The sequence below is a fragment of the Notolepis coatsorum genome (genome assembly GCF_963971535.1).
Source record: "Notolepis coatsorum genome assembly, chromosome: 8".
Classification (NCBI taxonomy): domain Eukaryota; kingdom Metazoa; phylum Chordata; class Actinopteri; order Aulopiformes; family Paralepididae; genus Notolepis; species Notolepis coatsorum.
In genome coordinates, this window is record NC_140172.1 from 56,598,691 (window position 1) to 56,730,309 (window position 131,619).

The 131,619-nt window shown below is 43.5% G+C and overlaps 1 protein-coding gene across 1 annotated transcript; it reads right to left on the reverse strand.

The window, feature by feature from the left end:
• Nucleotides 1-52,832: 52,832 nt before the first annotated feature.
• LOC311233455 (cationic amino acid transporter 2) lies at nucleotides 52,833-116,414 on the reverse strand (the record flags this gene model as incomplete). Its single annotated transcript, XM_084320422.1, has 11 exons — nucleotides 52,833-52,981; nucleotides 55,622-55,730; nucleotides 66,510-66,676; nucleotides 70,841-70,974; nucleotides 74,539-74,641; nucleotides 78,082-78,218; nucleotides 98,641-98,863; nucleotides 99,186-99,322; nucleotides 104,149-104,305; nucleotides 104,936-105,091; nucleotides 116,045-116,414. The coding sequence occupies 11 exons, from the start codon at nucleotides 116,412-116,414 to the stop codon at nucleotides 52,833-52,835; spliced, it is 1,842 nt and encodes a 613-aa protein (XP_084176548.1).
• Between the last annotated feature and the right edge of the window lie 15,205 nt (nucleotides 116,415-131,619).

Below are 131,619 nucleotides of genomic sequence, written 5' to 3' on the forward strand. Positions count from 1 at the left end.
GGCTCTTCGGCTCGGCGATGCAGGAGATGGCATCAGCCTGCAGGAGGAGCAGCGGTCCATCCTACAACCCCACTTCCCCCGGGCCGACACCACCGCAACCGGAGGCGAGACGTGGAGACGACGCCGGAGCAGGACTCCAGCCGTCGCCACCGCCACTGCTGGCCCTCCCAGCAAGAAGCCTCGTAGACGGCTGCCGCCAGTCATCCTGCGCCCGGGGGGAATGGTAGGGAACGACGTGGCCAGACGGCTCCCCAGTACCGTCCCTCCGGGCCAGCTGCCCGTGGAGCAAACGACAACCCGCGCTCGGCAGGCAATGCACGTAACATTTACCCCTTTCTGCCCCCACTCCCCCCCCCCAAATGATTTTGATAATAAAATAAAGGGTCCCTCCTAAAGGGGGACTGTTTTTGTTTAACAAAACATGTGTTTAATTCACTGTATTTTTGGGGATACGGCATGTGCAATATAGACCCACAGCTAAAAATGCTAGGGTCGCGTTCTTGCTTGGGAGTTTGTGCAAATTTCTCTGAAATTTGCTTTGGTTGCTGTTTTGTATAACTTGCAAGGCCTGTATTTCTAGCACTTAGCCAGGGGCTCATGTCCTTTCACTCTACCTAAGCCAGTGTTCTTTCTTACGTGGTAAAAGTGAACTTGGCGGCTTCGTTGTACGATGAGGGTTGTGTGTTTCATGTAAATACGTTTTAGGATAAAACGTAGCATTTGAGTCCGCAACTGGTGTGCTATTGTTAGCTTACAGAGTTGTACATATGTAGCATGTAAACCAAGGACTTTTTGAGTCCCTCTCTTCAGTCTGGTATTTTCTTTGCTTAAGGGTAAAAATAAAAAATAGCGGGTGGCAAGTTTTTCGCACGTAAGCCAGAGCTGTGGATAAAACCCACAAACGAGGTTATCGGCTGTGGTTGGCGTGCAGGATGTAAAGCTATTACACTAGAAGTGTATGTGCTTTCATTTAGCACACTATACAACTGGTGTCACTGATCTGCCTTTTTTATTGCATCGTATCAGGGGTGAGGTGATTGAGGGGGGTGGACAAATAACCCCCCGGATATAGTTATATCCTTTACGAAACTGATTGGCTGAGAGGTTGTGCCTTTCTACCTATCAGTCTCCCTGACAAAGGTGTTCTCTCTCTCTCGTCACAGGGAGGGGGGGGGGGGGATTTCCCTGTCTCCCACACCAAATTAGGATAGTGGGACACGGGATTTCCCCGGCCATTGAAGACGTCACAGGCGTGTTTTCTTATTGGCCAAGAGACATGTCTGTGAGTTACAGGGCCTGTGCTACAGACCGCTGTCATTGTAAAGGATAGATGATGCGATGCAGTCGAGACTGTTGGTCCTTCTGCTCTGCTCTCTAACAGTAGTGTATATTGGGCTATTTGTCTACTTAGTCCAATCTGTTACATGAACCTATTTCAATTGCTTCACTCACGTTGAGGTCTCTCTGGGAAAACCGCTGTCTTCCCCGCTTACATAAAGAGCAGAATTGACGCGGTTTTTATTCCCAGGCTCGTCGTATAAGAGCCTGTGTCTGTGTCTCTAGTACCGGCTTCCTGCTGCTCGTCCCAGACAGCGGGGAGAAACATTGTGGGGCTCTTTCTTGTTGGAAATTCGCTGTCACTGTTCTCGGTTTCTTTACAAGCATACACGCTGTTTCATAAATCAGCGTTTGGTCTTACGAGACTGATCAGCGCTGTCCCAGGGTGTTTTTCAATGATTGAATCCGCCTTTTGGGGCGCGCCTTGGTTGCCCAACATCATAAAAATGGCGTTTTTTTATGCGGTCGGCTGGCAAGGAGATTTTTATCTCTACCGAGCGCCAGTGCACTAGGTTAGACTCGAGGACTCGCGTACATCTCCGGGGGAGATGACGGAGTAGATCAAACATTGGCAGGGGGGTTTCACGCCCGTTAGGTGGGCGCGGTGCGTTCGCATACTGACCGTCTTGGTGGCGCCCCCTGTGATGTTTTGGATCGACACGCGTACCTATCCCCCTCTTAGGACTGGGGGCGGCGGCGTGACAGGGCATGGGACTTGTCCTGGTCGCGCCGGACCGGAGCAGTTTAACCCGTTGTCCGCCGGGGCGCAGACAAGTTCTGGTACCCCGAAGGACCCTGAGCTTTTCCGGGGGGAAATGCCAGGGCGGGCTAGACGTCACGGGGGTTGATGTCATGAATGTGTGTGTCATATAGATGCCACTACGAGTTGCCCTTAACAGTGGTATGCATTGGTCCATACTATGTTGTACCTTTTTGCAAAATGTTAGGTGGGTTGGTCCTTCTCCATTCGTTTCACCCCTCCCTCCCTGCTAAACCGGGGATGGGAGGGGGCTGTTGGTCCTGTGTAGGTCCCGGTCCTCCAGGCCCAGGTCGGGCTTTGCCCTCGTTGACCTGTTGGCCTGGGTTAACCCTTTCTAAACCTGAAACGCCTTGAACTGCATTGTATAGCCTGTGTATACGCACAGTTATGTTTCTGGGGTTTCATAATGGGTTGAGGGAGCAACCATTTTCTGTTAATAAACATAGGGGGATGGTTGTCTTCCCGGTGTGTCGGTAGCAGAGTCGACTCTCCGGTTGAGCCCGGGTTTGACCCCGGCTGCCTGATAGTATGCCCCTGCATGCTTCATGACGTCTGCCAATTGTGTCAAACTCTTTCTCTGAAACCTCGACCCCACAGGATTAATAAATTGGCATGGTCAGGGTTTGTGGTGGAATCTGTTCGCTGGCGGAGTTGGCTAACCCCGACTCGGCGAGGTTCGTGACCCCATGAGATTGTGATATGGTGCACGGCATACCAAACACCCTTTCTGCCGGGATACTGTTCTTACAGTTAGCCCCTTAGTCGTGCCTGTCTAGTCTGCAGTGCTCCGGGCGCAGGTCGAGTTCTGCTCTTGTTAAGACCTGTCGGCCTGGATTTAGGGATCAACCTCCTTGTCTCCCCGGTGCACCAGCTGGCCCCACGACATTGTCGTGGGGGGGAAGCCTCCTTGGAGTGCTTCAGAGCGGCGTGCCAGGTGGAGAAGGGCCTTCACCTATTGTAGGCCCTGTCCGATATGCTGGCGATGTGGGGGGTGGTGTCACCAGTGACCGTCTGGTGGGGTCTCGATGCCGCGGCCTCGTTGACCTCGCCAGGCCCCTTTTTTGGGGGGTCCTGGCCCCCGGGATGTGGCCTGGGGCTGGGGCCTCCTCCGCGCCCTGCTGCTACGGCCTTGCCACAGTGTCGGAATTTTTGACCCGCAATGTTGGGGGCTGTGACGTGGGTTTTTTGCTTCACGTCCGTTCCCTGGTGGCGTGCGGGATGCTAAACAAAGGTAAGTCCCGCGGTCTGCTCACCCTGTGCGTTGAGGTACTGTTCCCTCTTCGCACAGTCGGTCCGGTCTCCCTCCCGTCCCTCACTAGGGGGGGCGGGGGGGCCCGGATCCTCCCCGGTATTCTGATTGTTGTAGGGGACCTCAGCGGGTACATCTGTCGGGCTCTCTGCTCTGCTCCGCTCTTGTGTTCCAATAAAGCAGAGCGTAAAGCCATATGAAATATAACGAAGGTTATCCTATAACCCTAGTTATATGAATATGGCGAGCACTCTGCTCTGACTCACTGAGGACCCCATGTGTCTTCCGTTTCGGCGGTGAAAGACTGGGGAAGGAGCTAGTAGTATGGCCATGACCCCGCTTATATGTGAGCGGATGTGGGCGTGGTCAGGCAGGTGTAGGTGCGTGCATGTGGTTGAACGTTTTCATGGTAGCATATGATTAAAGGGACAGTTCCAATTTTAACATCTGTCTCTGTCTCAGCCGGTCCCATGGAACAGCTTCATACCGTCTTCTGTCTGGCCTGGAGTGCTGAACCTTCTGAGTGACTTCTCCTGCCCCCACGGGGCATACGGCCCTGAGCTATTGTCTTGTATCTCATCCTGTATACATACGCTTGCAGTAGTCCTATCTATTACTCTATTTCACAATTTTCTTATATACTATGATTCTACTGCACCATGTATGCATATGCTCACTACATGTATTTATTGCTCCATCTCCGCCCACTACAAACATGGGAACTCTCTAACCCCCCCCCCCCCCATCTCTCTGAGTGCTTGTCTTGTAGTGCTGACCAAGGTGGTGGATGTTCATTGTCTCTGGGTCTTGGCCAAGATTGCAGTGACTGTTCTACGTGCACCACCGAGGCCATGGATCAGCTTCTTACCGTCTTCTGTCCGTGGTCTGTCAACGTGGTTTCATTGCTGGGTTAAGTACTTCTATTCTATTCACATAATATACTTACTTCATACATCTATTCTATTCACATATGCTTACCACTTGTATCTATTGCTATGTCCGCCCATCACAATCACGCAAGCTGTCTAACGCCTGTTCCGTCTCCCTGTCTCCCTGTGAGTGGCTGTCCCGGAGTGATGACCGGAGTGTTGGACATCCCGTGATGAAGACCGGGAGGATGCGACCCTCTCTGCGTGCCCCCCTGTCTCCCTGTCTCCGGCTGTCTCGTAGTGATGACCGGAGTGTTGGACGTCCCGTGATGATGACTGGGAGGATGCGACCCTCTCTGCGCCGCCCCCTGTCTCCCTGTCTCCGGCTGTCTCGAAGTGATGACCGGAGTGTTGAACGTCCCGTGATTAAGACCGGGAGGACGCAACCCTCTTTGCGCCGCCCCTGTGCCTCAAATAGATCCGCTATCAGCTCTATCTTTAATCTTTCAAAACGTTCAGTTGCTATCACTATCAGCTCTACCTTTAATTTTTTAAATGTTCAGTTGCTATCGCATGCACTCATCTGTGTTTCACTACACACATGAGTGCATGCTAGAGAGAGAATTAGGATACGCCATGTGTCTCATTATGCAAAACACGCCCCTTTTGGAGCGTTCTGATTGGCCGAGAGGTTTAAGGGGGCGGGACGTAGGTGTATGTCATACCTTATAAGGGCATATATCAAAGTTTGATGGATTGTAGCCACGCCCCCTTTTTGAGATGATTTATGACCCCCTAGGGCTTCTCTGATTGGTCTAGGATGTAAGGAGGCGGGACATCCGGTTTTGAGGGAGGGTCATCCGGTTTTCAAAATAAAAGTTTTTTATTTATTTTTTTTCAACAAAAAAAGTCTTTCAAAATAAAAGATTCAATTTTTTTTTAGATTCAAACGTTTTTTTTATTTTCAGATTGTATGTATTCCATGGTTTTCACAATATGTATTTCTGTATTTCCAAACGTTTTCAGAATATATCTTCACAATTAAGTTTTACAAGGTTGAATACATTATGTGTATTCCAAAGTCTTAAGAATATATCTTCAGAATAAAATACATTTAGTGTGTTTTCTTCAGAAAGTGCATTTATTTCAAATGGTGAGTGTATCTTCAGAAAGTGCATTTATTTCAAATGGTGAGTGTATCTTAAGAAATACCCTCTCTCAAATGTCTCTCAGTAGACTGAATATTTCTCCCTCTGTCTAACTGCAGCTTCTCTGAAAATACTGATAGTGACATCCCCCGTAGATGTCATAGGAGGCTGGAGAATGACTACGGCCAATGAGATGACTCAAAACCATCTGCCAAAAGCAGATTTATGACTCTGCGACTTCCCGTTTCTGTAGAAAAACGGCCCCCAAGGTGTCTGTGTGTGTTTTCTTAAGGCCAGATGCCAAATGTCACAATCTTTAGATAATTGTATTCCAAATTACAAATGTAATGTGTCTAATGTGTTTAAGCAAAAGTCTAAATAAATGTAAAATAAATTGTTTGTATTCCAAATTACAAATGTATGTATGTATATTAGTTTCATGGATAAAGACATAATCTTTATACACTTGTGTTTAAGCAAAAAGAAAATTACAAATGTAATTTGTAAAATTAAAAGTGCACCATTACATTAGCATGCAAGGGTCTAGGGTTTGAATATTTCGTTAATACAGGTGTTTTATATTATACACATTAATTATTTCAGAGTTATTATTAAAAGAGTTGGGCTGAAAATATAAAGTACAGAAAAGATCTATGTGTGTCTGTGAGGTGTGTGTCTCTGATCGGGGGTGTGAACAGGGCTCTCTTAGGTGCTAAAACACAGCATGAGGCGTGAAGATTAGGGCACATGCATACTTGGAGTAAAAAATGTAAACTCAACACACATTTACAGTCATCATTCAAATGGTTTATATCTTTTGTAACATGTACAAGTAATGTACAACATTATACTCATAGCATATTTTTGTTCACACAATGTTTTCACACATATTTTAAAAGATTTCCCCATAAACATGCATTATGTCCTAATAAACTAACCTACACTTTGATGAATATTGTTACACCGCTGACAGAGATGTATTATAATTATAATTTGGATAAAAACGTCAACTAATTGACTAAATGTAAAAGTAATACCAACTATTTGACAGTTTGGGTGGTGATTCTTATTTTCTTATTTCGTAAAACTAAAATTAAAAGGCTACAGATCATAAGACTTATGTCTTGTTTACATCAGAGTCCCCCTTTTTTCAATACATCCAGACATTTAGGACATAGCAGATTTACAAATACAACACTGTTTGTGAAAACAGTCCAGAAAATATCTGTCCAAGCTGTTTTAACTGTTTAAATAGGGTATTTCAACCATCTTTAATTAAGACTTATTTTGGATATAGATCACTTCAAGGCCTGAATGTCCATACACTGTAGCAATGGTAAGCATGCATTTTCAGGTCAACTTCCCTTACCAACATGCACATCTAACCCCTCTTTTAATGTCACAGTAACCTGAAATAGCACAGAGTGTGGGGAAAAGGCCTTATTCAAAATAAAAAACTTTTAAACTATACCCATTCTGCAATCTGTTAATAAACTTTTCAATCAATCAATCAATATATGATTAGGTATAAAAGTTAAAGACATGATAGATTAGAGTTGGGGCGAAAATATAAAGTGTTGTAAATATCTGTCTTTTTGAGGATCTGGGTGTGAAAGGATCTGGGTGCTGCAAGGAGGTGTGAAAGATTAGGGACCAAACAACCTCTGTATATTTGCTTGTAATACTCTGCATTTACTCTAAACAAAACTAATAAAGTCTGTATTACAGCTAACTCTTTAAGTTTCAATAGTTTGGATTTAATACATAATTCATTGGTATGTTCTCTTGAATCTACATTGTGAACTATTCTTACTGCTCTCTTCTGTAATATAAATAAGGGCTTTATGTTGCTTTCATACGTGTTACCCCACACTTCCACACAGTAACTCAAATATGGTAGGATGAGTGAACAATATAATATTCGCATAGAATTATAATCAAGCACATTCTTTGCCTTGTTCAAAACAAAACACTCTTGGCTACCTTATTTTTTTATGTACATTATATGTGGCTTCCATGTCATTTTCTCATCCAACATAATCCTTGGATTCCTTTGTCAATACATAATGCCACATTGTCCTTCTTTCGATTAGTAAATATCATACATTTCGTTTTTCCAAATTTAGGGATAGCTTATTGTTATTAAACCATATCTTAAGTTTACACATTTCATTTGTAATTTGGAATACAGAAATTTGTATCGACAGCAAATAAAACAAATTGCAATATGTTTGACACTTCACATATATCATTAATATATAAAATAAAAAGTATGGGCCCCAGGACCGAACCTTGAGGGACAACACATTCAATATAGTTGGCTCCACCTCAAATGTAATGTTCAGAAAATGTGTATTTTTAGGTCTTTGCTGTTGCTGTCATTTTGACCATCTAGCTAAAAGAGGGGTCAATGATCGCAAATGAATACATGGTAAAAAGGTCTACCAATTGTCATGCAAGAATGCACTTCTAATATGTTACACACTAGTAATTCAACCATAATATTTCCAAATAGTATTGTTCTAAACAGTGTAGACAATAGGCAATTATATAATTGTCACCTGAAAACATATTGTTGTCTATTTTCAAGATAGCTACTTAACCAGTTCATCGCCACCCCTCTCACACTGCATGTTTGTAATTTAGAAATTAAAATGTGATGATCAATCGTATCAAATGCTTTTTTAAGTGTATTTCCTATTCCTATTGTGTAATTCCTTTCATCTACGGTTGTGGTTATTTCTTCATATATATTCATTAAGGCTAAGGCTGTTGATCGATTTGCCCTGAATCCATACTGACTCTCACTCAGAATCTAAGAATCTAAGAATCATGAATCAAGAATCTTGAAAAATTGTGAAAGCAAAGACACTGGTCTGTAGTTGGTAAAACTGTGTTTGTCCCCAGATTTAAATAGAGGAATAATAATTATTTGAAAAAATGTATAGAAATTTCCCACAGGGATAAGGTTTATCTTATCTAAGTGTGCTAGTGTTTAATAGTGTATAGGGACATAGTGTGTAATAGTGTAATATTGTCATAGGGTAGTCCTAGTATGTAATAGTGTTATATAGTGTAATATTGTGCAAATGTGTAATAATGCAATAGTGTAATAGTGTGTAATAGTGTAATAGTTTAATACATTATTTTGTTTCCTCAAACAGACATGTTCATGTAACTTGCATCAATCCAGTTTTCAGTCACCTTTTCAGTCACCTTTCAGCCAACTGTGTTGAAGATTTGTAGCATGGTCCTAGGATAAACATAAATTATAGACATCTAAAATCATGAAACAGGTCGATTTTTAGTAGATTTAATCAATAGTCAGAAGGATAATGCTATTTTAGTCAAGGGTTGAGATATATCACCCCCATGACACATCCCTATTTTGTAAGACAAACAGTTTGATGTTGTAATTTCAGTGATTAGGCTCGCTTGCCTGTATACATTTTTATCAATCTGCTTTTGGTGTATTTTTTAGGTGTTTGGTTATGTTTTTATCTGTCATTTTGATCAGGTCTAGCTAAAAGAGGGGATTTATGATCTCAAATGACTAAGGTTTACCAATTGTCATGCATGAATTTCAACTCTAACGTGTTACATAAGTAAAACAGACTATTTGCAAACACCATTGTTCTAAAACAGTGTATCTACTATAGACAGGTTGTATTTATATTTTAACTAAATGTAAAAAAACATGAGAACACAATCCTAGTGAATTCTGAATTTGATGTTTATTGGTTGAATGTCAAGGATAAACATAAATTATAAAACATCTAAAACCATGAAACTGACTGATGCACTTAAAACAGACATGTCAACATAGTTTTTTTTACCTGTTTGCATAATGATAAGGTATAAAAACAAAGTGCTTCAATACAAATGTATTTTTTTTGAAGTTTAGTAATATCAACCCCCAAAATGTATTTTCTTTTAACCTGATCTAAGGTACATTATACAACTCATGTATGAATTACTTTGCAACGTCTCGTTTTTTTTTTATCCCCCCAGAGTTTTATGCTCTCAATATTATGGATATGCATTAAATCCTACACACGATAGGAAATATTCAATCAACTCAAAGATGATGGTTCTAAGGTAAATAAAATGTAATTCAGTCAACATAGTTAGTGTATAGTATGGCTAAACATGTATGAAAGTTGTTGATACAATATTATAATTCATAATTCATTTCAAAATTATTACAGGCGAGGTTGTTTGATTTTTGTCCCGATGATTGAAGGAAATTCATTTTTAAGAACTATTTAACATGAAATATCTTAAAGATGTATTTTTATTCATTATAACCATGAAAATAATGCAATGTTAGGTTTTACCGTGATTTTAGTGTTCACAGATAGGAATGTATCATTCACATTCAATTATCCAAATGTACTCTGAACAGACTTGTGAAGTTAGAGGTAATGTATTATTCACATTCAATTGTCCAAATGTACTCTGATTGAGTCAAATTTACTCTGTGAAATGTACTCTGCGAAATGTACTCTGCGAAAGTTCCCTGCAATATGCAGGGTTTTACATAGACTACTAGCAAAAACAATTCATATTTTTTCAGTGATGGCCTGGTTGATAGCTACATTGTCGACATGTCTTATTTTTTATTCTTATTTCATTGTATAGTGAATCCAGGGGTATAGTGGAGCGATTATATTTTGTTTTTATAATATTTTATAATATCAAAACATGTCTTATGTTCTTATATATCTACAAGTCTTATATAGAATGCTGTAAAAAGAGTCCTACTAATATATTTCACTTAAAAAACGTGTACAGAAAGATAAATATCTGACCCCCGGAGCCCTGTCAGAGTGTATACAGGTTCTGTACAGTATACCATATGCAAATCCCATATGGTCTAGCGGTAATGATGCCCTGCTTTCATCAGGGAGACGCGGGTTCGACTCCTGCTATGGGAATAACACTTTTTTCTATACATAACAAATGTGTTGGTATGTTTTATTGTAACTGTTTGACTGTTTGACTGTTTTTAGTGCAACACTACTGTCACCAACATCTAAGAAGGGTCTAGGGTTATCTCCTCAACACTAGGTTGGAGATGCATTTAAGTCCTATAGTTTTTTCCATACTTTTGCAAGGATATGACTGTGTTGCATTAATTTATTTTTAAATTTGGTGGACTTTATGGTATTTATAGCTTATTTATGATTGTGATACTTCTTATTGAATTGTTTAAAGAATATGTGTTTAACCAGAGTATAGTAGGACCTTACAAATATGATTTGATCCCAACAACTGGTGACATTTCGAAGTCTTTAAGGGATCACATTCACATAGCTGAATATAGTTGCACAACTGGATAATATTTGTATTATTACTAGGATGAACTTAAAATCATTCAAAACAATTATTACATAACAATTATTACAATGAAGCGTAGTTGTGTATATTATAAATGTTTTTTATTAAAGAATATTACAAATCATGCTGCAACCTTTTTTATCAATAATATAAGCGTGCATAACATCAATAATGTGATTAATATCTAAAGTTTCTAAACACTTATGATTTTTCAGCTTAAAGGCCGTAACATCCACTATTATATAAACACAACAGGTGTGCTCTGTTAAAATGACCAATCATATGATCTAAAATAGTAACTAAGTCGTTTTCAGATAGAAGACTTTCATCCTCTGAGAGTGTCTCTATCATATATTGCCAATTATTTAACAAGCCTTTATCTCTCACCAGCTTCAACATATTTTCAAAAAGCCTTAAGCGCAGGCTATTGACATTCCCGGTTACAGTGTACAAGTGGGCATCGTTGACTTTATTAGCTATAGCATGCTTTAAAAGCAGTGCGATATCATAGTTTATAGAGGTCGTAATACAGCTGGTAGTCCTACTGAAGAAATTCCCCATTTCCTATGCTACGATCCGGGTACTTTAAACAACAGCTGATATAGGGTGTGTATTTCTGTATGGGGGTGGGGACGTAGCTGCGGACGGGTGTATATGACTCTATAGATGTGTAGGATAGAAACCTATATATTTAGAGAGTTACCTCTTAGAGAGACCCTAAAAAGAAAAATGGCGAGCAGTCTAGCTACATCTACTGTACGCACGTCAGCCCCAGTAGCGCATTTTAAGGCAGAGTTACTTGCACCATCCAAATTTGGTAGCGTGTTTTATAAAGAGATATGGCCCCTCAGGGATGGGGTACTCGGATTCTGTTATGATGTTAAATTTGAGAGAGTTGTCTTCTACAAGACCTCCTTGGAGAATTTCCAGGGTGTTGGAAGAAGATCTGAGATAGACCTATCGGAGACGGAATTTTGGAAAATGAAAAAAGATTCGTATGAGGCTATGGATGGATTAGTGGGTAGAACGCTTAAGGATGGGGAGATATTCACCCTGGTAATAAGCTCGATAGACTACGGGTATGTGTATTACGGGCGGATATCTATAAAAAGTACTCTGGCTTTTGGTGTAGAGACTAATCTAACCATCTTCTCAAGGTTCCTTAATACAAGTCATGAGTATATCCTTTTCTCAGTACCGGTACCGGCCTGGTTAGAATGTCTACGGACTTGCGGATTGGTTACTAACGAAGGGGTTAAGGTGAGGACAGACCTGGTTCATTTAAAAAGACGTCTATTCCCATACACCGAATCAGAGGAGATGGAGTGCGTTTGACCCTCATCGAAGGGGCGGAGGATGGGGCGTGTCAACCCTAAATCCTCCTTTAAAAAGACTTACAGTGCATTTGTAGTTTTAGATAGCAATCATGGCTTTGTATGTGGCACATGAGGCTGATCCTGCTAACTCTGCATTGGATACATTAGATTGCCTGTCTCCACTAAACACGCCTGACGAGGTTGAGACACTACCCGCTGGCTGTTATAGATTCATGGACCCTCCTTCACACCAACCAAACTTTGCTTGGTATGAGGCTGATCCTTCTAAGAATGGATTGGATACACTAGATAGCATGTCTCCACTATACGCTCCAGACGAGGAAGTTGAGACATTACCCGTACCCCTGTATGGTTCAACTAAAACTCCTTCATTGCAAAGCCTCCTAGACAGCTTTAGGACTAGATACAGCCCTCTTACAACGATTTGGGAGACTTCATCGCCGGATTCACCACCGTCAAACCCCGTCAGGTGTACGAATCCTAATAGCCCCTGGTACACGGGTCCTTGGGAGACTTCATCGCCGGTTTCATCACCGCCAAACCCCGTCAGGCATATGGATGTCCCTCCTAATAGCCCCTGCTACACCCCTCCTAATAGCCCCTGCTACACCCCTCCTACATCAGAATCTGATGTATTCCATCCTGACCCCGAAGAAATACCTATCGTTGATGTAACCAACATAGCATCAGGACTGCCATCCCCAACCGGGGGTACGGTTAAGAGACTGTGTCCTACTAGAAGAAAAACCTTCCACTTCCCAATCAAAGTATCTACTCTTAAAGCCTTAGTGACAGCCGCGGAGCTGTCAGGACAATTGTACATCGATGGGTAACCGGGAATGTCAATAGCCTGCGCTTAAGGCTTTTTGAAAATATGTTGAAGCTGGTGAGAGATAAAGGCTTGTTAAATAATTGGCAATATATGATAGAGACACTCTCAGAGGATCAAAGTCTTCTATCTGAAAACGACTTAGTTACTATTTTAGATCATATGATTGGTCATTTTAACAGAGCACACCTGTTGTGTTTATATAATAGTGGATGTTACGGCCTTTAAGCTGAAAAATCATAAGTGTTTAGAAACTTTAGATATTAATCACATTATTGATGTTATGCACGCTTATATTATTGATAAAAAAGGTTGCAGCATGATTTGTAATATTCTTTAATAAAAAACATTTATAATATACACAACTACGCTTCATTGTAATAATTGTTATGTAATAATTGTTTTGAATGATTTTAAGTTCATCCTAGTAATAATACAAATATTATCCAGTTGTGCAACTATATTCAGCTATGTGAATGTGATCCCTTAAAGACTTCGAAATGTCACCAGTTGTTGGGATCAAATCATATTTGTAAGGTCCTACTATACTCTGGTTAAACACATATTCTTTAAACAATTCAATAAGAAGTATCACAATCATAAATAAACCATAAATACCATAAAGTCCACCAAATTTAAAAATAAATTAATGCAACACAGTCATATCCTTGCAAAAGTATGGAAAAAACTATAGGACTTAAATGCATCTCCAACCTAGTGTTGAGGAGATAACCCTAGACCCTTCTTAAATGCCGGTGACAGTAGTGTTGCACTAAAAACAGTCAAACAGTCAAACAGTTACAATAAAACATACCAACACATTTGTTATGTATAGAAAAAAGTGTTATTCCCATAGCAGGAGTCGAACCCGCGTCTCCCTGATGAAAGCAGGGCATCATTACCGCTAGACCATATGGGATTTGCATATGGTATACTGTACAGAACCTGTATACACTCTGACAGGGCTCCGGGGGTCAGATATTTATCTTTCTGTACACGTTTTTTAAGTGAAATATATTAGTAGGACTCTTTTTACAGCATTCTATATAAGACTTGTAGATATATAAGAACATAAGACATGTTTTTTGCTAGTAGTCTATGTAAAACCCTGCATATTGCAGGGAACTTTCGCAGAGTACATTTCGCAGAGTACATTTCACAGAGTAAATTTGACTCAATCAGAGTACATTTGGATAATTGAATGTGAATAATACATTACCTCTAACTTCACAAGTCTGTTCAGAGTACATTTGGATAATTGAATGTGAATGATACATTCCTATCTGTGAACACTAAAATCACGGTAAAACCTAACATTGCATTATTTTCATGGTTATAATGAATAAAAATACATCTTTAAGATATTTCATGTTAAATAGTTCTTAAAAATGAATTTCCTTCAATCATCGGGACAAAAATCAAACAACCTCGCCTGTAATAATTTTGAAATGAATTATGAATTATAATATTGTATCAACAACTTTCATACATGTTTAGCCATACTATACACTAACTATGTTGACTGAATTACATTTTATTTACCTTAGAACCATCATCTTTGAGTTGATTGAATATTTCCTATCGTGTGTAGGATTTAATGCATATCCATAATATTGAGAGCATAAAACTCTGGGGGGATAAAAAAAAAACGAGACGTTGCAAAGTAATTCATACATGAGTTGTATAATGTACCTTAGATCAGGTTAAAAGAAAATACATTTTGGGGGTTGATATTACTAAACTTCAAAAAAAATACATTTGTATTGAAGCACTTTGTTTTTATACCTTATCATTATGCAAACAGGTAAAAAAAACTATGTTGACATGTCTGTTTTAAGTGCATCAGTCAGTTTCATGGTTTTAGATGTTTTATAATTTATGTTTATCCTTGACATTCAACCAATAAACATCAAATTCAGAATTCACTAGGATTGTGTTCTCATGTTTTTTTACATTTAGTTAAAATATAAATACAACCTGTCTATAGTAGATACACTGTTTTAGAACAATGGTGTTTGCAAATAGTCTGTTTTACTTATGTAACACGTTAGAGTTGAAATTCATGCATGACAATTGGTAAACCTTAGTCATTTGAGATCATAAATCCCCTCTTTTAGCTAGACCTGATCAAAATGACAGATAAAAACATAACCAAACACCTAAAAAATACACCAAAAGCAGATTGATAAAAATGTATACAGGCAAGCGAGCCTAATCACTGAAATTACAACATCAAACTGTTTGTCTTACAAAATAGGGATGTGTCATGGGGGTGATATATCTCAACCCTTGACTAAAATAGCATTATCCTTCTGACTATTGATTAAATCTACTAAAAATCGACCTGTTTCATGATTTTAGATGTCTATAATTTATGTTTATCCTAGGACCATGCTACAAATCTTCAACACAGTTGGCTGAAAGGTGACTGAAAAGGTGACTGAAAACTGGATTGATGCAAGTTACATGAACATGTCTGTTTGAGGAAACAAAATAATGTATTAAACTATTACACTATTACACACTATTACACTATTGCATTATTACACATTTGCACAATATTACACTATATAACACTATTACATACTAGGACTACCCTATGACAATATTACACTATTACACACTATGTCCCTATACACTATTAAACACTAGCACACTTAGATAAGATAAACCTTATCCCTGTGGGAAATTTCTATACATTTTTTCAAATAATTATTATTCCTCTATTTAAATCTGGGGACAAACACAGTTTTACCAACTACAGACCAGTGTCTTTGCTTTCACAATTTTTCAAGATTCTTGATTCATGATTCTTAGATTCTTAGATTCTGAGTGAGAGTCAGTATGGATTCAGGGCAAATCGATCAACAGCCTTAGCCTTAATGAATATATATGAAGAAATAACCACAACCGTAGATGAAAGGAATTACACAATAGGAATAGGAAATACACTTAAAAAAGCATTTGATACGATTGATCATCACATTTTAATTTCTAAATTACAAACATGCAGTGTGAGAGGGGTGGCGATGAACTGGTTAAGTAGCTATCTTGAAAATAGACAACAATATGTTTTCAGGTGACAATTATATAATTGCCTATTGTCTACATTAGCTACAAATACACTGTATTTGTAATACACTGTTTAGAACAATACTATTTGGAAATATTATGGTTGAATTACTAGTGTGTAACATATTAGAAGTGCATTCTTGCATGACAATTGGTAGACCTTTTTACCATGTATTCATTTGCGATCATTGACCCCTCTTTTAGCTAGATGGTCAAAATGACAGCAACAGCAAAGACCTAAAAATACACATTTTCTGAACATTACATTTGAGGTGGAGCCAACTATATTGAATGTGTTGTCCCTCAAGGTTCGGTCCTGGGGCCCATACTTTTTATTTTATATATTAATGATATATGTGAAGTGTCAAACATATTGCAATTTGTTTTATTTGCTGTCGATACAAATTTCTGTATTCCAAATTACAAATGAAATGTGTAAACTTAAGATATGGTTTAATAACAATAAGCTATCCCTAAATTTGGAAAAACGAAATGTATGATATTTACTAATCGAAAGAAGGACAATGTGGCATTATGTATTGACAAAGGAATCCAAGGATTATGTTGGATGAGAAAATGACATGGAAGCCACATATAATGTACATAAAAAAATAAGGTAGCCAAGAGTGTTTTGTTTTGAACAAGGCAAAGAATGTGCTTGATTATAATTCTATGCGAATATTATATTGTTCACTCATCCTACCATATTTGAGTTACTGTGTGGAAGTGTGGGGTAACACGTATGAAAGCAACATAAAGCCCTTATTTATATTACAGAAGAGAGCAGTAAGAATAGTTCACAATGTAGATTCAAGAGAACATACCAATGAATTATGTATTAAATCCAAACTATTGAAACTTAAAGAGTTAGCTGTAATACAGACTTTATTAGTTTTGTTTAGAGTAAATGCAGAGTATTACAAGCAAATATACAGAGGTTGTTTGGTCCCTAATCTTTCACACCTCCTTGCAGCACCCAGATCCTTTCACACCCAGATCCTCAAAAAGACAGATATTTACAACACTTTATATTTTCGCCCCAACTCTAATCTATCATGTCTTTAACTTTTATACCTAATCATATATTGATTGATTGATTGAAAAGTTTATTAACAGATTGCAGAATGGGTACAGTTTAAAAGTTTTTTATTTTGAATAAGGCCTTTTCCCCACACTCTGTGCTATTTCAGGTTACTGTGACATTAAAAGAGGGGTTAGATGTGCATGTTGGTAAGGGAAGTTGACCTGAAAATGCATGCTTACCATTGCTACAGTGTATGGACATTCAGGCCTTGAAGTGATCTATATCCAAAATAAGTCTTAATTAAAGATGGTTGAAATACCCTATTTAAACAGTTAAAACAGCTTGGACAGATATTTTCTGGACTGTTTTCACAAACAGTGTTGTATTTGTAAATCTGCTATGTCCTAAATGTCTGGATGTATTGAAAAAAGGGGGACTCTGATGTAAACAAGACATAAGTCTTATGATCTGTAGCCTTTTAATTTTAGTTTTACGAAATAAGAAAATAAGAATCACCACCCAAACTGTCAAATAGTTGGTATTACTTTTACATTTAGTCAATTAGTTGACGTTTTTATCCAAATTATAATTATAATACATCTCTGTCAGCGGTGTAACAATATTCATCAAAGTGTAGGTTAGTTTATTAGGACATAATGCATGTTTATGGGGAAATCTTTTAAAATATGTGTGAAAACATTGTGTGAACAAAAATATGCTATGAGTATAATGTTGTACATTACTTGTACATGTTACAAAAGATATAAACCATTTGAATGATGACTGTAAATGTGTGTTGAGTTTACATTTTTTACTCCAAGTATGCATGTGCCCTAATTTTCACGCCTCATGCTGTGTTTTAGCACCTAAGAGAGCCCTGTTCACACCCCCGATCAGAGACACACACCTCACAGACACACATAGATCTTTTCTGTACTTTATATTTTCAGCCCAACTCTTTTAATAATAACTCTGAAATAATTAATGTGTATAATATAAAACACCTGTATTAACGAAATATTCAAACCCTAGACCCTTGCATGCTAATGTAATGGTGCACTTTTAATTTTACAAATTACATTTGTAATTTTCTTTTTGCTTAAACACAAGTGTATAAAGATTATGTCTTTATCCATGAAACTAATATACATACATACATTTGTAATTTGGAATACAAACAATTTATTTTACATTTATTTAGACTTTTGCTTAAACACATTAGACACATTACATTTGTAATTTGGAATACAATTATCTAAAGATTGTGACATTTGGCATCTGGCCTTAAGAAAACACACACAGACACCTTGGGGGCCGTTTTTCTACAGAAACGGGAAGTCGCAGAGTCATAAATCTGCTTTTGGCAGATGGTTTTGAGTCATCTCATTGGCCGTAGTCATTCTCCAGCCTCCTATGACATCTACGGGGGATGTCACTATCAGTATTTTCAGAGAAGCTGCAGTTAGACAGAGGGAGAAATATTCAGTCTACTGAGAGACATTTGAGAGAGGGTATTTCTTAAGATACACTCACCATTTGAAATAAATGCACTTTCTGAAGATACACTCACCATTTGAAATAAATGCACTTTCTGAAGAAAACACACTAAATGTATTTTATTCTGAAGATATATTCTTAAGACTTTGGAATACACATAATGTATTCAACCTTGTAAAACTTAATTGTGAAGATATATTCTGAAAACGTTTGGAAATACAGAAATACATATTGTGAAAACCATGGAATACATACAATCTGAAAATAAAAAAAACGTTTGAATCTAAAAAAAATTGAATCTTTTATTTTGAAAGACTTTTTTTGTTGAAAAAAAATAAATAAAAAACTTTTATTTTGAAAACCGGATGACCCTCCCTCAAAACCGGATGTCCCGCCTCCTTACATCCTAGACCAATCAGAGAAGCCCTAGGGGGTCATAAATCATCTCAAAAAGGGGGCGTGGCTACAATCCATCAAACTTTGATATATGCCCTTATAAGGTATGACATACACCTACGTCCCGCCCCCTTAAACCTCTCGGCCAATCAGAACGCTCCAAATACAGCTACAATCAATCAAACTAAAAGGGGCGTGTTTTGCATAATGAGACACATGGCGTATCCTAATTCTCTCTCTCATGCTTACCAACTGTTCGCCTGTTTTTACTGCAACACTACTATCACCGCCATCTAAGAAGGGAGATCCCCCCCTTGAATGGCCCTTCTAAGGTTTCTCTCCTCCACATTGCCTGTGGTGCATTTTTTCCTATTGCTAGGTTTTAATGCGTTTTTCCTTACCTTCGCGTGGGGTATGTCTGGGAGTGTTGCATTTATTTTGCATTTAAAAAAATGTGGCCCTTATGGTGTTCTTGTTTTGTTCTTCTTGACTTGTTTAAAGAAGACGTGTATGGCCCATGGGGACATTAACGTGTGTTGTCGGGCCTTACAAATAAATTTGATTTAATTTTAATAGAGCAGAGCGCTCGCCATATTCATATAACTAGGGTTATAGGATAACCTTAGTTTTATGTGGTCGTTCACATAGAGAAGGCATGTGTCAGTGGAGTGGGATGTTCTGAAGCCAGATTGGAATTCGAAGATTCGATTTTTTCCCACAAGGTACATTTCGACCTGTTCGTAGACTATTTTTTCCATGACTTACGAGATGGAGGTAAGAATAGAAACAGGGCGGTAGTTGCCTGGGTCTAATTTGCTGCCTTTTTGTGCAGGGGGGTCACTCTCACAATTTTGAAGTCTTTGGGAACGTGTCCCTGTTTCATGGAGGTTTATTATGTCTGTGATGACTGGGGTGATGGCGGCTGCTGAGTCTCTGAGGAATTTGGAGGGGATGTTGTCATGGCCAATGGCCTTGTTAGGTTGGAGGGCGCTCAGTTTTTTGAGTACCTCATCTGTTGTTACCATTTCAAGTTTGAAGTCGTCTTTGCGGACCCCTAGGTTTTTGTAGTAGGTTACTATGTGTTCTACCCCAAAATGCCCTGAGTGGGAGGGTCGTTTAATAACCAGTGTTGTGGCTATGTTTGTGAAGAATATGTTTAGGTATTTGGCCACATCCAGCTTGTCTGTGATGAGTGTTTTCTGTCTTTATGTTTATGTTTGTAAATCTGTTTTTTAGTTTTTTGCTGCAGCCATGGTTGTTGAGTAATTTCCAAAGTTCACAGGGTTTGTTTTTGTTTTCCTCAGTTTTGTCATTGATGAACTTTTTTTTGCGGATTTGATCATGGTGTTTACGTCATTTCTTAGTCTGTTTATTTGTATTTTGAGTACCACGTGGGCTTCGAGTTCACTGTTTGAGCTTTTGGTAAGCTTTGTCTGACTTTTATGAAGTTAAGAGCATTTTTTGTCTCTGGTTTTCATAGCGGTCAGTATTTCAGTGTGCATCCATGGCTCAGCACGATTTTTAACCCTGGTGGTTCTTAGGGGGGCCATGTTGTTAAGTATTGTTGTGAATTTGGTTTTGAATCCAAGCAATGTTTCTTCAACTAGTGTAGGGCCGGACTGGGGAAATAATTCATACCGGGAGATATAGCGCGAAATATAGCCCCAATCAGGCCACTTTTTAAGCGGGGGGTCTGGGCGTCCCCCACCAGGAATTTTTTTGTTACAAAGACTTAATTTCCTGCATTCTGGTGAATTTGAGTGCATGTGAATCACAAACTAATGAGCCAACAATTGCTTAGTACAATGTACTGTTATGGACCTCAAATAAAACTGTTGTGGCACTAGCAATCAGACCAGGCTGCAGAAACAAATGAGTGGGGGGGCATAAAATGTTCTCGGGGGGGCACAATGGTTTTTCAACACAGGTTCCCTTTTATACGTTTCAGCTGGGACAGCGGCGCTGTGGCTTGCTTGGCGCTGCCCACGGTGCTGAACTAAACAGCAGAGAGGCAATTGAAAAATCTAATTTCTCTCTATCTTAAGAACTTTCACTTATACAAAAACAGACTGAACTGATATATATATAACAGACCTGCTGGGGCAGCGGACTGAGAGCAGGGGACACAAACAGGCTGGATAAGATGGTCAAGAAGGCCAGTAGCTGTTGGGGTGGAGCTGGACTCTAGCGAGGGTGGCGGAGAGGAGGAACCTTGCTAAGCTCCAGGCCATCAGGGAAAACCCCTCCCACCCACTATACACATACTTGGCTGACAGGATGAGCATGTTATAGGCTCACACTACCTAAATGCAGCACTGAACGGCACAGGAAGTCCTTCATTCCGACAGCCATCAGACTATACAATGCATCACTGTGCCTCACTGCATCACTGAGCACAGAGTGACAATTACCATCTTCCTACACCTACTGTAGACTTCAGTATATTTTACTGTATTTATTTACTGTATCTTTTATTCTATTTTTATTCTATTTCATTTTATTCTATTCTTAGGCCATTTGTTTTGTTATTCTTATTTGTGACTTGTTCTGTCTAAATGTTTAATGTTGAGTGATTTGCAGTGTCAAGTTTCCCTCAGGATAATACATTTCTATTCTATTCTATATCTTTGAAAAGTCTCCATTTATTCAACACTTCTGAATTCACTGACAAACTGAACTGAACTGACAAAAATAAGGTGCATAAAAAAGCAAACAAAATTCCTCCACAGGCTACTCACCATCATAAGAGGCAAGCGGTGTTTGGGGACAGAGTGAAATCTTCTTAAAACACTGCCCCTCCACTCATTCCTGAACTTTTTTGTTAAGTCCTTCTCAAATGCCAACTGAATTAAATTGGCCTTAGTTGCGTCGATGAAGCATACTAAGGCGATGTTCTGTAAAGACGTTCTTGAGGGTAGAAAACGAATTCTCACAGAGTGCCGTGCTAGCTTCAGTAGTGTTGTTGTTGACATCAGTGCCCACTAGGGCTGTCCCCGACTAAGGATTTGGATAGTTTACTTTGATTGGAAAAAAAAAAGATTTTTTTTTTTTTTTTTTTTTTTTTTACCAGGGTGGGCACAGCTGACTCAGTGGGCGGGCCCGGCCCCCTAATGCCCGCCCATGGCGCCGGGACTGCTAGCAATGCTACTCTCTCCACCTTCAAAAAGAAAAAAGCAAGAGCACAACATATTTTTCTATTTACTATTATAATACAGTTAACCACTCTCTCCTGTAAGGGCCTTTCTTTTTTTTGTTTTATCCCTCTCTCCTCCACCCTTTCTCTTTCTTCCACTGTCCATCTTGACATCAACGTTAATTGACTTTCGCTCTACTGTATCTCTCCCGAGTCCCTCACTACCTGGCTCATTGCCTGGCTGTTATTCTGCATCTGAGTGCCGTCTGCCATTCCATTCGCCGCCTCCGCTGTCAATCAGTTGTATCGCCTGGTCCCGCCTCCACCAATCACAAGCGGCAGCACGGCTCCATTGTGTGTGTGTGTGATCCGCGTGAGGGAGAGAGAGTCAGATAGTTCTCCAACTCTGTCGCAGACAGTGAAATCCTGGTTGTTCCCCACCCACCTAGGTTATCTAACTATCGCGCCGCGCCGCCGCCACAACTAGAAACAATGTCCTGGCAAAAAAAAAAAATTATAATATTTTTTTTTTTTTATAATTTTTTTTTTAATCTGTGCAGGCCAGGCCACCGGGAAAACTCCCGGTGCTCCCGATGGCCAGTCCGGGCCAATATATATGCTTAAATGAAAACTTTGAAAACGACTAATTTGAAAAACATCCACATGTCATTTTTGTAATAATGGATCCTCGAAAGGGGAATTGCAAGCAGCGTTCCAGCATGACTTCTGGATGACTTCAAACAACTGAAATACAACAAAAACACCTTAAATACTAACATACTAAACTAAATCAATTAATTTGATGTGATTTATTAGATACTGTATGTCTAATATAATGTTTGGTTTTTATTCATACACATCAGGGCTATTAGGCATCCAAATATTGACTTAGATAATTTAGACAGGGACAGGGTACACAGAGAAGATTATGCATTTTCATATTCTGCAGAAATCTGAGTTTTTATACGACTGGTCCTTGTGCAGTTATCATGATTTCCTCTTTCTCCTAATCACTAGCCTAATCCTGTCCTGTTACTAAAGTAAGCATATGTACCATGTTCTTTACACATCAAAAACATACATTTTACAAAGTTGGTAGAAGAATTTGTACTGCTGCTACTCTACTGCCATCTATTGCTTGGTTGTTAGAATGCAGGGCTAATTCAACACAGTTTATGAGCATCTATTGTGCTCAGAAACCAGCCACACAAACACCAGCTCCTCCCTTAGATAAACAACATATATTTAACATGATTTCTCCCTCTGTATTTCCTAGACATTAGGAATTGGAACGCAATGTGGGAGCTTCAGACCTTTTAATCGAATGCGGCATTTCAGACTTGAACCGTTGTGGCCAATCACCGTCCGGTATTCATGACGACCAATCACAGCGCGTCATACTCAGCTAGGCACTGCCTTTGGCCAATCGCAGCGTTTTGGAGCTTGATATATGTCGGCTGTTTGTGAGGGAGCTGGCATAGCTAACATGCTACATGTTGATGTTTTCATAATAAACACGTGAAAACAAACGAGCTACATGGCAGCAGCTGCGATAGAGATATGAGATATGAAGTATGCATATAGACTCCATATAACATTATAATACATCTGGTTGTTTTCCAGACTGAAGTACTCATTCAACCATAAAGACGGGATAGTCTGCTGGTTTACTTGAACGCCTCTCTGTGGCAGAACACACTGTCTACTGCTCTACTGGACCAAGACTTCTACTGAAAACCATCTGGATCAAAACGTGCTTCTGAAAACAGAGATCAGACTGTGTGGACACCACAACATCTGTAAGTACAATTATTTATTAGATTGTTTTCATGGCATTGCAGAGCCTCTTATTTTCTGTGTTTCCAAGAAAACCAGTTTAAACACTAGCCCCTTACGTGCAGTCACGTAAGGGGCTATTTAAACACATGCCTGAATGTCGTTTTGTTTATTTGTCTTCCTTATATGTAAGTTTATTTGTACAACGACAGATACCACCACAATGACATATTATAGGCAACTGCCCAGTATTTTACCTAACGTTGACCAGTTTTTAACAACAATCTTGTATGATTCACAAAAGTATCTGTAATGTTGTAAACAGCTACCTCTGAATGAATGAATGAAAACTTTATTTAACAGATTGCAGAATGGGTACAATACAGTACAGCTCAATACACACAATTGTTAAGGGGATGCAGACCAGAGAAAGACGTTTGTCTTGTTTACATCAGGGTCCCCCACTTTCAATTCATAGTGACATTTATGACATACACAACATGACATCATGACACTACGACTATGCTTGCACCTCATGGTACCAAAGCACCTCAAAGGCACTAAAAAACAAATTACAAACATCTCAAAACAAGCTAGTCAGACTACTACTTGACCTGACTCCTAGAACCCACCTCACCCCTGCCCACTTTGACAACCTAGGATGGCTTAGAGTAGACGACAGAGTACAGCAACTTGCAATGGGCCTGGTCTACAAGATACACTACGCGACCAAGGTACCCATGTACATGTCAAAATACTTCCCAAAGGTCAGTGAATACCACGATCACAACACCAGAGGGAGCTCCACAAATCATGTAAAACCCAGATTCGGCTCAAACAAGGGACTAAACACGTTTCGCAATTATGCCACATCAATGTGGAACGCCCTGCCTAAAGCTGTAAAGGAATGTGAATCACTACCCACCTTCAAAAACACTCTCAAAAAACACCTACGTGAGACTGCAATTCGAAACTGGCCCCTACAAATGTCCTAACCTAGTTGTACAGTAAATGACCAAGTAAGGCTTTGTCAATATTCCAATGTACAGTGTAAAATGTGTGTGTCCCCCCTTCCCAACCCCCCCCCCCCCCCACCTCCAATGTACAGCCCTCACCCAACCCACCCAACCCCACCCCACCCAACCAACCTCCTCCAATGTACAGTTTCTATGCCAAATGTATATACACTCCTTTTCTGGACACTTTTGTATCACAAACAGTACTGTATTTGCAAATCTGATATGTCATAAATGTATAGATGTAGCAGTACTGTCTATCTGTATGTCATGTATGTCATATATGTTATGATGAATTGAAAATGGGGGACCCTGATGTAAACAAGACGAAAGTCTTTCTCTGGTCTGCATCCCCTTAACAATTGTATGTATTGATTGAGCTGTACTGTACTGTACCCATTCTGCAATCTGTTAATAAACCTTTCAATCAATCAATCAATCAACATTTATGGCATAGGGACATACATGACATACACATACAGGTATATAGTACTGTTACATTTGTGACATATGATATGCAAATATACAGTACTGTTACCCATAGATCCTGACAGAGTATATACATATGATGGGGAGGAGACTGTACATTAGGAGGGGGTGGGTGGGTGGGGATATCATGTTGTGTATATCATAAATGTCACTATGAATTGAAAATGGGGGACCCTGATGTAAACAAGACAAACGTCTTTCTCTAACAATTGTGTGTATTGAGCTGTAACTGTACTGTAAGTGTAACCCATTCTGAAATCCGCCAAATAAAGTTTTCATTCATCCATTCATTCACACTGACTGACGTTGCAGGCGAGTCCTCCTCCTCTCTCACGTTAGATGCGCTGCTGCGGAGCCGGGGAGGAGGATTGATTGATTGATTGAAAACTTTATTAACAGATTGCAGAATGGGTACAGCACAGTACGGCTGTTAAGGGGATGCAGACCAGAGAAAGACTTTCGTCTTGTTTACATCAGGGTCCCCCATTTTCAATTCATCATAACATACATGACATACATGACATACAGATAGACAGTACTGCTACATCTATACATCTAGGCAAAAGAGCCCTGCTTGGTACTGCCTTTCTGTGTGGGTTAGAATTGAATGGGAGTTAAGGGGTTGTTATTGTCTGGCCACACCTCCGGCTCTGGAGAAACACCAGAGTATAGTCCTTTCTTAGCACAATTCCTACAGTTTCTCATTCTAGCTCTGGCTAGTTGTAAAAAAAAGAAAAAAAAGGTAAATTCAATGGGGTCAAGTTCCTGTCTGTACAGGCTGACTTAAGCTCACAGAAATCTACTTTGGGTACACCGTGGAATATATTTCAGTTGTCTTCAGTGTCAGCTTGTATCGAGTAGCTTGACCCCATTGACATGAGAAACAAGAACGAAATAACTCACTATACTGATCCAACATCATCATTGATAAGTAAGAAATAAGGTGTGGGTTATATGGATATATAGCAGAATAGTACAGGACATTGAAGATGGGAGTCAGTGTTTCCCACAGGACTTTGTGAGACTGGTGGCCCCTCGGCCCCTCTAGGGGGGTCCGGGTGCATGTACATTTTAAAGTTAAATGCATCAATCTGGTGCTCTTTGAGAGCAAAATAAAGAGGCTAGATATATGATGAACTTTGTGCTCAAAACACAAAATCGACTAGACTAGTGCTTACCAATCCTCTCCTCGAAGCACCCCAGCCGTTCAATGTATTTGTTAAATTCCACCACCACCAGCACACCTGATTCAACTTAACTAGCCCTTTATTAGTTGAATCAGGTGTGCTGGTGGTGGAATTGAACAAATACATGGAACGGCTGGGGTGTCTCGAGGAGAGGTTTGGGAACCACTGGCTAGAGCATACATTTGAGCCATCAAAGAAATGAAGCCAAAGTGGTTACCTGTGTTGAACTGGTTTATTTTTTAGAAAATAAAAAAATATACTGGATTACTATTACGACTACTACCACTGCCAATCATTTTTTTTTTTATAAAAAAAAAAAAAATTGTTCATATAGAACTGTGGCGGGACTAATAGACTGTGACTGGGAAACACTGGAGGCCTATCAGAGGTATTCAGCATGAGGGCGACAGTGGCTCAGGAGGTAGAACAGTCGTCTGGCAATCCGGAGGCTCCCGGTTCAATTCCCGCTCCTCCCGGGCAGCGTGTCAATGTGTCCTTGAGCAAGACACTTAACCCCTTTTGCTCCCGATGAGCAGGTTGGCACCTTGCATGGTTGCCTTTGCCGTCGGTGTGTGAATGTGTGAGTGAATGGGTAAAATGTGAGTAACAAAAATTGTAAGCGCTTTGGAAAGCGCTATATAAAAAAGCAGCCATTTACCATGAATAATGCTACTGTATTGGTCACACTAACTACCCCCATTCAGCCTTAGTACCCTAATTGTTCCCTGCTATGTACATGTTTATAGGGTACTCATCATATTGACTTTTCAATTGCAAATCTATCATGAGGTGGATGTGGCCATTGTATCTCACTTGCTATACAAATGCTTATTACATATGACTGGGCCATTGGCTCTGGTATTTCCATTGTCACTGTATAGTTTCATGTCTAAATTGTTTGGGGGTAGGCAGGCAGGGAGGGGCACTGGGGTGCAGAGTCATTAGAAAATAGAAATGTATTTAGAAATATATTGTAAATTACATTAACCAATATAAAATACATCATGTCAACATTTGATGTTTTGCAAATCTGTAAAACAATATCCTGACCTGACAAACCAGTTTTTTGTAATCTGGTGGCATAATCCAATAATCACAGTTTCAGTCACCAGCTGATGGTCAATAATACAATGTTGATTCTTGTTTCCCACGTTAAACTTGAGCACTAGTCTCTTTGATTTCATTTTTATTCTGAGACTCAATAGTTTATTTGTACAACGAAAGACTACCACAATGACATATTGCAGGCAACTTAGGGCTGGGCGATATGGAAAAAAATCATATCGCGACAACGATATGATAATTTTATTTTATTTCTCGATATCGGTAATTATCGAATTGTTATAAGTATACAATTTTTTTTTTTTTTTTTTAATTTTTTTTTAACAACAGATGTATGTTTATTTTGCAGCAATTCTTTGTCATTGCCGCCATCTTTAGTGTTACATCCCCTCACACTCCAGTTCTCAGGCTGCAGCTGGTTTAAAAGCTAAAGTAAACCGGCTTCTCTGCTGGCTGTGGCTCCAGAGGAGTTGAACAGTTCTGGCTCTGCTAGTTTATTTTCGATCTTTTGGCGCTTTTTTGGTGGACAAACCACCGCACATGTGCACTGTGACTCATGACTGGAGTCTAGTTCTGCTAGCACACATAGCCTACTGTGTACAGACGGTTTCAAAATGTATTTTAAATTAGAAAGCAAACAAAATAAATGGACAAGAGAAAAAGAAATCTGAATTTGGTCAGTATTGTCATTTGGACAAGCAAAGCCATTACTTTAAGTTGCAGGCAAGAAAGACAAGTCTGTCCACTGATATTCGATATCGATTATTAAAATATATCGCGATATTTATCGTTATCGTTATATCGCCCAGCCCTAAGGCAACTGCCCAGTATTTTAACTAAAGTTGACCAGTTTTTAATACAAATCTTGCAGCAGATTCACTTTTAAATTCAGTATAATCTGTAACCTCTAAGCAAAATAGCCCTGCTTGGGTAATGCACTTTTCTTAGATGTGTGGATTAGAATTGAATGGAATTTGAAGGGGTTGTTATTCTCAAGTTGCAGGTTGAAAAAGCTCTCGGCTCTGAACTCGGCAGAATCTGCACCTGGCTCGCTGATAACAAACTATCATTACACCTGGGTAAAACAGAATCCATTCTCTTTGGATGTTGGATCAAATGGCAAACTCAGCAAGGCCAACGGCTTCTCTGTTGCAGTGGGTGACAATATTGTCACAAGGAAAGATGAAATTACCTACCTGGGTTCCATCCTAGAGGCAAATCTTTCCTGTGACAAAATGGCAACCAATGTAATAAAAAAAGTCAACAAACGAACAAGATTCTTGTACCGGATCTCCTCTCTGGTAAACAAGAATACCTTGAAGACTCTAACAGGAGCACTCATTCAAGGGTACTACGACTATGCTTGCACCTAGGGATGCCCCGATCGATCGGCCACCGATCGTTATCGGCCGATAATCAGTATAAATATGTGATCGGGGAATTCCGATAATTAGTCATATTCGCCGATCGCGGAAACTGATCAAGTGGATATCTCACTCGCTTGTCTCAGACGCACAGGACCTGCAAACTGCTCCTCCTCCCTAGCCCCGCCCGTACCCGTGTAGAGTTTGTAAACACAGAGGAGGCGGACCTCCTCTGCTGAGTCTAGATAGTGCATTCGACCTGAGTTAACGTTAGCTACCTAGCTATCGTTACTGTTTAAACAAAATTACCCAGTCAACTATTCACTTTTAGTAGGCATTGTCTAACGGTATTTAGCCGGCTAGCTACTGATAGCTCCGGATATCAACAAATGCCCCAGGAAGTCTAGTAGTCCATGTTGATATCTCCGTTAGCTTGCGTTAGCTTGCGTTAGCTTGCGTTAGTTCACAGTTCAAAACGAAATGTCCGATTGAACTAAATAGTTGTCTTAACGTCATCTAGCCGGCTAGCAGTAGCTACAGATAGCTCCTGATATCAATGTCTTATTTATTATATTATAAGGGCTTGCTGAATGTGAAATGACCAAAGCATAACGTTACCAATAGGGTCCCGCTGCAGCGCCGGAGAATCCTTTTTGGAGCTGGAGGCTACTAGAGTACACACAGACAGTGGAGCTGTTTGCAGATAGCGAGCATTTTGACTTGTTGCGTGGTGGCGATGTCTCGCAGATAATACAAGTACAAGTCTAATTATATAATATATATATTTTATTTAAAAAAAAAAAAAAAAAATGTTTTATATAAAATAAATTTTAATTTCTTTTTAATCAAAAACGATCGGTATCGGATCGGTATCGGCCGATATGGCTCACGACGATCGGTGATCGGTATCGGTGGCAAAAAACGTGATCGGGGCATCCCTACTTGCACCTCATGGTACCAAAGAACCTCAAAGGCCCTAAAAACAAGACTACAAACATCACAAAACAAACTGGTCAGACTACTGCTTGGCCTTACTCCTAAAACCCACCTCACCCCTGCCCATTTTGACAACCTAGGATGGCTTAGAGTAGACGACAGAGTACAGCAACTTGCAATGGACCTGGTCTACAAGATACACACTACACCACTAAGATACCCATGTAACATGTCGAAATACTTCCCAAAGGTCAGTGAATTCCATGACCACAACACCAGAGGGAGTTCCACAAATTATGTTCAACCCACATTCAGCTCAAACAAGGGACTAAACACGCTTTGCAATTATGCCAGAATAATGTGGAACGCCCTACCCACAGCCGTAAAATAATGTGAATACCAACCCTCCTTCAAAAGTAAAACCGCTCTCAAGGAGCACCTACAGGTGGCTGCAATTAGAAACTGGCCCCGGTAACTGTCTATAACTATAAATATTGTTTATTAACACATTGGGTGCCAACGACGAAAAATCTCATTGTTGGCCGCCAGGGACCGAAACTAGAGCCCGCCGCCCGCCAGGGGCGGTCTGTTTTTACCTTTGGCGCATGACACTTAGAGGGCTGCCCGCCGTGTGGCGTGTAGACGTGTAGTTCATAAGCAGGCCCCTAAAAATATTTGTATGCGAACGGTAAAAATCAATTACGCGCACGCTGTGCGAATACAGATTATAGCCTCTCTCGTCTTTTTTTTCCTCCGCTGCGAGATCGTTAAAAAACTACAAGTCCCACATTGCACTCAAGCCAACGGTCCAATCACAGTAGAGTGAAGTGACTGGTTTCATGGGAAATAAAGCAAATGACCAATCGGAAGCTCTCATTTTTCTTGTTTACTTCCTGAAACTCCGCGATCAGGGCTCTCGTTTTCCGAGACACCAACTTATTATTAGGGGTGGGACGATACATCGATCCAGATCGATACATCGATGTAATTATCAACGATCGAATCGGATCGATGCGATGTAATAAGATCGATTCATATCGATACTCTTATTTTGAAAATCCTGTGGCGAGTCTCATAACTGATTGTGTTAAATGGGCATATGATATCATCTCATATCGATCGCAGGCACCTGAATCTAATCGTATCGTATTGTATCGTGAGAGACTTTGTGATATCGGCAAATATCGTATCGTTGTCCAAAGAATCGATATCGTATCGTATCATGATGAAACTGGTGATTCCCACCCCTACTTATTATAGTCTCTCTTACCAATAGCAATAGATTTTAGAACACCTAGATTTATCGATAGCAATAGTAATATAACGTTAATGCAACAAAACGAATGCCGTGCTTTGTTAATCATAACATTGATGCAGTAGCGTATGTCGGTGTGTTGGCTGTAACGGACATGACAATAACATAACGTGTACACATTAAAATTGCGATAATCTATTCTAACATTTTCAAATCGATGCAGTTGAATTTCCCCCTTAGGATCGATGCATTGTTACACCCCTACACCAAAGTCACTGGCCCACTGTGTATCTGTGTGTATAATAACTTGGCTAGCGTTATCAACAGCAGAGGTGGGCAATGGGTCCAGCTGCAGCACCGGAGTACAAGCGATGTGATGTAATTGGCAGACTCGACTGTCAATCAATGGTCTACCTGACACACAAACTCAAACAATGTTTCTGTACTGGAGGTGTGATTGATTGATTGATTGAAAACTTTATTAACAGATTGCAGAATGGGTACAGTACAGCTCAATACACACAATTGTTAAGGGGATGCAGACCAGAGAAAGAATTTCGTCTTGTTTACATCAGGGTCCCCCATTTCAATTAATCAGGAAAGTGTACAGTAGGAAAGTGTACAGTATTTCAATAGGCAACCCTGAAAGGATTATTTTTCTAGAACAGCAACACAGCCAAAACAGACAGTGGAGCTGTTTGCAGATAGCAAGCATTTTGACTTATTGCGTGGTGGCGATGTCTCGCAGATAATACAACTACAAGTATGATTATATAATATATATTTTATTTAAAAAAAATTGTATATATAAAATATATATTGGCAGGTAAGAAATATGCTTGGCGGGTAGACTCTTCCCATCTACCCGCCACTGGCCGTTGAGTCAAAAAGTTAATTTCGCTCCCTGTTGGCCGCCATGCGTTGTGTGCCAATGACGAGAAATCTTGTTATTTAATCGTTATTTCTTTTATTAGCGATATACATACATTTTTCATCCATCCAGCCTCACGTTATCATTGGGAATGGCTCTGACCTCGAAAAGGGCAAATACCGCCCCCTATCGTCTCCCGGATGGTATTGCACCCATTGAAATGGAGTCGATGGGAATGCATCAGAGAAAAAAACTCCGGGCTCCACATTTTACTTCTGAGGCATCATGTAACCTGAGACTATTGCATCCACTGAGGGCACTGGAAGAAGCGTTGATTATGTGTTTTGAGGTATAACGTTGGATCAATAAACATGATCGATATTTGTAATGGCGATCAGGAATTGGATTAATCTTTTTGCAGAACATCTGATCTGAGGTAAGGACTTTATTTTACCAGTATTGGGTTAATCAGAGTTTTTTTTTCACAGCGTGTGTACAGTGTGTGCGTAACGTTAGCGCCAGGCACCGCATAGATAATCGATTTTTCAGCCCGCTTCTCTAGCGTGCATAAGTACACATATACTATCGATAATCTAGCGTTTATTTGAAAACGATTCATAAATCAGCCGGAAAATGACAACGTGTTGTGTGTATTCCAGTAAATGGCTATTACTGCAGAATCTTTTTTTTCTTTCTAGAAATTTCCAAAACTATACTCTTATTCAAAACGGTATAAAACGGAAATGTACTGATGAAAAAACAATCAGTTTCGTACATGTTGACTGCAAGCAAGTCATTGATAAGCGACGGGTGCATTAGAACCATAGCCATAATTTAAGATATAGTTTAAGCGTTTGCAAATGTGCTCGTCCTCTCATTGATTAGAGTGGTGGCAACCAAGCGATAATTCGTCATTCATCGTTGGCAACCAATGTGTTAACTTTGCAGGAGAGATCGATGACCAGAGACAGACTGACCATTACAATTTCTTACCTTTAAAGTAACGTTAGTTTTTGACACAATAATAATAGTAGCTACTACAAATAATATTATCCAATAACTAAAGCATACTATATTTATAGGGGAAATATGTGTCTTTCAACAGTTTCGTGTGATTAAATTGAATCTGTGCAAGATGTTTGTTAAGGGTAGTCCACACAAAATAAAAATAAAAACGTTTTCCTCTTGTGCGGACTGCTTTTGGCGATATCTACCATAAAGTCTTATTTCATTTTTTTGTATCTACTTTTTGTCTCGATTTTTAAATTTTTCTCCCATCCCAATTTCGTATTATCCAATTCTACCCTCCCCTGTCTCGAACGTTGTTAGACCATGCCTCCCACTGGTCGGCTGCAATGTGGACGAAGCCTTGCATCCAGGGACCGAAACTAGAGAGCGCCACCCGCCATTTGCGCTCAGTTTTTACGTTTGGCGCCTCCCACTGAGACGTCTGAGTGCCGTGTGACGGGCAATCAAATAGTCATGTGAAAACCGAAAATCATGATCCAATTCTTTAGCGGAGTTCTCACTCGCTGTCTCAGCAGACATGAAGCGTGCACCGCACACTGCTGCTGCTACCCCCTCCCCACCTGTTTCTGTATGCCTGCATGTAAACAGAGGCTATTGCCTCCGAGTCACCGTGACGTTAGTTAGCACTGCTGCTCCTACCCCTGTATACCTAGCCGTTGGCTAGGTAACTAGTCACTACGAAATGTCGCAGTAAACTAAATAGTTCACTGAGGCGTTGTCCCAACGCCATCCAGCAGTAGCTACAGATAGCTCTTGGCATCAATGTCCTACAACAACAACATGCGTATTCGAGTCCCTGGTTTACATCGCATGAGTGAGGGCTGCTGACTAGGGTCCAGGTGCAGCGCCGGAAAATTCTTTTGCATGCTGAATGTAGCGTTTAGGGTCCAGCTGCACCCCCGGAGATTCCTTGCTGGAGCTGGAGGCCACTCGAGTATACACACAGACAGTGGAGCTGTTTGCAGACAGCGAGGTGGCGATGTCTCGCAGATAACACAATCACAAGTATGATTATATAATATATATATTTTATTAAAAAAAAAATCTATATAAAATAATAATAAAAAAAAAAATTATCAAAAAAAAGTTGGCGGGTAAGAAATATGCTTGGCGGGTAGATTCTTCCCATCTACCCGCCACTGGCCGGTGAGTCAAAAAGTTAATTTCGCTCCCTGCTTGCATCACGTGTCCCCTCCAGTACACGAGGAGGCAGCTGTCGCATCTTTTCACCTGCACAGCGCAATCTCTCAGTGGCGAGGAGTAACGCGTGGGAGGCTCACGCTGCCCCTGATACTTCCTGATTCTGCTGTACAGGCGCACCAACCGACCTGTAGGAGTCGCTGTCCACAACGTCCGATCCCCACCACCGGCTTTCCCACCCCCTAATACTGCCAATTGTATTAGTATGAACGACCAGCCAAGCCGGAAGCAACGCAGAGATCTGGGCTCGAACCCAGCATCTCCTGCGTTGGTGGTGAGCGCCTTGCCCACTGCGCCACTTAGCCGCCATAAAGTCTTATTTCATAATACAACATTTCTGAATGGACTTTTGGATTAAGAAGTTGTGGGCTTCCACTTGCATGCATTCAGCATGCACACACACATTTATTTAATTAAATCGCAGACTTTTTTTCAGTTATATAATTGCACAGGCTGACATCGCAATTGCAATTAGATTAACACATTCAGAGCCACGCCCCTATGCCCAAAATAGGCCGTTCCGTGCCAGCGCTTTAGTCAATAGGAGGACGGGGAAATTTGCGAACGCTTAAACTATATCTTAAAGGTGACATGCATTATAAATGTCATTTTTCAGTCTCTAGCATTGTATTATAGTAATAGGAGTTAGTATCAATGTGTTTTAGTGTCTAAATACCATATTGGCGGATTGCTCTGATTCAGCTCAGATTATTTCCTGCTCCAGTAAATTAGGCCATCCTGATTTGAAGGCCTGAGTGACGTCACTCAGGCTCTGGGTAGCGGACAGTGATGTGATTGGCTCTGTGGTTGTAGCTAATGCCCGCCCACAATCTACCTAGACTGACTACACAGCGAGTGGAAACCACTTCCTCATACTGCGGCAGAGTGAAACCCACCTCCAAATATCGATCACGTTTATTGATCCAACGTTATAGTCCGAAACACATAATCGACTCTGCTCTGAGGGTCCTTAGTCAATCTGGTAACACGATACTGCTTGCCCGAGAAGCAAGACCCGGACCGGAGTTATTTTTTCGATGCACATTCCCAGTCAATCCAATCCAATGATGTGCAATACCATCCGGGAGACGATAGGAGGCCGGTATTTGCCCTTTTGCGAGCTCAGACCCATTCCCAATGATAACATCAGGTTGGATGGATGAAAATGAATGGATATCACTAATAAAAGAAATAACGAGTTTTCTCGGGTCTTGGCACGCAACGCATTGGCGAGTTAACCCGACTAATCTCGTGGTTGGCAATGAATGTGTCGTGCACCAATATGTAAGGGATAATGTATAGCTACGAGGTCATTGTCGCAAAATAATTGACCGACACAGAGTTTAAAATACCGAGCCGCCTCGGCGAGGTGTTTTAAATGTCAGTGAAGGTCAATTATTTTGCGATGATGACCGAGTATAGCTATACATTATCCCGCTTATTACATGGCTAACTTACTAACAATATACCTAATTCATTTGACAAATTGCAGTTGTTCTGTGGCTCTGTCAGCCCAAATAAAGTGATTATTATTATCGCGGGCAGCCCGGCAGGTGTGTCTGATTGGCTGCACTGAAACAGTGTGTGTCAGTGGGGCTTGATTACTCCAGCTGCGAAAAACAATAATCACCGGTGGTTATCGAAAAATAATTCACCGCTGTCGGGGGCTATTGACCAATCACAAGCAAGCATTTCGGCGAATGTGAAAACGCCATGTAATAAAATACGTTAATTTTATACTTATCTCAATGTTTTAGGCATGCACAATATATCTGTGACCATATCGGTATCGACCGGCATCTGTGATTGAATCGGATTGGTACTTGGTACTCGATATCAGCCGATAGCCAAAGCCCAGGTATCGTATCAGTATCGAGACTGAAAAAGTCGGATCGGTGCATCCCTAGTTATTGGTATCAGCCAAAATATTCATATCAGTGCATCCCTATTATTTTTCCAAGGCCAACACTGTGTCACAATTACAGTGTGTCTTTTAGGCCACATTTTGCTTAAGTTTCCAGCCAATTTGTGTTGCTGTTGTTTCTCACAGCATGAAGTGATCTATTGCTTCTATAAAACCATCACCAAGTACGGCAATATGAAAGTTAGACACATTACAATTTCAGTAGTTTTATTGCTAATTTAATAATCGCATTCAGACCAAGCTGCCAGTGACCCAACGTTAACTGGTTAGATTTGTACCAAGATGGCTCAGGAATCGACCCAGATGGCGCTATGGTGGTCGAGAAATGTTCTGTGCAGGAAATCCCCATGGCATGTAAATGATAGTTATGAAGGTTCTGTGTGAATCCATATACATTACACACACACTCTTGGTGGAGCTTCATCTCATTGTCTGTCTGGTTAAACTCATTTGTAATTCTCTTAAAATGTCTCAGATGCAGAATGATCAGACTGACTGCAACTGCTGAAGAGATATTTGTCTTTCAATGAACAATGGAAGAGAATGAAGGAGAGATCAGTCGCCAGCGCGAGCTGCTGGATGTTCCGAGGCCTGAGATAAAAACACACAAAGCAGGTTAGTAAAATCTAAATGTCCTCTGGACATTATTCTTTACCACTGATCAAAAGGCATATGCTCCCATTTCCTAACCTTAACGTAATGAGTATATTCTAACAGCAGTGACAGAATTTACCTTGCACCATTTCCAATAAGCTTGTAATGCTACATAGTGATGCACCGATGTGAAAATTGTGGCCGATACCGATAACCGATATTAATATTGCTGTTCTGGCCGATACCGATATTTACCGATGTCGATATCTCTGTATAGAAAACACTTTTTTATGATAATCAAATAAAGAGCTATTTTCCAAAACGCATAATTTTTTTTACTTTTGTAACTTATTTTCAGAAATGACTGATATTTTGAAACTATTTAAGGCCAAAACATGTTAAAAAAAATAAAATAAAAAAAAAAGATTATATCGGCCCATATCGGCCCTATCTTGATATCGGACCGATACCGATGTGTAAAAAAACGGCCATATCGGCCGATATTATATCGGCGGCCGATATATCGTGCATCACTAATGCTACAGTATACACTGGGAATGTGAAGTCCAAAAAACAGAGACAGTGATTCCTTCTGCATTGCACTGAGCGCTGCACTGAGCGCTGCACAGAGCGTTACACTGTCAGAGGCAGTGCGGCTGTAACGTGGATGCCTTCTAAACCTTATCGTCCTCCTAACCAAGTAACGTCAACTTAGCTAGTGAAACATCCTAAGATACGTGTGATTTCAGTGTATTTATCATTATCTAGTATAGATAGAACACCAGGAGCTTGTTTGTGACTGTAGTGAGTAGGGATGCACCGATATGAAAATGTGCCACCGATACCGATACCGATTGTTCAACTAACACAATCGGCCGATACCGATACCAATATTTGTGGCAAAATATTTTTTTTAATTTCTTTTTTAATATTTATTTTTTTGTAATATATATATATTTTTTTTTATGAAACTACTGTATATTTGTGTTACAAATTGTGCTCACCGATATGAACATAGGCCTCTTTACTTACTTAAAAAAAGAAACATCAAGAAATAGCACTATCTCTCTCCCAGTATGTTCTGCAGGGCTGCAGCTAGATACTAGTTCTCCCAGTATGGTTTACCGGCTGGGCTGCAGCTGGATACTATTGTCTCAACCAGAGCTCTCAACCAATGAAATTTTGATTGACAGTCGATTCTGCCAATTACGTCACACACCGCTTGCACCCGCCTCTGCTGTTACCACCAATCGGCAAGCGCGTATACATTTTTTACTTCCGCTTTTGTCCGCCATTGATTTTGACGAGAGGTTATCTACAACAACAACAACGTCGTTTAGCTTTTAGCTCCGCAGGATGACTTAAACGAGGCATAATGATTTTACTGCAACGAATGTTATAATAAAACAAAGCCTTTCTATACATGTGTCTGATTGAAAAATTTATTAACAGATTGCAGAATGGGTAAAACTCAGGGCTCTATGAGCAACGGAAGGAACTGAGCTAGTATGAATGCGTAATGCTTGCTACTTTCGGGTAAATAATATGCTGATGTTATTGAACGTGTAACACTAACTATATAACGTTAAATGCCACAAAATGAATGCCTTGTTAATCATAAGTAGTAACTTTGATGCAGTAGCTTGTGTGTGTGTGGAGGACTGGGGACGGTGTTGTGCAGGTCGCGATTGAACTTTTTTTTGTCTTTTGACGCTACACAAATTGATGGATATTTATCGGCTACTGCCATCGGCACATTCGAGCTTATCGGCCGATAGGCCGATTGCAGTCAACAAGGCACTTATCGGCTGATACCGATACCCGACCGATACATCGGTGCACCCCTAGTAGTGAGGGGACTGTAGTGAGGGGCTTCTCAGCTAAGCTGTGCTGATGCTAGATCTGCTAAACTCACCCTGGTCCAGATGACTGTCCTGCCGCTATTTGATTTTAGCGATGTAATCTACCGCTTGGCCCGTAAAGGTGATCTAGAGCGCTTAGATATCCTATATCACTCCGCCATTCGCTTCGCTACCAATGCCCCCTACAGGACCCACCACTGCGAGCTATACTCCCTAGTAAACTGGCCCTCCCTGGAGATTAGACGCAACATCCACTGGCTGGCCTTTGTATATAAAACACTTCTAGGCCGTAATCCCCCTTACCTTACTCGCCTAGTCCACCCTCGTCCACTCCCAAATTACCACACCCGGTCAGCCACACATATCCTGGTAAACGCCCCCCATGCCAACTCCTCACAAGGCCGTTCCTCCTTTCAGTACGCAGCAGCTGATAGCTGGAACACACTACAAAAAACCTTAAATATGGAAACGTTTATTTCAATTCGATTGTTTAAGGAAACTTTAACAAACTCCCTAGAGCACTCATGTAGATGTTTCTCCATGTGCTAACACCATGCTGCCACTATTGTTCTGTTGTCCGCCAGTTGTTGTTCAGTTCAGTTGTTGCTCTGTATGTATGTCCTGCCTTTTTTTAATTTTTTTTAATTTGATTTTATCCCCCATCCCCTTTCCCATAGGGGGCTTTTCACCCCCAAATAGGCCGTTATTGAAAATAAGAACTTGTTCTTAATTAACCTGCCTATTCAAATAAAGGTTTGATGATGATGATGATGATGATGATGATGGTAGTGGCTAGAACTTCTAGAAGGCATCCATCCACATTACATACAGCCTGCTGCCTCTGACTCTGAAGAACGATGCTGTGGAAACCTAATGACACCACAGCAGCTTCAGTCCACCATTCACACTCTTCAGTGTAATTAAATGACTTGGAGAGCTGTGTCCTTTGTATTTATCTAAGAGTGTCTAAGAGTGTATAGTACTAGTAATTTGACAAACATGTACTTATTCATAGCTCATAATAGGAACGGAGATCCGTTGGATGATGGAAGATGAATAGTTTAGTTCTAACTGAACTGAGCTGAGCAGCAGCACCTCAAGATGCAAAAGCTGCACAGAAGCCATAACCCTTTCACTACCACACTACAGATGATTTACAGATGGAAAAAAAATGGAGCCTCTAATAAATATGATTGCTCAAGAGTAAAAGACACGTAACTGTTTTGACACTGTTTAACCAATTAAATAGGCTAATTGTCTTTTCAGCCTGTTATTCGTTTTAACTTCTTTAATTCACATTTCTTTAGTTTGCAATAATGCAACTGCAAGCCAATGTTCCGAGACATATTGCCTTTAATAATAGTAATATGTCTCGGAAGTCGGAACATTGGCTTGCAGTTGCATTATTGCAAACTAAAGAAGTTTAAAACGAAGTAAAGCCTATTCAATTGTTTTAGAAGCCTATAGCCAATGTTCTAGACAAACTGCTCTGAAGGTCCAGATTAATGATTAGACTTAAGTCAAAAACACACGGCAGGCCACGGATAATAAGCTATCGATTTATATGGAATTCGTTAAACGTATCCGTTGTCTTACTTATTATTAAACGTATTATTTATTTCTCCCAAATGAAGGTTCCGAAAAGTCAGTCTCCGTCACAAGCGTAATGTAGATAGACCGATAGACCTGTATAGGCTGTAGCTCTCTCCCCAACGACACAGACAGGTCGGTTCTTTATAAACGGGCGTTTATTATCTTGGGCTCATCATCACAACTCCTCGTCCCTCTCACGCCATGAGAACTATATTTATTGAATGAACACAGTACAAATGCAACGGTTACTTACAATACAAAGGCGCTTATTATATGTCCTTTTATCGCGCTGTATAGACAGCGTGAGCCCACGCACCTGCGTATTGTACTAAATGCCAGTTGGAGCGGGAGAAAAAAGGCTACAGTCTAGTGTGTAATTTACGAGAGAACAGGTTTTGCTCGTGAGCTGTGATTGGAAATGGTATCGTAATATAAGTTTAAGGAGAAGTGGAGTAACGTACACCGACATAGATCTGCCGACATGCAGAAAATAATGGACGGTGAAGAGACGTTGGGCTGAGTTTGGTTAATGATGCCATAATTCTCTGCTGTGCTTTTAGGCACACACACACGCTAACATTGAGTGTCGTTGCATGCCAATTAAAGACCTCTGCGACAGGTCCTGCATTATACACACACGCGCTCTGTGCTCTCTCTCTCTGTCTGGCTTGTGCACGCGACAAATATCTCCTGCGCATACAGGAGACAAACGGCGTCTAACCTGACTGCATAAACGGAACGTTCAGAAAAGTGAAATGAAACGTTGTTGTTTCCCTTTAATGTAACCGCAGCCATAAGTGTCTTGCTCAAAGTCACTTCAACACGCTGCCCGGGAGGAGCGGGAATCGAACGGGGAACCTCCGGATTACCAGACGACTGCTCTACTTCCTGAGCCACTGTCGCATAGGAAACACTAGGGCTAGTTCCAAGACATCATGCTGGTGTACTGTGAAGCATAGGAAATGCACCAGGACTGCTTTTCTGTTTGTATGGTTAAAACTGTCTACATGTTGTGGTGTAGATAAACACTTTGTTTGCTAGACTTGCACGTCAGCTGGCTTTGCAAGATCACAAGATCACAAAGAAATTAATCCATCTCATCAAGTTATGCCCTTGTGCCTGAACCACAGTGGCTCGGACCAATCGGTGTCTTTAGAGGAACTACTAGGTTATGGGCAGGTTTTAGGTGTGATGACGGCAAGAAGACAGCAAGTTATGAAAGTCAAAACGGTTTCAAAGAACAGACCATCTGGCGGATCAGGTTTAGTTTGTTGCATTTGCCTAGAACCTGGCCAGAACTCCGACCCTGCTGCTAATGGTTATGCTTCCATTACACCACTGGCAAGTATTTCATACCACAAACTACCACTTTAATTTGAAAAGGCAATGCACCAATCTTGATACAAATACGTTTGCCTTTTCCTCTAGACTCCCTCGCCGTACAGCTGTTTATCTGTGAAGAGGAGGTTCCCCCTGAGAAACAGGAGAGGAGTCCCAGTCTGGTCCAGGAGGAGCCAGAGCCCCTACAGATTAAAGAGGAACAGGAGGATATATTTCAAGATCTAGAGGAGGCTGATGCCTCCAAGATGACCTTACACCCTGTGAAATGTGAAAATGATGGTGAGAATACTCTGTCCTCACAGCTCAGCCAAATCCAGGACCCAGAGCTCCTACAAATTAAAGATGAACTACGTAAAGGGATGAAAGAAGCAAATCACTCCAAGATCACAGTCCTCCCAGTAAAATGTGAAGATGGTCAAGAGAATTCAGGGCCATTCCCGCTTCTTCAAATCAAAATTGAGGAAAAGAGAGAGACAAAGCCTCAAACCAGCACCTATACTGAACAGATGGAAACACAACCTGGTGGAGAGGACTGTGGAGTATCAGAACCAGCCAGTAACTTAGTTCTAGCTTCTAATTTAGAACCAACTAGAGATGGTCAGCTCCTCTCTTCAGACTGTTCTAGAACTGAAACTGAAACTGATAACCGTGATGAATTGGAGGAGAGTGGAGGACCTCGGTCAGGTTTAAAGACATTGCAATCAAAGAAGACACAGAAAACACTATGTTTGTCTAAAGCCACCACCTCTACTGAACAGATGGAAACACAACCTGGTGAAGAGGACCGTAGAGTATCACAACCAGCCTATAACTTAGATAAAGCTGGTGATTTAGAACCAACTAGAGATGGTCAGCCCCTCTCTTCAGACTGTTCTGAAACTGATGACAGTGATGAATGTGAGGAGACTGATTATAGTAATGAATGGGGGTTGACTGATGATAGTAATGAATGGGGGCGGACTGGGGAACCTCAGTCAGGTTCAAACACACTGAAATCAAAGAAGTCACAGAAAAACGGACAGAGTTTGTCGAACAGCAACATGTTCAAGAGCTCTGTGGGATCGTCTCAAGAGAGGAAATTATCAAACCAAATTCTATCTGAAACTTGGAGCTGTAAAGTGTGTGGGAAATGTTTTCCCATTAGGCATTCTTTAGCAGTCCATGTTAGAGTCCATCCTAGTGATTGTGGTTTGTGTGGAAAGCATTTAGAGCCCGCGGAGAGCTTGAACCTTCACCTTCAAACTCACAGGACGTGCACCGTTTGTGGCAAGAGATGTACCACTGGCACTGAATTTGAAAGGCATATGAGAAGTCATACTGGGGAAAAACCCTACGGTTGCACACTGTGTCATAAACGATTTGTTCGAAAGGGACAACTGACGGTACATTGGAGAAGTCACACTGGGGAAAGGCCCTATAGTTGCACACTGTGTCGTGAAACATTTAGTCAACAAGGACACATGACACTACATTTGAGGAGTCATACTGGGGAAAGGCCCTATAGTTGCACACTGTGTCATAAAACATATGTTAAACAATCTAAACTGACTATACATTTGAGAAGTCATACTGGGGAAAAGCCCTATAGTTGCACATTGTGTCATGAACGATTCAGTAGAAAAGAAAACCTGAATAGACATTTGAGAATTCATACTGTCGGTAAACAATTTAGTTGCACACTGTGTCACAAAAGGTTCGGTAGAAAAGAATACCTGAATAGACATTTGAGAAGTCATAGTGGGGGTAAGGAATTTAGCTGTACAGTTTGCGGAAAAGGATTTAATCGGAAGCAACATGTGGAGAGACACATGAAGATCCACACGGGAGAGAAACCAGACTCGGTCCCTCCGGACCCCCCACAGCTCTCTGTCTGTGAAGAGGAGGTTCCCCCTGAGCAGCAGGAAAGGAGCCCCAGTCTGGGCCAGGATATGCCAGAGCCCCTACAGATTAAAAAGGAACCAGAGGAACTCTGGACCAGTCAGGAGGGAGAGCAGCTTCAAGGTCTGGAGGAGGGTGATATCATAAAGTTCACATTCAATCCTGTCCCTGTGAAGAGTGAACATGATGAAGAGAAACCTCAGTCCTCATGGTTTAACGAAACCCAGGACCCAGAGTCCCTACAGATTAAAGAGGAACAGGAGGAACTATTTCAAGATCTAGAGGAGTCTATTTAATTGAGAAAAGAAGAAGAAAAAAGCAGACGGAAGAATACAGGCTACAAAATCTATGAACTGTGCAGTGTTTCCCCTAGGATTTTTTTCAGGGGGGGTGGTAGGCCCCCAAAACTACTAGTATTTTTGCGGGGCGCGCGTGTCACAGATACGTGGTGTCAACAGTGTCGTCATAGACGCAGTATGCAGTGTGGCGGTTGTTAGTATCGGTGCATTTCTCTACACTGAGCTGAAATGAAACGATTGCACATAAATTAGGTAAATAAATATTAACAATATTTAATATTAACAATATTTATTTACAACACAAATTAACTTATTTACAATTATACATACAGTACTAGTGACAACACACATGAACTATTTACAATACAGGGAGGCACATACAACTAGGGATGGGTACCTTTCACATTTGAACCGATACCGGTACCTGTGAATCGATACCGGTACCCAACGGTACCTTTTTTCGGTACTTTAGTCTCAAGAAATTTAATTTATACCTCAGTCGTAAAAAAAAAATCCAAACTTCAAATTTCGACAGTTTTCGGCTTGTCATTGCTCCGACTGCTTTGTTGTTGAATCAAGTCAAATCCTAGGTAAGCATATATTGTGCGTGTGAACGTTGACATGAAAAGAAAAAAGTAATTTTTTTTTTTTTTTTTGGTTTCTCACTTGATTCGATACTCGGTAGTACCGACGTGTTTCGGTTCGGTACCTCAAAAGTACCGAATTCGGTACCCATCCCTACATACAACACACTTTACAGCCAGTGTCAGAGCGAGCGCACTCAAGTTCGGAAATTCTGAGGGCTCAGAGTGCACACTGGACGCTCTGACCAAAGAGTCAGTTTATCAGAGCTGAGCAAATTTTCAGAGTGAATTTATTAACTCACCTTAACTAGGTCCCTATGAAATCCGTTTTTATATTTTCCCGTTTTCGGATTTCTCAGATTTTATATTTTTTCCTTTGGATTTAACCAAAAAAAAGAATACAAAATTATGTTTTTAACTAACTTTAATAACAGTACATCTGCAAACAGTGCCAGTGTAGTTCAATGTTCAGTGCCAGTTATGTCCCGATCGATTACATATCATCATTCATTAATTTATTGTCACACAGAGCAGAAGAATTTGCCAAAACAAATGCATTTCCTTTTATTTACACCGTCGCACGACAGTGATGTATGCTGAAAATAGCAGACCTCACAGCGTGTTGCTCCCGCAAGTAAACACGGGCAGGTTATGTTCACCTGATGACTCGGAGCAGCTAGACAAAATATCAGAAGTTTGAAAGCATTTTAAAATTGAAACCAAAGCCAGTCCAATATAGCCAGTTCCAATGTTTGCAAGGCGGACGTTCAACGTTATGTGACTAGAGCGAGCAAAGGGATGGGGGACGGCTGGTGCCAAACAGCTGTTTTGAATGCCTCGTTTGAATGAAGAAAGTTCACCTGGATATTGGATAACATTCGCTTTGTGAGGATTATTCGTCTGCGTTTCAGACCAAAATGGAGCAAATCATTACGTAAGTCGAACACTGAATGTATACTAAATGCGCAAACAGATTGAAACTTTTAATATTTCTCGTATGGTGAATGTAATGCGAGCCGCCGCGCTCGACTGGGGCTATATGATAGCATCAATATGAGCTACCTTGCAGCTAGCGTTACATAACCATTAGCTAGTGCTGGCTTTAAAGTCAATGTTAGCTTGCTTGGTATCCAACGCTAGCTCGGCAGACAGTGAAGTGATGCTACTGTAATGTATAGCTACGTGCCTAGCTAGCATTAGCTAAAAGAGCCCTCGCAGTGAATCTTTCATGACTCTCTGCAAGCTAACTAAGCTTGTGTCGTTCGCTAACAAGCTAACTGCCGTGAGGCACTTAGGCTAGGTAACATTAGCTAGCTATTAATAAACCAGCTAACGATAGCTAGCAATCTTTATTTTTTTTTATCCACTTTTTCTCCCATTTTCTATATTTTCTCCCATCCCAATTTCGTATCATCCAATTCAACCCTCCCCTGTCACGAACGCTGTTTCTTGCCTCCCACAAGCCGGCTGCAATGTGGACTAAGTCATACATAGCACAAGTCCCCTCCGGTACTTGAGGTAACAGCAGTCGCATCTTTTCACCTGCGCAGCTCGATCTCTCAGTGGCGAGGAGTAACGCGTGGGAGGCTCACGCTGCCCCCGACACTTCCTGATTCTACTGCGCAGGCGCACCAACCGACCTGTAGGAGTCGCTGTCCACAACGCCCGATCCCCACCCATCAGTTTCCCACCCCCTAATACGGCCAATGTGTATTAGTACGGACAACCAGCTAAACTGAAAACAATGTGGAGCGCTGGGCTCAAACAGGCGAGCCCAGCGTCTCCACATTCGTGGCGAGCGCCTTGCCCACTACGCCACGTAGCCGCCCCTTAGCTAGCAATCTTTCTTTACCACAATATCATTTTGTTCTTTACCTGTAACGTTATTTCACACTCCCGTTTTTTCATCAGTCTCTTGTTGTGAAACTGAACTACGATTTAAAATGATTCTAATCTAGTTGACGTGGTCATGATTTAAGAATGGTTGTGGTTGTTGTTGCTACTGCTGCTGGGGATGTGAACGGAGGGGCTTGTCTCGCTTCGCCAGTTTCTGACAAAAATGCGTCAAATTGGTTACTAATGTGAAAGATCGGATCGGGAAAGATCGGTATCGGCAGATACTCAAAATCACATGATTGGGAGCAAAAAAACGCGATTGGGACATCCCTAGTTATGAGGTTTCTTTTTTCCAATTCAGTTCAGTTCAATGCAGTTCAACTGCCAGCGCAGTGCAATAACTAAATAATAATTAAATAGTTAAATAATACAAAATAATAATTTGTTTAAAAGAAATCAGAAAAAAACTGTAAAATGTAATTTATTTCATGCTTCTGGGGCGGCTAGGTGGTGCAGTGGGCAAGGCGCTCACCTCCAATGCTGGAGACGCTGGGTTCGAGCCCAGCTCTCCACATTGCTTTCAGTTTGGCTGGTCGTTCGTACTAATACATTTGGCAGTATTAGGGGGTGGGAAACTGATGGGTGGGGATCGGACGTTGTGGACAGCGACTCCTACAGGTCGGTTGGTGCGCCTGCGCAGTAGAATCAGGAAGCGACAGGGGCGTCGTCCCTCCAAAGCGCAGACCCTCGCCGCTGAGAGATCGCGCTGTGCAGGTGAAAATATACGACGGCTGCTACCTCGAGTACCGGAGGGGACTCGTGCAATGTATGGCTTACACGTCAGTGGAGGCTGCTGACCAAATTTTTAGGTGAAGCACAAATTATTATATTATATTATATATTAAATTATATTTTTTAAACATCCCCAACGCTGCAACACCCCCATTCCTCCCAGGTGTCAGGCTCCTCATTCGCTTCCATTCATTTTGGGGACCATGTTTAAATATCATACTTCTGAAGTATAAACAAACTATATTGCTGTGACGATTTCAATAACACAGACCATTCTTAGAGTCAATGGTATGCAAAACTGTACATTGGAATATCTAACATGTATTTACCACCTTCCTCTGCACAAGGCCACAGATGGGTTTTATGTAACACAAGGACAATGAATGAATGAATGAATGAATGAATGAATGAATGAATGAATGAATGAATGAATGATGAATGAAAACTTTATTTAACAGATTGCAGAATGGGTACAATACAGTACGGCTCAATACACACAATTGTTAAGGGGATGCAGACCAGAGAAAGACTTTCGTCTTGTTTACATCAATTCAGTGCCACATACACACAGTCCTCATATCCCTCCTAGTTACACACAGTCATCATTATCCCTCCCATACAATACGCACAACACAACAGACTAACTTGTCTTTCTCAATACTTGTTTATGAGTTTTAAGAGACAGCACTGTAATCTCTCTCAACCAAAGCTCTACTAGTTAACAAAGATCTCCACCTTGCTATCTGAAACACTGACACCATTATCAACCTAATAATATCAACTTGATAATATTGAAACATTATCAATATAACGTTAGCTACCAACTTTAGCAGGGCTCCTAATAACACAAGATACAGAAGAAAAAAAAATTCACTGGCATTTTTTTTACAGAGGAAAACATTTATAATAAAAAAATTATAATAATAATAATAAAAAATATGTAAATTAATAATAATTATGAATTATGAGTGAATTTGTATTTCACGTGTTGTCATAGAGAAACCTCCACTGTTACACGTCCACATTACAGCCGGCTTGTGGGAGGCATGAAACAGCGTTCGAGATAGGCGAGGGTTGAATTGGACGATACGAAATTGGGATGGGAGAAAAATAGAAAATGGGAGAAAAAGTGGATCAAACTAAAAAAAGGTTCATGCTTCTCCCCTATCACCATTGTGATACATGATGGTTAGGCCTTTGTGTTTTCCTCAGTTGTCGGTCAGCAGTGTTTTGTACTTGTACTTCTCTCTGTATAATTATTTTTTAAGTTTAAATATCAACATTATCTGGCCATCCTCAATACATAGTAAATACTATCAAACTTGCCAAAGACCAGAGTTGCGCGTGCACAAACACACACATACACAGAAAGGGAGAAGGGCTTATATGAACTATCCAGTTCATATATCAACTTATATCAACTATCCAGTTCATTTTTATAGTGTACTTTAAGGAGAGAGAGAGAGACTGAGACTTGTTATGCGCAACGCTAGTCTCGGAGTTGTCTCGGAATGGATTTGGTAGCTTTTTTCTGCGTCTCCGTAGTCTGTGCCGCACCACCGTTTTAAAGTCTTAGTGAAGATTGATTTATATGAAAACCGATGTATGTATAATTTAGCTAGCTCGCCAACGTTACTGTGATTAAAGCATACTTTAATAAAAAATTCAAATTCAAATTATATTTTTCTTTATAAAAAAAAATTATAAATTTTTTTTGCGAGGCGCGGGGCGTCCCGTTTGCTTTGCTTTATGACTTGTTTTATATTGTTTTTGGAATCCAATTTTATTGTTGAGGAAAATCTTCCCCTGTCAATAATGCATATAACATAACATATAACATGCATACTCTGGTTCCCAGCTGTATAAGTAATGCTATGCTCTACTAGCTACGTACATATCACAGCCGGGCAAATTAACATAGACTGAGATTAACTTAAGATCTCCCAGTCGACGATACCTCATGTCATTTAATTTGACTTTGTTAGAAGAATTCTATATTACGTAAATGTAACATCCGGGCCACTTATTTGTCACTCACTCACCCCAAAAGTTGCAAATGGTTCAACTTGTCAAAACTTAAACCGAGAAGGTGTCTGCTGCGCTAATGTCTTGAATTCAACATGGCCTCCAGTGTCACCTCCAGCAAACAGAGAAGAGGTTTTCTTGGGGGACTGACATCTTGATTAGAATGTTAAATTCATCACTTCGTATTTTCACTTAAGTTTTGATAAGTTGGACCATTTCAACAATGTCCGGGTAAGTGTTTGACAAATAATTGGCCCGGATTTTATTTTAAAATAATAGAGAATGCTTCTAAGTAACTACAGTAAGATGAAATTACATGACATACCTTTTATTTTTGTGATGTGCACCCGAATAAGTGAAATATGAATTCATAATTCTGGCCTAACCTTTTGGGATGTTCTACCTATTGCTTTTATACATTTTCTTTTACTGTCAATCACACAAATTAACTTAATGTAAAAAGGAAAATGTGCTCTTTATGCCCAAGAACAAACACAAAGCCATTACTATATGACTTCTATAGGTTACTATAGGTGATGTGTGAACATGTCAATTCTACTAAATGTCTGTTCTCATAAATACTGGTGGCATCAGAAAAGTATGTCAACTTCTATCACATACAGTATTGTGCATAAGTTATTGGAAATAAAAATGTGTAAATATGAACAAAAACGTTTACACAAAATCGAATCTTTAATTGAGCAGCAAAACATTTTCAAATCAATAAATAAATATCTTTCTCAAACATGCATTCACCCCGCCAAATGCACTGTATACCGTATCTTAAATCATCTAATAGATGTAAATGTATTACTGTATCTTAAATCATCTAATAGATTGACTATCTTAAATCATCTAATAGATGTACTGTATACCATATCTTAAATCATCTAATAGATGTACTGTATCTTAAATCATCTAATAGATGTAAATGTATTACTGTATCTTAAATCATCTAATAGATTGACTGTATCTTAAATCATCTAATAGATGTACTGTATACCATATCTTAAATCATCTAATAGATGTACTGTATCTTAAATCATCTAATAGATGTGCTGTATACCGTATCTTAAATCATTTGACATTTTCACAGACTTAATATATCCATACATCTCATGCTGCAATATTGTTTGTGAAAGTGCTTTTTACTTGTTTTTCTTCTCTTGTTTGTTTCTTAGTTTTCTATTTGATGCTAAATAAAAACCAGTCAATAGCAGTGACCAACAGTGTCAGACTGGTTGTTCTGGCTCCTATGTGTGTTAACTGTGTGTGGCCTGATGGTGTTCTCAGTCTACCTTCCCCTGAAATTAAAATATATATGGGTTAATAACCTCAATGTGTTTGTTAAATGTATAAATTACTGGCCTGTAGAATTCAGCGTTTTCATAGAAACGTTTGTGTTATATGTTTTGCCAGAGGGTTTTTCATGCATTTAGACAGATGTTGAGGGAGAAGGGCTGTGACCCCGGCCCTTTGTGATCATTTAGTTTAACCAGTAAATAAATGTGTCTACAGTCTGCTGTGAGCAGGAAATTAAAGTAGTATAACCAGATGAATTGGTCAGATGTAATAATCAAATGCAATTTACTTAAAGGGAATCACACAAGGTAATGGGAAATATCTGGGCTTTTCATGCCTTAAGGCAAAAACACATGGATAGCCAAATAAATAAATGCTCCACCTGTCGTGACCAAAATGTCTAGAATGGCTTTATGATTCTCTCCAGAGGGGTGGGGGGATGAGGTGTCCTTGATGACAGCTGTTCAATGTTTCCCAATGCTCCAAAATGTTTATGTGAAAAACGACATAAATAATCTTCCATAGTCAACTTTTCAGCTCCAGGAGAGATACAAGGATACTATCATAGCCTCTCACACTGCCCACAACATATCAGAATAGTTCAGTTCAATAGAGAATAAAAACATCTCTCCATTGCTGTTTTGTTTATTTCGTTTTACGTTTGGATCACTAATTAAGTCTTTAAATTACGCTAAAATGGTTCTTAGTGACTTAGTTATAAAATACACAATAGAAAATAAATAATATCACTTTATTTATTCAATATGTCAAAGGAAATATTGCAAGTAAAGGTAGCACCAGTTAGTTTCCTGTTTGGGCAGAGATGTTTGACAGTGGTACTGGTATGTCATCCAACTCTGCATAAGAGTGGGTAATGGCTGTGTGACATGCATTAGAACCAATAAAGTGTAGACTGTCTGATGGTGCACTTCTACACAGCCTAGGGCTGACCTCGATTAGTCTACTAATCGATCGAAAGGAGCCGTAGTTGACTGCCAACCTCTTAGTCGAATGCAAAAAAAAAGATATTATAATATATATATTTATTTGCATTCTTTCCAAAAGCAAAGAGGCCTAGAAAGTCTTCTTTGCATTTTTCTACCTGAGCTAATCTTTGAATGACTCATTTTGTTCCATGATTGAGCTATAACACTGCCATTAAATTTTGAACCTGAGAGTGCTGGTCTGGCTTCACGGCTTCTTTTATATAATACTTAATGGGATTTCAGCACCCAGTGTCGTATCTTGAGAGCGCGGTCTAACTTGACATTTGTTCCATGATTACCAGAAATCTTTTAACAAAGAACCATTCGAGTCCATTGTTTTAAAATAATTAGTTTAACTGTGTTCATAGGCTACCTACAGGTGAAGTATAACAGTGATGTCACTGACATTCTACGAACATTGTACATATGTCTAAACTGAACACTGTGACCTCTTTTTTTACTTCTAATTTTTACTATGTCTTTTATTCATACTTATCTTGTCATGCACAGTCTCTGGAGCGCAACAGTAAGAAGCATTTTGTACAAAAGTATTCTGTACTTCTGTATGACAACTATTAAAGAAACTTGACACAACTGCATAGGCCTACAGCCTTTTTGGCTGTTAAGAAATGTGAAATGTGAGTATATGATTCTTCATCTGAAGTGTTCAGTTATCAAGTACATTTTTATTTTGTCATTGTCCCTCTCAACATTTTAGTCAAATGTCAAAAATCAGGACTAGGGCCTGAAATAGAACAGAAAAAATATATGTATTACATGATTTGACATTATTTATGTCTTTTCTTTTCTTGAGGTACAGTTATTGTACATTGCTATCATCTTTATCTTTATTACGGATCCCCATTAGTCATCCAGTGTTATATGGATAGACTATAGGGAGGTGTAGTCTGACGTCACTTTGGACCACCCGCGAGGTCCACCCGTTTAGGGATTTATCATTGGGAAAATGGATTATCAGCTATTGTAACAATTCTGCCTCATGAACATTGGCAAGCTTTCCATTTTTGCACAAAATGAGTTCCCTTCTATCACTAACATTATTGTTTAAGCATTTTTGGTTGAAATTAAATTTGACGTAATTATTTTATGATTAATTGTGAATATTTTCATGTTGAGCTATATATTGTGGATGAATACGCACAGAAAGGTACACCATGCAAATGTTCATGCTTTATTTGTTTTAAACGAGACGATTTAGAAATGGGCAATGTGGAAATACGTTGCAATTTCAAGCGAGGTGGACCGGCCGAAAACAGCAATGACGTAACCACTACACCTCCCTATAGGTTGGATATTGTAGTGGTATAATGAAGGTAGTCATGAGTACAGTGTAAGACAGTTGTAGGCAGTGTAGACAGTAGATAAGTATGGATTGATTGAGTATAGGCAACAGTTCAGAGTTCATATGGTATAGGTTGATCATAGGCAACAGAGTTTGTACGGTATGGAGACTGGGAGAGAGTTCATAGTATCATCCAATTTCGGTCTCAAATTCCTTATTTCACGTCTGTAACAAACAATATTTATGTTGATCGGATAGAGAGGAAACACTACTTTGTATGGATCCATACTGCTATACCTTGGAATAGAGTATAATAATACAAGTTCCTCCCTGCCTTTAGTCAGGGCCACTGAAATCCTCTTCAGACACACAGTTCTGCTCCATGTTTGTATGAATGGTTTGAATATTGACTTGATGGTGTGCCGTCTGCAGCCGGAGCTTCTGCACACTGTGGTGGACGCCGTAACAGAAGTAGATTAGTAAACCTGTTTGAAGAAAGAAAAATACATTATATTGATATGACTCTAGTAAAGAAAGTACATTCCCAGATCAAATGAAGACTGCCAAAGTCATTCCATTATATAAAGCTGATGACAAATATTATTTTACTAACTACAGGCCTGTATCCCTACTTTCTCTGTTCTCAAAGATACTTGAACAACTCATTGTAGCAAGGCTGGACAATTTCATAAAAAATATGATGTTAATGGTGTTAGTAGAGGAATTAACTGGTTGTATTGATAACAAAGAAATATGCAGTGGGAATATTTATTGACCTAAAAAATGATTGCCCATGAGGTACTACTCAAATAAATGGAAGCAGTTTGCTCAAATGGATCATCATCATCATCTTCCAACACCTCACTGGAGATATGCCACGTGCCAGCCTGCTTCAAAACATCCACCATAATCCCTGTCCCTGAAAAGCCAAGGCCCAGTGGACTAAATTATTACAGACCTATCACCCTGACCTCTGTGGTGATGAAGTCTTTTGAGCGCCTTATGCTTACACACCTCAAAACAATCACAGACCCTCTCCTGGACCCCCTGCAGTTTGCCTACAGAGCCAACAGGTCTGTAGAGTGTAGACGACACTGTCAACATGGCACTCCACTTGGCATCCTCCAGCACTTGGACTCCGCAGGAACCTACTCCAGGATCCTGTTTGTGGATTTCAGCTCTGCGTTCAACACAGTCATCCCGGCCCTGCTACAGGACAAGCTCTCCCAGCTGAGTGTGCCCGACTCCACCTGCAGGTGGATCACAGACTTCCTGTCTGACAGGAAGCAGCATGTGAGACTATGAAAACACACCTCAGACTCCCAGACCATCAGATTGGGTTCCCCCCCATGGCTGTGTTCTTTCCCCTTTTCTCTTCTCTGTGTACACCAACAGCTGCACCTCCAGTCACCAGTCCGTCAAGCTCCTAAAGTTCACGGATGACACCACCCTCATTGGACTCATCTCTGGTGGGGATGAGTCCGCCTACAGGTGGGAGATTGACCATCTTGTGACCTGGTGCAATCTGGAGCTCAACACTGAAGACACTGTGACTCCCCAGTGGACACTGTGGAGTCCTTCCACTTCCTGGGAACTATCCTCTCTCATGACCTCAAGTGCGAGCTGAACATCAGCTCCCTCATCAAGAAAGCACAGCAGAGGATGCTCTTCCTGCGGCCGCTGAATAAATTCAACATGCCAAAGACGATGATGGTGCACTTCTACACAGCCATCATTGAATCCATCCTCACCTCCTCCATCACAGTATGGTACGTTGCAGCCACGGCCAAGGACAAAGGCAGGCTGGCAATCTCCAGGACCTGTATGCCTCCAGAACCCTGAAGCGTGCAGGTAAGATTGTGGTCGACCTCTACCACCCCGTTCACAATCTGTTTGAGACACTCCCCTCTGGCAGGAGGCTTCGGTCCATCGGGGCCAAAACCTCACGCCACAAGAACAGCTTCTACCCCTCTGCATTGAGCCTCATCAACAAGGCTCGGGACCCCCACTGACACCCCCCACTGTGCTGCATTAACACACCCTTACTGGACTATATTTGTATATACAATCAAAACTTTTCATACTTGTTCATACTTCACTGTTCATACTTTTTGCACATTACTGCTCAATTGCACAGTCCTGCTAAATATTCCATCCCACTGTATTGTTATTTTTATTCTAATATACTTGACCACATCATGCACAATTGTACAGCCCTGGCCTATTTTATTTTATAATTATTTTCTATTCCTTGTATGTGTAAACTAGGCTACTTGGCAATAAAGACCTTTCTGATTCTGATAAGTCAATGTGCCTCAACATTACCTATGGTGTGCCACATGGGTCAGTCTTGGGCCCCAAATTGTTTATTTTGTATATCAATGGCATTTGTAATGTATCAAATGATTTGAAATTTGTTGTCACTAAATAAATTTGCAAATGAAAATGCTGGATCGACATTAATAAGTTATCATTAAATAAAACCAAGTGTATGTTGTTCTGGAACCATAAAATCAATACAAATGTTCCAAGTGGAAATGGATAATGTGGTGATAGAGTATATGAAAACAAGTTTTTGGGTGTTGTATTAAACATTGAAGCCCATTGTAAAGTGTTACAGCTCAAACTAGTGAATTCCTCCATGTTTGCTGACATTTGCTTTGAAAAGCAAAAGAAAACACATATATGAGGTTTGGTGAGAACCAAGTGAATGCCTAGAGTGAAAGACAAGAGTGTTGAATCCTATCGTTAATTGTATTAGTGCCTTTTTAACAGATTGGCTTCATAAATCTCACATTTACCAACCTGAGGGGGAATATACATATATCTAAATCAGCATTTCCCCACATTTACTGTAACATCAACACTAATGACAATATGCCTCAGAGCTCATGATGTTGTATAATGATGTGTATTTTCACAACTCCATTACTGCAGTTTAGAGCAACACGCATCTTGTATAACTTCAACTAAACAACTGTATTAACATCCTGTGTGGAAGAATAGCTGTATAATGCAAAATAAACATGTAAATGTTTTTGTCCAAACCTCCACTCACTGGTGTATTGAAAATGGGATATAGAGAGTAAAGTAGCATATAGTAGATGACATGATCCTTTCCCTACCTACTGACATCCAGACGGCATAGCGGGCCCACGTGTCTGATCCCAGCTGAGCCATCAGGTAGACATTGACCAATGTGCTGAAAATGGGCAGCAAGGGGACACAAGGAACCTGTTGAGATATAAGAGCCCGTTTATAAGTCAACCCATGAGAACCATAAACCTTGTCAAGTGTTGAGATGGAGAACATAGACCTTGTTATATAGTCGTACTGGCGAATCGCGTCCTGCTCTTCGCCATCGAGATATACCTCATCTCCAGTACCTAGTGTACTTCATCAATGAATAAAAACAAATACACCCAGCACCTGCCAGGCCCCGCCCTAGTGACGTACTATATAGCACTAGGCGTGGTCACCACTCGCTCTTCCTCTATTTTCGTTTCCATCATAGCGGATGCTTGCACCCTGTGTAACTAGTTGTTATGAAAAGTTTAGAGAAATTACGCAATATTGAGTGCTTACCGGAGATTTGCCTACCCCTGGAATCTTCGCGGCATGTTCCAACGACACGTCGGGTCTATCCTGATGTTTCCTCGTCTTGTGGCAGCAGATCGAGGGACAGTGTGCGAGGTTTGGCTATCGAGCCGACTCGTACACAGGTAGGCTCTGTGTCATCAGGCATTAACGCTGGTGTTAGTAATGCTGCTGGTTGTTTTCTTACACAACCGAGTTGTGAGTCGGCGCCAGGGGCGGGATGTTTTGGTGAACGTTCCTCTGAAGTGGACATTTTCCAGGCGATCCTGGAGCGCGCTGCTAAAGCTACTGCTATAATGCTGGGTCACTGTTCTAATGTTCCCCGCCGTGGGATGTCACCGCTTTTCCCTCATCTTAACCGGTTCATTGATGAAGGTCAGTCGGTAGCTAATGTGGGGGGTTTTGCTGACTATTATTTACCCTTTTTACGGGTGAATGGGTTGACAACAGGGTGCAGGGCGGGTGTGCCGTGGCTAGAGAGCCAGGTAGCATCGATCCTGTGCCCCGGCGGGGTTGAACGGTGTCCCACCCGGAAGCCGACGCTTGAGAGCGAGTCGGCCCGGCGGGTGGCAGTATGGACTGATGAGAGTTATACTGCTACAGGATGGAATTTAGCGGCGGCCAGTGTTGTGGCTCAGCTGACTGTTTTTCTGTCCACATTAGCATCGGGTAGTGGGGCTACAGGACCAGCCGACGCTGAAAACATTTTGCATGTTTTTGGTGTTATAGAGATCTTGACTCAGTCGCAAGCTGTAACTGCGGGGAGGATTAGGATGCTATCAACGCTTGTTAATAGGCATTTCTGGTTGGAGCAATCTCCTCTTGGGGAGGAAGAAAGGTTTCTCCTCACGGCTCCTTTTTCCGCGGAAGGACTTTTTGGTCGTTCTGCGGAGACGCAGGCGGTTGTTAACCTAGGTCCCACACCGCCTCACGCTATGCAGCCAGAGGTTGGAGCACGGCCTCGTCAGCGACTGTGGCGAGGCCCTCGACAGGCGGCCATGTTTCCCCCGCGGCCATGTTGGATGTGCTCGGCTTGGAATATACAAGCCGTCGCCATTCTGCCGCAAGCAGCCCGCTCCCCGATCACTCCTTCCCCCGTCACCAGCGGAAAAGGGGCTCTGGTCATTTTCCTTTGGCTGCGGGCCGCGAGCCTTCATTGAAGCACATGCGGCCCCACGTTTCGCTTCTCATGGGGACAGGGGCTGACACCCAGTTGATGGCTGAGCCTGGGTCTGTCCGTGAGAATGTTGTGCTGTCACGTGGCTCCCTCGCCACACGTTGTGCGATTGGTGAGCCTGGTGTTACGGCTGCCACTATTGACAGTGGTCAGCAGGGGGACTCGAGGCCTCTTCGAAAGAATGCTCAGCACGAGTTACCCCGACCTCGCCTTCGCCAGGCGGGGTATCACGTTGATGCCTCCCACTCCCGCGAGATCAGCAGTGGTCTGCAAAGAAGAGGCGTGCGTGATTTGGGTGCTAGCAATATCACTGCAGGGCTACGGTGTGTAGGAACCCATGGGGTCCTCACACCTTGCATGTCTGGCTACAGAACAACTCCTCAGCATGCTCTGGAGGGGTGTTCAGTGGGGGAGCGTGTGTCAACTAGTTTGATGGCAGCTTCTCCCGTATCAAACCGGCCCTTTCTGTCGGGGTCCCCCCTTGGGTGCGAACGCCCTGTCCGCTTTGGCGGGTTCAGAGGCTACGCACAGCGGGAGGGACCGGGCCACCTATCTGCTGTTCCTTGCGGCCCAGCGTCAGTTGACGGCGGGTGCGCTCTGGGATTATTATCACATAATTATGGCTACGAGAGTGCCATGTGTCGGGATGGGTAGAGAGAACGTTGAGGCTGGGGCTTGTCTTGCAGTTCGCACAACCCCACCCTCCGTTTTCAGGTTTGGTGCAGACCCTATTGTCAGGGTCAGCAGCAGTGACAGCTCTGGCAGACGAGATCCAATCTCTGTTGGCGAAGCAGGCCGTAGTCGTGGTCCCGAGAGAGGACGCGATGTCAGGCATCTACTCCCGTTATTTTCTGGTGCCCAAAAAATGGGAGGGGTCAGACCTATACTGGATCTGTCCGCGTTCAATCGTCTGATTGTGGCGAGACCATTCAGGATGTTGACCGTCAAACACCTGCTACTTGCTGTCAGGGTGGGAGACTGGTTCACCTCCATAGACCTGAAGGATGCGTATTTTCACATCCTGATTTTCCCTCCTCACAGGAAGTTCCTGCGGTTCCTATTTCAGGGCGTAGTGTACGAATACCAGAGGTTGCCGTTCGGCTACTCTCTGGCTCCCCGCACATTCACCAAGTGCGTAGAGACTGCGCTGGAGCCTCTACGTTGTCAGGGGATATGAATTCTATTCTATCTCGACAACATATTGCTCCTCAGCCGGTCGGAGGAGGTCGCCAGGTCTCATACCAGGCTGGTGGTGGAATTCCTCACCAGGCTGGGTTTTGCTGTGAACTGGAAGAAGAGTACGCCTCTTCCCAGTCAACAGGTGGAGTATTTGGGCTTGACTCTGAGGTCAAGACCCATGAGGGTAACCCTCTCGGAGCAACGGAGGGTGTCTATCCTCCACGCGCTCGGGGGTTTCCGTCTTGGAAAGCCGGTCACGGCGCTGCAGGTGATGCGCCTGCTCGGTATGATGGCATCTGCTCACGTTGTGGTCCCTCTTGGCCTCCTCTTCATGAGGAGGATACAGAGGTGGTTCTCCAGTATGAGAATAGACCCGGTGAGGGACAAATGGAAACGGTTGACGGTTCCTTTGTCGATATGGGGGTATCTCGCACATTGGAGGAGGCCTGGTATCCTCACCAATGGGGTCCCCATGGGCAGCAGGCGTTCACACGTCACGGTCTTCACCGACGCTTCCCTCACGGGATGGGGAGGGATGTGTCGGACCGACGCAGTGGGGGGCAGCTGGACGATCCATGCTGCCCGGTCTACCCTGCACATCAATGTGTTGGAATTGAAGGCGGTCCTCCTGGTCCTCAGACGGCTCGCCCACTTGGTGGTAGGCAAGCACGTTTTGGTCAGAACGGACAGTATGACGGCAGCGGCGTATATCAACAGGCAGGGTGGAGTACACTCCACCCGTCTGCACCGGGCGGCGGTCGAACTCTGGCTATGGGCATCTCGCAAGCTGCGCAGTCTGAAGGCGCTCCACATCCCTGGCAAGGAGAATGTGGGCGCGGATATGATGTCACAGGGCGGTCCTCGTCACGACGAGTGAGAACTGCGCCCAGACATAGTCAGGCAGATCTGGGATCGCTTCGGGGAAGCTTCAGTGGATCTGTTTGCGAGCAGACAATCTCACAAGTGCCCCTTGTGGTTCTCGGTCAGCCGGGGAGACAATCCTCCCTTGGGGGTGGATGCCTTCTCAGTGTATCCATGGCCGCCCGGGCTTCTGTACGTCTTTCCCCCCACACACCTGGTGAGTCAGTTGTTGGAGCGGGTACGGTGGGAGCACAGGACCGTGATCCTGGTTGCGCCGGACCGGGGCACAGCTGTGTGGTTCCCGGTCCTGATCCAGCTACTGGTAGCCCCGCCGTGGCCTGTTCCTTGGTCGGCGAGGGCCCTCTCTCAAGCGTACGGTCGCTGTATCAGCCCCCGGTGCTGGGCCAACCTCTGATGGTTTGGCTGGTGAGAGGGTGAGTCTGGAGTAGGGCTGGGCGATATAACGATAACGATAAATATCGCGATATATTTTAATAATCGATATCGAATATCGAAATTAAAAAAAAAATCGTTTTTTTTTTTTTTTTATTTATTATTTTTTTTTTTTTTACCTGCAACAGGGCAGTTTTAAAACCAGAGACAGTGGACAGACTTGTCTTTCTTGCCTGCAACTTAAAGTAATGGCTTTGCTTGTCCAAATGACAATACTGACCAAATTCAGATTTCTTTTTCTCTTGTCCATTTATTTTGTTTGCTTTCTAATTTAAAATACATTTTGAAACCGTCTGTACACAGTAGGCTATGTGTGCTAGCAGAACTAGACTCCAGTCACGAGTCACAGTGCACATGTGCGGTGGTTTGTCCACCAAAAAAGCGCCAAAAGATCGAAAATAAACTAGCAGAGCCAGAACTGTTCAACTCCTCTGGAGCCACAGCCAGCAGAGAAGCCGGTTTACTTTAGCTTTTAAACCAGCTGCAGCCTGAGAACTGGAGTGTGAGGGGATGTAACACTAAAGATGGCGGCAATGACAAAGAATTGCTGCAAAATAAACATACATCTGTTGTTAAAAAAAAAAAAAAAAAATAACAATTCGATAATTATCGATATCGAGAAATAAAATAAAATTATCATATCGTTATCGCGATATGATTTTTTTCCATATCGCCCAGCCCTAGTCTGGAGAGGATGGACCCTTCTGTGGTTGACACCATCCGGAATGCGCGTGCTCCCTCCACTATCACGCTTTACGCGGGTAGGTGGCGTATGTTCCAAGAGTGGTGTAAGGCGGGGGGCCGGGACCCGGTGTCCTGCCCCCTGGATGCTGTCCTTATTTTCCTTCAGTCTCTCCTTGATAGACTGTCGGCTTCGACGGTGAGGGTATATGCTGCGGCTATATCCTCTTATCATGAGGGGTTTGAGGGTGTTGTATTGTTCAGCCACCCTCTTGTGAAGCGTTTCCTGCTTGGCGTTCGATGCCTTAAGCCGGTGAAACGCTCTCTGGCTCCGAGCTGGGATCTTCAATTGGTCCTCGGTCGGTTGTCCATGGCCCCGTTTGAGCCTCTTGAGCAAGCGCCGTTGGAACAGCTGTCGTTCAAGACTGCGTTCTTGCTGGCCATCACCTCCGCTAAGCGCGTGGGTGAGCTTTGTGCTCTCGGTGCGGCCCAAGTGCCTGTCTATTCGTTCCGATAGCGGTGCCACTCTGCGGCCTAATCCAGCCTTCGTGCCAAAAAATATCCGGAGTTCTTTCCGCTCCAGGGATATTATGGTTCAGGCGTTTCATCCGCCTCCTCACGCTAGTGAGTTGGAGGCGGGCCTTCACCTGTCATGTCCGGGCTTTGGGGATTTACCTCAGCCGTACTCGGGGCTACCGATCAGCTTTTTATCTGTTACGGTGGCTCTCGTGCTGGTAAGGCACTGTCGAAACAGCGCCTGTCCCATTGGTTGTGCAAGGGCATTGCCCTTTGCTACACGTTGGCCGGGCTGGCTCCCCCTGGGGGCGTCAGGGCGCACTCCACTCGTGGGGTGGCGGCCTCTGCCGCCCTGCTGGGTGGGGCCTCGGTGGAGGACATCTGTGCTGCGGCTTCATGGTCCTCACTGGGTCCCTTTGTAAGGTTTTACCTCATGGACATGACCGGGGGTTCTGTCTCCCAGGCGGTTCTGAGGTCTGGAACCTCTCCTGCTTCCCATCCTTTGGTGGGGTAGCAGGGGTGTGTGGGTGTGGGCCACAATGTGTTGTGTCACACGTGGTTCCGCCTGTGCTGTGCGTTCAAGAGGTTCTAGTTCCCTCTTGTTCGCACTTGGGTGGAGTTGACTGCCGCCCCCTCTTCATTAGGAAGGGTGGGGTGACGGGACTCCCCTCCCACCTGATGTGGGCTTTCGGGTCCTCAGGGGGTGCATTTGTCGATCCTCGCGTCTGCTCTGTCCCCATATCTCGATGGCGAAGAGCAGGACGCGATTCGCCAGTACGACTATATAACGATAGGTTATGTATATAACCTAGTTATATGAGTACTGGCTGAGCGTCCTGCTCTTAGCTTGCCCTGAGGTCCCTTGGGGAAACTTTTCTTTGGAAACGGTTTTCCGAGGAAGAGCGAGTGGTGACCACGCCTAGTGCTATATAGTACGTCACTAGGGCGGGGCCTGGCAGGTGCTGGGTGTATTTGTTTTTATTCGTTGATGGAGTACACTAAGTACTGGAGATGAGGTATATCTCGATGGCGAAGAGCAGGACGCTCAGCCAGTACTCATATAACTAGGTTCGTTAAGTGTTGAGATGGAGAACATAGACCTTGTTAAGTCTTGTTGAGATGGAGAACATAGACCTTGTTAAGTGTTGTTGAGATGGAGAACATAGACCTTGTTAAGTGTTGAGATGGAGAACATAGACCTTGTTAAGTGTTGAGATGGAGAACATAGACCTTGGTTAGTGTTGAGATGGAGAACATAGACCTTGTTAAGTGTTGAGATGGAGAACATAGACCTTGTTAAGTGTTGAGATGGAGAACATAGACCTTGTTAAGTGTTTAGATGAAGAACATAGCCCTTGTTAAGTGTTTAGATGGAGAACATAGACCTTGGTTAGTGTTGAGATGGAGAACATAGACCTTGTTAAGTGTTGATATGGAGAACATGGACCTTGTTAAGTGTTGAGATGGAGAACATAGACCTTGTTAAGTGTTGAGATGGAGAACATAGACCTTGTTAAGTGTTGAGATGGAGAACATAGACCTTGTTAAGTCTTGTTTAGATGGAGAACATATACCTTGTTAAGTGTTGAGATGGAGAACATAGACCTTGTTAAGTCTTAATAATAATAATTGATTACGTTTATATATAGCGATTTTCTAGACACTCAAAGTGCTCCCCACAATATAGGGTGGGAATTGCCTCCTTCACCACCACTGGTAGCACCCAACCTTGGGCTACGCAGGCACAATGGCTGCCATACACTGGCACCAGGCACACATCACACTACACAATGGCTGAACAGCTCCGGAGACAGGGATTGATATCAGCCAATTAATGGGAAGGGATGATTAGGTGGCCTTGATGTCAGAGACCTGATTGGTAATTTGGCCAGGGACGTCGGGGAACCCCCTACTCTTTGTGATAGGCGTCCTGTGTTCTTTAACGACCGAGATTCAGTCAGGACCTCGGTTTAGCGTCTCATCCGAAGGACGGCACTCGCAGCTATACGGTGTTCCTATCACCGTTACAGGGGCAGGGGCATTGTGTTACTGACTAGTCCAGAGGACTAGTGCCCCCTGCTGGACAACAACACCACTTTCCGACAATGGCCTTGACCGGGGCTTGAACCGGTGATCTTCCGATCATGAGTCCGGAGCTCTACTCATGTAGCCACGCTGCCAGACGCTGTCTTGTTGAGATGAGAATCATAGACCTTGTTAAGTGTCGAGAGAGTAAACAGTTTTACACACTTTATATTTATTAGCAAGATTGTTACAAAGGGTCAGATTAAACCGAATATATATATTTATTACTTGAGATATATTGTATAATATTTGTATATCGTCTGATATCCCTTGTATATTCTTTGTACATATACACGGAATATCCCTTTACCTAGTACAGGCCAGACCATAATATTCGTTCTCCTATTGGACAGCGACCCCCCCAGGCGCCAACGGCCATACCCCCAATGTCTAGTTCAAAGTCACCGCTAAGACATGTCTCAACATGCCCAGGTTTGCGCAGTAATACGAGACAGAAATAAGGTTGGCACTAGATTATTCACCTTACGTATAAATACGGCGCAGGTGGATACAGATGTACTTAGTAACTAAAAGCTGAAGCCTTCACCACGATACAACGTGCTGTGAAGTGGGCCCGTTTTTGCCCCTAAATAGAGCCTTGAGACCGCGTGCGAATTGATAGCTAAAGTGTCAGAGTTTAACGCTGTATCGTCGAGTTCGACTTATTCTATTATAAAGTAATAGTCTATTATGTATAGTGTATCGTGCGGCTACCGTTCTACAGTGACCAGCATTACCACCGGTTCATCGTACCGAGCTAGTGTGCTTATCCAGGCTGGGCGGCCTAACCTTGTGCCGCCATCCGAGGAGTCCTAGACGAGAACCGTGTGGACATGTACACTGGATAACCTACACCGACGAATGCAGAGCCTTTTCCGGCTGGATTATATTGCTTTGGTACTGTGGCTGTTGGAGCAGAGAACCGTCTACCCCACTGCCGTGTGGGATCTACCCTGTGAGGAGCACCGTTGAGCCCGCCTCTAGGACCCAGAGGTTGGCTAGCTTTCATCCATGCTGCAATGCATACCGGAGTATAGCTGTTGCTTTGTCTAAGGACCAAGGGATTATTGCACCGTCTCCTGTACCTGGAGTCTCTTTATTCCTCGTTGATCCAGACTTTTGCTCCCGACAATTCCTCTCCCCTGCTGGCTTACAACCGGAGGGAACCCCCCTTAGTATCTCCAGCTGACCTACGAGTGTGCCTTATATAATTCTTATGCTACAGGTGGTATTAATTATACCCATCGTAATATGCTCATGGACTTACGCTCTTGACCTATTTATGCATATTCTTCGCCATACAAGCGCGACTCTAATTCTCAATACTGTAATCTACTATTGCTGCTCTTCTAATAAATATTCTAAACAGGACTTTCTTTGTTAAGCCGTGTTATTGTGTGGGTGTTCATCATATATATACCGTGTACTGTATGGCCAGTAATTAAAGTACATAACTAAGTAGTGGTTTAATGATACCATACTCTCAATACAGTCAGGGAATTGTACCCCTCAGTTACAAAGATCATACCTCATTGCACATAGTCAAGCCTTGCACCTTACCACCACAAGGTGGCACCACAAGCTACCTCATCCCATTTATATTGTATTGTAACTCTACTCTGCATTGTAATATTGTATAGTGTATATATGTATATTGAAAATTTTTGTTTTGTTTACACTTGTTTACGTATTTGACTTTCTATTTTATACTTATTTTTATTTTGTAATTATCTATTTCATCTAGCACACTCTCAGGAGCAAAATAGAAAGAAGCATTTCATACAAAAGTATTCTGTATTTCTGTATGTATGACAACTAATAAAGAAACTTGAAACTTGAACTTGTTGTTCAGATTGAGAATTATAGACCTTGTTAAGTGTTGTTGAGAAGAGAATCATAGATAAATGCGTTTGGCTACATCACCAGTCTCTCGTGAAAGCAACTAGCCAGTGAGCGATAGTTTACTTGGCGATCATAGACACCTATGGGCCTCTTCTGGTGTCTCAAATGGTGTTTTGTTAAAGAGCCTGTTTAACCACATTAAATGCAGAGTGTTTCTTTGCGAGGGTGGTACTGAGGTCTGGACCTATTCTCGGAGCATATTTGTATTATTATTATATTTCACCTTGTGCTGTATGGACCATTTCAAAGCGAGTTCTTTCTACCGGTACAGATGGAAACACAGGATAACACAGGATTAAAGGTCTTGGTGGTCGTCCTTCTGCAGGCTTAGGGTGTAGTGAGGGGTGTGCTCTGTCGAGTTCTGGTGGGTTGGGGGGGGGTTCCATGTAGTGAATTCTTTGTAAAAGTGGGACCATGTCTTGAAAAACGTATTGCCGCCGATTATATAAATAAAGACCATCCCTCTCTAAATACTGTTGAACCTGTAAAGCCTTCAGAAGTACTCAACATCATTATGCACCTTAAAGATTACTCAACATCATTATGAACCTTAAGGATTCTTCTGCTGGTCATGATGAAAAAAGTTTCTAACATAAATTATTGATCCTCTGACATTCATTCTTTCTCTGTGCCTTGAATCTGGTATTATCCCTCATGACCTTAAAGTTGCCAAGGTCATTGCACTGATTAAAGCTGATGATTCTACTTTATTCTCAAACTATCATCCCATATCAATTCTCCCATTCTCTCCTACCACCGCAGAGACCCGGGTTCAATTCCCGCCAGCAGTACCAGCTTGGTCAGTCGTCCCTATGAACACAATATTGGCAGTGTTCGTGGGTCGGAAGCCTGTGGGGTATGAGTCGTAGTCTTTGCGATAGCGACTCCTACTGGTCGGTCGGGGTGCCTGTTCAGCAGGGAGGGGATCTGAGGGAGATAGTGTGGACCTCCACACATGTTATGCTCTCCCAGCGAAACTCTTAGCTGTCAGGTGAAAAGAAGCAGCTGGCGATTCCACATGTATCGGATGAGGCATGTGGTAGTCTACACCCTCCCCAGACCGACAGAGGAGACATGTGGTAGTCTACACCCTCCCCAGACTGACAGAGGCGGCATGTGGTAGTCTACACCATCCCCAGACCGACAGAGGAGACATGTGGTAGTCTACACCCTTCCCAGACTGACAGTAGGATAGTCAACACCCCCCCAGATCAGGGAGGGAATTGTATATAAAATTAGGGGATGGGGACAAATGTAAAAAAATATATATATTTAAAAAAAATAAAAACTTCCACATTGACTTAAATTGTTTGGAAAAAGATAAATATGGAGCTGTGCTACAGTAGCTAACTAGCTGTGTGTCACATGGCTGCACCATCCTCACATGGGGGTTAGCAGATAATGACCCACATGTCAGACATAAACAAAACATGCAAACAAAGAGTAATACCAAGCAGGGCTCTTTTACTTGATGGTATTACAAATTCTACCTATAAACGTAACTGCTCATTTACTCTACCCGGGAAAAGGCACATTTTTGTAAAGACATCTGGCAAACCTACCATGAAAGCGGCTTTGGTTGCACTCTGCGGTTGTCTGCAGACGACGGCGACGGTGAAAAACAGCACCAGTAGGATCACAGACAGACAGATTAGACTCCATGCCTTCAGAGCCAGCAGAGAGCCTAGAGCATTGTTGATGAAGATGCTCAGAAGAATGGCTAAAAAGACTGAAGAGAAGTAGGGTTATGCGTTAGATATCAAGGTTGGGAGTCCATTCATTTTCAGCCTTTTCTGCAGTTCAGCTGTGACAAGAACCCTTCCTCTTGAAATGAGCCATTCAGAATTTCAGCCACAATCACTGTATTTAATAACGTGCATGTGGAGATATCTTGATCAAATGTACATGTACAACCTAAAATATGTTTCTGACAACATTTCTAACCACTATGCTATTGCTGGATCTCAAGTCATATTTGATCTGCAACATCTAGTCTGAAAAATGTATCTGAATTTCATTTGACAGTACAGGCTTGCGCGTCACTGCTAGATGTACGATCGTATTTGTATGATAAACGCAGCTTGCTTGTTACATGTACAGAAACAGCGCGTTGAGAACAGGACTGAAACAGAGATTATAGAGGCTGCTAGAATGCATAGTCTGAGTGGGGTTTTTTTCAGCTAAAAACTTTAAACTTTAGGGGACCTCAAAGACCTAAAGAGATAAAAAATGTATATATTTTTTGTACAATATTTTTATTGGGTTTTACAGTACACATTTCAGGTTTTCATTGTCGTCAGTTATTCTTAATTCCTTTTCTCCACAAGATTATACGTATACCCACATACCCCCTCCCCTTTTCTCTCTCTTAGCATCTTTGAGTTTGTTTTTACTGTTGTCATACAGAAATAGTACGTACATTCATTGGTACCTCCATTAGAATAACTCTTACATAAATAAAAATAATTGAAAAGAAGAAAAGAAAATGTAAATATAAAAATAAATGACATCTTTATAACACCTTCACTGCCTCCGCTCTCTCCCGGGGTCCGGGTCACGGCTGACCGCGGGAGAGAGCGGGGGGACTCATCCTATAATAGCAGCCCTCCTATATCTTCCCTTCTCAGATATTCATTAAATGGTTTCCATATATCCTCGTAAACCTCTATATTGTTCCTGAGGATATATGTTATTCTCTCCATAGACATGCATTGTGCCATGTTCTTAATCCAAGCACCGATTGTGGGTGCGTCTATTTTCTTCCAATTGAAAGATATTGTTCTTTTTGCCTGTAGTATAGAAAAATCAATACATTTAAATTGTTTGGTTCTCAGGTTCAGATTTATTGGATATAAATGTAACAATATCATTTTGGAGTCTAGTGGGATATTGGAAAAATATGTATATTAACTTAAATATGTCCACTTTAAAAATAAATAAAAACTGCAGCCAATTTACTTATGATAGAGCATTCATTCATTCAAGTGCCATACAACTATTTATTTTCCATTCATTTTTTTTGTTAGTTTTTTATTTATAAGTGCAGAGATTGTTGTGTGATGTTATTACTCATTAGTATTAGACTCTAATCCTAATGAGATATTCCTCTAAATATGACTTTGAAAACGGCCAAAATTTCAGGAAAAAGGTAAAAAACATATTCCGGCGTGCACGGTTTTGGGGGCCCCCATAGCTCTCAGGTGATAACTCAAACCCTGCTTGTGACTAGCTCCCGGGTACTCCCGATTGATGTGTGGGTTTGAAAGGCTTGTTGTGGAGTAATATAGTAAGGTTAGTAAAAGATCGTTTGCTATGGGAGATTAACTAACTAATCGGCTAACATTTAATTAAGATAAGATAAGATATTCCTTTATTGATCCCCTTGGGGAAATGCAGGCGTCATGGCAGCATGGGGGAGGGGAGGTACAGGTAGTTTAAAAAAGCAGTGTAAACAATATAACAAATCAATATAATTAACTCTGGACATGTGCATATGGGCAACAAGGTGCGAGATGAGGGTATGTATGCCCTCTCAGTTATATTTGCCCTACAATAAATAGTTACAATATATAATCTAATAATCTAAATCTAATCTAATATATAATCTAAAAAAAATGCTAAATATATGCAATATATAATCTAATAATCCAATCATCTAAATCTAAGATAATATATAATAAAAAAAAAATGCTAAATGCTCAAATAATAAATGCTAAATATATGACCTGTGCTAGCAGGTGATAAATCACTTGTCACGGTTGTTGTGGATGTTTTTTTAACCACTAAAACGTACTGAACTGTGAAGCAAACTAGTTTCATTACTTGTTTGGCAACTAGCTAGCTCATATCCTTTACAACTACTGACAATCCTTTACAGGTGTTGTACAGTTGTACAGATGTACAATAGAGAGCATCTTGACTGGCAACATCACCTCCTGGTTTGGGAATAGCACTGCACAAGACCGAAGCAGACTACAAAGAGTGACACGTTCAGCCGAACGCACAATTGGAGGGGGGCTCCCCACCCTCCAGAACATTTACAACAAGCGTTGCAAGGGCAAGGCTAAGAGAATCATTAAAGACTCCAGTCACCCGAACAACTGCCTCTTTGAACTGCTGCGGTCAGGCAAGCGATACCGGAGTCTCAAGGCGAGCACAGAAAGACTCAGAAGAAGCTTCTATCCCCAGGCCATCAGGCTGCTAAACGAACAATGAACACTACACAACAACAACCACCAAATGCACATAGCACACACATCCACACGCACACACTCACTTTAAACAAACACACTGTAGCACCCACTCCACACACTTTATAGCACACACCCACTTTAAACAAACACACTGTAGCACCCACTCCCCACACTTTATATTTATTGATGAAGGATTGCACTACAACTCGTACACCTTACTGTAAATTGTACCTAAATTGTACCTCATCCCATTTCTGCTTTGCACTATATAGTACTGTACATTAGTACACTGCATAGTATTGTATATTATATGGTAACTCAGTTACGTCTATTCTGCATCGAACATTGTACATATGTCTATACTGAACACTGTGACCTCATTTTCTACTTCTAAATTACATGCTATACTATGTTATTTGATACTATCTTGTCTAGCACAGTCTCTGGAGCGTAACAGTAAGAAGCATTTTGTATGAAAGTATTCTGTACTTCTGTATGACAACTATTAAAGAAACTTGAAACAGGAAGTAGATTGGATGTCTGTTAATGGTTTGGTTATGTTGACATCCAGGAGGATACTAAAGGGCCTTTAGTCATATTTCCATAATACTCACTTATGTTAATGCAATTAGATTGAAAAGCACAATTTTCATTGTACAGATTCTTTAATTTAACTAAGCTGGTTTATATATGAACCACAGAACCACCTTACGGCCACAATGTGGCTCTAAAATATATGCAACACAACTAAACACACTACACACTATGTCACTATGCTCACACTACTAAACACACAATGTCACTATGCTCACACAACTAAACACACTACACACTATGTCACTATGCTCACACAACTAAACACACTACACACTATGTCACTATGCTCACACTACTAAACACACTACACACTATGTCACTATGCTCACACTACTAAACACACTACACACTATGCCACTATGCTCTGGTATGCCTATCAAGTATCCCTGCTCTACACCATCTCTGCAGAGAGAACATCATATATTCTCAATTACATGTAAAAACCTTGGATAGAACAACCTGCCAGAGGCTTTTCCAGGGTTTGAACTGAGAAAAGAAAACCTACTGTACTTCTTGAATAGACCTCTCATACGGTCACATCATTATGACAAGCCCCGGTGCATTCACCCCCTCCCCCTGCCTATGGCAAACATTTACTTTAACCTTGATACTGCATGTGGGGTTAATGGGGAAAATTGTGTTTCACCAAAAGTGTTTATGTTTTGTTAACATTCCAATTTATAAAAGCCAAGTTGCTAACCCTAAATGTCCAGAGGTTGCAGAGAACGCTGGTGACGTCAGGTGACCAGATCTGCAATGCTAAGCTATGTTTTGGCTAGCATGTTTTCCTTTTTTTAAACTGCTGTTTAAAATTTTAAATCCCCTGCCTTATCAGAGAGATAAATGTATATTAGAAGGCTTTGTTCACGGGACCACAGCTGCATGAACCACAGATGAAGCTAGGAGCGATCTATTAATAGTCCATTCATTTTCCTAGAGCTGCAGCAAAGACTGGAGACTTGGGAGCAGCCAGAAAATATGTCACCCATGAGAGGTCTATTGACTAAATTGAAAGTGAGTTGGTCCCGCCCCCTACCCCCAATGTGATGATCATATTATGGTACATACAGAACATGAATGCAGAGAGAAGTGGAGAAACTTACTAATGAAAACGGCGGACATGGACACATTCTGTGAGGTGCGAGCGGTGGGTTGCGAGGGAGGATGTAATACACCAACCACCGTGAAGGACTCTGGTTTGACAGAGCTGGATTCCTCACAAGGATCTATTTGGTATCTACAAAAACAGTTAGTGGTACAAATAATAAATACGTGGGGCCCATCCATTGATTGTGTTTACATGAGCTCTTATCCAGGCAAACTGAATAGACCTTATCAGAAGAATTACGTTGCTAGGGCCCCAATGTATTTCCTGTTGGCTACTGTATTAGCAAACACTGAAACACATGAAATAAACTAAATAGAATGTTTATGAAAAGCTCTATATGCAGGGACTGATTATGAATCCAGGGGCCACTGGACACCAAAGCTTATTGTCTTGTCTCCATTAGCCTGGCTGGGGCTAGCCATGGTCTAGTGTGGTATGGTATGATTGGCTGGGGCTAGCCATGGTCTAGCATGGTGTGGTATGGTTCGCTGGGGCTAGCCATGGTCTAGCATCGTGTGGTATGGTTCACTGGGGCTAGCCATGGTCTAGCATGGTGTGGTATGGTTCGCTGGGGCTAGCCATGGTCTAGCATCGTGTGGTATGGTTCACTGGGGCTAGCCATGGTCTAGCATGGTGTGGTATGGTTCGCTGGGGCTAGCCATGGTCTAGCATGGTATGGTATGATTGGCTAGGGTGAGCCATGGTATGGTATGATTGGATAGGGTGAGCCATGGTCTAGGCAACCTTTCAAAGTTCACACCACCAACTGTGGTACACAAGCTAAACCATGATGATACAATAGTCCCAGCCATGTCTGGCCATGTTGTGAAAGGTGTCTGTCTCAGCCGGGGTCCAGCCAGGTCTGGCCAGGTTCTAAAGACAATGGAGACGCTCACTGTGTGCCAGACAGGCCACAGCAGGTCTAAACCCTGGCTAGTGGAGACAAGATGCATCGCTTCATTCAATCTTTTCACAGAAGACACAGAATCCAAAGGCAGATCTGCCAAGTTTGGTATGAATTCAAGGCACTTTAAATGTAAGCCAGTAATTTTGTTTGTATACAATAGGGTCCAGAGGTCCATTCCAATAATGAAGTAATGTAATTTGGACAATCTCCAATTATGGCTTTATATAGAAACAAATGCGAGTGCAAATCTCATCTTTCCATCGAAGAGGACCACCCAACCCTATTGTACAGGACACAATGGTGAGTATTACTTTCACAACTTTCACCTGTGATACATCTGATGGCTGAATGATATATATCTGAGAGTCTAAGGGCTTAAGAGTGGAAACTGCAGCATGTCTATAAATTACATCTCTATGTCCAAAACAGACAATACATGAATGATGGAAGAAGGGAAAAAAACATAAAAGTACATACTGTTATAGAAAATATTATATGTTTCATCCTATTACATCATTTGTACAGCTTACTGGGCATGTTCATAGCTCTGTTTAAATACATCTCTCTCATTATCTGTACAGCCTTGACTAGTTAATATAGTTAACTGGTATACAGTTTCTCAGACACTAGGGCGACAGTCTTAACAGTGTTCTTAAAACAACGGCCAATGCCCAGGACAGCTTGACTTGTGTCAGACACGACAAAACCCCTAAACCCATCTTTTGTTTACATTTTTACATCTTTGTTTTCATTTGTCATTTCCAGCTGGTATTTAATTGTAAGTCTGACCAGAGCTCTTTCTCACTTTCTGGTCAGACGCTCTTGTTTCACTTGTCTCTGATTGTAAACTGAGGATACTTTTCTGTGGCCACAGAAATGTCTTAGTTTTGATACAATTTGACTCATCTGAATTTCTACAGTTTCACTGTTTGGCTCCTTTAACCTCTTATCAAGCGGGCAGAAAAGTGGCAATTTTTTAACTAGAACTTGAGGACTGCATACTTTTTTTGCAAACCAAAACAACATACTTTATACTTATAGCACATGCATGAGCCTAGGGCTGTCCCCGACTAAGGATTTGGATAGTCGACTATGATTGGCCAAAATTTGCCGTTAGTCGACTATTAGTCGACCAAAAAAGAAAATTACAAACAAAATAAAACATACATTTTTATCATTCCATTTGGGCTGTGGGGGGTGCTTAATGTCTGAAGGAGTCGACTGAAGGCTTCTTGTCCTCTGCAAAAGCATGCAATTGGTCCACTGATGGATACATCTTGATATTTGTCTAGTCTAGTGTGTTCATTAGATGGGTGAAATCCTCTTTCAGTGCCTCTGTGCCTGTTTTCGTAGGCAGTTAGCCTCTGGTATGCGTGCCATTAGCGTTAGCCACGCTTCTATGCCTCTTTTCTTTTGGAAAGAATGATAAAAAAATATATATATATAAATTCTTTTTTTTTGTATTCGACTAAGAGGTTGGCAGTTGACCACGGCTCCTTTCGACCGAATAGTCGACTAATAGGGGTCAGCCCTACATGAGCCTGGTCTCTTTTGAAAGACATTCTGAAGTTTCTGATTCCAGAAAAAAAATTAACTTTTAGTGCTAACGTAATAGAGTAACATAGGTCTGAACTTGAGTTGTAGAAAAACTTGTTACTCAAGGTTTTCTGTAGTAGTTAGTAGTCCAGAGGTAGTATTTGCCCAGAAGGTGGGGAAAATAGCCTGAAGACTTATGTAGTACATATCCAAATTTCATAAAGATCCATTCAGAAATGAGTGATTAGGAGTGATTTTGGTTAGCTGTGTACAAAGAAAAACTCAGTTTTCTCATAGACTTCAATTCATTCGGCTGTTTTTCTCTTCCTGTTTTCGTGTTTTAGTTTTAGTTTTGTTTTTTAGATTCATACATGCACGTGGGGTATCATTGGAAAGCCACACTCATTGGCTACAATGATCCACAAGCATTTTCAAGATCAGATCTAGATTGACGGAACTACTGCAGCCTGAGTCAGGAGTGGTATTTTGTGCAAAACCGTGTACTTTGCCGCTATCGACAGGCAACAAATAAGCCTTAAATTTGATATATATATTGTCTTACACAATATGCACACCGAGCCACTAGGGGTTGCCAAAGTGCCGGTGTTCTGCGAAATTCTACTCCCTGCTGAATTCTGCTGCCAGCGCTCCTGCGCTTGCGCACGCATGCGCATGACCCACAATCCTTTTCCACGCGTTTTCAATCTACAATATTCTGCTGCCGAACGTCTTGTTTGACTTGTTGATGGTGAGCAATATCTTAAACATATTTGTACATACATAACTTATTACTGTATAAGCATGTAAATATTTGCATATAATTGGCTTTGCAGCAGAATGTATAAAGTATGTATAAAGTAGATGATAAAATGTCGGTACACCTGTTGGAATTCGGAGTGAACTATAGGGTGACGTCACCCAGCTGTCCAAAGATATAGGCGATTCGCGCTACGGCAGCAGTTCTCAGCAGAGTAGTAGAATTTCGCAGCACTGACGTCACCCTATAGTTCACCGGCAGCAGTTCTCAGCAGAGTAGTAGAATTTCGCAGACGCGTCTAGCGAGTCGCGCTACGGCAGCAGTTTTCGAGGAAGTAGTAGAATTTCGCAGAACACCGGTTGCAAAAAGTCCGAAAAACGCCCCATATGTGGGACGTTGCGTGGTAAGAGGTTGAAAGATTCCACAACAATACCTTAATATGAGAAGACATACCTTAATATGAGAAGACATACCTTAATGTGAGAATACATACCGTAATATGAGAATACATATTGCAACAAGCGTATAGGCAAAGAGGGTTCCAATGGACATCATATCGACCAATGCCTTCAGGTCAAACAGAAGAGCCATGATAGCTGGAGAAACATGCAGCAGAACATTTCCTTTTCACAGCAGGCTCATAGGATAGAACATAGATTCTCAATGTGGTTCGGGGACCCCCAGGGGTCCTTGAGGGGGTTCCAGGGGGCCCCCAGCAAAATGTGGACTAGTTTAATTTCACTATTTCATTCATTAGAAGTCAGTCCGATGAGAAGATATATAAGAATGACTATTCTGATCATAGATTTTACATTCTCCACAGGTTTCCCTTCAACTACAGTAGAGTTAGAATCATAATAGACTAGACAACTAGAATGGTCTCTGATGTTAGAAACATAATCCTATCAGATGGGATCCACTGCCTTCTGTTCTGGACCTCTCCCTTTTCCACCTGTTAACCCTTATGCTAGTGCAGGGGTGGCCAACCAGTCAGAGACTAAAAGCCACAAAAATGACTGTGGTACCACGAAGAGCCACACCATATATACCAGCATTTCTCAACCTTTTTTTCAGTCACGGCACCCTTCATGTGTTTATAGGTCCCACGCTCTGGCCTCTGATGTTGCTAATGTCTTTTTTATTTGGGCCTCACAGGGTTAACCTCTTAAGCCCGAGCAGTCCGGTACTGGACTGCAAATGACATCAGGCCATAAATCCATCTCTACAGAATGTATGAATTAATGTTGCATTTTCTTTTCAAATGTAGCCAAGAGTAAAGACCCTAACCCTGTCAAAACAGCAGCAAAGGTGTATATTTTCAGCATTACGTCAATGATTGTAACTGTTATTAGTGAAATATATGATTATAGAAATCTCAGGGCATTGAGTCGGAAACCGGCTGTGTGTAGTCTTTTGAAGGAAGAGACCCAGGGCTTTTGATGGACTTTCGAATTTCAAAAAACTACCCTACCCATCCCACGCCAGCCCCATGTCAATCATCTGACTTCTGGATAAACTTTTTTATTTCTCTTATTTTTCAGGATTATCTCCCACAAATCTGAACGTTATTGCCATAATACAGAACACAGTTTGTTTCTCTACCTTTCTGTGAATGTCTAGCAAAAAACGGCATTGCAATCTGATGAAAGATTTTGGAGAAATTCACATTATAAAAAAGTAACTAGGCGGTCAGGAGATTGTGCTTGTCACCAATGCAAGAGGCTGCGGTCTCGACTCCCGGAGAGTCAGCATTGCCTTGGCTCGGGCTGATCACTATACTAACTCGTTTGGCTGAGTTAGGGGCAGGGGAGCCGTGGGTGGGTCCTGGACGTTGTGGACAGCGACCCCTACAGTTCGGTCGGGGCGCCTGCTCAGCAAGGGTAGGATCTGGAGAGAGGTAGTGCGACCTTCCACACGTTACACTCTCCCGGTGAGAATCTGCGCGGCCAGGCTGGCTGCCGGCTGGCTGCACATGCGTCGGAGGAAAGCATGTGACAGTCTCCGGCCTCTCGGACCAACAGTAGGGGAAAGTGCGCAACAACCAGGAAGGGGGTTGGGAATTGGCATAACGACTAACAGTGGGATGGGAGAAAAATCGGAAAAAAGGGGGGGGCGGGGGGGGGGGATAATTATAAAAAAAAAAGGTAACTGTACTTGTGAATCACACCTGGTGATACTAAATCCAGATTGAATTCTGTCATTGGAAAGGGGAGATTTGGCCCAATCCATAGATGTGCGACTTGGCCATAATAGGGTAATTTATAGGCCTGATATTCTATAATCATATTTCAAATGAACCATTAAAAAAAATCTGTAAATGTTTATTCTACATCTTATGGAATGTTAAAAAATAAAAATATATATATATATATTATAATCATTATAATTATTTTTTTTTTATGGAGGGAGGAGCCACACATTGGCGGGCAAAGAGCCGCATGCGAGCCGCGGGTTGGCCACCCCTGTGCTAGTGTAACACAAACACAAGTGATACAGACAAACAATGTTTATTTCTCATATAATGTTAATTCCATTCGTTCCACCATTTTATGTCAGCTAGTTCAGTGTTGACAGATTTAACACTATCGCCATGAAGCCACGTACAGCCAATGATCTTCAGTACAGCATGATGTACGATGTTTTGATGCTATTGCAATTAATGCATGTGCATTCAAATCACATATATATAAGGCATTATTACTCAACTAGGACCCCAACCAGCCAACCATAGCAGACCATATCCTAGTGTACATACACTGGTCCTACACACACTGCAATGCAAGTGAACCGCCTGAATGAATCAGTTAGTGACATTGCCGTCTATGACATGCTTTACATGTAAAAAGCTCATATTGTGATTTGAGCTTTAAACCATAATCCATATGGCCTTGTCAAAGGTTGGGGGAAGAATAGCAGTGATTCAATATCGGTGATTCAAAGCATAAACAAATGTGTGACTAAATAAGAATGGAGACATGTATTCATTCCCTAGCTGTGTTGTAGTTGGAAGTAAAGCCTTGTTTTGTCTAATTGGAAATCAGGCCAACTTGGATACAACTAGGCACACCCTTTCCTTCACAGTAGTTCTGTTTGTGGAAGTGGGAGAGCATCCCTGCTGTCTGACTATGATTACAGAGTGGAGACCGTGGAAATGTACTGTAAATAACTAGAAGCGGAACTGCAGCCACGATGGTGTGTCAATAACTGGTACTACTGATTATGTTTATCATAGCCTGACCAGTTCCTGATCAGGTTTATTTTTTTGAAATCTGATTGCAATGTGAACAACGGCATCTAGACCTGTCCTCAAAGCATTGGTTCTCAACTTTTTCATGTCAAGGACCCCCAAATAGATGCGTATTAGATACGTAATAGATATGTAATAGATACGTAATAGATACGTAATAGATACGTAATAGATACGTAATAGATATGTAATAGATACGTAATAGATACATAATAGATATGTAATAGATATGTAATATATACGTAATAGATATGTAATAGATACGTAATAGATACATAATAGATACATAATATATACTAAATAGGTCAGGGACCTCCATTTGATATGACTGTCTCAGGGACCCCCATCTAAGAAGATATTTGTTGTTAGATATGATTTAGCCCAGAGTTCCCTAACTGTCTGTAATGTACAGTGGGGGGATAAACGGAGGAGAGAGTGAACCCTATGATCAGAACAGTCAGTCTTATACATTCTCTCATGGGGCTAAACTTCTAGTCATTGAAATAATAGTTCAATTAAACTTTTCCTAATTTTTCTGGGGACCTCCTGGAACCCCCTCAAGGACCCCATTCTGAGAACCACTGATGGATGAACCGACTTTGGATGATAAATATCACATTGAAAGGACCAGTGTAACCATGTTTGGTTCATAACTGGGGCTTGTCTTGTAATCTGGGTGGTTAGGTCAATACGGTATATTACATGTGTTCAAAGTATATTTCTACCAATTATGTACTATTCTGCAATGTATACTTGCAATGTATTTTAGGTCGTTGTTCACAGTTTTACCTGCTACAACCCCAGAGGCCAGTGTGGCTATGACAGGACTCTGTCTGTCACTCAAGCTGGCCAGAGGTTTGAAGAGCAGGCCGTCTCTGGCCATGGCAAACAGCACACGTGGCATTGGGAACATGGATCCCAGGAGGCTGTGGATGAACCGAGAACACACACAGACATTAAGCACTCTCTCAAGACCGTGAAGTGTTACAAAGTGGCATGCCTGTGAGCCACCACTAGGGACAGATTGGCAAACAGGGAGTCCGTGCACAGTCAATTTGGGGGCAACAGGCTCAAGCTACAAAAAAGGCACTTAACCCACCAAGTGTTCATTTTTTATTATTTTATTTTATGGACACTTGGACGCAAAAAGGCAGGGGCTCAAGCCCCCCTTCGGCCCTATCTTCACATGTAAGTGAGTATATTTTCCCATACTGAAAGTATATTGTTAATACTGCTTTGACCCAAATATAACACGCAATATACAACCTGAAAAGGGGGGGACGTCTTATATCTGAGGTCTAGAGATTGGTGATTGGGATTCTGGAGTGATATTTAGCCACTTCCCCAGTAAGATTAGCATGGCAGTGAGCTTAGCATGGCATTTTTTGTATCAATGGATCCCTTGCAATCTCAAGATCCATATGATGTCATTGGCTTCAAACTTAAAAACTGACCTTGGTACGACCTTCAAAGGACAGTGATGCTAATGGTTCATCCACTGGCTAACCAGTAGGTTTCAGAGGGTTGAAAGTGAGGCCAAGTTAACCAGGTTCAGGACTGAGGAGGTTATAATTCACATTTTAACATCACAGTGATCAATGTCTAATTTAAATAACCTATGGTTCTATTTTTCACTTTGAGATCTAAATTATGTTAGAAATAGGCCTACCAGGCTACAGTTTAATTTGTATTTTTATTTAAATAACTCTCCAACATGTTTGGTACATTTGTATCTAATGTAAACGGGACCATTCCATTTAAAATATGTAAATATATACCTACCTTGTTTGATTCATTGTGTTAGTATTACTGGTCCAATATACTTATTTTCTATATAAAAACTAGATTTGATCTTCAAAAGATCATTTATCAGAGGAGGCACCCTCCCCAGACAGACAGTAGGGCAATGCGCACAACTACCAGGAAGGGAATTGGCATAACGACTAAATTGGGGGATGGGAGGAAAGGTAGAAAGGCAAAATATATATATATATATAATATAATAATATATATTCAGGTCAATACAGAATATTAAATGTGTTGTGAAGGATCAGATTAAACCGAATATATATATTTATTTATATATATATATTTAAATAGTATTTGTATATCGTTTGATATCCCCTGTATATTCCTTGTACAATATGCACTGAATATCCCTTTAGTCTACTAAACAGCCCATAATAGTTTCATTCCACCATTGGACGAGAACCTGGCGCCATCAGCCATACCCCTAGGTTCAAGTTCAATCGTGCCGCCCAACATGTCGTGGCAAGCCCCGGTTCCGCGTAGGAATACGTCTGGCGAAATACGAATGGTACTATTTGTTCATAGCGCATATATATATGGCGCAAGTAAAGTAGAACTTTCTTTTAGTCCAGTTCTTTACCCTCCAACAGAGTAACAGACGCGAAGCCTCACCCACGACGCACGTGTGGTGCAGTAAGGCCTACTTGGCCTCAGAATAGGCATTGAGATATCGTGTGGATTGATAGTTGAATTGTCATAGTTTGGCACTATACCGTCGAGTTGGACGTATTCTATTAAGCTAATAATAGTCTATTTATGTATGGTGCATCGTTCGGTTAGAGTTATAAAGTTATCAGTACCCCCATCGTTCCTGACGTTATCTGGACGCTTAACCAGGCTGGGCAGACCACTAGTGGTGCTTGCATCCGAGGAGCTCCGGGCCAGGGCGACTGGACCTGTATATTGGATTACTCTACCCGGACGACGGCGAGCCTTCCACGGCTTGGATTATGCTTTGGGTGCTTTGATTATTCCATGGATAACGGCCAACACTGCGGAGTGTTGGAACTACCCCCCGGAGAGGACTCCAGGTGAGACGGCGCTCTACACCAGTGAGGTCGCCTCACGTCTCTCCGTTGTGGACCGGCAGCTACCGTCCACCAGAGGGTCCAGCTGTATTCGTCTGCGGACCGAGGTTCTGTGGGCACCGTGTTCAAGACTTTGAATTCTCCCAAGAAATCGTCGGCCAGATGGGATACCGCCAGCGGCTTCTCTAACCCCCCCCTCCTACTGTCTTACAACCAGCGGGACCCCCCCCCCCCCCTTAGTGTATCCAGCTATAATCATTTAAGTACCATCGCTATAGTTTCCTAAAGAAACAGGTTGTATACTTACTCCCTGCGTAACCAGAGATTGGACATTCAATGTTGATTTACCTACGAATACTCATTTGCCATACAAGTGCATTTCAAATCATAAGTGTAAACAAGTGAACGTTGTATATACCTTTTGCTATATTAAATATTCGATTTGTACATTTGTGTGGACTTCGTTTCATCAGGTGGGAAAGTGTTCATCATATTTATATCATGTACTGGATGGCCAGAAGTTAAAGTACAAGAGGTAGTGGTATTAAATACCATATCTAACAATACAGTCAGGGAATTGTACCCCTCAGTTACAATTGGTCCTTCGAGCCGGAGGGTAACTAGTGTAATATTAATATAGTGTTATTAATATTGAAATGGCCTATGATGAACACTCCACGAAACGGTCCTCCTAACCTAGAACGCCCGCGGCGCAGACGACAGCCACCTCAGTACTTAGAGGATTACACTGTCAGTCAACTACCTAGCCTTCGACAAACGGTAAACGCGGTAAAAGTAGAAAGTAAAATTATGTCTGACCTTAACGACCAGGTTTCCCCGACCACAGAGGCCCTAGTAGGTCCTAATGTAACTGACCAAGCTCACGGTGGGGACCAGGAGGGAGCTGACATGCCTTTACCCCCCGCCACTACCGAAGAAGTAGTCCCCGACCAGCCCCGGGAGGAAGACAACCCTACAGAGAGAGAACTCTGCACGGAAGAAGAGGAGGAGAGCGCCGAGGAAATAGAGCTCCAGGACTCCCCAACGAGTACCCCCAGGAGCGGCTCACGCAGGAGCGGCTCACCACCACAACCGCCTTCCCCCAGCGAAGCGGAGAGGATGCTACAACAGGCGTTCCTCGTCAGCCTGACAGCCTCTACCGAACGCGATCGACTTCAGGGTGAACGCGATCGTCTCCAAGCACAGGCGCTTAGCGAGCGCGAACAACTCCAAGCACAGGTGCTTAGCGAGCGCGAACAACTCCAAGCGCAACAACGGAGCGAAGAAGAGCGCACACGCCTGGAGATGAGACGCCTTCAGACGGAAGAGAATATGGCAAGAGACCGGGCCGACGCCCAGCGCGCCGCTGCCGGTGTCCAAAGAGAAGCAGATCTCACCAAGCGCGAAGTCGAGCGCGACAAGTTACAAGCGCAGCTAATGGAGCAGCTGATCCGCAAGGCAACACCCTCTCCCTCCGCCAGGGGTTCAAGGAACTCGTCGAGACAACAGTCAAGGGCAGCGTCTCCTCACCGAGCAAGCGACCCTGAACTTGACCAACAGACCGAGCCTATACCCCCCGCAGACCCCCTTCCCAGACCGGTCCAAGCGAGACCCAGCTACAAGGAAGGAGCGGCATACACTGCGGAGAAGCTAAATAAACGATTACAGGATCTGGAAGATCTGATAGAGGAAGAAGAGGGAGAGGAGGAGAACCAAGCCCGACGACAGCACAGTACTCCACCGGACCAGGAGGCCCAGTACAGCCCAGGCTATACCCCCGCGGCGCTGCGCTACAGACCCCCGACTCTATTCACGGGTGAGCACGACGCACGACCAGCCCCGAGGAATAGCACCTGGACCAGCGGGCCATGGTACCCTGTCAGTACCTGCCCACAGCGAGGCGCAAGAGGGGACTCGCCTAGGAGGTCTCTCCCCCAACGCTCGCCGATGTATCAGCCATCCACGGCGTCATACATTGCCACGCCGTCGTTTCCAGACTTCGCCTATGAGAGTCGAGCACAGTACACGGAGCTCCGGATGTGCTTAGAGACAATGATGGTGGATGTCGCTGATGAACGCCACAAGTATGCAATATTACTGAAGCACCTGAAAGTACCGCGAGCGCACAATATAGCGCTAGCCTATGCCACCTCTTCGACACCATACACAGCGGCCCTAGCGGCGCTGGACCAGAGATATGGACGTATATGGGATTACGTAATCCAAGAGATAAGGCATATTGATCGCCTACCCCCAGCCACAGACAATCGCTCATTAGACGACCTGTCAATCAAAGTGCAGTCCCTGGTAGGGATGCTGGGAGCGCAACGGGAAAAGGGCATGCATGAGCTATACGCCAACTCTAACGTCGAGAGGATTTTGGAGAAGCTGCCACCCGCAAGACAAGAGCGTTTTAGGCGGCAGAGAGACTACCGGGATCCCAACGGCCCCGAACCATCCCTCCTTGATCTAGCCGACTTCCTGGCGAGAGAAGTCAGCAGCTTACGACTGGATACGTTCGGGCGGAGCACGCCAAGCTCCAGAGAGGGACCCAGGAGAATAAATGATGGAAGAAGATCGGTGACTGTCATGCACCAATCAGAGTCAGTACCGAGCAGTAAGAGCCACAGTACCCCCTCGAGAAAAGAGAAGTGGAAGATGGTTTGCCCCTACTGTGAGAAAGAACACTGGCTGTCACAATGTGACCTATTCACAAAGATGAATGCAGAAGAAGTGAGTCAATGGATAAAGTCCAACAGGCGCTGTTACCGATGTGCGCGACCACACATGGCAGCCGAATGCCGCCTAAAGAAAAGGTGCAGTCGGTGCGACGGAGCCCATCTAGATATACTACATGAAAGTAACAGAAGACGGCCTCCACCTGCACCATCGAGCGGCACCAAGGCAAGTGTCATGTACATTGACCCCGCCAGCAGCAGCGGCGCCCAAGTGCTCTTAAAGGTAGTCCGTGTGACATTGAGCTACCAAGATAAAGTCATGGACACTTATGCCGTCCTTGATGACGGGTCAGAGAAGACCCTTCTGCTCGCGTCCGCTGCGGCCCAGCTGGGACTGCGGGGGAGCAAGAACGAAATGACGATTCGGACAATAAGAAGGGATTTAAAGACGATAAAGGGCGAGAATGTCTCCTTCACTATCGCAGCAAACGGGCAGCCAGAGCGACGGTACAAGATTACAAATGCTTTCACCAGCCAAGAAATAGGACTATCGCAGTACACCTACCCCATCGCCAAATTGATGGATAAATATGTGCACCTGCGTCAATTACCTATCCCGCTCATAGACGGCGCTACCCCGACCCTGCTGATAGGCTCCGACCATGCAGAACTCATAGTCCCGATTGACCGGGTCCATACAGGACCCCGAGGCTGTCCTGCAGCAGTCGAGACCCGCCTAGGGTGGACCCTACAAGGCCCCCTCGCTAAATCTCTCAACCGAACAGCAGCCACTAGCTGCCTCCACTCCAGAACGACAGAAGAAGACACCACTCTCCTGCAGCATGTTGAGAGGCTATGGACACTAGAGACAATGCCCTTTAAGAACGAAAAGAAAGATATTCGTTCTAAAGAAGACATTTACGCCATCAACCTACTCGAGCAGGGGACAAAGAGAGTCACAGTCGGCGGAGTGATGAGATACGCAACTCCACTCCTGAGGCGAGAGGGAATGCCCACCTTTCACGCAAAGAAAGACGCCACGGAGCGCTATCTATTGAACACAGAGCGGCGCCTAGCCAAAGACCCCGCTCAAGAGCGTGTACCGCGCTGAGATTGAGAAGCTAATCACAGCGGGACACGTAACAAAGATTGACATTAAAGAGGCCGATCAGACGACCGAATCATGGTACGTGCCGCATCACAAGGTCCATCACAACGGCAAGGATCGCATTGTGTTTAACTGCAGCTACCAGATCGGATCCCAAAATCTGAATAAAGAGCTCTTGCCCGGCCCCACACTCGGCCCCTCCCTACTAGGCGTGCTACTGCGCTTCCGCCAGGACAAGGTGGCTATCAGCGGGGATATCAAAGGGATGTTCTTGTAGGTGAGACTAGTAGAGGAGGACAAGCCCCTGCTGCGGTTCCTATGGAGAGAGAGGATCGGAGATGAGAACCCAGCCATCTACCAGTGGGAAGTACTCCCCTTCGGAACCACATGCAGCCCGTGCTGTGCTACATTTGCACTACAGAAACACGTCGCAGAGGACCCAGCAGCAGATGAAGAGGTCCAACACAGTGTGAAGAACAGTTTCTACGTGGACAACTGTTTACAAAGCGTTTCGACTCAAGAAGAAGCCGAGGCTCTCCTAATCAAGCTACGCGCCTCCCTGATCAAAGGCGGCTTTGATCTCAGGCAGTGGGCCAGCAGTGACCCGCGCGTATTGCGCAGCCTCTCCCCCGCGGACGGGGCTGCCAGCAGCGAGACCTGGATGTCGACCATCCCAGGAGAGGCCCGGGAGATGACACTGGGACTGGTCTGGCGCTTCGAAACAGACTCGCTCCACTATAGACACAAACCCTTGGCTCCAGAGCAGGGAAGGTCGACGGCGATACCGACCACCAGACGGAGTGTGTACAGAACACTCGCCAGACAATATGACCCGTTGGGATGTATTCTACCTTACACCACCAGGGCAAAGATGATTGTACGAGCACTATGGGACAAGGACCAGGGCTGGGACGACCCAATACCCGCACACCTTGCCTCAACATGGAGAGAGTGGGAGACGGAACTCCGCTCACTCCCAGGTGTCAATATACGCCGCAGCTACTTCCCATCCACAGTGAGGCCAGAGACATGCGAGATTGATCTACACGTCTTCAGCGACGCCTCCGAAGTAGCCTATGGATCGGTGGCCTACTTGCGTGCCCAAGAGAAGGGAGGAAAGATACACACTGCTTTCATCCTGGCCCGCTCAAGAATAGCCCCACGTAAGCAACAATCTATCCCACGTCTAGAGCTCTGCGCAGCCCTAGCAGGAGCGCATCTAGCCACGTTAATCCAACGTGAACTCACCATTCCGGTGCACAGAACAATCTTGTGGTCAGATTCCACGACAGTACTCACATGGATCAAGTCTGATTCATGCAGATACAAAGTCTTCGTGGGAGTCAGAGTCACCGAGATTCAAGAGTTAACAGAAGCAGCGAGCTGGCGGTATGTGGACACCAAACACAACCCAGCTGACGTCATCACCCGGGGAATGTCTCTGTTTCCTTACCCGTCGCAACATCTACAGTGACGGACCAGAATTCCTCAAGCTCCCGGAAGGAGAGTGGCCTACGCCCACCCCACGGGAAGCAAGTAACGAAGAGGCTGAGAACAAGAAACCTATGTTCTGTGGACTGAGCACAGTCGCCTCCACAGACCCCAACATAGATGACTGCATTACCCTAGAGAGTGCGCAGCAGAGGACATTCCTGTGGCACCACCCAGAGATTCAGTCCACCACTGACATGTCAGCAGCTGACTACGAAGAAGCAGAATTTCTTCTACTACAACGAGCCCAGAGAGACTCGTTCCCCGATGAGCTAGACTGTCTACAGGGAGGAAACCCCGTCCCATCAGACAGCAGACTGCTCCACCTGGCACCCGAGAGTGACGCCCATAATCTCATCAGAGTGGGTGGTCGCCTGCGGAGAGCCCCCGATCTACCGGATGACATTAAGTACCCGATAGTCTTGAACAGCCGACACAAGGTCACAGAGCTGATCATAAAGAAATACGACGAGGATGTACACCACGCAGGAGCAGAGAGAGTCTTCGCGGAGATCAGACGTCGTTATTGGATACTGCAAGGGAGAGAAGCAGTGCGGCGCTTCCAGCGAACCTGTCTAGACTGCCGTAAGTGGCACGCGCAGCCCAGCATACCACGGATGGCTGACATACCTCCCTGTCGCCTCCGACTCGGCGACAAGCCATTCCACTCCACAGGCATGGACTGCTTTGGCCCGTTGTATATAAAGAGAGGAAGAGGAACCGAGAAGTGGTGGGGTATTGTATTCAAATGCATGACCACCAGAGCGATACATATCGAGCTCCTTCCGACCATGAGCACAGACTCATTCCTTATGGCCTTCCGAAGATTCACATCACGGAAAGGAAAACCGTCTACATTGTTGTCTGATCACGGGACAAACTTCAAAGGCGGAGAAAGAGAGCTGAGAGAGAGCTTCCAAGCTATGGGCCCAGAACTTAAGACCCACCTCGCTCCATCCCAGATTGACTTCCAGTTTAATCCCCCGAACGCACCCCACTTCGGTGGAACCTGGGAACGAGAAGTACGTTCTATAAAGACAGCCCTGTACGCCGTGCTTGGGGCCCAGACTGTGGCGGAGGAAGTCCTAATGACAGTCCTCACGGAGATCGAGGGAGTATTGAACTCAAAGCCCCTCGGTTACGTCTCCAGTGATGTAGCAGATGTCGACCCAGTCACCCCCAACACACTCTTAATGTAGCGGCTGGACCCCGCGCTACCCCAGACAATGTACAGGCCTGAAGAAGCGAACGGCCGAAGAATGTGGAGGTACAGTCAAGTACTAGCTGACAAGTTTTGGAGCAGCTTCCTACTCCACTACCTACCGTCTCTACAGACCCGCCAGAAGTGGGTAAAAGAGAGAGACAATTTGACAGAAGGAACAGTCGTCATGATTATCGACCAGTCACTACCCAGAGCTATGTGGCCGGCTGGCCGCGTAAGCAAAGTGATCACCGGTGCCGATGGCAAGGTCCGAGCAGCTGAAGTACTCGTCCAAGGGCGCACTTACACACGACCCGTGGCGAGGCTAATAGAACTGCCCCGACTCCCAGATACTATCGATGATGACCATGACCCCATGACTTTGTGAGTTGACTGACCCTTACAGCGGACCTTGAGTGGTAGACAGTGCGGTTAATCTGTCTCTGCTTAGCTAATTAGGTGGGACTAATTAGGGGGCGGCTGTTGTGAAGGATCAGATTAAACCGAATATATATATTTATTTATATATATATATTTAAATAGTATTTGTATATCGTTTGATATCCCCTGTATATTCCTTGTACAATATGCACTGAATATCCCTTTAGTCTACTAAACAGCCCATAATAGTTTCATTCCACCATTGGACGAGAACCTGGCGCCATCAGCCATACCCCTAGGTTCAAGTTCAATCGTGCCGCCCAACATGTCGTGGCAAGCCCCGGTTCCGCGTAGGAATACGTCTGGCGAAATACGAATGGTACTATTTGTTCATAGCGCATATATATATGGCGCAAGTAAAGTAGAACTTTCTTTTAGTCCAGTTCTTTACCCTCCAACAGAGTAACAGACGCGAAGCCTCACCCACGACGCACGTGTGGTGCAGTAAGGCCTACTTGGCCTCAGAATAGGCATTGAGATATCGTGTGGATTGATAGTTGAATTGTCATAGTTTGGCACTATACCGTCGAGTTGGACGTATTCTATTAAGCTAATAATAGTCTATTTATGTATGGTGCATCGTTCGGTTAGAGTTATAAAGTTATCAGTACCCCCATCGTTCCTGACGTTATCTGGACGCTTAACCAGGCTGGGCAGACCACTAGTGGTGCTTGCATCCGAGGAGCTCCGGGCCAGGGCGACTGGACCTGTATATTGGATTACTCTACCCGGACGACGGCGAGCCTTCCACGGCTTGGATTATGCTTTGGGTGCTTTGATTATTCCATGGATAACGGCCAACACTGCGGAGTGTTGGAACTACCCCCCGGAGAGGACTCCAGGTGAGACGGCGCTCTACACCAGTGAGGTCGCCTCACGTCTCTCCGTTGTGGACCGGCAGCTACCGTCCACCAGAGGGTCCAGCTGTATTCGTCTGCGGACCGAGGTTCTGTGGGCACCGTGTTCAAGACTTTGAATTCTCCCAAGAAATCGTCGGCCAGATGGGATACCGCCAGCGGCTTCTCTAACCCCCCCCTCCTACTGTCTTACAACCAGCGGGACCCCCCCCCCCTTAGTGTATCCAGCTATAATCATTTAAGTACCATCGCTATAGTTTCCTAAAGAAACAGGTTGTATACTTACTCCCTGCGTAACCAGAGATTGGACATTCAATGTTGATTTACCTACGAATACTCATTTGCCATACAAGTGCATTTCAAATCATAAGTGTAAACAAGTGAACGTTGTATATACCTTTTGCTATATTAAATATTCGATTTGTACATTTGTGTGGACTTCGTTTCATCAGGTGGGAAAGTGTTCATCATATTTATATCATGTACTGGATGGCCAGAAGTTAAAGTACAAGAGGTAGTGGTATTAAATACCATATCTAACAATACAGTCAGGGAATTGTACCCCTCAGTTACAAAATGCCTTAAAAGTATATTTATACCCATTATGTACCTTTCTGAGAGTATACTTGCAATACAAATGTTTGTACTTAACTCAATGGATGCCACGCAGTTGAGCATCATTTGTACTTACCACGCCAAGCTCTAAGAGATAGGAATAAGTGTTTGCAGGGCTAACTATATTCTATATTATAGCTATGGATACAATACTATGGCCCATTTGACATCGACTATCTATCGTTCAATATGTGTTAAAGAAAACTAATTTGCATCCATACATTCCCGTTTTATACTGTGGTGAATATGAGTATAGTTTTAGAGTAATCCTGTCTAATCCCAGAAAACTACGCTATGCAGCAATACGTGCATTTCACTAAAGACTTTGCCGTTTCTCGCCTGTACACGCTACTATTTCAAAATCAAATCTATATTATCGGTATTATGTTTCATCATGAATGCATGAAAGGGGGGGGGGAGATTTTTTGACGCTTTGATTGTCACCAACGGCACATGTTGTGAATCAAGAGAATCAAGAATCAAGAGGTTTATTTGTCACATACATACCAGGGCATACAGTGAAATGCGGGTGGTCATGCCTGCATTGATTGTGTAAAATACAATAATAAAATAGGCATAGAAAAAATAAAATAGGTAAGACACAAGATATGCATGGTAAAAAAAGACATGCTAAGTTCCTGAGAAACTGGTTCCTATATACACTACTATACAATAACGTAATGTTACACACATATGTTGTGATCGAAGTGAAGTCATGGTTGGATCACAGCAGGATTGATACCATATAGTCCTGACCTTCACGAGGACGTACCCCAAAAAGAATATTCCAATTATCCGATTGCGAGTCCCAGTATTGGTGTCGATCGTGTCGCCAACATAATCCGCCACAGATCATGCATTGGGAGCATTTCACGCTTCTCAATCCGATCGGGACAACCACTCCACTTGCCCGACAAAGAAAAGTCAGACCGGAGACTTTTGATCGACGCACAGGCCAAGATATAATGTTTCAAAGGGTGCTCGATACGGCCACCTGGGTGGATGCGGCCGGTATTGCACTTTGGCATTCTCAGGATGATTCCCCACGTTAACCCAGAGTCCGTGTGCCTGTAATGAATGGAAATATTGAATAAAAGAAATAACGACCAAAACCCGAGATATCTCGAGTCTGGCCATGGACCATTTTGGAAAAATTGAACGCTGGGAATTCCCAAAGGCCTCTATGGGGCTTCAAGCAAATTACTTCTGTATGATTTTTTTTAATATCTCTTATTACTCAGGATAATAAACCACAAAACTTAACGTCATTGGCATATATGGGAGCGCAGTTAGTTTGTCTCCCCTATTTCTAGCATGTAGCAACAATCAGATTTGAAATTTGTTTCAAGATGGTGGCACCATGGCAAAAATAAAAAAGCTACTGTACATACAGTAGATTTCATTATCTGTTCTTATGCACGCCTGGTGATACTAAATCCAAATTGAACTCGGGCATTTGAAATATAAGATTTGGCACAATCCATAAATGTGCGAATTGCCTATAATAAGGTATATAAGCCTGCTATTATTTTTTTTGTATTTTATTTTTTTATTATTTCTTAAACAAACACGTAAACATAAACATAACAACATAAAATTAGATATACAAGTGTAACTGAGGGGTACAATTCCCTGACTGTATTGATAAGTATGGTATCATTAAACCACTACCGCTTTATGTACTTTAACTACTGGCCACACAGTACATGATATAGATATGATGAACACTTTCCCACCTGATGAAACCAAGTCCACACAAATGTATCCGTCGAATCTTTAATATATAGCAAAGGGTATATACAACGTTCACGTAATGACATTTATGATTTGAATGCACTTGTAAGGCAAATGAGTATTCGTAGGCAAATCAACATTGAATGTCCAATCTCTGGTTACGCAGGAAGCAAGTATACAACCTGGTTCTTTAGGGAACTATAGCGATGGTACTTAATGATTATAGCTGGATATACTAAAGGGGGGTCCCGCTGGTTGTAAGTCAGTAGGGGGGGGGGGGGTTAGGAGAGCCGCTGGCGATATCCCATCTGGCCAACGATTTCTTGGGAGAATTCAGAGTGCTGAACACGGTGCCCACAGAACCTTGGTCCACAGATGAATACAGTTGGGCCCTCTTGTAGACGGTAGCTGCCGGTCCACAACGAAGAGACGTGAGGCGACCTCACTCGGGTTAGAGCGCCGTCTCACCTGGACTCCTCTCGGGGGTAGTTCCAACACTTACCAGTGTTGGCTGTTATCCATGGCATAATCAAAGCACCCAAAGCAAGTAGATAATCCAAGCCGTGTAGGGCTCGCCGTCGTCCGGGTAAGGTAATCCAATGTGCAGGTCCACTCGTCCTTGCCCAGAACTCCTCGGATGAAAGCACCACACGTGGTCTGCCCAGCCTGGTTAAGACTCTAGATAACGCGAGGAAAACGATGGGGGTACTGCTCACTTTATAACTCTAACCGAACGATGCACCATACATAATAGACTATTATTAACTTAATAGAAATACGTCCCACTCGACGGTATAGTGCCAAACTATGACAATTCAACTATTAATCCACACGATGTCTCAATGCCATTCTGAGGCCAAGTTGACCATACTGCACCACACGTGTATCGTGGGTGAGGCTTAACGTCTTGCCACTAGGTTGGAGGGTAAAGAACTAAGGGCTAAGGGAAGTTCTACTTTACTTGCGCCATATATATATGCGCTGTGAACAAATAGTACCATTCGTATTTCGGCAGACGTATTCCTACGCGGAACCGGGGCTAGTAACGACATGTTCGTCGGCACGATTGAACTTGAACCAAGGGGCTTGGCTGCTGGCGCCAAGTTCTTGTCCAATGAGAGAATGAAACTATTATGGGCTGTTAGTAGACCAAAGGGATATTCAGTGTATATGTACAAGAAATATACAAGGGATATCAAACGATATACAAATACTATTAAATATATATCGATAAATAAATATATATATTCGGTTTAATCTGATCCTTCACAACAACAAGCATTAATTAACAGTGCACATCCAATGCAATCACCATTTAAATAAATGTATTATACAAGATATACACAGTACTTGCTATCTAATACCCTATACACATATGCTCTCGCTCGCTCCCCCCTCCCCCCGGGCCCCCCCTTGGATTATCCATCCATTATCATTCGCTCCTAACCAGGCACTACAATTCATATGCTATCTTTTATTCTCTCCACCACTTCTAACCACATTATAATTTTGGATTCACTGAGACCCAAAATTCTTGCTGTAGATATTTCTAGATAAATCACATCGAGATATGTAAGAATCCAGGCCTTTCGGCAAATTTTTTCCGGTTGAAACCATCGTGAGTGATGCTATCAGCTTTTTAGCCGCTGTGATACCAGATAAAACCAATCTCTTTAGCTGTATAGGGACTGCAAACTCAAAAACATCATTCAACAGTAATACAGAGGGGTGTACAGGTATATTCAGAGTTAAGAGATTTGATAATTGCTGGGTCACTTCTTTCCAGAATATCTTAACTGGTGGGCAGTCCCAATACATGTGCATAAATGTACCCTCATCCCCATTTGTACATAAGGTGCATCTGGAGTCTTGTTTAAGACCCATTCTGTTCAGTCTTATAGGAGTCAGGTATGTCCTATGAATATAGTTAAGATTGATTTGTTGATGGTCCGGGTTACGTGACGCAAGTCGAACATTTGCCCAGGCTTCTTGCCAATCAAAATTTATTTCCAGGTCTGGTATATCCCTCCTCCAGACTGAGTCTAGGTGGAGGATTTCATACGAGGACGTTAGTAATTGATGATAAAAATCTGATACAAAACCTCTCGATGTCTCTCTTTCATAGAAGAATTTGTGGTATCTGTGGTGTACAATTGGTATCCTTAATGGGACACCATGAGCCTTCAAACATAACAATAACTGTGCGTAAAAATAATATGTGGAACTGGTGAGATTACATTTTTTGTGTATTTCCTCATAACTACAAAAACCCTGTTTGTTGAAAACATCTCCTAATGTGTGTATGCCCTGCTTTTCCCATCTAGGGAATCTTATAGGTCGTTTTCCAATCAGGAGTGCATTGTTATTGAATAAGGGAGTATGATTATGCCATTTATGTGGGTTAGAATATTTTTCTTGTGTTTCACGCCATATCCGGATCGCATGAGTAATAATGGGGCCAAATTTCAGTTTGCATTGCTTAATTGATAATTTGGTGTATACTATGTCCTGCAGTCTATGTGGTGCTACTATATTTACTATTTAATTTCTCCAGGATACTGATGCTTGGGGATCAAACCAGGTTGTCAGTGGTCTTAAAGTGTACACCTTAAAATAGTGGAAAAAATCTGGAAATGCCATACCTCCGTCGGCTTTGTTTCTCTGTGCGGTGGATCTTTTTATACGTGGTGGTTTGTTATTCCAAATAAATCTGTATGCGGAAGAGTGTAATTTTTTCCAGTAACCATCTGGAGGGTCTAACGGTAGCATTGAGCTGATGAAGTTGATTCTAGGTAGGACATCCATCTTAACTATTGATACCCGTGCCTGTACTGAGTTTTTAAGTTTTGACCACCTGTCAAAGTCGTATTTGATTTTATTTTGGATTTTTATGTAATTGTGCTTCACCGTTTGGCTTATGGTAGGGAATACTTCAACTCCCAAACATCTAAAGTGTTTAACCCTTGGTATTTCTTCTGGAAGGAGTAAATTTTTTTTGCAGGGGCGTTAAGTGGAAGAAAAGCCGACTTTGGCCAATTTATCTTAAATCCCGATCAATCAACTTGAGAAGATGAGGCATTGCGGTGTTGGGGTTTTGCATGAACAGTATTACGTCGTCTGCATATAAACAAATCTTATGTTGTGTGCCCTTGATTACGATTGGTTCTATGGATTGGGATTGTCTTATATATTGTGCTAAAGGCTCTAATGATAAATCGAATAGTCCGGGACTAAGAGGGCAACCCTGTCTAGAAGAGCGTGATACCGGAAAGATTTCGGAGGTGATTATACCTGTTGTAATCATGGCCGATGGGTCTTTGTATAATACTTTAATCATATCAATGAATCCTTTTCCTAACCCCATCCTTTCTAATACTGCCCATAGATACGACCATTCCAACCTATCAAATGCTTTCATCGCATCCAGGGACAGCATCGCCTTAGGTGTGGTGTCGTCCTTGCTGGCATCTAATACGTGTAGTAATCATCTTATGTTATCCGTGATCAAGCGGCCTCTTATGAAGCCAGTCTGATCCAGATGAACTAAAGACGTCATATGTTTTTGAAGTCTGATGGCTAATACCTTAGATTACAGTTTGATATCGGTTCCGAGGAGGCTTAAGGGTCTATAACTACCGCACTCTGTGGGGTCTTTGTCTTTTTTAAGGAGGACTGTTATGAGTGCAATATTGTCGTTCTTATGGAAGTTCCCCTCCTTGACTGAGTATAAAATCATATTAAGTAATAGGGGTCCAATTATGTCCCAACATGAGAGGTACATTTCTGGTGGGATACCGTCTCTTCCTGGAGCCCTACCACTTTGCATTTCGGATATGGCCTTCCTGAGTTCATCTAGTGTGATGGGTGTTTCTAACTGTTTAGCGTCATCCTCTGATAGTTTGGGGAGGTTAATTTGATTAAGATATGTGTCCATTTTGTTTTGATCGAAGGTCGTTTCTGATTTATACAAGTTGGAGTAGAACTCTTTGAATGTCGCATTTATTTTTTTAGGGTCTGTAACAAGTCCTTGTTGTGCTTTAATGGTAGTTATATCTGCATATTTTGCGTTGACTCTTAATCGCATAGCTAGTAGGTGACTTGGTTTAGAACCTTGAGAGTAATGCTGTTGTCTTGTGCTACGTATTTGTACTTCAGATTGTTGTTTATAAATGGCGTTAATCTCTTTTTTTAGCACATTAATTTGAGTTTCCAGTCGAACAGAGTCGTTGTATTGTAAAGAAGTAAATAACGTAGAGTAAAGCGTTTCCAGTTCCGCCAGTTTTGAGCAACGATTCTTGCGTATTTTGGAGGAAAAGCACCCGGTGAAATCCTTGATCAATCCCTTTACCGACATCCATAACATTCTGGGGTCCTGCACCGAATTTCGCATTCTCCAGTAGGAATACAGAGAGAGCTTCTTTGAGTTGTGAAATTAATTCCTTGTTATTAAGCAGCATCGAGTTAAATCGCCATCTTGGGGCTCGGGATGACAGTATACCAAATGATCCTTTTAGGAGTAAATAACAGTGATCTGATAATGCATTGGGTACCATTTCCACATCATAGTTATCAAATAGTCTCGGGATGCAAAAACATAATCTATTCTGGAAAGTGTGTTATGTCTTGCAGATCGACAAGAGTACTTCCGGTCGTGGGGTTGAGTGATCGCCATAGATCATTTACACCTGTCTTCTTCGACCAATCCTTTAACGCATTAGATGCATTTTTCTGTTCGTTGGAAAAGGAGGGATAAGATTTATCCATCCCTGGATCCCAAATGGCATTAAAATCCGCACCAATTATAAATGAGTATTCAGGAAGGTCTAACATTGTTCTGGTAAGTGTAGTGAAGAAATCAGCTTCGTACAAATTTGGGGCGTATACCGCTACCAACGCTATTTTCCTGTTCTTGTATACAATCTTAGCTATAGTTATCCGACCATCTGCATCAGACCATACTCCCTTCAATTCAATATCCAACTTCCGTTTTACGACTATGGCAACCCCACGGGTTCTCGTTCCAAAGGAAGAGTGACTAATGTTATGGTATATGTTGTCCGCTAATGTAGCTTTGTCTTCCACTAAAATGTGCGTTTCGCTTAGCAGAGCCACGTCAACCTGTTTGTTTTTCATCAGTGTGAGCACGCTTTTGCGTTTGTGTTGATTATTTATTCCCCCAGTATTCCAGATCATTATATTCAAACTAGCCATAATCTATACATGTTGTTGTGTAGTTGTTGGTAATGCTTCTGGAGTGCGAATCTACAATGGATATACATCCAACTATTGAGGTCCCGTTGAGAGCCGAGCTTAAAAACATACATATATACAAATAATAATCCCCTAAGTCCCCCTCCCTCAGAGAGTCGTACAGGGCTGTGTTCCATAGACACACCCTACGCGTATGACTCCCTCCCTTAAACCACCGGATTGCCCAAAATGAGCCTTCTAACCCTAACCTTCCTATGCTAATTGCCATAGGATCTAAAACTTTCATTCTAATTTAATAGAATGTCACTCTTGGTCTAGCGCCTTCCCATTAATGTAATAAGAATAGTGTGAAAAATGAAAAATATACCTCCATTGGTATATTTATTTGAACCTTATACTAACTTGTATATGTTGGAACCTTCAAAAAAAAAGGAGAAAAAGAAAAGAGAAAAGAGAAAAAAAAACTAAAAAAATAAGAAATAAAATAAAACTCAACAAAAAAAAGAGATTTTTAGAACTAAATTATGCAAATCCCTAAAGCAGTGGAGCAATTGCTTAAAATATTAAAATAACCTTGTCATGCTTATACCTTTAGATGAGGATGATGTTTTTAAAACCTTATTGAACTTCCATATCTGGTTCATATGCATATACATACCGGATGTTATTGTTACAGGCCTTCATTGTAGGAGTACAGTGTATTCTAGAAAGTTGTAGAATACCCTTGTAAATTTGTAAACACTGATGTTATGTTCCAGAATAATCTTCCTGTCCAAGAGTTATGTCCTTCTAGTGTTTTCCAGTATATTCCAGTGTGTCCCTGAACGGTCGAAAGAAGAATCCAGAATATTCCAGAGTGTTCCCAATGTCAATGTTGGATTATTGCCTGCCCAAAAACCAGAAATCTATAAATATAGTGCCTATCGTTTCGTATTAAACACTTTGTGCCTCAGTGTTGCTTACAGGCATATCTGCTGTCGCTTTTGTAGTTGAGCCGTGGCAAAGTCATTCTAATAAAAATAATAAAAAGTAAGAAAAAGAGAGAGATGAATAGGCTTGTCTTCTGAGACGGGCCTATGGTGCGACCGGCCCCCGGGGGCCGATATCCTGTTGCCTCATGTATTCTTCGGCGTCTTTAGGCGAGCGTAACCCGAATCTTTTACCATCTTCCCCCAAGATGGAGAGAGACGCTGGGTATCGAAGACTGGGTTTAAGTTTTCTCCTGTAGAGTTTCTGCAGCACCTCCTTGTAAGGGGCACGTCGGGAAATGGCCTCCCTGCATAAATCCTTGTAGAAAGACACTGGTTTGTCATTATATTTCAGTCTCCCCCATTGATTGCGTGCCTCTCTGATGATCGCGTCTCTTATTTCTGTTTTGCGCAGAGTAGCAATGACAACCCTCGTCTTGTTGCCTTTGGGGTCCCGTGTACCGATTCTATAACAATGGTCCACTAACGGCACTGCAGGGAGGATCTGTTTACCTAGAATTCCAGCTAACACTGTTGGAAATGTGTCGTCTGTGCAATTGACTGATTCATCCAATCCCACAATACGGACATTATATCTACGGTAGTGACGTTCGGTCTCGAGCCGCCTCTCCATTGCTTCCTCTTCGATGTCTTGTATTTTCTTCCAAAGCGCTTTGTCCACCTGTTGTATCTCCGCCGCTAGCTCCATGAATCCATCGTGAACAGTCTTCTTGTTCTCCTCGACTTTCAACGTGATCTCGAGCACAGTGTTTTCCACTGCAGTAATACGCTGGGTTTGATTTGCGGCCGCTATTTTAACCTCTTCGAATTTAGCATCGATGTGTAATTTGAAGTCGTCCATCCGATCCTTTATCAGGTTAGTCAGAGACCTGAAATCGAGTGGTGTATCCTCCCTGCCTGTATCAGTCGAGGTTGTAGGAGCGTTGGGAGTTACGGCGGTATTGTCGGATATTTTCTTCTCAATTTCCACTGCGTTCTCTTTCACGGAGCTCGTCCCCGCCAGTGCTGTTATATTGTCGTCTGCTGTCTCCCTCTCGGGGCAAGTCGTCATCGGGCCTGTTATATCATCAGCTACTGTCTCCCCAACGGGGCAAGTCAACATCGGTGCCGTTGTACTGGCCGCTGCTGTATCCCTCGATGAGCGTGTCACAGCTTGCTCCGTTGTACTGTCTACTCCGTGTTTCTTTCCAGTCTCTTTCTTTTCCTTAGGTCCCATGTTGAATCTTTATTTCTTTTGATATAGTTAGTAGAAGGTCTTATTTAATATATACGATGAGGTTTAAACTCATTAGTGTTGTGCAAATAAGGTTTTGAAGCGAAATTAACGTTGACGGGAGCGGAGCTTTGACCAAACGTGTCTGCTACATGTTGTTCTCAAACCGGAAGTCAAGCCTGCTATTCTATATTCTATAATAATATTTCAAATTGCATTGGTCCGGATGGGAGAATTCAGTACTGTATCTACAAAACCTTCTGTTTAATCATCTTCCCTATATTCAGTTCCTTAGATCTTTTGTACACATGATCTCAAGAAGGTACTGAACGAGATCAGTGGCAGTTTTTCATGCCTGGTCATTTTTAGCATGGTGTTATTCACTGTCAAAGATGCAAAGAAAAATCATAATTCATATTCTCCTTTGTTTCATCACAATTTAAGCAAGCCTAGTAATAGACACAATATTTCTGACACTGGGAATACATTCACTGAGGTCCATAGATGTCACTAGATACCAAGAATATGCAAATGGTCCTTGTAGAAGTGGAGCAATATTCTATTTACTTAGGTATGTATTTTAGGCGGATTTTCAGAAAATAGGGCTCCGGGCTTAAGAGTTTAAAGGTGTATTGTTTTGGTCAGCAAAAGTAGCCAGAATACATACAAAGTATAATTGCAATGTATTTAAGTACAACTTAAGTGTTTTCAATTCAATTCAGTGTTAGTATACTTTCTGAGTACATAAAAAGTATACTACAGTTACAGTATACAAAATATAATTTCAGAAAATACACTTAATAAGTATGCCTTTTTTTTACTTGGGTGACATTGCCGCTCTATGGTGTGCTTCACATCTAATAAAAATACACTCACTAATACACATGATCTTATGAACAATTAAATACTCTATGACGTTTACTATGATACTTGATGATTATCGAAGCTTTCTGCACATGTTATTCCTGCGTACCTTGTGGTGAGCGCACAGAGGGAGCCCACAGCCACGGCGTACTTAGCCGCACCCCAGCCGATGTATGTGAAGGCTACTGGCAGAGGACTCTGCACACTGAGCAGGTAGTAGGGCATGAGCAGGGTCAAGGCCGCAGACACACCGAAGTACGCCAGAAAACAGATGAGCAGTGAGGCCACGATGCCCAGAGGGATGGACTTCTGAGGGTTCTGGACCTCCTCCCCTGAGAGAGAGGGAACAAATTATGCATTTCCATAAGAGCCAGATTAGAGCCAGGAGGTATATGTACCAAATATGAAGGTATACCGTTTTGGATCCATGCAGAGGTGTGGATTTCTTCTATACAGCCATCAATCATATATATTACTAATCATTATACAATATATTTTTTAAGTTAATCTAAATAATTAGCAGAATTATAAAGATTTTGGGATGAAAAGTTGTATTCCTTTTAAAGATTGTATCACAAAAGTATCCCTTGCTTTTGCATTTCCTGTTTGAGAATGTATACATCTACAAGAATAACACTGTAGGTTTTTATTGACCTGTCGTGGCGATGCAGTCGAATCCAACAAAAGCGTAGAAGCAGGTCGCCGCTCCGGCTATCGTTCCTTCAACGCCAAAAGGAAAGAATCCCCCGACGCCAAAGTTGGCGGTCTCATTCAGACGAGCTGTGAAGTTTCTGGAGAGAGGAGACATGGAGTTGATTCAGTGATTAACTGACTGATTTATTGAATAGTAGTGTTAGTGGTATTATTTTCTCATCTGTTTCATCTGATTTATTTATTTTGGTAGCACACTCACTGTGAAGTTGAACCTGTTAAGCTGTAGCCCTATTTTCAGAAATTTCGCCTAAAGGTACATGCCTAAGTAAATGGAAGATTGCTCCACTTCTACATGGTCAATTTGCATGTTCTTCGTATCTAGGAGCATCTAGGGACCTGGGGGTATGTTCCAGTGTCAGAATATTGTGTGTGTTACTAGGCTTGAGTAAATTGTAATGAAAAAAAGGAGAATATAAATTATGATTTATTTTTGCATCTGTGCCGGTGAATAACACCATGTTACAATTGTCACTGAGCTCATTCACCACCTTCTTGAGATCAAGTGTATAAAAAATCTAAGCAAATGAATAAAGGGAAGATGATTAAACTGAAGGATTTGTAGATACAGTAATAAATGATAATCCATTTGAATTATAAATTCATATTTGACCTTATTATGGCTTCTCTTTCCTCCTCTCCTCTTGACCTTATTAACGGCTCCTCTTTCCAATGGCAGGGTTAAATCTGGATTTAGTCATTTCCTCTCGGTTTTACGATAAAATAGATATAATTAGCATTTTTTCAATAAATTCTTATTTTCTGTCAATCTTATAAAAAATCTGTAAAAATTTTAATATACACTTTGACTGCTGTTTTGATAGGGTTATAGTCTTTACTCTTGGCTAACAAAACTAAACAAAAAAAAACACCAAGGGCCCACATGTGGGACGATTCGCGATGTGCCACTTAGCCGACCTCTAGGGGCTCGGGTGTGCATTTCTTTTAAAACAATATATAGATAGAATTAAAGCCCTATTTGTTGCCTGTCAATTGCCCTTTCAGGTGACAAAATCCGTTCAACGGTTCTCGAGTTACATGCCGATACGTGAGGCTCTAGCTCCGAGGGCTCTAGCTCCGTCAATCATTTGGCGATCTAGAAAATATTTGGACAGGGTTGTAGCCAATGAGTGTGGCTTTCCAATGATACCCCATGATATGATAATTTGGGATCTAATACGGTCTCTATTGATCGATTCATGATGAAGAAAAGCAGGGACCCCCAATTGGGGGACGTTCCGGCTTAACAGAACAAACAAACAACACTATGACTAAGTAAATTTGTTTGAATAGTGTGGAAGCATCTCTTTATTAACACTTTGATTGCCAACCGTGTTTTCCTTTTTACCCCCTTGAATGCCACAATGTTAACGTTAATATCGCCTAATCTATGTTTTAAATTATGGCTATGTGTCCAATCTGCCCGTCGCTTATCAAAGACTAATTTTCCAGTGAACATTGTCAAAGCAGATTGTATTTTTATCGCTTCATTTCAGTTTGATAGCATTTAGAAAATCACTCGTTTTCGCGGAAAAAACAACACATTCTATGATAATCGTCTTTTACTGGAATATTACAGAACGTTGTCATTTGTCGGCCTATTTATTAATCGTTTTCAAATAAACGCTAGATGATCGATAGTATATGTGTGCGCACGCACGCTCGTGCCGCGCACTGATAATCGCTGCTCTTATTTCCTGATGGCTTTTACAGTTATATATACTACAGAAGAGGGCCATAAGAATCACACATAAAGTGAGTTATCGAGAACACACAAATACATTATTTATTAAATCTAGAATAATTAAACTTGAAGACATGGTTAAGTTTCAAACAATGTTAATTATGTTTAGGGCAAGAAATAATACACTGCCAGAAAAACTACAAAATCTTTTTCATTTAGAAAGTGAGTTTAGTAGGAGAAAATACAATTTGAAACATCAGTTTGCACGTACCACACTTAAACAGATGTGTCCTTCAGTTATTGGTGTAAAGTTGTGGAATTCTCTCCATAGCGAGCTTAAGGGATGTAATAGTGTTTATCAATTCAAAGAAAATTATAAAAAAAATATTTAGTCAGTATGAAAATCAAATGTGATCTGAATAGTGAGTTCTTTTCTTTTTTTCTCTTTCTTTTATTCTTTATTATTATTATTTAATTTTTTCTTTGTTTAACTGTGGACTGTGAGTTTCTGTATAATGGTATAAATTATTATTTGTATAAATTAGGTTGTACGCCGACCATTAAGAAAATACTTTTTTAGTTTAGGAATAAGGGGCAGGTAACTATAAGATTTATTCTTCTTCCTGCTCCTTCTGTCCATGGAATGTTATTTATGATTGTGTAATGAAGAAACTCTGATTGTATGATTCCATGTGGCAAATAAAACTCTGAATCTGAATCTGAACAGTCAAAACAGCTATATCACATATAGGAGAAACGCTTATATATCCGTGAAAACGAGTCTGATTATCCTAAGACTGATAACATAGATTCCTTACCTGAGGTCAGATGGTATCCAAATGGTTTATTCCAATTTCCGATCGCCATTCGAAAAAATCGATAATTGTATTGATCCACCGTGTGTACAGTAGAACACATATTCGCCGTGGCACCAAGGCTCCAGAATGAACTCTGGTAGACCCCGGTTACATCAGTGAGAAGTAAAATGTGGAGTCAGAAATCCGTTCTCCCATTCACTTTCATTGAGTCCAATCCAAAAGGGTGATTTACCATCTGGGAGACGATAGGGGGCGCTTTTTTCACATCTGAGCGCCGGCAGTGCCTGGATCTCCAACGGTAGGCTCGCTTGATGCAATATGATTTCAGAACGCTAATAATAAAAATTATTAAAAAAATACCAGAATACTCGTGACGTGGCGTTCAACGGTCGGGGGGTAAACCCGAGAAAAGCCGTGAGTGGCATACAAAGTGTTAAAGAAGCCTGTCTCATTTGTCATTAACCGGGAGTCCTCTCAGCATGTACAAAAATCACTTAAAGGGATATTTCATTTTCATGTTAAGTTTCAGAAGTTTTACGTCTATAGAAGACCATCTACAAGTAAGCTAGTGACCACTGCTGTCCCAGCTGTCCACCATCGCTCCCAGGCACCTCATTCACTTCCAATCATTTTGGCAGGTATGCAATATGCTTTTTGAAACGTTTGTAAATCATAATGCTATGTCAATCAACTATAGAATGACAGCATGTATCCATTCCTTATTTTTTTTTTTTTTATCCACTTTTTCTCCCATTTTCTATGTTTTCTCCCATCCCAATTTCGTATCATCCAATTCAACCCTCCCCTGTCACGAACGCTGTTTCTTGCCTCCCACAAGCCGGCTGCAATGTGGACTAAGTCATACATAGCACAAGTCCCCTCCGGTACTTGAGGTAACAGCAGTCGCATCTTTTCACCTGCGCAGCTCGATCTCTCAGTGGCGAGGAGTAACGCGTGGGAGGCTCACGCTGCCCCCGACACTTCCTGATTCTACTGCGCAGGCGCACCAACCGACCTGTAGGAGTCGCTGTCCACAACGCCCGATCCCCACCTATCAGTTTCCCACCCCCTAATACGGCCAATGTGTATTAGTATGAACGACCAGCTAAACTGAAAGCAATGTGGAGCGCTGGGCTCGAACAGGCAAGCCCAGCGTCTCCGTCATTCGTGGCGAGCGCCTTGTCCACTACGCCACGTAGCCGCCCCATTCCTTCTTTTTATTTGTTGTGGTGGGGCTATCCATTACCTCTGGATTACAGATTTTTACTTTCACTATATTGCTAATGTAACAGATCGGTTCGGACATGCCCCGAGTGGGAGTTGAACCCCGGTCTCTCGCGTGACGGGCGGCATCACAGACCACTATACCAAGAGGTGAATTCACTTCTAAGTAATGGGTCTGGACGCCTCTGGGGAGTGAGTTTACTTGCAGTACCGCTGCCGTCCACAGTCACAATTCACAACACTGTCCATCGTGACTGTATAGACACACAGTACCTCCGTTACACTAACTGACTCACCCGCGCTGCTGGCCTCCTGTAAAACATCACTTTACCTCTCACCCCACAATTTGTAGTTTAAAGGACAGAATTACTGGTAGACAGGAAAGGAAAACAGCGTTCATTTTCGCCATCTGTGAAATAAAAAAAGGAACAGGGTTTTTTTGTTGTCAAAATGAAGACAACAAAAAAAACCTGTTCCTTTTTTTTATTTCACAGATGGCGAAAATGAACGCTGTTTTCCTTTGAAAACATCCTTGATTGTGTTAACAGACTCTCTCACTAGTGTCTTTATTGTCCAATGCGCACATGGATTTCTTTGACAAGAGGCAACATTTCTTATTTGCGTGACCAGTAGATACATTTATAGTAGGTTTATCCATAGATATATAAACACTAGATGGCTCAAGGTGGAGTCTCCCGCATAGTTCACCGGTGGCCATCTTGCTTGAGTGGACTACTGCTTTAAGATGATGGTCTGCACAAACAAAAATACTCTTAACTCACTGCAATCTTGACGGATTTACGAACGGTTTGGTTTATTACAAACGTTATTAACGTGGCTATGATTCTTGCTTGGAAGATTTTTTTTTATATATTTTCTTATTTTCATATGAAAGTCCATTATAAGTATGCAGTATGATAACTACATCTCTGACGTTTTTAAAACCAAACGGTTGAACATTTAACAAGCTATGGTTATTTCAATACAATACAGTACACCATAGACATGCATGTTATGAGTGGGCATGCTCCACCCACGCAAGATGGCTGCCATGTGGCAACGTCAGTCTCCGTTGGCCAGCAGCGCGGGTGAGTCATCTAGTGATATATATTTATGGGTTTATCACCACGCCAGCATTGTCCCTTAAAACATGGTACAGAAGAAGAGTTCATACTCATACAGAGACCCGTTCAGGACAGCATCTTCAGTAATGTACCAGTTGTTGATGTCCCCCTTGATGAAGCCGGCGACGATGACAAACAACAACACCACGATATTTACAGCCGTGAAAACCTTATTTACAATGGCAGACTCCTTTACACCGAACGCGAGAATTCCTAGGAAGGAAACAGATTTTTTAAATTGCAATAGCAATATAAAATGTACAAGTGATGCAACTCGAGTATATATAAATTAGTATTACTGAGTAATAATGATAATCAGATGTATGTACAGTGATACAGGTATAAAGACACTATGGTAGTAAGTCATACTGGCCAGTGGTATAACTAGTAAGAGTAAGTAGAGAATAGATATAGTACAGGTATGTAAAAATGAGTATATACAGTTATATACGGACAGATGTGGATAAATATATATATGGTAAATATATATATATACAGCATTATTGTACATACAGAGTTATATGGGTTATATGCAAGTGCAAGTATAGTCCTTTCTCAGCACAATCCAAGCTGTGCTTCATACTGGACACCCAGCTCCTACTCAAGTCCATGGGGCCTCAGTGGGTTGTATGTTTATTTCAGGGTTTGTTTGGAGCGTGTGGCTCCATCACTATACCTTCCTGTTGTGGCAAACTAGCTGGGAGTTGCTGCTATCCAGTGTGAGGAACATGACCTGCGTGGAGAAAGGACTCTACCGATCAACAACATCATTGGTTAAGTAAGAAATAAGGCTAGGGGTCCAAATTCTAAACGTCCCCTTTAATGACAGATTCTGGAACCTACCTGCCAACAGCATGACGAGGCCAGCAGCAAAGAAGTCTGGGTAGGGAGCTAGGCCGGGTAGGTCCATAGCAGCCTGTTGGCCCAGAGAGTTGGCGATGACATTACCAATCAGGTCATCAAAGGTACCACTCCATGCTCTGGACACACTGGATGTCCCTGTAAAGAGACAAAGACAACACAAGAACACTAATACAGGCCTGCTTGAAGCCTACAGTCCTTTGACCGTGTGTGTGTGTGTGTGTGTGTGTGTGTGTGTGTGTGTGTGTGTGTGTGTGTGTGTGTGTGTGTGTGTGTGTGTGTGTGTGTGTGTGTGTGTGTGTGTGTGTGTGTGTGTGTGTGTGTGTGTGTGTGTGTGTGTGTGTGTGTGTGTGTGTGTGTGTGTGTGTGTGTGTGTGTGTGTGTGTGTGTGTGTGTGTGTGTGTGTGTGTGTGTGTGTGTGTGTGTGTGTGTGTGTGTGTGTGTGTGTGTGTGTGTGTGTGGATACAGTAGAGATGTTTAAATCCAGGTTCAAATTCAAGGTCTGTTACAGTGGTGCCGTGACCCCAACTATAGTGAGCTTCATTACGTCGGACTCCGCAACCTAGCCCTTGGCCTGTTCCAGTCCCTCTTGGCTGGTCGGACTGAGTGTGTCTCCCTTGGAGGCGCAACATCCTCCAACCACCCCGTCACCTGCGGTGTCCCCCAGGGATCTGTCCTCGGCCCCCTGCTGATTGATTGATTGATTGATTGAAAGTTTTATTAACAGATTGTAGAATGGGTACAATACAGTACAGCTCAATACACACAATTGTTAAGGGGATGCAGACCAGAGAAAGACTTTCATCTTGTTTACATCAGGGTCCCCCATTTTCAATTCATCAGGACATATATGACATACATGACATACAGATAGACAGTACTGCTACATCTATACATTTATGACATACCAGATTTGCAAATACAGTACTGTTTGTGATACAAAAATAGTCCAGAAAAGGGAGTATATACATTTGACGTCAAAACTGTACATTGGAGGAGGTTGGGTGGGGGGGGGGGGTTGGGTAGGAGGGGTTGGGGGGGGGGGGGGACACTGTACATCTGTACAAGCAAGACTGTACATTGGAATATTGACAACCATACTAGGTAATTTACTGTACTAGGGTTCACCCTATACATGCTCCTCCTCGGCCGCATCATCAGCCGGCACGTGTGACGTTCCATTGTTACGCTGACGATACCCAGCTGTATATCCTGATTACACAATCATCACCTTCATCACCCCCCACACTGACCGCTTGCCTGGAGGAGACTAAGGTGTGGATGAACCACAGGTTTCTCCAGGTCAACAGCTCCAAAACTCAAGCCATGCTGATCGGTACCCCACACCAGGTCCGGTCATCCACCATCACCACCATCTCCTTCTCCGGTCAGGACATTCCCCTCTCCACCCTTGTCACCAACTTGGGCGTGAAAATGGACCCCCACCTCACATACGAAACTCACATCAAACACCTCTGCAAGACCTCTTTCTTTCACCTCAGAAACCTGCGTTCAAACCAGAGTAATATTCGCTCTCCTTATTGGACAGCGCCCCTAGGCGCCAGTTCGCAGGCCCCCAACGTCAGGTTCAAAGACAAGTTCAGGCATGTCAGAACATGCCCGGAGACAGCGTATTGATACCAGACAAAGACTGCGGTTTGGGACTAGATAGTCACTTAAGTATATATACAGCGCAAGGTGCGCACAGCAGTACCTTACCCCACCTTACCCCGAGCACCTGCTTGTCCATCTAAACAAGCCAACGTAGTTCATCGTGGTGAAGTGAGCAACTCGTGCGTTGAGAACATGTGCGAATAGAATAGTAAAGTGTCAGAGTTTAATGCAGTAACGTCAAGTTCGACCTAATCTAATGTGAAGTAAATAGTCGTTCATTTATTGTATATCGTGCGGCCACAGTTCGTTCGTGTGTAGCATTACCCAGCGGTTCGTCGTGTTTTAGCTAGTGTACCTTAGCCAGGGTGTGTGGCCTAAATACGTCGCCCACACCCGAGGAGGCCTAGTTGGAGAACCGTTGGACATGTGCACAGGAGAACCAGCGTCGGCGAATGCAGAACCATTACCGGTTGGATTATATTGATTTGGAACGTGTTACCCGGAGAAGAGCTTCGTTGATTTCCACTATCGTTTGGGATTCAACCTCGTGAGGATTACAACTCGGGCTGGCCTCGTGGACAGAGGCTGGCTAGCTGTCATCAGTGCTATCGAGCATTTGGATTACAACTATTGCTTTGCTGCTGATCGTGGGATTTACAAGGACCGACTCCTGTACGTGGAGTCTCTTTATTCTTCATTGAATCAGACTGAGTATCCGAACATTCCTCTACCCTCCAGGCCTTACACCCCGGAGGGAACCCATTGTCTCCAGGCGGTACCAGCGTTGCCTTCTATAGTTGCTATTATACGACAGGTGGTGTCAACTTAGACCCATCGTAGGATTCCTGCTATTCTTAGTGACTCATGCTATTGACTGAATTTACGCATATTCTTCGCCATACAAGCGCGACCCTAATTCTCATTCTGTAACCTAATGTTGCATAATAATAAAATACCCTCAAATACTATTTCTTTGTCAATGCCGTGTTCTTGTGAGTGTTCACCATCTATATTTGATGTACTGTCTGGCCAGTAATTAAAGTACATAACTAGCAGTGGTTTAATCTATCACAATCTTTAATACAGTCAGGGTTTTGTAACCCCTCAGTTACAATTGGTCCTTCGAGCCGGAGGGTATCAGTGTAATATTTAATATAATATTAATATTGACATGGCCAGCGGTGAACACTCTCCAAGCGGCTCCCCTAAGCTAGAACGCCCGCAGCGCAAACGTCAGCTACCTCCATATCTGGAGGACTTCGCTTTCGTTCTACCCCCTAGCTTATCTAAACAGACGTTAAATACGGATAAATCGGATAGTTTAAACATGCCCAATCCTATCGACTTGGCGACCCTGCCAGTAGAGACCCCAGTGGGTTCAAGCCAAACTGACTTAGCTCACAGGGGGGACCAAGTGGGACATGACGTGACTATACCTCCAGACAGCGTCACCGGGATAGACCCCGGAGCGCTCCAGGATAAAGAAAGCGCTCCAGGGATAGAACCCGACACACAACCAAGAGAAGAGTACCGCGCTCAGGAGATAGACCTCGGAGCGCGCCAGGAGAACAGATCTCCAACAAGCCCTGTCAGCACCCGATCACCTCCGTCAGTGTCATCCCCCAGCGAGGCGGACCAGAGACTGGCGCAAGCCTTGATCGCCACGCTGACAGCCTCAACCGAAAGAGACCGACTCCAGGGTGAGCACGACCGGCTTCAAGCAAAGACGCTTAGTGAGCGCGAACACTCTGCCACGGAACGAGAGCGCCTCCATGCGCAACTCCAAGCGCAAGCCCTTAGTGAGCGCGAACACTCTGCTACGGAACGAGAGCGCCTCCAGGCGCAACAATTAAGTGAGCGCGAACACTCTGCCGTGGAACGAGAGCGCCTCCAGGCTCAACAAATGAGCGAGCGCGAACAACGAGAGCGCCTCCAGGCGCAACAATTAAGCGAGCGCGAACACTCTGCAGCGGAACGAGAGCGCCTCCACGCGCAACTCCAAGCGCAAGCCCTTAGTGAGCGCGAACACTCTGCAACGGAACGAGAGCGCCTCCAGGCGCAACAACGGAGCGAGGACGACCGCATCAGACTGGAGGAGAGGCGCCTTCAGACGGAAGAGAACATCGAACGAGACCGCGCCAATGCACAGCGCGACGCCGCCAATGCACAGCGCGAAGCAGAGCGCGACGCCGCCAATGCGCAGCGCGAAGCAGAGCGCGACCGGCTGCAGGCGCAGATGATAGAACAATTGATCGCCAGAGCGACACCCCCTCTCTCCGCACGGAGCTCCCGGAGATCATCACGACAAGGGTCTAGGGCACCTTCCCCTACCCGACAAAGCTACCCGGGACCCGGCCAACAGGAGGAACCTGTCTACGTCTCCGAGCCCCCTCCCCGACCGGTCCATACGAGACCCAGCCAACGGGAAGAACCGGCCTACGTCGCCGAGAGACTAACTAGAAGACTCCAGGACCTAGAAGAGGAAGAGGAGGAATATCAAGCCCACCAGCACGAACATACTTTGGACCAGGAGGCCCAGTACAGCCCCGACCTCAGCCTCGAGTCACTGCACTACAAACCCCCGACCCAACTCAAGGGTGAGTTTGACGTACAGTCAGCACCGAGGAACAGCACCTGGGGACCCGGCCTCTGGTACCCACCAAATACTAACCCACGACCACACGTACAGGGAGACTCGCCCAGGAGGCCTCTTCCCCTACGCTCACCAATGTACCAGCCATCCATGGCATCTTACCTTGGCACACCGACGTTCCCAGACTTTACGCGCGAGGACAGAGCACAGTACACGGAATTACGCATGTGTTTGGAGACTATGATGTCCGATGTCCACGACGAGTCGTACAAATATGCCATCCTCCTCAAGCATCTCAAGGTGCCCAGAGCGCATAACATAGCGCTGGCATATTCCAACTCAAGCACCCCATACTCCGCGGCTCTGGTGGCCCTCGACGCGCGCTATGGACGCATATGGGATTACGTGATCCAAGAAATACGAGATATCGACCGCCTCCCCCCAGCCAAAGACAATAGAGCACTGGATGACCTCTCTATCAAGGTACAATCCCTCGTGGGGATGCTGGGGTCCCAAAAGGAGAAGGGGAGATATGAACTGTATGCAAATTCTAACGTGGAGCGGATACTGGAGAAGCTCCCTCCAGCCCGCCAAGAGCGTTTTCGGCGGCAGAGAGACCACTGTGACCCCAACGGCCCAGAGCCATCCCTCCTAGACCTGGCTGCTTTCCTCGCAAGGGAAGTTAGCAGTCTACGACCGGACACATTCGTGTGGAGTGGCTCTAGCCCAAGAGATGGACCTCGGAGGTCCAACGATAACCGCCGGTCAGTGACAGTTATGCACCAGGCTGAGTCAGTGCCGCAGCACAAGAACCACAGCACCCCCCACGCGAAGGGGAAGTGGAAGATTGTATGCCAGTACTGTGAAAATGAACATTGGCTGTCTCAATGTGACACCTTCAAGAAGCTGACCGCTGACGAGGTGAGTCAGTGGATCAAAGCCAACCGCCGCTGCTTCCGCTGCGCGCGCAGCCATATGGCAGCTGAGTGCCACCTAAAGAAAAGATGCAGCAAGTGCGACGGCGCCCACTTGGAGGTCCTACACGACAGCAACAAGAAGAAACCCGTACACCCAAGCAGCTCGAGAGTGAACGTCATGTACATAGACCCTGCGAAGAGCGGGAGCTCCCGAGTGCTCTTGAAGGTGGTCCGAGTGCTCTTAAGCTACGAGGACAAGATCATGGACACTTACGCCGTCCTAGATGATGGGTCAGAAAAGACTCTCCTCCTCGCATCCGCCGCAGCCCGGCTGGGTCTGTGGGGGAACGAAGAAACAATGACAATCCGTACCATTAGAAGAGACCTGAAGACCATAAAGGGTGAAAATGTCTCCTTCACGATAGCAGCGGTCGAGCAGCCCGAGAAGCAGTATAGCATCACTAACGCCTTCACCAGCCACGACATAGGCCTGTCACAGTACACCTACCCCATCCCAAAGCTGATGGAGAAATACGTGCACCTACGTCAACTACCTATACCGTTCATCGACGATGCCACCCCGACCCTGCTCATAGGATCCGACCACGCACACCTAATCGTCCCAACGGACCGGGTCCACATCGGGCCCAGAGGCTGTCCAGCAGCGGTCGAGACCCGCCTGGGTTGGACACTACAAGGCCCCCTCTCCGGGTCTTCCAACCGACCGACAACCCCTCGCTGCCTCTACACGAGGATAAACGAAGACGACACCACCCTCTTGCAGCACGTCGAGAGGCTATGGACATTAGACGCGATGCCCTTTAAGAATGAAAAGAAACTCGTTCGCTCAAAGGAAGACACTTATGCCATAGCCCTCCTCGAGCAGAAGACAAAGAGAGTCGAGGTCAACGGAGTGATGAGATACGCAACTCCACTCTTGAGGCGAGAGGGTATGCCCACCCTCCACGCCTCAAAAGAAGCGACAGAGCGATATCTACTGAACACCGAGCGGCGTCTAGCCAAAGACCCCACTCAAGCCACTGTGTACCGCGCTGAGATCGACAAGCTGATCACAGCGGGACACATAAAGAAAATTGACATTCAAGAGGCCGACCAGACGACTGAATCCTGGTATGTGCCCCACCACAAGGTCCACCACAACGGCAAGGATCGCATTGTATTCAACTGCAGCTACCAGATCGGACTACAGAATCTGAATAAAGAACTCTTGCCCGGCCCGACACTCGGCCCCTCTCTCCTCGGCGTACTACTACGTTTCCGCCAAAACAAGGTGGCCATCAGCGGCGACATCAAAGGGATGTTCCTGCAGGTGCGACTAGTGGAGGAGGACAAGCCCCTGCTGCGGTTCCTATGGAGAGAGAGGATCAACGATGAGCAACCATCCATCTACCAATGGGAGGTCCTCCCCTTCGGCACCACATGCAGCCCATGCTGTGCTACGTTCGCACTTCAAAAACATGTGACAGAAGACCCTGAAGCTGACGAGGAGGTCAGACAAAGTGTAGAGAGGAGTTTCTACGTGGACAACTGTCTGCAAAGCGTCTCGACGCCAGAAGAAGCCGAAGCCCTCCTGCTCGAGCTCCGCGCCTCACTGATCAAAGGCGGCTTTGATCTCCGGCAGTGGGCCAGCAGTGACCCTCAAGTACTTTGCAGCCTCTCCCCAGAGACAAAGGCAGCAAGCAGCGAGACGTGGATGGCGACCACCCCAGGTGAAGCACAGGAAATGACATTGGGCCTAGTCTGGCGCTTCAAAACAGACTCGCTCCATTACAAATACACACCCCTGACCCCGGAGCAGGGAAGGTCGACCCCTCTACCGACCACCAGACGGAGCGTATACAGAACACTCGCAAGTCAATACGACCCGCTGAGGTGTATCCTACCTTACACCACTCGGGCGAAAATGATTGTACGAGAGCTGTGGGACAAGGAACAGGGCTGGGACGACCCCATACCCGACCACCTAGCTTCCACCTGGAGAGAGTGGGAGAGAGAACTCAGCTCGCTCCAAAATGTGAACATACGCCGGAGCTACTTCCCACCCACAGTGCGGCTGGAGACGTGCCAGATGGACCTGCACGTCTTCAGTGACGCCTCGGAAGTGGCCTACGGTTTGGTGGCCTACTTGCGGGCCCGAGAGGAGGGAGGAGAAATACACACAGCCTTCATCCTGGCTCGCTCAAGGATAGCCCCCCGCAAGCAACAATCGATCCCGCGTCTAGAGCTCTGCGCAGCTCTGGTAGGCGCGCAACTCGCCACGTTAATCCAACATGAACTCACCATCCCGGTGCAAAGAACAATCTTGTGGTCAGACTCCATGACCGTACTGACATGGATCCAGTCCGATTCTTGTAGATACAAGGTCTTCGTGGGAGTCAGAATCACAGAGATTCAAGACCTGGTAGGATCAGCGTGCTGGAGGTACGTGGACACGAAACAGAACCCAGCCGATGTCATCACACGGGGGATGTCCCTAGATGACCTCACACGTCCCAATATCTATAGTGACGGTCCTGAGTTCCTCAAGCTCCCGGAGGAGGAGTGGCCTACCCCCACCCCACGGGAGGCTAGTCAAGAGGAGGCAGAGATCAAGAAATCTATGTTCTGTGGGTTGACGCACATCCCAGTCCCCACTGACCCTAACATAGACGACTGCCTCACCTTTGAGAGTGCGCAGCTAAAAACATTCCTGTGGCACCACCCTGAGGTTCCCCCCACTACAGACATTGACGCATCGAACTACGCAGAGGCAGAACTCCTTCTGCTACAGCGAGCCCAAAGAGACTCGTTCCCCGACGAGCTAGACTGCCTGCAGGGAACAAAGCCAATCCCTTCAGACAGCAGACTGCTCCACTTGGCCCCTGGGCGCGACACCCATGGCCTCATCAGGGTGGGTGGTCGTCTGAGACGGGCCCCGGACTTAACGGATGACGTCAAGTTTCCTATAGTCCTCAACAGCCGACAGGTCACTGAGCTCATCATAAAGAAATACGACGAGGATGTGCACCACGCTGGCGCAGAGAGAGTCTTCGCTGAGATCCGACGTCGTTATTGGATACTGCAAGGAAGAGAAGCAGTACGACGCTTCCAGCGGACCTGTCTAGACTGTCGCAAGTGGCGAGCACAGCCCAGTATACCCATGATGGCCGACCTGCCTCCCTGTCGCCTCCGACTCGGCGAGAAGCCCTTTCACTCCACGGGCGTGGACTGCTTCGGCCCGCTCTACGTGAAGAAAGGAAGAGGGACAGAGAAGAGGTGGGGCATTGTATTCAAGTGCATGACCACCCGAGCAGTACACATAGAACTCCTTCCAACCATGAGTACGGATTCATTCCTCATGTCCTTCCGGAGATTCACAGCACGAAGAGGAAAACCGTCTACGTTGTTGTCTGATCACGGGACAAACTTCAAAGGCGGAGAAAGAGAGTTGAGAGAGAGCTTCCAAGCCATGGGCCCAGAACTTAAGACCCACCTCGCTCCCTATCAGATCGAATTCCAGTTTAACCCCCCGAACGCCCCTCACTTCGGGGGAACCTGGGAAAGAGAAGTACGTTCCATAAAGACAGCTCTGTACGCCGTGCTTGGGGCCCAGACCGTGGCGGAAGAAGTCCTCACGACAGTCCTCACGGAGATCGAGGGAGTATTGAACTCAAAGCCCCTCGGTTACGTCTCAAGTGATGTAGCAGATGTCGACCCAGTCACCCCCAACACTCTCTTGATGGGGCGGCTGGACCCTGTGCTTCCACGGACGGTGTACAGACCTGAAGAAGCAAACGGCCGAAGAATGTGGAGGTACAGTCAAATATTGGCTGACAAGTTTTGGAACAGTTTCCTCCTCCACTACCTACCGTCTCTCCAAACCCGTCAGAAGTGGGTAAAGGACAGAGACAACTTACAAGTGGACACAGTCGTTATGATCATAGACCAGTCACTACCCCGAGCTATGTGGCCGGCCGGCCGCGTAAGCAAAGTGATCACTGGTGCCGACGGAAAGGTCAGAGCGGCAGAAGTTATTGTCCAAGGGCGGACCTACACCCGACCCGTGGCGAGGCTGATAGAGTTGCCGAGGCTCCCTGACTCCCCTGATGACGATCATGACCCACTGACTTTGTAGATTGCCCTACCCCCCACAACAGACATTGAGCAGTTGACTGGACTATTAATCTGTCTCCCTTAACTAATTAGGTGCGGACTAATTAGGAGGCGGCTGTTGTGAAGGGCCAGATTAAAACTGAGAATCTACCTTTATTGTTTGATATACTTTGTATATTATTTATATATACACGGAATATCCCTTTACCTGCGTTCAAACCAGAGTAATATTCGCTCTCCTTATTGGACAGCGCCCCTAGGCGCCAGTTCGCAGGCCCCCAACGTCAGGTTCAAAGACAAGTTCAGGCATGTCAGAACATGCCCGGAGACAGCGTATTGATACCAGACAAAGACTGCGGTTTGGGACTAGATAGTCACTTAAGTATATATACAGCGCAAGGTGCGCACAGCAGTACCTTACCCGACCTTACCCCGAGCACCTGCTTGTCCATCTAAACAAGCCAACGTAGTTCATTGTGGTGAAGTGAGCAACTCGTGCTTTGAGAACATGTGCGAATAGAATAGTAAAGTGTCAGAGTTTAATGCAGTAACGTCAAGTTCGACCTAATCTAATGTGAAGTAAATAGTCGTTCATTTATTGTATATCGTGCGGCCACAGTTCGTTCGTGTGTAGCATTACCCAGCGGTTCGTCGTGTTTTAGCTAGTGTACCTTAGCCAGGGTGTGTGGCCTAAATACGTCGCCCACACCCGAGGAGGCCTAGTCGGAGAACCGTTGGACATGTGCACAGGAGAACCAGCGTCGGCGAATGCAGAACCATTACCGGTTGGATTATATTGATTTGGAACGTGTTACCCGGAGAAGAGCTTCGTTGATTTCCACTATCGTTTGGGATTCAACCTCGTGAGGATTACAACTCGGGCTGGCCTCGTGGACAGAGGCTGGCTAGCTGTCATCAGTGCTATCGAGCATTTGGATTACAACTATTGCTTTGCTGCTGATCGTGGGATTTACAAGGACCGACTCCTGTACGTGGAGTCTCTTTATTCTTCATTGAATCAGACTGAGTATCCGAACATTCCTCTACCCTCCAGGCCTTACACCCCGGAGGGAACCCATTGTCTCCAGGCGGTACCAGCGTTGCCTTCTATAGTTGCTATTATACGACAGGTGGTGTCAACTTAGACCCATCGTAGGATTCCTGCTATTCTTAGTGACTCATGCTATTGACTGACTTTACGCATATTCTTTGCCATACAAGCACGACCCTAATTCTCATTCTGTAACCTAATGTTGCATAATAATAAAATACCCTCAAATACTATTTCTTTGTCAATGCCGTGTTCTTGTGAGTGTTCACCATCTATATTTGATGTACTGTCTGGCCAGTAATTAAAGTACATAACTAGCAGTGGTTTAATCTATCACAATCTTTAATACAATCAGGGTTTTGTAACCCCTCAGTTACACCATCCCTAATTATCTTTGACATGATGATTGTCGTTTTGAGGGGCCCTCTGATTGGTTGTAATTAAATAATCAGAGCTATCTAATCCGCTCTCAAAGAGTACCTACGGGTGGCTGCAATTAGAAACTGGCCCCTGTAAATGTCCAAATCCCCCCCCCCCACCAATGTACAGTTTCTTCCCCTTCGGATGTATATCTTTTTTATGATCTCTTTTTACTACACAGTTCTGTATATCTGTATGTCTTGTATGTCATAAATGTCCTGATTAATTGAAAATGGGGGACCCCGATGTAAACAAGACGCAAGTCTTTTTCTGGTCTGCATCCTCTTAGCAGTTGTTTTGTATTGAGCCGTACTGTATTGTACCCATTCTTCAATCTGTTAATAAAGTTTTCAATCAATCAATCTCTATCTCTATTGACTTACCGATGACATAAGACAGCAGCAGGTTCCACCCTGTAATAAAGGCCCATATTTCCCCAACGGTCACATAGCTATAGAGGTAGGCGGAGCCTGTCTTGGGAACACGTGCTCCGAATTCAGCATAGCACAAGCCCGCGAAGACCGAGGCTATGGCAGCCACCAGGAAGGAGATGATGATGCTAGGCCCCGCCACGGCTCGGGCCACTTCGCCAGACAGGACGTACACACCGGCTCCCAGTGTGCTGCCCACACCCAGAGCCACCAGGTCCAGGGTGGTCAGACAGCGCTTGAAGTTGGAGACCTCACCCTCCGGGTCCAGTGGCTTCCTGCGAGTCAGGCTTTGGAGGAACAGGAGGATCTTGGCACCAGACATCCTTGGAAATCAAGAGGTCACTTGAAGAATAATATAAAATACATTATTGTCTATTTTACACAAGGTCATTGAGTCCTTGAGATGAAGAACCATATAATTTGCTTCACTCAAAAACCTGCCTCTCCTCTTGGAGGCACGACTATGCAGATTGTTATTTGTGACTTTGCGCCCGCGCCTGGTGGGTTTCAAGGTGTAGAGATGCTGCTAAGACATTTTTAGGTTATTGAAACATTTGGTGAAAAAAACATAGTTATACAAAATTGTATTCATTGTAGAACATGTTTAAGGGTTTAAAATACATCTGGAGGGATCTTAAAATGTTAAAGATGAACAATGCTTTCAAATTATCTAAAGATGGTAAGTCCTACTAAGTGTTTTTTTTTCTGACCATATAAAATTGGGGTATATATTTACATTGATGAATGTAAAATAAGATGTTTGAGCCATTCTTGTAAATAAGAATAATAGGTCTACTACTTCCCCAGATTGATGCCCTGTGCACAGCGTCGTCCAGCCTTTTTCTAATTGAAAAAGTCAAGCTCCACCCTCTTTTCTTGACCCTCTAATCACAACTGTTGCTTTCCTAGTCAAACAAAGACTGGGTCCATTAACCACTAGCTCACAGCTGGGGTATACCAGAAACCCTTCTAGACACTAGTTCACGGCTGGGGTACACCAGAAACCCTTCTAGACACTAGCTCACAGCTGGGGTACACCAGAAACCCTTCTAGACACTAGTTCACAGCTGGGTTACACCAGCAGCCCTCCCAACCCCTAGCTCACAGCTGGGGTACACCAGCAGCCCTCCCAACCACTAGCTCACAGCTGGGGTACACCAGCAGCCCTCCCAACCACTAGCTCACAGCTGGGCTACACCAGCGACCCTCCCAACCACTAGTTCACAGCTGGGCTACACCAGCGACCCTCCCAACCACTAGTTCACAGCTGGGCTACACCAGCGACCCTCCCAACCACTAGCTCACAGCTGGGGTATACCACCAGCGACCCTCCCAACCACTAGCTCGCAGCTGGGGTATACCAGCGACCCTCCCAACCCCTAGCTCACAGCTGGGCTACACCAGCGACCCTCCCAACCACTAGCTCACAGCTGGGGTATACCAGAAAACCTTCCAGCGACTATACCTCACAGCTAGTGTACAAGCTGTCAGTGGTTTTGCTGCTCTGGGATGCTGTGGGCAGGGTGGCCGAAGTAAAAAATATGTATACAGTATTTCTGTGCTGAAAGTATATTTTTTGTATATTAAGCGCGATGGCCCATATACGGGCGACGTGCCTACCTGCGGAACAGACGAAAGTCACGGCACTTTGCATGCGTCTAGCGCAGGGGTCGGCAACCTGCGGCCTGGAGGCCGCATGCGGCTCTTTAGCCAATCAGCTGCGGCTCCCTGGCCCAATTTTTATTTATTTTTTTTTTATTATTATTATCATCAACTAAGATATTTAGTCAACAAAAGGCTTACCTGTATGCCTGATATGTGGTGCGAAATTTGCGAACAATGAAAAATGTACTTTTTATTTTATAGATTTTCCACAAATAAGGGAAGGACTCTAATAGAGCTGCATAGTTCAGGGTTTTATTTCAAAGTAGGTCTACAGATGCCAGTGTTTTTTTTCTCCTTTTCTGTGTTTTATTTCAAAGTAGGTCTACACATGGTATTCTTTTTTCAAAGTGGACTACTTTCTATTTTATAAATGTTCCACAAATAAGGGAAGGACTCAAATATACCTGAATAGTTCAGGGTTTTATTTCAAAGTCGGTCTACAGACACCAGTGTTTTGTCTCCTCTTCTGTGTTTTATTAAAAAATAGGTCTACACAGCCAGTATTTTTTCTCATCTTCATAAGAGTTTGAGGTTTTCCTTTGGTAAAAACAGGTAAAAACAGCAATTAAAAAGTCAAACATTTTCTTTTTGTTGCTTTATAATCCCGTTAATGCAACAAACTGTGTGCTATAAGTATAAAGTATAATAAATCGCAAATTACTTTGGGTATGCAATTGTCAGGCGTTTTATGCTAAATGTGGGGTATGCTTGGGGATATATAAAACGTTATACACTGTGTTATCTTCATTTTAAGGGTAAATAGGTTGTGCGGCTCCCTGAGCATTTTATTTTGTGGGACGGGGGAAAAGTGGCTCTTTTGATAGTAAAGGTTGCTGACCCCTGGTCTAGCGGATCGGGGCTGCATTTTTCGCCGAACATATAAATTACCGAATTAAAGCTCTATTTGTTGCCGTCGAATGCTACCTCACTCGACCAAATCCGTGCCTCGGTTCGCAACTTTTTATGCACGAGCGTCAGATTATGACGCTCTAGAACTAGGGCTGTCAGTTTATCGCGTTAATTAGATTAATTAATTACACAGCAAATTATCGCGTTATGAAAATTAACTCAAAATTAATTACAATTTTTTATTTTTTTTTATATCTCATTCATTCCATAAGAACGTAGAATACACATTTACAGATTTTTTTTTAATATGGTCCATTTGCATGTTCTTGGTATCTGATTCTAGGGACATCTATGGATCTCAGGGAATGTATTCCCAGTGTCAGAAATACTGTGTCTGTTACTAGGCTTGTGTAAATTGTAATGAACCAAATGAGAATATCAATAATTATTTTTTTATCTTTGACTGTGAATAACCATGCTCAAATTGACCAGACCTGAAAAATCTAAGCAAATTAATAGATGGAAGATGATTAAACAGAAGGTTTTGTAGATACAGTACTGAATTCTGCCATCCGGACACATGCAATTTGAAATATGATTATAGAATATAGAATATCAGGCATAAAATGGGTATGCGATTAAAATGCGATTAATTAGATTAATTAATTACAAACCCTGTAATTAATTAGATACATTTTTTTAATCGCCTGACAGCACTATCTAGAATGAAAGGTTATTTCATAACCTAGTTATATGAATACTTGCTGAGCGTCTCGCTCTGCCATATTGAGATAACCTCTTATCTCCACGCACCTAGCGTGCACGCGAAACAAACAAATGCACCCACTTGCACGTGACCAAGCCACTCCCATGCGTCTCCCTATATGACGCCGGAAATGGTCACGCTCACCCTTCCCAGATCGATTTCCATAAGCGGAAAAACATCCAAGGGACCTCAGGGCACTAAGAGTGAGACGCTCAGCCAGTATTCATATAACTAGGTTATGAAATAACCGTTCGTTATATCTCATTACTGGCTATCGCGTCTCGCTCTGCCATATTGAGATAAGGAGCAGAGCGGACACGTGGCCTGACAAGTGCACCCCCTGAGGGCCCGTAAGCCCCAGCCAGGGAGGAGGGGAGTCCCGTCCACCCGCCCGTCCTAACGAAGGGGGCGAGGCAGTCAACTCTACCAAAGTGCGAAAAAAGGGGGAACCAGGCACCCCTGAACGCACAGCACAGGCGGGACCACGTGTGACACAGCACCCCGCGGTCCACACCCACACACCCCTGCTAGCCCACCTGATGGCGGGATGCAGGAGAGGTAACCGCCTGGGAGACAGAACCCCCAGTCCATGAGGTAAACGAAAGGACTCTGGAAGGACCAGGAGGCCGCAGCACAGATGTCCTCCACCGAGGCCCCCCCTAACAGGGCAGCAGAGGCCGCCACCCCATGAGTGGAGTGCGCCCTCACGCCCCCGGGGGGGACCTGTCCAGCCAACGTGTAGCAAAGGGCAATGCCCTCGCACAACCAATGTGACAGGCACTGCTTGGATAGCGCCTTACCTGTGCGAGGGCCACAGTAACAAACAAACAGTTGATCGGAAGCCCTGAGATCCTGCGTCCGACTAAGGTAAACCCTCAGTGCACGGAAAGGACACGACAGGTGAAGGCTCGCCTCCAACTCACTAGCGTGAGGAGGCGGATGAAACGCCTGAACCACGATATCCCTGGAGCGAAAAGAGCTCCGGATATTCTTTGGCACGAAGACTGGATTAGGCCTCAGAGTTGCACCGCTATCGGCCCGAATAGACAGGCACTCAGGCCGCACCGAGAGAGCACACAGCTCACCCACGCACTTAGTGGAGGTGATGGCCAAAAGGAATGCGGTCTTAAAGGACAGCCGATCCAATGGCGCCTGCTCAAGAGGCTCAAACGGGGCCTCCGACAACCGGCCCAGGACCAGTTGGAGGTCCCAACTCGGAGACAGAGAACGTTCCACAGGCTTGAGACGCCGAGCGCCAAGCAGGAAACGTTTCACAAGAGGGTGGCTGAACACCGTACCGCCCTCAAAACCCATGTGACAAGAGGATATAGCCACGGCGTATACCCTCACTGTCGAGGCCGACAGCCTATTCAAGATAGACTGGAGGAAGGAAAGAACAGAGTCCAGGGGGAAGGACACTGGGTCCAGGCCCCCAACCACACACCACTCTTGAAAAGCATGCCACTTACCTGCGTAAACCGCGGTAGTGGACGGAGCGCGCGCGTTCCGGATGGTGTTATCCACAGTAGGGTTAAGACACATCCCCTCCAGACTCACCCTTTCAGCAGCCAAACAATCAACGGCTGCCCCAGAACAGGGCACAGCGTTCCGCATGCCTGAGAGAGGGCCCCCGGCGACCATGGAACAGGCCACGGTGGGGCTACCAAGAGCTGGATCAGGACCGGGAACCACACAGCCGTGCCCCGGTCCGACACGTTCAGGATCAAAGTCCTGCGCTCCCGACGTACCTGCTCCAACAGCTGAGCTATCAGGTGTATGGGGGGTAACGCGTACAGAATCCCGGGCGGCCACGGATACATCGAGAAGGCATCCACCCCCAGAGGGGGGTTGTCCTTCCGACTGACCGAGAACCACAAGGTGTCTGCTCGCAAACAGGTCCACCGTGGCCTCCCCGAATCGGTCCCAGACCTGCCTGACTATGTCTGGATGTAGTTCCCACTCGTCGGGATGAGGACCGCCCCGCGACATCACATCTGCACCCACATTCTCCCTGCCAGGGATGTGGAGAGCCCTCAGGCTGCGCAGATTGAGAGACGCCCATAGCCAGAGCTCGACCGCCGCCCGGTGCAGATGGGGGGAGCGTACCCCTCCCTGTCTGTTGATATACGACACTGACGTCGTGTTGTCCGTCCTGATCAAAACATGCTTGCCCACCACCAGGGGGCCAAGCCGCTTGAGGACCAGAAGGACCGCCTTCAATTCCAACACATTGATATGTAGCGCAGACCGGGCAGCATGGTCTTGCCAGCTGCCCCCTACTGCGTCGGCCCAACACGCCCCCCCCCCATCCCGTGAGGCAGGTGTCGGTGAAGACTGTGACGTGTGATAGCCTGCTGCCCATGGAGATCCCGCTGGTGAGGGCACCAGGCCTCCCCCAGTGGTCAAGATCCCCCAGTACTGACACGGGAACCTTCAGTCGCTTCCACTTGCCAGTCACCAGGTCTATTTTCATACTGAAAAACCACCTCTGTATCCTCCTCATGAAGAGGAGGCCAAGAGGGACCACAGGTTGAGCAGGCGCATCACGGACAGCGCCGTAACCGTCCTACCAGGACGGAACCTCCTGAGCGCGCTGAGAATATCCTCTCGCCGCCGCTCTGAGAGGGTTGCCCTCATGGGCCTTGAGCTTAGAACCAAGCCCAAGTACTCCACCTGTTGACTGGGAAGAGGAGTACTATTCTCCCAGTTTACAGCAAAACCTAGACTGGTGAGGAATTCCACCACCAGCCTGGTATGAGACCTGGCGATCTCCTCTGACCGGCTGAGGAGCAGAAAGTCATCGAGGTAGAATAGAATTCGGACAGGTCCAGTATAGGTCTGACACCTCCCGATTTCTTGGGCACCAGAAAATACCAGGAGTAAACGCCACACATCGCGTCCTCCTTTGGGACCACGACGATGGCCTGCTTCGCCAACAGAGATTGGATCTCGTTGGCCAGAGCTGTCACCGCTGCGGACCCTGACAAAAGGGTCTGTACCAAACCCAAAAACGGAGGGTGGGGTTGTGCAAACTGCAACACAAGCCCCCGCCTCAAGTTCAAGTTCAAGTTCCCAAGTTCCCAAGTTCAAGCCCCCGCCTCAGCGTTCTCTCCATCCACCTCGACACCTCGGCACTCCTGTAACCATACGTGATGATAATCCCAAAGCGCCCCCACCGCCAACTGGCGCTGGTCTGCCAGGAACCGTAGATAGGAGGCCCGGTCCCACCCGCTGTGTGTTGCCAACCCTGGACTCGCCAACCGCGCGAGCAGGGTGTCTTGCGGAGCCGGGATATCGCACCCTGACTCTACCAACGAGACAATCGCACCCAAGGGGGGACCCCGACAGAAAGGGCCGGTCTGATACGGGGGGAGCGGCCATCACCATTGGTGACATAAGCTCCCCCGCTGAGCATCTTCCCGGCATAGACTGCTGAGGATAGCCTGCTCTGCAGCTGGACATGCAAGGTGTGTGGTCCCCACACTGCCCGATAGGGTGGGTCCCTACACACCGTAGCCCTGTAGTGATATTACTACCACCCAAACCACGCGTGCCTGACTGACCACTGCCGGTCTTCCGGTCGGAGTGGTCACTAACGTGATACCCGGCCTGGCGAGGGCGGGCTGGGGGAACTCACGCTGCGACCTCCTGGGCCTAGAGTTCCCCCTCTGACAACCTTTTTTAGATACAGGGAACCCTGCTCCGTTGACAGACACAACACCAGGCTCACCAAACACAGACGCAGAACGTGTGGTGTGGGAGCCGCTTGACAGCACAGCATTCTCACAGGCAGACCCAGGCCTAGCTAGCAACTGGGTGTCAGCCCCTGTCCCCATGAGAAGCGAAACGTGGGGCCGCTTGCGCTTCACTGAAAGCATGCGGCCCGCAGCCAAAGGGAACAAATCAGAGCCCTGTGTCCCGTAGCGTGGCAGGGGGGATTAACCGGAGAGCGTGCTAGACACAGCTAGACGGCGACGTTTTTTTAGGGCGTGCTCATCTAATGCAGCCGATCCCTCGGCCACCGAGGCTGTCGGCCTTGTGATCACCTGTTTTCTTTGTGCCCAGGGTATCTCAGGCGGGGGAAACATGGCCGCCGGTCGGGGGCCTCGCCGCAGCCGCTGTCGAGGCCGTGCTCTCACCTCTGGCTGCGCAGTGTGGGGCGGTGTGGGGCCCAGGTCAAATACTGCCTGCGCCCCTGCGGACAGACCAAAAAGTCCCTCTGCGGAGAGGGGAGCCCTGAGGAGGGGAAGTCTTCTCTCCTCCTCAAGGGGAGACTGTTCCAACCAAAGATGCCTGTGAACAAGTGTTGACAACATCCTAGCCATCCCTGCGGTTATAGCTTGCGGCTGGGTCAAAAGCTGTATAACCTCAAAAACACGAGCGATGTTTTTGACGTCGGCTGGCCCTAAGGCCCCACCACCCGACACCATTTTGGACAGAAAAGCAGCCAAATGAGCAATGTTATTGGTTGCTGCTAAATTCCGTCCCGCGGCTGTATAAGCTTCATCAGCCCACTCAGCCACCTGCCGGGCCGACTCGCCCTCTGGCGTCGGCTTCCGGGTGGGATACCGTTCAACCATGCCAGGGCAAAGGGCCGATGCTTCCTGGCCCTCTAAGCACGGCACACCTGCCTTGCGCCCTGTCATCAGCCCATCCACCCGTATAAAGGGTAAATAAGCCTCAGCAAAACCCCCCACATTAGACACCGATTGACCTTCAGCAATGAAACGGTTAAGAGGAGGGAAGAGTGGCGACAACCCCGCCGGGGCACATGGGGAACGGCGTCCCAACATTGTAGCATTAGCATTAGCTGCGCGCTCTAGGATACTTGGAAAAACACCCAAAAGAGAGTCATGACTAGGGATGGGTACCTTTCACATTTGAACCGATACCGGTACCGGTACCTGTGAATCGATACCGGTACCCAACGGTACCTTTTTTCGGTACTTTAGTCTCAAGAAATGTAATTTACCTACCTCAGTCGTAAAAAAAAAAAAAATCCAAACTTCAAATAACTACAATTTCGACAGTTTTCGGCTTGTCATTGCTCCGACTGCTTTGTTGTTGAATCAAGTCAAATCCTAGGTAAGCATATATTGTGCGTGTAAACATTGACAAAAAAAAAAAATAAAAAAAAAGTAAAAAAAAAAAATAATAATAAAAAAAAATATATTCAGTTTAAAAAAAAAAAAATTCGGTTTCTCACTTGATTCGATACTCGGTAGTACCGACGTGTTTCGGTTCGGTGCCTCAAAAGTACCGAATTCGGTACCCATCCCTAGTCATGACGACCATGTTTTCCCAAATATCCCGCCCCCCCGCGCCAATACATCACTCGGTCGTCTCACGAGACAACGAGCAGTATTACCCATGCTAGTATCAATGCCTGATAGCGCAGGCCCTACCTGTGCACAACTTAGCTCGACTGCTAACCGTCGCGCGACGTCCCTTGGTCCGCTGTCACAAGACGAAGAAAACCCAGGACAGGACCGCTGCGCTGTTAGGATGTGCCAAGAAGGTTCTGGGGGCTTCTGGCGAATACCCAACATTGTGTAATTTCTCCCTACGTTTTATAACAACCAGTTCACGAAGTGCACTGCTACTTCCACGTTTGGAAACTAAATGAGGAAGGGTGAGCGTGACCATTTCCGGCGTCATATAGGGAGACGCATGGGAGTGGCTTGGTCACGTGCAAGTGGGTGCATTTGTTTGTTTCGCGTGGACGCTAGGTGTGTGGAGATAAGAGGTTATCTCAATATGGCAGAGCGAGACGCGATAGCCAGTAATGAGATATAACTGTCAATCCTCCACCGATTGCGAAAATTATTGGTCAGGGTTGTAGCCAATGAGTGTAGCTTTCCAATGATTCTCCACTTGGGGGTGTGCGAATAAGGGATCTAGGTGAAAGTTGACGAGCGAAAACCAGAAGTGAAAAACATTCCGAATGAATGGTCGTGGATGAGGAAATGGAATACCGGAGAGCTTCTTTTTTGGCACACGGTTTACCCGGATCTCTCTAGAAGACTCATTTCTCAACGGATTTTTATCAAATTTGGACCTGTACTACATAAGGCTATGGATTCTCTGTGTTTTCCAGCTTATACCTATTATTCTTTTATTTTTTTGTTTTGTTTTTTGGCAACTGCTACAGAAAAATGTGAGTACACAAGTTCAAGTTCAACTCACGTTCAGCCCTATATTACTCTATTTCATTAGCACTAAAAGTGATTTTCCTTTGTTGCATTAGTAACTTCAGAATGTTATCTTTCAAAAGAGACCAGGCTTGTGCATGTGCTATAAGCATAACGTATAAAGATAAGCTTTGCAAAAAAAGTATGCAGTCCTCAAGTTCAAGTAAAAAGAAATTGCCGCATTTCTGGGTGCATGTTAAGAGGTTAAAGTCTACCCATATGTACAGTACTTTTCTGAGACTATACTTGTAATGTTTCTTGTTACTTATTACTGTATGTGATTTAATGTACTAATTCAAAGCACATGTCTAGTATGATAGTCAATCATGTAAGTGTAAAAGTACATATGGGTAGAACACACTTTCTACACACTTAATATTTTACTTGGGCCATGTTCAGAACCACATCTGAAGTTGGTTGTTGGACCCGCTCCATCCACCTCCACCCATCAGTCAAGATTGTATGTAGGTGTGAGGCCTCACTGACAGGTCACATGTCTCCATCTCCTTTTAACAGTCTAGCCTTTCAAACTAACCCCCGTCTTTGGGAAAAGTGGCAGACGGTATCCACCATGAAGAAAACTAACATCCCATAACCATCGCTCTCACACATTGAACTGATTCCTTTAATTTTTAGTATTGAAACCGATTAGAACAGCTTTGAAACAGAGAGAAAAGCAGCTGTATTACTAGCAGGGGTGTAAAGTACTTGAGTAATTGTACTTCGTTACAATACTTACTGTTTTTGGGGATTTGTATTTTACTCAAGTATTATTAGGTTTGTATACTTGTACTTTTACTCAATTACATTTCAGAGAAAAAAAACATACTTTTTACTCCTTACATTTAAAAAGCAGACCTACAAAGTACAAATCTCGCAGGTCCAACTATTTGAATTAGTATAATTGTTTTTCTGGATGAACTAACGTTAACGTTATTAATCCTGCGGACGCATTTAATTTAAAAACAGCCAATCAAATCCCCATCAATGTAAAATGAACCCACCCATACCCACGCTGATTGGTCCTTGTGCAAGACTAGAAAGCGGGGATCTTTGATTAAACACCTGCTATCAGAAGAATAGACGTGAGAGTGACAAGCTACAGAAGATGGCCACAAACTATAGTACGAGTGATGAAGAGGACAAAACAGAACATTTCATTGCCCCGGAATAAAAAAAAAGTGTTTACTTAAAAGTAGAAACTTTTTTACTTTTACTCAAATGTGTCTTTAGTCAGATACTCTGACTTTTACTTGAGTACGATTTTGAGACGGTACCCATACTTTCACTTAAATTTCTGGGTACTTTGTACACCCCTGATTACTACTCATATACATGGATCAGGATGTAGATAAAAGCAGCTGTATTACTACTCATATACATGGCTCAGTCAGTAGGTAGATAAAAGCAGCTGTATTACTACTCATAAATATACATGGCTCAGTCAGGAGGTAGATAAAAGCAGCTGTATTACTACTCATAAATATACATGGCTCAGTCAGGAGGTAGATAAAAGCAGCTGTATTATTACTACCCATATACATGGCTCAGGAGGTAGATAAAAGCAGCTGTATTACTACTCATATACATGGAACAGGAGGTAGATAAAAGCAGCTGTATTACTACTCATATACATGGATCAGGAGGTAGATAAAAGCAGCTGTATTACTACTCATATGGTACATGGATCAGGAGGTAGAGCGCTCTTCTAGTAATTTGAAGGTTCCCGGTTCCCTACTCCTCCCAGCAGAGTGTCAAAGTGTCCTTGAGCAAGACAATGAACTCCTAACTGCTCCTGATGAGCAGGTCGGCACATTGAATGTTTGCCCCCGCCGTGTGTGTGTGTGTGTGATTGATTGATTGATTGATTGATTGATTGATTGATTGATTGATTGTTATGTGAGGCATAAGTTATAAAGCGCTTTGGATAAAATCACTATATAAATGCAGTCCATTTATAATTTTGAATGGATTTTGTTCATCCTATCTTATGACAACCCTTATTTTTGGACATAAATTGAAAGATGCAGAAATAATAATATTAAGCACATTTTAACTCTATGATTGATGTGAATGGTTCTAAGCTTCCATTTCTGCCATGGTATTTGATGCCAAAATAAAATTTATTTTCTTTTTATTTATTTATTTTTCATTTTTTTCACTCCTCCAAAAAGCAGAAATGATAGAAATGCATTCATTTTGAAAATATTTTATTCTCAAACAACAACAATCAGTTATCATGAGAACTATACTACAACCCCATAGCTCTCTTATTTACCTTTGAAACTACACGTGAATGAAGCATCAATTATTAGTACACATAGTAGAAGGGGATGTTTTTGTGACCCTTTATTTTTCCCCATGTGAGGTTGAACACAATTACATTGGTAAATGGACTGCATTTATATAGCGCTTTTATCCAAAGTGCTTTACAATTTATGCCTCACATTCACTCACACCGACCATGGAGGCAACCATGCAAGGTGCCACCTGCTCATCAGGAGCAGTTATAGCTTTATTGTCTTGCTCAAGGACACTTCGACACGTAGCTGGGAGGGGCCGGAATCTAACCGTGAACCTTCAGACTATCAGATGACCACTCTACCTCCTGAGCCACTGTTTGCTTTAGAAGTGTGAGGGATCCAGGGAATGATATTTGAGTAATGGAACATTTAGCTTACCAATGTACCTGTTGTACAATGTGTCTGTTGTTGTGATGCATTGAGGTCCATCTTTGGGTTTTAATGCTTAAAAAACAGGGGATGCTGGTGAACCTTTATAAGAGTAGTTCTACATTGTTTGAGTACTCATATTACTGAATACATTTAGTCAATGTTGCCTATTGGGCTTTGCCTTGTTATGATTGCAGCCTTTTTATTTTATGCTAAATGCAGTACCTTTGTTTTTCTGGACAATATTTGTAATTTTGGTTATTTATTTTATTTAATAAACATACATTTGCATAGAGACAGCACATCTGTCACTCCCATGTTGATAATATGCAAATTAAACATTTGAAAAATATCCCTTTAAGGTACATTTTGAACCGATGAGAAATCTGCGATTAATCACAGTTAACTCTGGACATTCGTGCAATTAATCGCGATTGACAGTCCTGAGAAAAACATATAGCACTAAATCCATAGCCAATACAATTAAAGTATACAAGGAATTTGAGAGAATCTAAAAGAAAATAAGAAAAAAATTATTATGAAATGAGTACTTTCTGAAGGCATAACTCTATGTTTCTTATAATCATTTTCCCTACAGGCAGTAATAATTAGCATTATTACTCAGTACTACTCATTTATATATACTCCAGTTTAATCACCTGTACATTGTATATTGCTATTGCACTTTACTGCTACATTTGCACTCTGGTTAGATGCCAACTTATTTTTGTTGTACTGTACTTGTGCTGTATGATGACAATGAATTTGAATAAAATCGAATCTAATGTAATCTAAAAAGCCTGAGAATAAATTAGCTACAATACAAGTAGCCCACAAATGAATACATAATAATGACAATTTATTTGATTATTTTAACTGGATCTAATTCAACAAGAGCAAATAGAAATAAAGAAGTAGAGGAAGAAGGAAAATAATCAGCCAACAGAGACATTTACATTATGACTACTCCAACAACATAACAGAAATACATGAGTCTTACCTTCTTGGTTGTGTGCTAAGCTGCAGCAGTGTGTCTGTATTCTCCTGGATCTATCTGTGTGCATGTGAGACGGGATGGTGACTTTCAAAAATGTAATAGCCTACAGATTACTTACAGACTACTGATTACTTTGAAATAGTCATCTAACGCAGTTGTCTGGACGGAACACTGATGATTGTCATTTCATTACTTTCCTTTTGGGTTTAGAATCAGTCACCTAATTTCAAAGTATCTGTAATCTGAATACTTTTTATTTGTCTTCAGTAACTGTAATTATTTTGTAATCAGATTACAGTAATCCTTTACTGGCCAACCATGTGTATGCAAACATCTATCCCACAGTATGTACATCTACGCTCTCTTCTCTATTCACACTCACCTCCTCCAGGTACACACAGCATTTTGGACAAGTTATGTTACATTTCAGATGTATGTGTTATTTCTAGGGGGGGGGGGGGGGAGAAAAAAGAAAGAGGATCAGAATGATTTGTTATTTAAAAACGACCGTCTCCTGCAAATTATGAGAGAACGATTTGTCCCCTATTTCTGCAAATTATGGGAATGTTTTGTCCCCTATTCCTGCAAATTATAAGAACGTGTTGTCCCCATTCCTGCAAATTATGAGAACTATCCATTATTCCTGCAAACTGTTCTCTATTCTTGCAAATTATGAGAGAACCTGTTGTCCCCTATTTCTGCAAATTATGAAAGAACAGTCCCATATTCTTGCAAATCATGAGGACATGTTGTCCTCTATTCCTGCAAATTATGAGAGAATGTTTTGTCCCCTATTCTTGAAAATGATGAGAGAACGTTTTGTCCCCTATTCCTGCAAATTATGAGAATGTTTTGTCGTTTTGGCCTGTGCTCCTTTGCACCACCTGGCGGAGAGAGTTTGGGGATTTTGTGTTTTGGAAATTAATGGAAATAAAGTCTGTTTGTCCGAACGGTATTCTAAGCCAAAACTTTTAAAAAGCAGCCTACCACAGTTTCACAATAAAAACTCTCTCTCGATCACTCATAATTAGGATAGCGCGAACACGGGCCGGTCGCATCGACTCTTGACAGCTTCAGCTTTTTCCCCTGGAGCAGTCATGCAGTTTATCCTACAACGGTTCTCTTGCAGACCACACCCACAGTGCCTGTCTCTTGCTAGACTCAACTGGCCTCAACCAGGCCTTCACTTGTGTTGATGGTGATTGAGCTCTGAGTTTCAGCCGCCTGGGTGTCAAATTCACCTTACATGATCCACACTCATTTTCTGGCGAGGCAATGCTTCCCACGATAACGGTGCATTGTACTATAGTGTGGTTGATCCCAATGTCGTCAGGTTTCTCCCCACTGGATTCCCCTACCTCTCCATTCTGGCACACCATGGGTGTTTATGCTGGTTCACAACCAGCTCACGGTGGCATGGACCAAAATCTCTTACAATAAGTCATAACCAGCCTTCCTCGGCTAGAGGCTCGGCCACTGTCAGTGAGCTGTGGTGTTCCACAAGGAAGCATACTAGGACCGCTACTGTTCCTAATTTATGCAAATGACATGTCATCAGCTTGTGACTGCAGCTTGTTCCTGTTTGCGGACGACTCAGCCCTGCTGGTCTCTGACAGGAACAAGTTACAGGTTGAAAAAACCCTCAGCTCGGAACTAGGCAAAATCTGCATATGGCTCGCCGACAACAAACTATCATTACACATGGGCAAAACAGAGTCCATTCTCTTCGGTTAAAATAACAAACTCAGCAAGACCGACGGCTTCTCCGTTGCAGTGGTTGACAATATTGTCACAAGGAAAGACATGTACATAACTTACCTAGTATGGTTTTGTCAATATTCCAATGTACAGTTTTGCTTGTTTGTACAGTGTTTCCCCCCCAACCCCCTCCAATGTAAATTACTTAGTATGGTTGTCAATATCCCAATGTACAGTTTTGCTTGTACAGTTGTGCAGTGTTTACCCCCCCAACCCCGCCCTACCCAACCCCCAACCCCTCCCTGCCCAACCCCCCCCCCCCCCCCCCCCCCACCCAACCTCCTCCAATGTACAGTTTCTACGTCAAATGTATATACTCCCTTTTCTGGACTCTTTTTGTATCACAAACAGTACTGTATTTGCAAATCTGGTATGTCATAAATGTATAGATGTACTGTAGCAGTACTGTCTATCTGTATGTCATGTATGTCATATATGTCCTGATGAATTGAAAATGGGGAACCCTGATGTAAACAAGACGAAAGTCTTTCTCTGGTCTGCATCCCCTTAACAATTGTGTGTATTGAGCTGTACTGTATTGTACCCATTCTGCAATCTGTTAATAAAGTTTTCAATCAATCAATCAATTTAGGATTGTAGGAGATCCGGGGCTTAGCCCAGGTAGGTGC